The sequence below is a fragment of the Vipera berus genome, assembly GCF_964194415.1.
Source record: "Vipera berus genome assembly, chromosome: 4".
Lineage (NCBI taxonomy): Eukaryota > Metazoa > Chordata > Lepidosauria > Squamata > Viperidae > Vipera > Vipera berus.
Genome location: NC_138206.1, coordinates 33,356,462 through 33,500,640, shown reverse-complemented (window position 1 = coordinate 33,500,640; position 144,179 = coordinate 33,356,462). Strand labels below are relative to the sequence as shown.

The 144,179-nt window shown below is 36.7% G+C and overlaps 6 protein-coding genes across 17 annotated transcripts; 3 read left to right on the top strand and 3 right to left on the bottom strand.

Annotated features, from left to right (window-relative positions):
- Positions 1-1,365: 1,365 nt before the first annotated feature.
- PCNP (PEST proteolytic signal containing nuclear protein) lies at positions 1,366-13,669 on the bottom strand (the record flags this gene model as incomplete). Of its 4 annotated transcripts, XM_081327102.1 has the most annotated exons (6): positions 1,366-5,195; positions 5,541-5,596; positions 6,318-6,392; positions 8,866-9,034; positions 12,106-12,217; positions 13,589-13,660. In XM_081327102.1, the coding sequence occupies 6 exons, from the start codon at positions 13,641-13,643 to the stop codon at positions 5,069-5,071; spliced, it is 594 nt and encodes a 197-aa protein (XP_081183228.1). In that variant the 3' UTR covers positions 1,366-5,068. The 4 variants fall into 4 exon arrangements, with proteins under 4 accessions (XP_081183228.1, XP_081183230.1, XP_081183229.1 ...); XM_081327104.1 differs by lacking the exon at positions 12,106-12,217 and having other exon boundaries at positions 8,866-9,086; positions 13,589-13,669; XM_081327103.1 differs by lacking the exon at positions 12,106-12,217 and having other exon boundaries at positions 8,866-9,104; positions 13,589-13,643.
- Positions 13,670-16,723: 3,054 nt separating this feature from the next.
- On the bottom strand, positions 16,724-23,835 carry TRMT10C (tRNA methyltransferase 10C, mitochondrial RNase P subunit). Of its 4 annotated transcripts, XM_081328061.1 has the most exons (3): positions 23,674-23,835; positions 22,215-22,277; positions 16,724-18,479 (listed from the first exon to the last, which is right to left on the bottom strand). In XM_081328061.1, exon 3 carries the CDS (start codon positions 18,433-18,435, stop codon positions 17,185-17,187), a length of 1,251 nt encoding a protein of 416 aa, XP_081184187.1. In that variant the 5' UTR covers positions 18,436-18,479; positions 22,215-22,277; positions 23,674-23,835; the 3' UTR covers positions 16,724-17,184. The 4 variants fall into 4 exon arrangements, with proteins under 4 accessions (XP_081184187.1, XP_081184190.1, XP_081184188.1 ...); XM_081328064.1 differs by lacking the exon at positions 22,215-22,277 and having other exon boundaries at positions 23,674-23,708; XM_081328062.1 differs by lacking the exon at positions 23,674-23,835 and having other exon boundaries at positions 22,215-22,362.
- Positions 23,836-23,933: 98 nt separating this feature from the next.
- Positions 23,934-27,171, top strand: TXNL4B (thioredoxin like 4B). Its single transcript, XM_081326904.1, has 3 exons — positions 23,934-24,082; positions 25,109-25,260; positions 26,266-27,171. Exons 1-3 carry the CDS (start codon positions 23,951-23,953, stop codon positions 26,429-26,431), a joined length of 450 nt encoding a protein of 149 aa, XP_081183030.1. The 5' UTR covers positions 23,934-23,950; the 3' UTR covers positions 26,432-27,171.
- A 2,462-nt stretch (positions 27,172-29,633) lies between these two features.
- Positions 29,634-41,511, bottom strand: LOC308667912 (putative protein ARB2BP). 3 transcript variants are annotated; one of them, XM_081327510.1, is made up of 4 exons: positions 41,345-41,511; positions 37,209-37,269; positions 31,929-32,182; positions 29,634-31,558 (listed from the first exon to the last, which is right to left on the bottom strand). In XM_081327510.1, the coding sequence occupies exons 1-4, from the start codon at positions 41,362-41,364 to the stop codon at positions 30,766-30,768; spliced, it is 1,128 nt and encodes a 375-aa protein (XP_081183636.1). In that variant the 5' UTR covers positions 41,365-41,511; the 3' UTR covers positions 29,634-30,765. The 3 variants fall into 3 exon arrangements, with proteins under 3 accessions (XP_081183636.1, XP_081183635.1, XP_081183634.1); XM_081327509.1 differs by having other exon boundaries at positions 29,636-31,558; positions 31,929-32,041; positions 41,345-41,500; XM_081327508.1 differs by having other exon boundaries at positions 29,636-31,558; positions 37,209-37,373; positions 41,345-41,495.
- Positions 41,512-41,516: 5 nt separating this feature from the next.
- SENP7 (SUMO specific peptidase 7) lies at positions 41,517-83,573 on the top strand. Of its 4 annotated transcripts, none has more exons than XM_081327498.1 (24): positions 41,517-41,639; positions 46,887-46,933; positions 48,144-48,251; positions 50,305-50,384; positions 54,145-54,342; positions 55,483-55,680; positions 60,188-60,291; positions 61,433-61,599; positions 62,185-62,500; positions 62,799-62,965; positions 63,381-63,518; positions 65,909-65,942; positions 66,539-66,718; positions 67,487-67,740; positions 68,236-68,369; positions 69,617-69,733; positions 70,136-70,255; positions 71,888-71,980; positions 72,361-72,578; positions 73,588-73,637; positions 75,585-75,625; positions 76,070-76,138; positions 81,511-81,661; positions 82,344-83,573. In XM_081327498.1, exons 2-24 carry the CDS (start codon positions 46,895-46,897, stop codon positions 82,479-82,481), a joined length of 3,114 nt encoding a protein of 1,037 aa, XP_081183624.1. In that variant the 5' UTR covers positions 41,517-41,639; positions 46,887-46,894; the 3' UTR covers positions 82,482-83,573. The 4 variants fall into 4 exon arrangements, with proteins under 4 accessions (XP_081183624.1, XP_081183626.1, XP_081183627.1 ...); XM_081327499.1 differs by lacking the exon at positions 41,517-41,639 and adding an exon at positions 41,859-42,076; XM_081327500.1 differs by lacking the exon at positions 55,483-55,680.
- Positions 83,574-84,753: 1,180 nt separating this feature from the next.
- Positions 84,754-128,205, top strand: IMPG2 (interphotoreceptor matrix proteoglycan 2; the record flags this gene model as incomplete). Its single annotated transcript, XM_081327732.1, has 18 exons — positions 84,754-84,850; positions 88,104-88,343; positions 93,023-93,189; positions 98,936-98,967; positions 101,552-101,601; positions 101,952-102,034; positions 103,525-103,686; positions 106,355-106,413; positions 108,958-109,199; positions 110,931-110,986; positions 112,339-112,627; positions 113,730-114,697; positions 117,501-117,720; positions 118,665-118,875; positions 119,709-119,897; positions 120,635-120,833; positions 121,097-121,185; positions 127,057-128,205. The coding sequence occupies 17 exons, from the start codon at positions 84,754-84,756 to the stop codon at positions 121,178-121,180; spliced, it is 3,348 nt and encodes a 1,115-aa protein (XP_081183858.1). The 3' UTR covers positions 121,181-121,185; positions 127,057-128,205.
- Between the last annotated feature and the right edge of the window lie 15,974 nt (positions 128,206-144,179).

Below are 144,179 nucleotides of genomic sequence, written 5' to 3'. Positions count from 1 at the left end.
CTGAAGAAGCTTCTTGGATGAGAAGCAAAAAATCTTCAAGGAAAAACAGTCCAGCTGCCTTTTGAAAAAAGCACCTTTGGGCCAAGCTAGGCAACATCGTTAGTGCTAATCTCCTTTATCGGAATCTTGCCTTATTTGCTTTGTGAAAATTCTTTTGTTTTGTTCTGTACTGAGGTTTGTTACCAGAGAAATATGCTTAGACAGTCTGTATGATATGAAAAAGAAGCCACTTTATTTTTAGAATATTGTGGAAAAGATCAAGTGATTGAGGTTTACAAAAATCAGTTTTCAGTTGAAATTAACATAAATGGCAATAGAAGCCTTGAACAAAGGAGCCTACGTCAGAATTACTTTATTCCCAACTCACTATGTATGGTGAAGCAGGTGTAAGACTTTATACTTATCAACATGGGTTATAGTATTATGCTGAACTACACTGGATTAGATATGTGGAATTTGTAAAAAAATCTTAACCTTTTATTTATACAAGAAATGTATTGCAGGGAAACCAACTCCAACAATTGAGGAATCTGCAATTTAAATATTTGTACTGATGCTATAATAAAGTTACTACACGTGTCAAGACTCCATTTCAGTAAAAAAGGCAGGATTATGTTCTCTTTGTTGGTTATGAAAGTCGTGATAATGGCATTGCCAGTTCTAAGATTCAATACTACTGAAGATTTATTTTTTTTATTTATTTATTTTTATTACATTTATATCCCACCCTTCTCCGAAGACTCAGGGCGGCTTTACAAACTTAGCAGTATGGAAAGTTACAATAAATTTGTGCATAAATATTGGGTGTACTTGGTCTTGATAGTGTGATTTCTAAGGTCAGTTGGTGGCAGCCCTCAGTACTGAGGGAATCCTTCAAGGCAATACTTTTGGTTCAGATTTGAGTGAATCTAACAAACTCTGTTATTGACCATGCCATGTTAAACAGCAGTGGAAACCAGTAAAAAGGCTAGGTGATTGATGATTAATGATTACGATTAAATATCAAAATGTGAAATCCTCAGTTTTAGGCTAACAGCACATAGTAGTGTCATCATAACTGTTGTCCTTCTGGTTTGACGTGTTAGAAAATACTCTTTTGAAATATAAGCCCTAACATTTTACTATAATGACCTCTACATATTGAATAACTGAAAGCTGATTGATAAAGGTTCACAGGAGACCATTCTCTATAAACCCGTAAAATAGGTTAGGTTGGATTTTTCTGCAAAGAAACTGAAAGACAAGCAAATGGATATATTTCTGGGCTCTTTGAATGTAACTCTATAAATCTAGAGGTATTTTTTTGAGAATGAAGTGAGCTTGAAATGAAGAGATTTATAATTAAATATAAGTACAAGATCCAAATGGAGCTACAGTTTTATTAGTGAGGACAAAAGGGAAAATGTTTTTCTACATAATAGTAATAGTACAAAGGAATCTTAAAAGCTCAGCGCTCTAGCTTTCTTAATTATCAGTGATTAGCTGCAAAGGAGAAATGCTAAAGCTTTACTCCCATTAGGAAGTCTGTGGCATAAGGTTTGCAGATGAGCATTTTTGGTACCAAAGGAGGGAAACCAGTAGCCTAATCTAAAGCCGCACAATATCCGTAACAGTCAAATGACTCCTGATATGGTTATCAGTACTGAACTCTCTCTAAATTTAGCCCCAAATTCAATCAGCATATCCTGAAAAACATGAACCCCATATGACAATATTTCCACGGGAACAAAGATCTAATGGGAACTAAAACCACGTCCTAGTCCAGGGATGTCAAACTCAATTTCATTGAGGCCACATCAGCATTGTGGTTGCCCTCGGGGGGCCGGGTGGGTATGGCCAGGGTGGCCGTGGCCTACTGGGTGGGCGCAGCTGGAGTGCATATGGCCTACTGGGTGGGCATGGCCAGCTCTACATCATTGGCATCAAGGGTGCCTATGGGGGCCTGGTCAGGAGTGGGACCGATCTGGGGGTCTCTGGCAGAAGAAGGGTCTCTGGGCCAGGGCCAAGGCAGCGGGGACCATTCCCTCACTGTTTCCAGTATGGCTTCGGGGGCCACATAAAACCACTTCGCAGGCCGAATCCGGCCCCCGGGCCTTGTGTTTGACATGTCTGTCCTAGTCTCTCAATTACATTTTAAATAGTAATACTGACTGGGCACGTCCAGAAATACAAGAAAACGTTGTTGACCCAGAAAAATCCATTTAAATGTATATTCATTCATTGTTCCATTTACCAACAACACACAATGGGGGATGTCTCATTCAATTATTTATCAGTCATGTTATTATTCCTCCCAGTTTTCATAAAGGAAACTTTATTCTGTTTCCACTGGAACAAAAATAAAATGAAAAGGTCATGCTACTGTGATCAGGCTCTGTATTACTACAGAAAAGAAGGACCCAGAAAGACCCTATTTTGAGATGCCTCTCTAGAATTATCTTGATTGTGAAAAGCATCGGTTAACCTTCCAGTCAAACCTTCATATGACCAAAATAAAATGTGGTAGGTTGCTTAACTACAAATTTACAAGTAGAAATGGAGTACAGGTAGTCCTCAACCTTTGACCACAATTGAGTCCAAAATTTATGTTGCTAAGAGAAACATTTAAGAGAGTTTTGCCCCATTTTATGACCTTTTTTTACTATAATTAAGTGAACCGTTGCAGTTTTTAATTTAGTAACATGGTTGTCAGAAGTGTATCTGGTTTCCCCATTGACTTTGCTTGTCAGAAAGTTGCAAAGGGGCATCACATGACCTTGGGACACAGCAACGGTCCTAAATATGAACCGGTTGCCAAGTGTTTGAATTCTGATCATGTGACTACAGGGATGCTGCACTGTTGTGTGAAAAAGGGTCCTAAGTCCCTTTATTCAGCACTGTTCTAACTTCAAATGGTCACGTAATGAGCTGCTGTAAGTTGAGGACTATCTGTATAAGAATGCTGTCAGACCTACTTCCCCTTAGGGTTAATTGGATGTCTAAGCTGATCTGTTTTTCTGTTTGTCTAACATTCTAAAGTTTACGTTAAATCTTCCATAAATCAATAAATGTAAGGCCTTGGGGGTGAGGGATGAGAGCTCAATGTTAGCAGGAATGTGGGCTCGGCAAGTGACTCAGGAGGGAACCTTCCTGGTTTCTTGGGCTGTAAATGGGATGGGGGGGGGCAGAGAAACATACTTTCAAACTTGAAAGATTCTGTTTATGTACAGTAAAGCAGAATTAGCTCATCTGGTCTGCCCCACAAGGCTGTCATAAGTATACCTATTCAATCAGTTCCATCCTCTTGCCTGGTATTATCTTTAAATAAGTTAGAAAATAGGTGAGTGGAGAGAATGTCTACCCAGTTTATGACCCATCTGGTTAACAATATTGGTAATTAGCTACTTTAAAAAATAAAAGAGGGATAAGAGAAATGCAGCAAAATTGAAGATCACAATCCAGGAAAGTCTTTCCTAATCCAAGAATATGGAAAAGACCTCTTTTAGAAAGAAACTTCCTTTATTAATAGTTCTTTCTGTCATTTTGAAAGCTGCATCCATTATATTTTGCCATTACTGGTGGCTTTCCAGAACAATGCTTGTAATTTTCTGTGTCTATTTAACAGCTACATCTTTGCATTCAGCTGATGATATTTTAGAAGGATGTTTTTAATTTCCTAAGACTAAACAAAGATACAAACAAACAGGAAGTTGGAAATATCCAAGCATAAGTAGGGAATTTTCCCAGGCCATGGTTTTAATGAAACAGTGACCCTGTTGAAGCTTTATACTGAGCGAAGACCTCCAATCCAACTGGAGCTTCTGGCTCCAGATGATAACCTACATATATATTCTGCAAAGGGACATAGCAGGCGAGCTTTGGACGCTATGCCAAGCAGGTCAAGTATTGCTAAGCAAATCTTGAAAGCTACGCCAATCAGAAATATGTTCTCTTTTTTTATTTAAGAAATTATAAAGTTCTAAGAAAAATGAAGAGGAAAGGATATTTCCCTGAAGAAATGAAGTCTGAACAAAAGCTAAAAATGGGGGTGGGGTGGGGTTGCATCTGCTTAAATATGAATGCAAAATAAACCCCCAAAACAAACAACAACAAAAAAACAAACCATGATTCCTTGTCATCAGAGTAAGGATGAGTTCACTTTTGGTACCAAAGTTCTAGCACAATATACCATCAAAATATGGAAGTAAATTGCAATTTTCTGCATGTTAGTAAGCAATTGCTAATTTAAATATGTGTAATTCCTATTCCTACAGGAAATTATAAAAAAAGACCCTGGCATTTAAAACATGTTAAAGCATAATCTCCTTCTGAAAATTCCTTTTACTTTCGATAGCCTATTAATGAATCTACCTCAAACTGACATACATTGACAAGCACTGGTCAAGGCTCAAGAATTGAAATGTCAAAAAATACTGATTTACCTTTGTTATAAATGATTGTTATACTTTCCTAATATGTATATACATGCAAGACCCATTTCTTAAGAGGGAAACAGGCTACAGAGGGATTATACAATGTTCGAGAACAGGATTGTACTACTAAGTCTACCACAGTCAAAAATCTTAGATTGAAATGTAGTAAAATTATTTTGCAATAGTTTATTTTACAGAATTATGTGGATTAAAACAGTCTAGCAAGACTTGATGTACTGAACCTCTATAAAAGTAGCCCAAAGGAATAAACAACAAAAACTTATCACAGAACAGGAACTAGATTTTTGAATACAGCAGCATTTAACTTAAAACTGATTAAAGACAGAGTGACTTTTCTATCTTCATATAAGAATAATTGTAAAAAGAAAATTCCTTTAAAAATGTACCACTTCCAATGCCTTTATTTTCCATAACGTTGTGAAATTAATGCATGAAGCTACAAAATTAGCAATTGCTTTGAAATTTGTATACAAAACATAAGTTACCTCTACTTTTAAACTCATTTTTTTTGTTGCTGTACCACTACAAACTTTTAAAAGTGGTACCCAAAATAGCTGTATACCATTCTAAAAAAGGGCACTATTCCTTTAATATTGTACTCTCCCATTTCCCAACACCCAGATCAAAACAGACAACTAGTCATCCTGTTCACGAACATTTCCAAGGTGAGATTTCATATTACGTTCCCATAATTTCTGGTTGTCAGAAAACCCGTGCTTTCCTTTGTTGAAAGAATTTGGTCCTGCTGAAGTTGGAGTATCCCTGTAAATGAACAAAAGCAATTGGTTTACCTTTACTAATTCAGTACTCTAGTTCAAAATATTTAAAGAGACTACTATTAGAAAGTGAGAACACCATATCTATATGCAGTTGGCAGCAGTATGTTTATAATCCTGAAATCCAAAAATATTATATTTGGACACACTTTCTTATGGCAGAAGGTAAACACAAAAATATTTTCAACTGCTGTATAAATTCCAAATGACTTATTTGGAAATAATTCTAGAACTACTATTTAAGGTTTAGTTTCAACACATAGCCAATTTACTAATATAATGAATATTGTTCTACCATTTTCCTACAATATTACTATGAGAGATATGTTACCTTCCAATGTTCTTCATACGCATTTTAGCTTCTGGAGGCATCTCTTCAGGTTCACTCTAAGTAAAAAGTCAACATGAACACAATTATTTTATGTTATAGATGAGTTTATCTATGTGGACATATTTGTTACTTTATGCTGATCTTGAACATCAGCCCTGAGCACACAAATCAATCATATATTTTGTTATATTCAAACTTAATAATTTATTATTAATAATCTCATCCAACCTAAAGTTTATTGTTAAAAATCTTGTATTAATACTAGAAAGACACAATACAGCTCTTGTAGTTAAGGCAGTGTACTGCCCCTAGCCTACATAATCATTAACATTTAGAGCTATCTGGAAATTTAAATTGAAAGGTAAAAATATACTTTGCACTGCTAAGGCTACAGTACTTATCTAAAAGTCTTTAAACCAAACATATTTTCCTCAGGTTTGGAAACTGTGTGATTGCCGATAAAGGCACAGCCTTTTTGTTTATTTACTATATTCTTACAATTAAATTTGTACATGGCTCAACTACCAACTACTCTGACCAGTTCCCATTTTTTTAAAAAAAAACCCTCAGAAAAATATAATAGTAAAAACAAGGAACATAAGATGGCAAAACACGGGCAAGAATAAGAAGCAGTCCCACACTACCAAGGAGGGCTCTTCAATTACCCTCACCAAAGGCTAGGTCTTCAAGGTCTCTAGAACAGCCAGCAGGGTGAGTATTTAACAAGCTATAGATCTGTACTACATTCAAATTCGTGCACTTTTCTCAGTTACTTACATCTTCATCTTCATTGAATACTGCTGCTACAGAGAGTGTTTTTGGAGCTAAAGTTGGAGCAGGTTCTTTAGGTTTCTGAAAGAGCAGAGAGAGAATTTTATAGGTAGAAGAAATCAATACAACAGCAATTAGTAATTAAAAGCATGCTATAAACCTTAAGTAAACTACTTTACTAAACACAGACTGACATTTTACTAGAACGCTACCTTTTCCTAATCCTACATTACATGGGAAATTGTTTCCAAAACAAGACAGCTGAATTTATATACAACTAAAACTCTCATTCCTGTAACTTTTAACAGGGCGAAAGAATGCATCATAGGGCAACAATGTTTGAACCAAGATTTACCTCAAATGGATTCTTACAAAATGTGTCCAACATCCAGGACCCACGACTCTCACAGAATTGAAATTTGGCAAATCTTATGAAACATTTTATGATATAAATATTATTTATTTATTTATTTAATTAGTTTTCTATACCACCCTATTCCCGAAGGACTCAGGGCGGTTTACAGGGCAATATTTAAAAGACAATATAAAATTAAGATAAAAATAGAATTAAAAATAATTAAATTAATTAATAGTCCAATAAAACAATGTTAAAAACTTAAAACTAAAAACCCCCTCAGTCCAGGCCAGATAGATCGAAAAGCCAGGTTTTCAGGTCCCAGCGAAATGAGCGCAGGTCGGGGGCAGTCCGGAGTTCCACAGGTAAATCATTCTAAAGGGCAGGCGCGCCTCTGGGGATCACCCGGCGGCATTCCCTGACGGGCGGCACCCTAAGAAGGCCCTCCCTATGGGACCGTACAAGATGATGGGAAGTTGATGCTGGCAGCAGGTGCTCCCTAAGATAATCCGGGCCCATGCCATTATAAAACAGTTTTGTAACATAATGGAAAATGTCAAAACATTTCCTGTGCTGATGTTTGAATGTGCTATATAGTTTAACTTGGGCTATTTTCAAGACAGATACATGTCTAAATGTATCCCAACTTTTCTAGTTGGGAGTACATAAGTTCTGTCATTGTTGAAGGGACTGAGGAATCTGGTAATGAAATATCTCTATAAGGATGATTCAATGGACCACGGTTTATCTCTGCTGCACTAAATTCAACTACTAGAAGAAAATAAATAAGAACAAATAAAGTCTATATGCTTTATGAAACAAATATATTTTTAATTATTTTTCCTGTATTATTTGCTGCACCATCAAGATCTATCTCCAACTGTATATCACCAGAATGTGGCTATTGGGGAGAGCTTGACTATGAAATCTTTACTATAAAATGCTCTGCTGAGACAGATTCCCCCTCTGCTTATTTTACTGTTAATTTGGTGTTCTGGCCAAGTAAATTTTGCAATTTCCACTTTTCCAAATTTTTTTATAGAGTTTAAATGGTGTCAAACTTCTGTAAATATCTTTACTGGCAATGTATGTATGCAAATGTTTACTTATGTATTTATTATACTTCTCATCCACACAGTAACTCAAATTATTTTTTGCAAGCCTTCATAGAAAAGGTGTCTACTACTAAAGTGAAAAGTATTTCTACAAGGTTTTTGTAATAATAAAAACAATAGTAATGATAATAGGTCAGCCTCTTAAGACTCATATGCTTTTTTTTTACTTCCAGTCAGCACCGACTTCTGGAGAATGCCTAGACAACCCATGTAGCTTTCTTGGCAATGTTTTTTGCTGCTGCCTTCTTCTTAGAGCTATAAGAGTATGACTGGCCCAATGTCATCTAGCTGACTTCATGCCTAAGACAGGACTAGAACTCATGGCCTCCTGATTTCTACCCTGGTGCCTTAACCAATACACCAAATGCTGGCTCTCTCAGCTACTAATTATATTCTTATAAATGAATTCCTATATCTTTAATCAAGGCTGAAGTATTAAAAATTAGCAATTTCTATTTATTTTTGTCAGTATATAACAGGGGTGTCAAACTCAATTTCATTGAGGGCCGCATCAGCATTGTGGTTGCCCTCGGGGGGGCCAGGTGCATATGGCCAGGGTGGGCACGGCCTACTGGGTGGGCGCGGCTGGAGTGCATATGGCCTACTGGGTGGGCATGGCCAGCTCTACATCATTGGCATCAAGGGTGCCTATGGGGGCCTGGGCAGGAGTGGGACAGATCTGGGGGTCTCTGGCAGAAGGAGGGTCTCTGGGCCAGGGCCAAGGCAGTGGGGGCCGTTCCCTCACTGTTTCCAGGATGGCTTCAGGGGCCGCACAAAACCACTTCATGGGCCGCATCCGGCCCCCGGGCCTTGTGTTTGACATGTCTGGTATATAACATTACTAAGTTATGTACTCAGTACCATACTACAGGAAACACTAGAATAAAAATTATTAATGTCTTCATTCAAATTCCATGTCCCTTGACATAATTGTTCATAAAACATGACAATAAAAACCATTTATAATACACATGGCTCAATCAAGATGAAATCAATATTTTAGGACTATTATTGTCAAATTAATATTTATCCATTCAAATAAATACTAAATATTGCAAATTCAAAACATTTTCTAACAACTTACAGTTGCTCCAAGTTTGATGGATATTGCAGATGGTTTCTTTGAAAGCTGTGAGCCAATGGCAAACCCAATCTTGGACATTTTGGCAGGAGCAGGCTTTGTTGAGAAGTCTTCAACATCTTCATCAGCTGCACGTTTCTCCAAACTACGACTTGAGCTTTCCCCTCCATTACTGGAAGAAACAGTCTTAGTTTTCACAGGTTTTTCTGCCTCTTCTTCAGGTCCTGGTGAAGTCGAAACAACTTACCAAGATGAGCTATTTTTACTGAGTGGACTGATGGGAGCAGCAACCTCATAAAGCACTGTTATTCAGAGGCGACTTTTGCACTTACAGTGTCAGCACCTCCACAACTGTTTATACAGAGCACACTGTAAGGACATAGACATATAGTGAAGGGAGCTCCTATCACTTGGCTAATGCAGAATAAAAATATATATGTAAATATATTTTAAAAATCATGCATCTGCATGACATCCCTATGAAAACTGTAAGAGTCATTTCAAGTCAAGACAGAATAAATCCACGGAAGTAACTGCAATATATAACTTTGAAAATATCAATTTATGCTGTCTTGAATTATAGACATTACAGAAATATAAAAAGATCATAAAACTAAAAATTCTAACATTTAAACCACAAATATTTATGCTACAATATAATTCTTAAAACTAGAAATTGTCGCAACGCTTGTGGTTGGCTTATTGCAGCAAAAAACAAACTTTGCCATTGGCTAGGTGAGATTTAGCAATGTGAGATTTTATTTAGCTAGTTTTTAAACATTGCAGTTGTTGCTGACTGGAGTTTAGATGATTCCCCAAAAACTAAGCAAAGCTGGACTGGTTACTATTGGCATGGAAGGGCACCAGGAAATTCCAGAATTATGGACTACGCCTGTGAAGCTGAAATAACATACTGAAGTAAAGCAATAACCAATCATGTTGACACTGGTGGCAAAAAAATCCAATATGAATGTAACTGTAAAGGCATGATGAATTAAGTCCAACATGACACTACATTTCCTTTTTATCAACCAAGAATTTGCCCAAGATATGCATGCACTCCAAACAAACTAATCACTTTGGTCAACTGCATAACTGCTGCTGGTAAGTTTTGATATTTTTTTCTGTTTACATTCCTTGAAATATCCAGTGCATTCAGAAAGTGTTCAGACCCCCTTCACTTTTGTCAATTTTGTTGTGCTGCAGCCTGATTCTACAGTTGTTGAAATTCATTTTATTCCTCATTAATCTACACTCAGTATCCCATAATGACAATGTGAAAACAGGATTTTACAAATGTCTGTAAATTTATTAAAAAGAAAAAACTGAAATATCACAATGGCATTAAGAATTCAGACCCTTCACTCAATACTTTGTTAAAGCACCTTTGGCAGCAATTACAGCTTCAAGTCTTTTTGGGTATGATGCAACAAGCTTTGCACACCTGGATTGGGAGATTTTCTGCCATTCTTCCTTACAAATCCTCTCAAGTTCAGTCAGGTTGGATGGCGACCACTGGTGGACAGCCATTTCCACGTCCCTCCAGAAATGTTCAATAGGTTCAAGTCAGGGTTCTAGCTGGCCAACTCAAGGACATTCACAGAGTTGTCCCTAAGCCACTTCTGTGTTGTCATGGCTATGTGCTTAGTAACATTGTCAGGTTGGAAAGTGAACCTTTGGCCTAGTCTGAGGTCCTAACAGCTGTGGAACAGACTTTCACTGAGGATATCTCTCTTCTTTGCTCCATTCAGCTTTCCTTTAACTCTGACCAGCCTCCCAATCCCTGCTGCTGAAACCCCCCCACAGCTTCACTATTGGGATGGTATTGGGCAGGTGATGAGCGGTGCCTGGTTTCCTCTAGACATAATTTTTAGAATTGAGGCCAAACAGTTCAATCCTGGTTTCATTAGACCAGAGAATTTTGTTCCTCAGTCTGAAAGTCCATCAGGTCCTTTTTTGTAAACTACAAGCTTTCATGTGTTTTGCACTGAGGTTTCTGCTTAGTTACTCGGCCATAAAGCCCAGATCGGTGAAGGGCTACAGTGATGATTGTCCTTCTGGAACTCTGTCCCATCTCCACACAGGATCTCTGCAGTTCAGTCAGAGTAACTATTGGGTTCTTGGGTCACCTCTCTTACTAAGGCCCTTCTCCCCAGATTGCTGAGTTTGACCGGGCGACCAGCTCTTGGGAAGAGTCCTGGTGGTGCCAAACTTCTTCCATTTGAGAATTATGGAGGCCACTGTGCTTTTAGTAAACTTCAGTGTAGAAATTTTATTGTAGCTTTCCCAGATCTGTGCTTTGCAACAATCCTGTCTCTGAGCTGTGTGGGCTGTTCCTGTAACCTCATGGCTTTTGCTCTGCTACAGTATGTATTGTCAGCTGTGAGGCACATAGAGGTATGTGCCTTTCCAAATCATGTCCAATAAATTTATCACAGGTTGACTCCAGTCAAGATGTAGCCCTATGTCAGCATTTTTTTCTTTTTATTAAATTTACAGACATTTCTAAAATTCTGTTTTCACTTTGTCATTATGGGGTACTGAGATTAGATTAATGAGAAAAAAACGAATTTCAACAACCATAGAATCAGGCTGCAGCATAACAAAATTGACAAAAATAAAGTCAAGTCTGAATGCTTTATGAATGCACTGTAACTAATTTGTTGCCCTTAGGGATTTGGCTTCAGTTGAAACTTCTAGGATATTCTATGCCCATATGACCAAAGTACAACAATACTGCTGTTTTATAGGCTCACTTCAGTACTGTTTATCCTTTATTCATTTGAGTCTGTGAACACCTCTCTGTTCTCTTAGAAGTACTAATTTGGAATGATGCCTGCTATCAGTTCATTATGCTATGCATTGCTAGTTAATTCAAACAGCATTTATATTTATGCAAGATCCTGCAAATTGTCACAAATTCTTAGGAGTACTAAGTCTAAGACTGCTGGGGTCCAATTCCAGTTAACCATTTTTGCTGAATATGTAGTGTCATAAATAGGTCAAGATTAAGTAGTCTCTGATGCAAAGCTACAAACTGAATGAAGTTATGATCTGAAAATATACCTTCTTCTGAATTCTATTAGGAATAGATTTTAATCTATCTTATGATCCTCTCCTTCACAGAAATCTTATCCTTCATTTATCATATAAATATGAGGATCACAGATCTGCAGAGGATAGGAAGAGCAGCATTAATCTGATAGGCTTCTGGAATTAAAATAACTGATTCTCCTTTATTACCTGACCTGGGGTAACCTCTGTTCTCCATTGGCTGGTTTAGGATTGTCTATAACTGTGCTTTGCAGACTATCACTTTTGAAGGGCCATGTAGACTGCCTGGGAATGCCATCTTCTGTGTAAGTAGAGAAGACATAATGAGGATCTGTACCTTGTCAAATCCTAGGACCTAAACTGAAGGATACTGGGTTTTGCAGTATATAGTGGAATGGGGGTGAGTGAGTATTGGTAGAGGAATAATCTTCCTCTACCAATACTTGCCCCCATTCCACTACAGTATGTACTGAAAAACCCAGTATCCTTCAATTTTCCCAGCATCATTTTGTCAACAGTGTAGAGGGAGATCCAACTAGTAATCACTGTTTTAAATTGGACAGGTTGCATGTTGCTATGCTGCTTTTCCCACCTCCAAGACTAGTCCACCTTCTGTTTTTTCGCTGGAAAACGTAGATTATCTTTTCAGTTCCATAATTCGGATATTTCCAGGTTGATGCAAAAGTCTGCAACAATGCTACTTAAACATTTGAGGAGTTGACTTTGAGCCTTACTAATTTGTTATAGAAGCTTGCTCTAGAAACCAGACTAGTTGCACTTATTGTTATTAGCATGGATCTAATTCATCTCTGCATCTCTTAGTGCTAACTACAGAAATACAGGATTGAGATAGATCAGAGAAAATGAAACATTGTTAACACTACATAATCGTATGTTCCAGTATATTCTTTCTTTAGCATGTTATTAATATGCAGATAACTATTAGTTCCATAAGACCAGGAAATATATGTATCTTTGCAGACCTGGCAGAGTTTTATGGGTGTTGTAGTTCGGCATATCTAGAGTCACTAAATTCAAGAAGGTTGTTCCTGAAGGAAATAAATCATTATGCATCATGCATCAGATTTATATATGGTCTAGTTAGTATTTATGTATGCTACTAATGCCCAGATAAGCATCCATGGAATTCCTGTGGGGCTATTTTACGGAACTTTGATCTCATAAATAACTATAAAAGAATGCTTATCACATTCTAGAGCGAATAACTTGCATTCTTAAGTTACTGAAAAGAGCAATATCCACGCCAAGCTTCATCTGCAACTCTCTTGCATGAGAGTGACGGCCAGATATTCTTCCAATCGCGCAATACATGCAAGGAGCTCCTAGTCTACAAAGGTGCAAGCTGGCCTGTCGACAGGGATCTGGGCGAACCTCCAGAACACTGCTCTGACATGGACTAGATCATCGCAAACTGCCTGCAGATCAGATCGCGAGTTTCTTCGTGAAAAGGTCTGAGCTCAATTAAAGCCGATTGAACAGGCATTACGAGAGCCAGTCTTCGCACGGACTCTCGAGAAAGGAAAAAAAAAACATGTCCCTACACAATTATCCCTCGACCCCCCCAGCCCTAAGAGAATTTTAATGTTTTAAATTAAAACCTTGGATGAAAAAAATAATAATTGCGGAAGAGGAATATGAGCGCAATGGTTACCTCCGTCAAGCCGCGGTCGTTTCAGCTTCACATCGCCTCCTTTCTCGTCCGCCATTTTTTCTCCAACTCCTCCCTTCCTGCCCCACCGCTACTGCGCTGTGAGCATGCGCAGTAAATTAGTCCTCCCACGATCCATCCGGGAAAGTCAAGAGGAGGCCAGAGGAGCTTCTTTTCCTAAGCGCTTTCTCCGCTTCTGCTAGTTTTCCTTAGGAAACCCGTAGTTTTCAGTTGTAAACGCGGCCGTTAAACAGCTGCGGCAAACATTTGATTTGCTCGACGGTCCTTTGGACACGACATCGCTATATAGTTTCTATCGCAAGCACATACAGACAAACCGGTTAGGTTCAAGAAATGTATTACCGGTATTTGTAATTATCGTGGAAAAACGTCTGTTTTGTAATACAAGAAGTTACCGGAAAGGAAGTGTAGTACTTACAAAGCTGACGTTGCTGATCAGGCTATTTGAATCTCTCTCTCTCTCTGGATTTGTAGCACAAAGTCAGTAGCTAAAACTACTTTACTTCAGCAAACATTAATATCTGGTCAAAGTAGACGGGAACTGGCACTCCTGTTGATTCATAGAAAGCTATACTGTGTTTCCCCCAAAATAAGACCCAGTCTTATATATATATTTGCCTTAAAAAGAGGCACTAGGTCTTATTTTCCCAGGGATATTTTACCTTAGGATTGCTGCAGCCAGGCCACCCATGCCCTGACATCTGTTGTGCCACTGCTTGACTTCTTCAGCAGCCACTTGTCGCCTCTTGTGGCCGGACTCCACGTGGTGCATTGCACTGGTGCCGCTGGTCACGGCAGGACACCACATGGTGCTTCATGCCAGTGCTGCTGGACTTGGCAGGATGCTGCGTGGCGCTTCGGGCTGTTGCCGCTGCTCATGGCAGGACTCTGCATGGCACTTTGGGCTGTTGTCACCGATTGCAAGGTGATGCATGGCACTTCGGGCCATTTGCCGGAGGCCGCATGGTGCTTCAGGCCGTTGCCACCACTCATGGCAGGACACTGCACAGCACTTCAGGCCATTGCCGCTGATCGCAGCAAGGCACTGCACAGCACTTTAGGCTTTCTGCAAGAAGCCACATGATGCTTCAGTGGCAATGGCCTGAAGCACCGTGTGGCATCCTGCTGTAACCGGCAACGGCCTGAAGCACCACGCAGCATCCTGCCACAACCAGCAGCACCGGCCCAAAGCACGACTGGCAGCACTGGCCTGAAGCACCATGTGGCGTCACCAGGAGCGGCAACGGTGTGATGAGCCACACAGCAGAAGTGTTGGGGCATAGGAGGCATGCTTGCAGCAGTTCTACCGGAAAGTGGGTGTGGAGTAGCTCCATCACCCTACCCCTGCCTTAGCTTGATTTTTAGGCATGTGCCTCACCACAAAACTAGGGCTTATTTTCAGGGCAGGGCTTATATTAGGCCTCCCCCCCCCCAAAAAAAAAATCAAGCTAGGACTTATTTTCAGGGTAGGTCTTCCTTTCGGGGAGTCATGGTATGATCCTGTCTGACCAAACTTTAGTTTGACTCGAGCACCGTATACATAGTCAACTTACAACAAAAAGAAGTGACTTATGACCATTTTTCACACTTATGACTATTACGGCATGTCTGTGGTTATGTGATCAAAATTCAGACCCTTGGCAACTGACTCATATTTATGACAGTTGCAGTGTCCTAGGGTCATGTGATCACCTTTTGCAACTTTCTGACAAGCAAAGTCAATTGGGAAACCAGATTCACTTAACCATGTTAACTTAACAACTGTAGTGATTCATTTATAAACTGTGGCAAGAGATGTAAAAATAAGCAAAACTCACTAAACAAATATCTTATTTAACAACAAATATTTGGCTCAGTTGTGGTTGTAATTTGAGGGCTATCGTTATAGATTTTTGTTTCATTTTGAGTGTTTTGGTATTTTCATAAATACATTTTTTTAAAGACAAGGACTTGCACGAAAAATTCTTTTGTGCACGAAACAAATGTATTTTGACTCAAAAGTTCAACTGAACCATTCTGAACAGTGACAGTTCAGCCAGATGGACTATTTTGTTTGCTGGTCTTAGCAGAGACAAACTCAGAGGTTTCACATGGGATAATGGGGCAAAGCTGGTGGGACTATTTTCCCCACTCCATTTTCCCTGCATGATTTATGAATCATCCACCATTTGATTTTCCTAGTTCTGTATAAAAATGTAAAATAGCACTGTTAGAAAATAGGCACAACACAATTATCATTAAGTAAACCAGTCACATAGACACAAAGAACAAATAGGTAATAAATAGGAAAAATCAGTGTGTACAACTTGCATTTCTAACTTTTTAGGATTCCTGTATTCCATGTAACGTGAACAATTTAACCAAACAATACACATCATGAATTTGCTTGTATAATGCATGAATACAAGTTAATTACCATGTTTATGGCACTGACATCTGCTCCTAGAAACAGCCATTAAGAAGCTAAAACATATTTTCACTTGTCAATGTATTTTCACTGGATAAAAGGAATTGATTTTCCATCGGCACCTTTCTCCCAATAAGCACTGCCACAACCCATAAAACATGGCACATTCTACCAGCCTTTTACTTTCTTCTGATGTTCTTAACACCTTCCTTTTCCTTAGCTGCAATGGGGCCTTGTGGTGACCTGTAAATATGAACATATGTTGGATCGAATATAGCTCATAACAAACTGGTGATTTTGTGGTCCATTCATAGAATGTTTTGCACTTCTCCCTTTTGCACGGTTCCTTTTTATTTCTGGTAACTACAGAAACATCAAAAGAACCTTAACTTTTGGAGATGGAATCCTGGGATGGAATAATCACAATGTTGCTATATTTTAAGCATTGTTAATATTTTTGCACCTTATGTTTGATGTGTTTAAAACTGTGACAAATCACCATTTCCTTTTAGATCATTTGATCAAAAGACAAGGTGTATACAATTATAAAATAATTAGATCAAAAACATTTAAAACATGTTTTAGTAAGTAGCCCTTTATATTTAACAAGTCTAACTTTTTAAATAATGCCTTAACAATTGAGACAGATACAACTGAATATTATACAACTTTCCCCCTCTAAAATAAAAAGATCATACACACAATTCACTTCTTTTAATAGTTACTTTCCTCACATAGCATTAATTCCTGAATAAAATCAGAACATTTACAGTAATTTGAGCTCCTTGTTGTTCATCAAAATTCACAATACTGTAACCACATATTCCCCTGTATCAAAATTGGGAAACTACATTTACATAACTTTGTTGTATGAGGCAATGCAATGGGAAGCAGAGAAAAAGCATATATTACATTGGGATTAGTGACAAACCTGAAACATTAACAATTACTGTTGTTGTCTTTAACCTGTTTTTTCAGCCCCATTGTGTATTACAGAGGTTTTTTCAGCAGTCAAAAGTGATAATTCCTATATATTTACAGAGTCCTCCTGTGGTAAAACTACATGTTTTATCATTATTGGGTTCTTTAGTCTATAGAAGTTGAAAGCTTTCTGAGGATGAATGTTATTTTACATGAAATGTATACCAATCATAAGTGGGTGATTTACACACTACTCTTCCCACAATCCATTCCACAAACGTTTCTTGGAGAGCTCCTCTACCAATAGCTTTTTTTTAAAGTTTTGCTCATAGATTTTTCTATTCTTTTGTCTATGAATATAGTTTTGCAAAGATGGATCTAAAAAACCTTCGTGTTTTCTTTTTGGAACAAACTCTAGAGCTTCCTTCCAATTTCCAGTATTTTTCAGAGTTAGTAAGATCATCATCATTTGATCCAGAGTAAGAACTTTGGCTCCAGTTTTCCAATGAAAGTATCTTTCTAGAGGAAGTTGTGCTGTTGCCAATTTCAAGCGCTTTGCACGAGCAAGAGAGACTCCCTTCTGTATTGACTTATCAACTAGGGATCCAATTATATAGATTTTATTATGGTCAAATGTTTCCATTACATTGGGAGAATCAGCAGTTAAGTAGACAATCTGATCTCTTGGAAATATTTCAGCATAAGACTTTTCCGTCACTGTCACAAATATATTGTCCCATGCATCTCCGTAACGCTTGAGGAATTCTTTGTGGTATGGACCATCTTCTTTAAAATTACAGTAATATAAATGAAATGGTTCTACAGATTTACGATTGGCTCCTTCACATTCCATCATCTGTTTCACTGTATTCTGCATCTCTCTCTCTGACATATCATTGTAATCCATGTCAAATACCAGAGGCTGGCCAAAACTCATAGCCTGAGCTGCTTTCCAATTGTACAAAACATCCATTGAGGAATCCCAAATGGCACGTAACAATCTACTTTTTGGTATTAGCTCTTCATTTTCCATTGTTTTTCTAAGTTCCTCCCTTTCTTCCTGTTGTTTTTTCTTTTTTACTTTATCGGCATTCTTTCTCATTTCTTTTGAAGCCAAAAAGGCCAAATACCTATTTCTTGAAGTAACAGAGGGATATTCAATCAACTTCTTTAACTGTTCTTCAGTAATATTTTCTGGAGCAGCTTTACCTAAACGCCTACACATGTCAATATATTCCTTAATAGCTGCTATATTAGGTTCTTCCTCAGGCGATGCTTTTTCAAATGCTTCTTTTTCCAAGCCAGAAAGCACAACCAATTTCCATTCATCTAGATTTATGTTCTCATCAGCACTTTTTGAAATATTTTTGTTTAAATAAATCATCCTCAATGTTCCACAAGTACTGATTTTACTGGGCATTGTTAAAAATAACTCATATTTTGTCATTTTCGGTGCAATCAATTTGAAGGCTGATCTTCTAATCAAATTCAATAAATGCATGTTGAAAAAGATCAGAATTGAGAGTTATGATGTCCAATAGATACCTATAATTACACATATACAGAAAAGAGAAGATATTTTAGAAAAAGAGAAGATATTTTAGAAAAACAAACCTGAATTTGTTCTTCATCGTAATTATTATAAACATCAGTAATACAAACTGATTTTATTTACTGCATTTTTATTCTACCCATTTCTTATGATTCTGAATAGATTGCAAAATAATGCAATGACACATAAGGGCTGAAAATAAAAGTATTAAAATCAGAGAGATATTAAATTGAAAAAAGTAACCTTTTTATGATTTCAATCATATTTTTGGAGAAGCTCAGATTCCTGCTGAGCAAGTCAGTGATGCAAAGTAGACAGAACTGTCAAGCCTACTTTTTAAAAAGTACATATATGTATATTGTTGTTGTTGTTAGTTGCGAAGTCGTGTCCGACCCATCGCGACCCTATGGACAATGTTCCTCCAGGCTTTATATGTATATTAGGAGTACTTTAAAGCTCATGGCACAGTTTTTACGTAATATATATTATATATGTATGTATGTATGCATATATATTAAGAGTATTTTAATGCTCAGGGCAGTTTTTCCATTTCTCCTCTCGGAATGACAAAAAAAAAGCTACCAATGTGCTTGATTCAGAAACTGCTCTAGGAAATGTAGCCAAGGGATTCATGAGTCACGGAATAGTAGAATTCCTGGTTATCTATCCATTTAAAGAAAAAGACAGACATGAACAATACAAAAGAGAATAAGAAATAGTAGAGCAATTTTAAAAGCAGAGTTAAAGTAGAAAATGGAAAAAAATAAAATCCCACAATTGATTTAATGTATATGATGCAGTGAGGGTAATAAAAACTACAAGGGTAAGGAGATATTCTGAAAGTGAGACATATTTTTAACTCTGTCAAAAAGTTTATTGGAATATGGATATGAATGTGAAAGACAAAGGAAGAAATGAAAGAAAGTTAGATTGAAAGTGGAAAGTAAAAGAGAATGACTATTTTATAAGGTAGGACTACTTCATGGAAAACTAAAAGATTGATCTCACAACAAATAAAAAGAGCATGTAAGGAAAATTATATGGAAGCTGCTAGAAACACAAAAGAACTATGTTAAAGAGTAACAAGCTTATGAAGTTACATTAAAAAGTAGTATTAAAAAGATTCTTAGTGGAATGGTGAAAGTAAAAGAAGCTGTCAATAAAACATATATAAGAATGATTGCTGCAAAACTATGAAAACAGTGATTTTGATGTGAATAAAATCTTAAGATGTATATGGAGTTTGCTTATGGAGTGGCTGCATGAGTTGTTTAATTTGTAGATGAAGATTACATATGAAAATTGGCAGGGTACTGTACTATTATTGTAGTAGTGGAAAGTAGCAAAAGCATATACGAAACCTTGGAGGGAAAATTAATTTATTAAGTGTGCCAGGGAATATGTATGATGGATTTCTGTTTGAAAAATTATGTGGGATGACAGTAAGAAAAATTTCGTAAGTACAGTCTAGCCTTATTTATTTATTCATCAAATTTGTATAGCTCTTAACTCAAAAAACAACCTATGGCTTTTTAGCCATAGGATATATAGATTTGATTTTTGCCTTCAGCATGTCATTGAGAAATCTATAAATGTGAGAAATATAATTTTAATGTATAATAGTCAATTTTGAGACAGCATACAACAAAATGAATAGGCTTGAAATAAGAAATGATTTGTGTAAATCATTGCTCAATGTGGTAATGTATGAAAACATAAAAGCATGTGATGCTTCCACACTTACAAGAAAGTAAGATAAAGACATGATGTATTTCTAATTACCTTCTTTGTTGCTATATAAGGAATACTTCTGATAACGTTAAAATTGTATTGTTTGAATGTATATTTTAAATGTGTTTACTGAAAATCTGAATTATTTGTCACAGGTTTAAGATGTGCAAAGGACAGTACAAAGCAAGAGATAGGATGTAATTTGTTGCAAGAAATGAATATTGAAATAAACTATGTACAGTGAGGGGAAAATTTATTTGATCCCCTGCTGATTTTGTACGTTTACCCACTGACAAAATGATCAGTCTATAATTTTAATGAAAGGTTTATTTTAACAGTGAGAGACAGAATAACAAAAAAATCCAGAAAAATGCATTTCAAAAAAGTTATAAATTCATTTGCATTTTAATGTGAAGTAAGTATTTGATCCCCTATCAATCAGCAAGATTTCTGGCTCTTAGGTGTCTTTTATACAGGTAACAAGATGAGATTAGGAGCATTCCATTTAAGAGTGCTCCTAATCTCATCTTGTTACCTGTATAAAAGACACCTGTCCACAGAAGCAATCAATCAGATTCCAAACTCTCCATCATGGCTAAGACCAAAGAGCTGTCCAAGGATGTCAGAGACAAGATTGGGCTGGAATGGGCTACACGATTATCGCCAAGCAGCTTGGTGGAGAAGGTGACAACAGTTGGTGCAATTATTCACAAATGGAAGAAACACAAAATAACTGTCAATCTCTCTCGGTCTGGGGCTCCATGCAAGATCTTACCTCGTGGAGTTTCAATGATCATGAGAACGGTGAGGAATCAGCCCAGAACTACATGGGAGGATCTTGTCAATGATCTCAAGGCACTTGGGACCATAGTCACACACAAAAAACAAACAAACAAACAAACCAATTGGTAACACACCACACCGTGAAGGACTGAAATCCTGCACTGCCAGCAAGGTCCCCCTGCTCAAGAAACCACATGTACAGGCCCGTCTGAAGTTTACCAATGAACATCTGAATGATTCAGAGGAGAACTGGATGAAAGTGTTGTGGTCAGATGAGACCAAATCGAGCTCTTTGATATCAACTCAACTTGCCGTATTTGGAGGAGGAGGAATGCTGCCTGTGACTCCAAGAACACCATCCCCACCATCAAACATGGATTTTGAAACATGCTTTGAGGGTTTTTCTGCTAAGGTGACAGGACAACTTCACTGCAACAAAGGGATGATGGATGGGGCCATGTACCACCAAATCCTGGGTGAGAATCTCCTTCCCTCAGCTAGGGCATTGAAAATGGGTCATGAATGGGTATTCCAGTATGGCAATGACCCAAAACATAGAGCCCAGGCAACAAAGAAGTGGCTCAAGAAGAAGCACATTAAGGTCTTGGAGTGGCCTAGCCAGTCTCCAGACCTTAATCCCATAGAAAATTGTGGAAGGAACTGATCGTTCGAGATGCCAAATATCAGCTTCAAAACCTTAATGACTTGAAGAGGATCTGCAAAGAGGAATGGAATAAAATCCCTCCTGAAATGTGTGCAAACCTGGTGGCCAACTACAAAAAACATCTGACCTCTGATTGCCAACAAGGGTTTTGCCACCAAATACTCTTGTCATGTTTTGCGAAGGGGTCAAATACTTATTTCACTCATTAAAATGCAAATCAATTTATAATTTTTTTGAAATGCATTTTTCTGGATATTTTTGTTGTTATTCTGTCTCTCACTGTTAAAATAAACCTATCGTTAAAATTATAGGCTGATAATTTTTTTTCAGTAGGCAAATGTACAAATTCAGCAGGAGATTCAATACTTTTTTCCCTACTGGAAATATATGCTTCAGGCAACTTTGCTGTATGGCAGTAGGAGATGGGAATGTCAGGAGAAATAAAAAGTAATGAAAAAGTAAAGTGAATGAAAAACAAGTGAAAGTATTTGTATACTGTAAAACACAGAGATACAGATATGGTAAAATGTATTTTATAAAATTTTATTACCTTTTATTTTTTAAATATTTCGTCACTTGATATATTTGTATATAGTAACACACCTCTGAAGTTCTAGAGAAGAAAAACAGCTTTTAGAAACTTAAAACTATGCTTGATTTCAGTTAAAGCAGTAACATCCCATTCAGACTGACAGCTTCTAGGCATTTATTATGTTAAAGGCAGAGATTTATAATTGGGTATCATCAGCATAAGGATATCTCATCCTATGGCAATAGATGAGCCGTAGGAGTCAATAGTGGAATCTCTTCCCCAATCACCCACTGGAATTAACCCTGAAGAAAGGAGCCAAATCAGAACATCTTGCAGCCTTCCTCCAATTCCCTGAATCAATCCTGGATACCATCATCAATGGTATCAAGAGAAGTCAAGCAGAGCAAGGATGGATACACAATTGTCATCTCACCCTTGTCAGAGATCATTCAAAAAGGCAAGAATGTTGTTTCTGTCTGAAATCCTGATGAAAAAGTGGGCATTTTGTATTTTTTCCTTTTCTGCAGTTTTTATTTTCTTTTTTTTTTAGTTTGTATTCTTTTTAATTGTAATGTTTAATAAAATTATTATTAAAAAAGGTCACATACAGAAAAAAGGCTTATGCCAGAAAAATTCCCTTCCCAAAACATGGAAGCTAATGACACCATTGACAAAACATAATGAAAAACAGATAATGAGCGTCTTACTTTTCTCCTTATTATAAAGCATGCCCATTCAAAGAGATTTAATATTTTTTTTAGCCATGTGTGCAAAAATCTGATTTTAATATTAGAATTGCAATATATACACATGTGAAACCCACACATTACTGAGAAGTGGCCATTTCCCAGCAGGTCTATTAGAGTAAACCACATTATTTTCAGTGAGATACAGGCCACTTGTTAAAGACTCATCTGATCTGAACACAATTATTGGTGACTACACCGGCACATAGTTCTCTTGGCAATAATATCTGTTTGCTACCTCCTTCTATGTTTTCACTATTTTCTTAGTCTAACCTACAACGCAGATATTTCAGATGGTTTCTAGTCTAAATACTAAAGCTTTACTGCTATGGTTTTCCGAGATCAGATAAGGCTGACTAATTATTGTTTAAGAAGAAATCACACTGAATTCAGTGCAATTTCCTTCTGATAGACAAATCCAAGTTTTATTGCAACTACGCCTAATTAGTGTCAGAAATAATATAATGAATTTCTTCATTCATTCTTCTTTTTCTATTTCACTGACGGACAAACGCGGCAACATTAAAACAGCCATCACCTCCTTCCTATATTTAAAAAGAGTACTATCTACTGAATAATTTCGAGAGGAGGAGCAGCAATATTAATTTTTTCAAAACTAAATCTATTATAGTTAATAGATTCACCACTTTCTTAGGTGGTGAAATGGACTGAATTCATTAGGTTTCATGTTTTAATGAACAATCTTGCTTTTTAATACCTCGCATACTTACCAACGCGCACATCTAAGCATGCCTGCCCGCTCCGGAATGGGTCCGTCCCCTAAACATATCCCATCTGAAACCCTAGAACTTAGACTCTTACAGATGGTTCCGTCAGCGAAAACAAGTTCTGTAGCAGTAGTTGCCATTGATTGGAGAAGGTCCTTGTCATTCACTGGGCGCCGTTGACAGTTTCCTTCCCTCCCCCCCCACCCCCGCAAAAACAAGTTTACGCGCGTGCGTGTTTGCTATCGCGAGATACTGCTCACCTCCTGTCTCGTCAGCCGGCATGAGTTTCTTGCTGCCTCAGTTAAACAGCAAAAAGGAGGTGGATGAGGTGATTAAGACCGTGGCGGAGAAAGTCCTGGTTCTTCGCTTTGGTAGAGATGAAGATCATGTCTGTCTGCAATTGGATAACATTGTAAGCCGGCATTTGCTTTGTATTTAGTTGCCTTTCCCAAATCTAAATGGCGTACATCACAAAACGTCTGCTGATCCTAAAATAAAGGGAGAACATTTGTAGGTCAGGGTTGAAACGAGGGGTCTTTGGTGCTCTCTGAGCTTGGCTGTTTTCTTGCCGATTTTTTCATTACCTAAACGAGACTAGATTAGCACTGATGATGTTACCTAGTTTGGGTAATGAAACGTCTGCAAGAAAACAAGCAAGCTCAGAGAGCACCAAGTACCCAGATCTAAAATATTTCCTTTTGGTGCCAAAGGAAGTCAGATAGATTTCCTGAGCTGGCATATTCCATAGTGAACAAAACTGTCATTATATTTTTATCAGACACACATCTGATGTTAATAGAATCTGCAGCAAAGCCTCTCTTAATTTAAATGGAAACTAGTCAAGGAGAGAAGCAACCTAGAACTAAGGAGAAACTTCCTGACAGTTAGAACAATTAACCAGTGGAACAACCTGCCTCCAGAGGTGGTGAATGCTCCAACACGAGGTTTTTAAGAAGAGACTGGACAGCCATTTGCCTGAAATGGTATAAGGTTTCCTGCCTGAGCAGGGGGTTGGACTAGATGACTTCCAAGGTCCCTTCCAACTTTATTATTATTATTATTATTATTATTATTATTATTATTATTATTATTATTATTATTATTATTATTGTTATTATTGTTATTATTGTTATTATTGTTATTATTGTTGTTGTTGTTGTTGTTGTTGTTGTTATTATTATTATTATTATTATTATTATTATTATTAAATGGAGGGATTGTTTAGTAGTTTTGTTATCCTTGCTATCCAAGCTACAATTATTGCTAGTGTATTTTGAAAAGTACATGTAATTATAATCCAGCTTTTATGTCTTTTCAGTCACAAAGGATCTCAGTACATTGAGGTTTAAATTATTCTGTTTTTGATTGCTATTACTATTAAAAGCTTTGATTCTTTTCTTCATTCATCCAGTATATCACATCTTTGATTTCTTGACAGCTTGCAAAAACAGCTCATGATTTGAGTAAAATGGCTGCAATTTATTTAGTGAATGTAAGCAAGGTTCCAGTGTACACCCAGTATTTTGATATTAGTTATATTCCATCAACTGTCTTCTTTTTCAATGGGCAACACATAAAAGTGGATTATGGGTAAGTTGATTTGCATGTAGCCAAAGTGTGATCATGTTTGTTGATATTAATTTTATTACTCTCTGATTTCGTATGTTTATTATGCAGAGCCATTAGTTATTTTGGCTTGAATTACTCTGATTTAATTAGGTCACAGAATATGCCAAGACAAAATCAAACAAGAATGCAGGAAGCCAGGAAGTATTTTCTGTCACACTTTTTGCCTATTAATTTGGATAAGGTAGGATTTGTATGCAGGATATGTAAGCAGTGATTGAATGTCAGAGAAATAGGTTGGCATGACTTATATCACAAGGCTTATGGGGATGGGAAGTTGGTGAAATAGCTAAATGAAGTTGCTAAATATTTAATATTTTTGCCCTGTGTCATATAGTGATTGTGACAGCTTCTGTTTAGTTAGAAATATACAGTTCAATCAGAGGAGTCTAAACTTCTGCATGCAGTTGTATTCAGCAAACCATGGCATGAGGCAGTGCATTGATTCAACCACTGACAGATTGTTTATTATGATAAATGGTATCAATTCACAAAAGTGTTAAGAAATTAATGTTGAAGACTTTATGGATCATAGATTCCCAAGTTGGATTTCTGAAAATGAAGTCCTATTACAAATGATAAAACATATTACCAGGCATATTGAATCTGTATGTAAATATTTCTATCATAAAACATGGTTGCAGTTAATTTTATATTGTGAAGCACATCTTGTAAATCAGCTTTCTATCAGAAATAGGTAATGCTCTGTCATTGATTGCTAGCCATAATGTCTAAATAGAAACTCCTGGTCATATGTCCTGGATAAGTTTCATTACCCATTTAAGAAGATTCTTGAGAAATACACGAGACTGGATGAACTTTTAATTTGATCTTTCAAGGTTATATAAAATACTAACAAATATATTTTGTAAAAGTGGGGGGCTTGGTAGATTTAGATTTTGAACTACTTGTATTTTTGAATTTCAACTATAACATTTAAAATTGGCTTCATATTTTTTTCCTAAATAGATCTCCAGATCATACCAAATTTGTGGGAAGTTTCAAAACAAAACAAGACTTCATAGATTTGATTGAAGTGATCTATCGTGGAGCGATGCGTGGAAAACTTATTGTACGAAGTCCAATTGATCCAAAGAATATTCCGAAGTATGAACTTCTCTACAAAGACATTTAAATGCCCTTTCTGGAAATAAATGAAAGTTGTAATGGGCACATCCTACGACTGATTATGCCATGGCTTATTTGAACACATGTCCCAACTAAGCCAGCAAAAAGAAGTAATCTTATCATGATCATATTGGTCAATATCAAAACAGACAGATTTTCTGTCATTATTTTCCTTAAAGTTATGTATGTCATCAAGTTGCTAAATTGCTATTGTTATTAGCTTATAGCCTACATTTTTCTCTTAAATTTTTAAATAAAGGAACCTGATCTAAAGCAAACAAATGCCTTGGACTGTAAACAAAAATAGAAACTTTTTCACACAATAGACAAAACCAAATAAATCATGTAATAGCCTAACATTAAATAAGTTACAATTAAATCACAATTTAGCATATGTGAACCCAGCCATAGAAATCACTCGTTTGTTTAATGTCTGTTTCCATGGTTTCAAACAGACTGATTATAGGATGGTTGAGGGAGGAATAGCAGAATTGTTCTGTAAAGTAGGAGCAATTATTCTAGTTGTGGGGAATAGAACTGCTGGCAAATAGAGAACAATTCTAACTGGATAATTTAATCTTTCTTCTCTGAAGGTGCAGTCATTTTAGAGCAAAAATAGTATTATATATGATTTGATTATTGTGGATAAAATTGAAACCTGGCTATGAGAAATGGTAAACTCTGTCTTCTGTTTCTATTGTGAAGTGGGTTCCGGAATGTTAGGAGAGCAGATTATAGCTATGGTTCCTAAAAATAGATAGGTAATTTTTACCAGGATGCCTGGAGAGAACAGATTTTTATCCTTTCCTTTTCTTCAGAACTCTAGGATAAGGTGAGAATTTTATGTGTATAGTCCTTTCAGTAATAGATTTCATAAAATAGTATGACTGATTATGGAGTTGCTGGTTTATCTATTTGTGCAAATCTATTTTAAAACATCAGTAAGAAAAAAATGCATAGATTTCTATACAGAGACATACATACATCATACATACATACATACATCATACATACATACATACATACATACATACATACATACATATATATATATATATATATATATATATATATATATATATATATATATATATATACACATACACATGCCTATAGCTCTAGAATCAATCGCCCAAAGTTGCCTGAAAAGCCATGTTCTTACTAGCCTCTGAGGTTGCCAGAAGGAGGGACATATTCAGCTCAGGGGACAAGCTATTCCATAAGACGAGAATACCTGATATTAGGCCACCCTTCTGCCACAATGACTGATAGGTCAGGATCCTTTGTAGACACTGGTCATCTAGATGAGACAGTATATTTGGGAAAGCCAAGTCTCTTAAATATTCAGTCCATATAGGGCAGACATGTCAAACACAAGGCCCGGGGGCCAGATCCGGCCCGCGAAGTGGTTTCATGTGGCCCGCAAAGCCATCCTGGAAACTGAGGGAATGGCCCCCACTGCCTTGGCCTTGGCCCAGAGACCCTCAGATCTGCCCCACTCCTGCCCAGGCCCCCATAGGCACCCTTGATGCCAACGATGTAGAGCTGGCCACGCCCACTCAGTAGGCCACGCCCACCCGGCCTCTTGAGGGCAACCGCAATGCTGATGCAGCCCTCAATGAAATTGAGTTTGACACCCCTGATATAGGGCTTTAAAGCTGGTGACCAGCTCACTTGGAAATGGACTCCAACCAGTTCAACTCTGCAGTATCAAGACTGACCATTAAGCATATCGGTTTATTTATTTACTTGTGTCCTGCCTTGGCTGCAAACATGTCTAACACACCCTCCTATTTTCCCTACAGCAACCTTGTGAAGCGAGTAGGACTGTGAGAGAGTGACTGACCCAAAGTCAGCCAACTGCCTTTTATGGCTAAGGTGGGACTTGAACTCTGGCCTGCTTTCTATCCAGGTGCCTTAACCACTAGAGTAGGAGTGTCAAACTGCCGGCCCATGGGCCAGATGCCTCATCTAGAAGCCGCGCCCACCCCATTGCCGGCGATGGCAAAACTGTCCCGATAGTTGCGTGACATCACGTGACATTGTGAGTTTGACATGTCTGCACTAGACCAAACTGGATTGCTGCAATTTGGACCACCTGAAACTTGGGGAGTGTTCAAGGACAGCCATGTTAATCTAATCAGAAGGCAAAGGTGTATGTGATTGTCCTCAGAGTATTATATTCTAAATAAGGTTGCAAAATCAATCCAATCAGAGCTGAAGAAGCTTCTTGGAAGAGATGTGAAACGACTTCAAAGAAAAACAAGAAAGTCCAGTTGCCTCTTGCACCTTTGAGTTGCAACTGGTTTATCAGACAAAGGCCCTCCTGACCCTGCTGTGTGTGGGAGCTGATTGTTCAGAAAGACTCTAGGTTTCAAATTTGCATTATGGGCAGCATAGCCAGTAAAGAACCAAAGATGATACAATCCTGGAATCAGAAAACTTATGATTTAACAACCATTCTGTAATAATAGAGTGAAGTTTGAGTGTGTTTTTCCTTGACAGCCTTCAGGCACCAACATGGGAAATTTACAGTTATCTCCCAATGGGTGTGTGGCGAAGCTGTATAACTGGATATCATCATATTGGTGAAACTATCCTGAACCAAGAGGTTATCTTTCCAAGATTTCACATAGATGCAAATCTTGGTGGCAAATCCCAGAATACATTTCTGATGCTCCTTGATGCGTTCCAGGAATTCATAGCTGCCAAAACCAATATAACACTATCCTATTCATTCTAGTGCTGAGTCACATTGCTGTTTTCATGCTGGATCTGGTCTTTTGCTCAAAGCACAAGAGTGATGGTCATTAGAGTTTTACCATTTTACCGTTGCTTATGAAGGTGATTATGTCAATTGCCCTTGGAATAGGGAACTCTTCAGAGTGAGAGACAGGATCACTCCTAAATAGCCTCTCTAGTTCTCTTCAAAATTAGCTTATAGTATACAAACAAGTAAATAACTAGAACACAGAAGAGGACTCATCATAAATTACTAAGGCATAGCAAACTGGTACTATGCTATATATGTACAACAAATATGCAATTTTATTCTGGGCATAAGGCACAACCTGCTTCTATCCAGCAAAATTTTCCTAGGTAGTTAAAGCTGTTTCAAATTTGCTGTGAGAAGCTATGACTTACTTTGTTATTTTTAATGGATTTTTGCAGAAAGCCTTTGCAGCTGAGAAAATTTAAATTTCAGTATTTTTGCAGAGTCAATTACAGTAATGTGTTGTCCAGTAATTTATAAGATTAATATTGGATAAATTTTTGATTTTGGAGGATATGGGCAAGCTGCTTGGAATGGTACAATTCACTGCCTATTTGGATTCTTGCCCAATGTGGCTGAATTCACTGTGGCCTAGCTAATACTTCATGGAGAAAGGATAGAATGCTTTGTTTAGACATTAATAAATCTACCATATATCTCTTAAATTGTAGGTTAGTCTCCTGTATTTGGGAAAAGCTATACAGAGGTTGTGGCTAACCAGCTTCAAGAAAGATTATCTAGACATATTTTGAACTAATTTGAAGACAGCCCTAGTTTAATAGATGATTTATCAATCCTTTCTGTAAGACTATCAGACTTGTTAGTTCTAAAGTTTGGTGCTAGGCATTACAGATGGGTTGATGATGCCCAAATCTTTTTCTCTATTTCAGTCACAAGAAGGGGCAATATTTTAAAAATGTATGTCCACAGGGACTGGATGCAGGATAATAAAATGAAATTCAAATCAGACAAAGTGGAAATCTTTATTTTGAAGGATCATGCTCTAAAGCAGTCTTAATATTAACAGTAGATAAGATCAATCTAATTTGATGTGACACTATCAGATAAATACAATTTTAAACAGTAATTTTTGTGAAATGGAGAACATTTCTCTGCTGATTTGAATATACTGATTTGAATATACCCTGAGGTTTAGAACATTCAAAATTATGCTAATCTGAAATACAGGTAATTGACTAATATTTCAAACAAGATTTTAAACTTATTTCTGATATATGTTTATCTTATTTACATTTTCATTGTTTTACTGATGGCTCAGATTAAAGGAGTTTTTTAAAAGCTTTGACAAAGAATTTATTTGTAAGACATTGAAAGAAAAAACTGTCACTAAATTACAAATTTGTACAAAGTACCCTTTCAAAACTAAAATAAAGCCTAACCAACGTATTTTAAATTGCACCTTACATAACATAATGCATAACAGCTTCAGCCAAAAGGGAAGAAAAGAAATCATCTATTACATAAAATAATTTACCTTAAGAGTGTGCCTAGGCATTTGCATCAAATACATTTTTCTTCTGACAGAAGAAACTAGGAAAAACATATTCTTAATTCTTTTTCATGGCATTTTTGCTCCTTGTTGCAATAGGTGATCGACTGAAATTGTCTTTAGTAGTAGCTTTCAGTGCATTCTTTAGATACTTGAAGATGGACTGCAGACTAGAGGATGGAGCCATACTGTACTTTTCAGATCCGGTGGAGACTATTGGACAATCCATTTTCACAAGGTAGCCTACTGACGTATCTATAGGCTTACTATTTGATACCCACTCTTGACAGTGCTTCCATATCCATGTTTGTACCTCGAAATTGCCTTGTGTCTGATGTTCCATGTGATGCTTAGAGTCAATAAGTGCAACAGCATACACTTTGTTCATCACTTCCAAAGTTCTTTGCATGAGTAAGTTGATAAAAATCAATCCCCCATAGCCATGGGCAATGAAGGCTACATTTCTAGATGCAGTCTTTGAAATGAAGTGATCCCAAACATACGTCGTATGTTCTTCGGGGTTACTGATGTTTCTCTTTGGGACTGCCCATGATAAATTTAAAGGACAAATAGCATCATTCTCCAAAAGACTTAAACATTCTGGTTCTATTTTCAGATCTACAAAATTGTCATTAGGATTTAAAACAATCACTCCCCAAGAGTACTGTAGAGCCATTGTAATGAAAGGTATCTGAGATCCATGTTGAAGGCCTTCATGTATTATTGTCCTCTGTGCCCAGTGGCCTGCACGAAATGTCCCCTGATCTTGAAGAAGGACAACTAAAGAACTATTTTTCAATGCATTCTCACTCATGAAAAAAAACCTACAAATTTTACTGTCTGCTACATATAAGGTAAAGGTAAAGGTTCCTCCGCACATGCGTGCTAGTCGTTTCCGACTCTAGGGGCCGGTGCTCATCTCCGTTTCAAAGCCGAAGAGCCAGCGCTTGTCCGAGGACGTCTCCGTGGTCATGTGGCCGGCATGACTAGACGCCAAAGGCGCACGGAACGCTGTTACCTTCCCACTGGAGCGGTCCCTATTTTTCTACTTGCATTTTTTACGTGCTTTCGAACTGCTAGGTTGGCAGAAGCTGGGACGAGTAACAGGCGCTCACTCTGTTACGCGGCACTCGGGATTCGACCCGCCAAACTGCCGACCTTCTGATCGACAAGCTCAGTGTCCTAACCCACTGAGCCACCGCGTCCCTTTCTGCTACATATGTTGGGATGTAAATCTTCTGCAGACTGCAAGCTTTTTCAAGGAGCTCATAAACATACTGAGTTATTAACTGTCCAAGAATTTGGTAGCGTTTGTGATTATCTTTATATGAATTCTGATAATTAAAAACAAAAGGTTCATTAGTATCTACATGCTTAAGCTCACCATTTTTGTTAAAGTCATATTTAAGTTTTTCTGGGCACTCTGAATTATTTATTATTTTCCTGAAGGTCATATCTTCAATCATTTGTAGCCACTATAAAGAAATTGTATTAAAACATATTTCACTTCTTAAAAGTTTTCAAGTTTCTCTTAACAATTTTATAAAAAAACATGTACCTTTATTAAAAATGTAGAGATGGTATACACAGTATTGCTTTTCATATATTGTCATAAAACAGTAAAAATTGTATTTGAACTACAAGCTCTAGGAATATGATTTTGAAACATGTGAAAAGTGATACTTCAATCATATTGACCCAAGGGGAGGAGTTAAACAAGCAATTATTTCTCATCTACTAAAATCAGCATGACTCAAAATTACATATACCACCTTTGGCTAGAACATGTCCTTTATTTTTGCCCTACTTCAAGAAACTCAAAGCAGAACTATTTTCAGTTGGCTAGATCTAAATGCATTAGGTTTCAGATGTAACATCAGATATTATTAGTGCTATCACATTGAAGATGATACCTTTCTGGGTAATGAAATGCCTGCAGGCAAATAATCAAGCTCAGAAAGTATAATAAAATAACCTCTTACACTAAATTAAAACAAAAACATCATATAAACAATAAAAAACCACTAAAATTATATAACAAAATAACCACTTATTTTAAGTTTAAATATAAACCTTAAAAATATACAATATAGAATATCTCATGCTAATAGAAACAACCAATATTTCTATAGTCATAACAAATCTAATCATAAAATCCTAAAACTGTAACATTTTTATCTTTCTTAAGTTATTGCTTTTGATATTAATTCAGTATTTATTAACTCTTTGGACAAACTATAATAGCATCACTTGCATATGATAGGCTGTAACAATTATCACACTATGCCCAAACACATTAAACTATATTATCAATTAAATGTATGTTAATATAGATGGGAGATTTATTTATTTATTTATTGATGGGATTTATATCCCGCCCTATCTCCTGAAGGACTCAGGGCGGCTCACAATAAAACATATAATAAGTGCATAAATCAAGATAAATGAAATTGAGAACATCAGTGCAATAAAAAATTAGAGAATTTAAAAATGAATTAAAAATACTAAATATAAATTAATTAAGATGCCTGTCAGTCTAGGTCAGCTTGGTGGAACAGGTGTGTTTTGAGGCCGCGGCGAAAGGATTGGAGGTTTTGGGCTATCCGAAGCTCAGGGGGGAGCTGATTCCATAGGGTTGGTGCTCCCACAGAGAAGGCCCTCCCCCTGGGGGTCGCCAGCCGACATTGCCTAGCTGACGGTACCCTGAGGAGGCCTTCTCTGTGTGAGCGTACTGGACGATGGGAATTTGTTCCCGGCAGCAGATGGTCCTGCAAGTATCCCGGACCTAAGCCATGTAGGGCTTTAAAGGTAAGTACCAGCACCTTAAATCTCACCCGGAGGGCAACTGGTAGCCAATGCAGCTCCCGCAGGAGGGGTGTAATATGGGAGTATCGGGAAGCTCCCATCACAACCCGCGCAGCTGCACTCTGCACCAGCTGAAGCCTCCGGGTGGTCTTTAAGGGCAGCCCCATGTAGAGAGCATTACAGTAATCAATACGGGAGGTAACGAGTGCGTGGGTGACTGTACGTAGGGCATCTCGGTCCAAAAAGGGGCGTAATTGGTATATAAGACGAATCTGGGCAAATGCCCCCCTAGCCACGGTTCCAATGTGATCTTCAAAACTGAGTCGTGAATCTAGGAGGACGCCCAGATTGCGTGCTTTATCAATGGGAGGTAACATCTCTCCTCCTATAGTCAGAGATGGAACCTCTTGGACTAAACGAGATGACGGTATGTACAGCCACTCAGTCTTGGCCGGGTTGAGTCGAAGCCTGTTTTCTCCCATCCAAATCTGTACCGCTTCCAGACAACGGGACATCACATCGAGGGCATCACTGGGTTGGTTCGGGGTGGAGATGAATAGCTGGGTATCATCAGCATATTGATGATATTTCACCCCGAAGCTACGGATGATCTCTCCCAGCGGCTTCATATAGATGTTGAACAGGAGGGGCGAGAGCACCGAACCCTGAGGCACTCCACAATTAAGAGGCCTAGGGCTTGACCTCTGCCCTCCTGCCAACACCGTCTGCGAACGGTCCGAGAGGTAGGAGGAGAACCAACGCAGAACGGTGCCTCCCACTCCCAGCCCCTCAAGACGACGCAGTAAGATACCATGGTCGATGGTATCAAAAGCCGCTGATAGATCTAATAGGACCAGGACAGAAGAATAACCTCTATCTCGGGCCCGCCAGAGATCATTCACCAGCGCGACCAATGCCGTCTCCGTGCTGTGCCCCGGTCTGAAACCCGATTGGTACGGATCTAGATATTCAGCTTCCTCCAGGTTCAAAGGGAGCTGTCGTGCCACCACGCTCTCAACGACCTTCGCAAGGAAGCGAAGGTTGGAGACAGGACGGAAGTTGTTTAAAACAGCTGGGTCCAGTGCCGGTTTCTTGAGGAGGGGCCTTACCACCGCCTCTTTCAAGGCAGCAGGGAAGTACCCTTCACTCAGTGAGGCATTGATAACTGCTAGGAGCCAGCCTCGTGTAACCTCCCGAGAAGCATAGACTAGCCAGGAGGGACACGGGTCCAACAAACATGTGGCGGCACTTAGTTTCCCCATGATCTTGTCCACTTCATCCGGAGTCACAGGATCGAACTCTTCCCAAATGTACTTGGCCAACTTCATCGTTTTCCTCTCGTTAGATACTGCCCAGTCAGAGTCCAGACCAGCCCGAATCTGAGCAATTTTGTCCACCAGATATTTACTAAATTCCTCAGCCCGTCCATGTAGGGGGTCCTCTCCCGTCTCTTGACTTAAAAGGGAGCGGACCACTCTAAATAGGGCGGCCGGGCGATTATCTGCGGACGCAATGAGGGTGGTGAAGTAGGCGTGCTTTGCCACCCTCATTGCCACAAGATAGGATCTAGAAAAGGATCTTAACTGTGTTCGGTCAGGCTCGGACCGACTGGCTCTCCAAATGCTCTCTAGGCCCCTTCTCTGGCGCTTCATCTCCCGCAGGTCCTTGGAGAACCAAGGAGCGAGTCGGGACTTGCGCCGGGTCAGAGGCCGCAAAGGGACAACGCGGTCGAGCGCCTCCGAAGCAGCCTGTTGCCAGGCATTAACTAAGGACTCGACCGGGTTGTGGGAGAGGGAGGTGGGAATCGGTCCAAGCGCCATCTGGAATTTATCTGGGTCCATCAGGCGCCTGGGGCGGAACCACCTGGTCGGTTCCGCTTCCTGACATCGGGGGGTGACGTGACGGAGGCCCAACCGCAGGAGGTAGTGGTCTGTCCATGAAAGGGGTTGTGATGTTGGAGTAACCCCACCCATCCCATTTAGCCACTGCCCAGAGACAAAAATTAGATCCGGCATGTTTCCTCCCTCGTGAGTTGGGTCCTGAGTAATTTGAGTAAGGTCCATGGCCGTCATGGAGGCCATGAACTCTCGGGCCACTTCTGATGCACTGCCCAGGGAAGGTAGATTAAAATCTCCCAGTACCATAAGCTTTGGAAATTCGACCGCCAATCCTGAGATGGCGTCAGGTAGCTTGGGTAGAACCGTTGCTGTGCAGCTTGGAGAGAGGTATACCAGAAGTAGGCCCAACTGACCACCAGGACCCCACCTTAAGAGGAGGGATTCACATCCGTCTATCTGAGGGGCAGTGGCCTCCCGCGGATGGAGGGTCTCTCTGATAACGATCGCCACGCCACCTCCCCTACCCTGAGCTCGAGGTTGATGTAGCACACGGAAACCTGGGGGGGATAAATCAGTCAGAGGGACCCCTCCCTCTGGGCCCAGCCAGGTTTCCGTGATGCATGCCAGGTCTGCGCCTTCCTCCTCGATCAAGTCATGGATGAGGGGAGCTTTATTCACAACAGACCTGGCATTAAAATAGATCAGCCTGAGCTCAGGAGTCAGACCTCCCTCTTCCCCAGGGCAGCAAGCGGGAGCCAGAGGGTCAGAGCGCGCCACAGCAAGAAGATAGCGTGGGCGTGATCTCAGAATACGATATGACCCTCTGCTCCTCCATCTGCTGCCATTCCCAATTACTGTGGGGATCGGTATCCCTGTCCCATCCCCCTGGTTTACAAGACTCTCCATGACCCTCATATTGCCGCGACCATTGGCCAACTTAGGCTGAGACAGGTCCGGTGGGATCTTCCCCTCGATTTGCTGGGCCTGACCCTCCCCCCTCCCTAACCCTTCAAAAAATTTTAAAAGAAAACCCAAGAGCCTCTTCTTGGCGCCATGCCACCTCTCGGGGTCCCAGGACCCGTCATTAAGGAAACGGCGGCGTAGGTCTGATGGCCATCTCTGAGAGAGTGGGGAAGCTCTCAGGGCAAGTAGCTCACTTCTGGTGTAAGCCATCAGAGGTGGAAATAGGAGTAAAGGACGAGCTGGTAGGGATAACTGCATATCAAGACCACAGAGCTGAAGTAGTGGCTCCTGAGAACATGGTCACCCTCTCACAGTGATCAGGATCTCAGGGGGTCACCATCCAGCTCCGGGTAGGTCGCAGGAGGAGAGAGAGTCCGGTGAATGCTAGCATAGATATTTTTCAGGAATATAATTTGTCATATTATTAATTTTTATTGGCCCTCTCACATGCTCTCTACTCATCATTTTATTAAATATTTCACTAGAGCAGGGCTAGGCAACCTTGGCTATATTATGACTCGTGGACTTCATCTCCCAGAATTCCTGAGCCAACCATGCTGAGGAGAAAGGGAGAGGTTTCCATGCTGAGCCATGCTGGCTCAGGAATTGTGGGAGTTGAAGTCCACGAGTCATAAAAGAGCCAAGGTTGCCTACCCCTGCATTAGAGTTTGCTTAACTACATGCAAAAGTGACTCAGGAAACATAGACCATATATGCCAAACTAGAATGTAAAAAGATACATTGTACCAGCTAGCAATATTCTTCAGAGTATCTAAATAGCTGTTATTATTTAAGCTTAGAAAATATGTTGTAGAAAATACATAATATAGTCTAGTTACTATTGTGTTCTAAAACAATTTGCATAAACTTGAATTTATGTGCAAACCATACTCACACTCATCTTGCTTGAATAATGCCAAAGACTTCTGTATACTTCTATTATTTCAGGAATCTCTCTAAAAAGACCCAACCAGAAGGATGAGTTGTAAGAATTCTGTTGTTTTCCAATACTGCTTAGACTGTAGTGACAGAGGCTATTACAGTTTTTTCACTGGTGTTCCTTTTTAAAATCAAAGCATATTTTTAAAGATCTGTATAACAGGTTTACACTTGAAAATAGTGTTATACTGAAGTAGGCTTGAAATTATTGTATTAAGACAATTATTTTTATCTGCCTCATGTTTAAAATATAGTAATCATGATATCGTTTTTTAAACCACTCCTTAACTGAACTATTGCATTTGTCAGCTTTGTTGAAGTATAAAAATGTACTTTAATAATCCATAAAAATGTAAACTCTTGCCTACATTTATCTAATATTTTTAATGTACTTTATGTAGACCATTTCAAGGGTACTTCTGAATTAAGGGCTATAAATCTGTATGTACCTAAAATGTGTATCTAAACACATTTATCTGGAAAAGGTATGGATATTATTTCAAGAATGCATGTGCACAATTTAGACTGATTTATAGTTGCTAAGAAAATTATACCTTCCAGGGCAGTGAACAGAGGCAATGGGGGGAAAAAATCTAGAGCCAGCCATAAGAGACTGCACAACTAGCTGAAAAGTGCAACCAAATCACTTCAATGATAATCATTAATTATTAAATCTGGAAAAATAACTTAAAATTGGGATTAAAACAGTTTGAGGAAAGTTGAGTGCTTTCATGGGTTATTTTATTTTATAATTGCTTTGGCTCACAAGGGAAGAATACAAACCCAAAAATGTCATCTTCCATTTACAAGTTTTCTATTTCTGATTTATATCTTATAATTTTTCCTTTCCCCTAAACATCTGTTAGCAATGATAGATTAGCTAAACAATAGTTTTCCCAGTAGTGTTTTACAGTGACACCTAACTGTTGTTACGGAAAAATAATGCCTATCTTCATTACAACTGCCTCAATACAGCAAGAACTGAATAAAGCTCTAGTGAGACTAAAGCCCATTTATCAGTAATATCAAAGCTTATTCATCTAGCATCAGAATTAGAGATTTCAACTAAGAGCAGCAGATGTTCTGGATTCATTTCTGGTAAAAGCTAGATGGTTATTTTTTATGGAAGTGCTGTATTGATTACCTTGATTTGCATTTTTACCAACTCATATTTACAAGAACAATCTATAAGACAGTGGTTGCTTTTTCTGAAGAAAATCAACATAGATAAAGCACAATTTCTTATGGTTAGGTAACTGGAATACTGGGTTGAAGGTAATAATATTCTCAAAAGAGAGCAATAGCTAATTCTTAGACTCAACTATTTTGAAAGCTTAATTCAATCTTTTGGACCATGATTCTATACACATAAATAAATACAGTCATGGCCGAAATTGTTGGCACCCCAGAAATTTTTCCAGAAAATCAAATATTTCTCACAGAAAAGTATTGCAGGAACACATGTTTTGCTATACACAGGTTTATTCCCTTTGTGTGTATTGGAACACAACAAAAAGGGAGGAAAAAAAGCAAATTGGACATAATGTCAAACAAAACTCCAAAAATGGGCTGGACAAAATTATTGGCACCTTTTCAAAATTGTGGATAAACAAGATTGTTTCAAGCATGTGATGCTCCTTTAAACTCACCTGGGGCAAGTAACAGGTGTGGGCAATATAAAAATCACACCTGAAAGCAGATAAAAAGGAGAGAAGTTCACTTAGTCTTTGCATTGTGTGTCTATGTGTGCCACACTAAGCATGGACAACAGAAAGAGGAGAAGAGAACTGTCTGAGGACTTGAGAACCAAAATTGTGGACAAATATCAACAATCTCAAGGTTACAAGTCCATCTCCAGAGATCTAGATTTGCCTTTGTCCACAGTGTGCAACATTATCAAGAAGTTTGCAACCCATGGCACTGTAGCTAATCTCCCTGGTCGTGGACGGAAGAGAAAAATTGATGAAAGGTTGCAACGCAGGATAGTCCGGATGGTGGATAAGCAGCCCCAAACAAGTTCCAAAGGAATGCAAGCTGTCCTACAGGCTCAGGGAGCATCAGTGTCAGCGCGAACTATCCGTCGACATTTAAATGAAATGAAACGCTATGGCAGGAGACCCAGGAGGACCCCACTGCTGACACAGAGACATAAAAAAGCAAGATTACAGTTTGCCAAAATGTACTTGAGTAAGCCAAAATCCTTCTGGGAAAATGTCTTGTGGACAGATGAGACCAAGATAGAGCTTTTTGGTAAAGCACATCATTCTACTGTTGACCGAAAATGAAATGAGGCCTACAAAGAAAAGAACACAGTATCTACAGTGAAATATGGTGGAGGTTCAATGATGTTTTGGGGTTGTTTTGCTGCCTCTGGCACTGGGTGCCTTGAATGTGTGCAAGGCATCATGAAATCTGAGGATTACCAGAGGATTTTGGGTCGCACTGTATAGCCCAGTGTCAGAAAGCTGGGTTTGCATCCGAGATCTTGGGTCTTCCAGCAGGACAATGACCCCAAACATACATCAAAAAGCACCCAGAAATGGATGGCAAGAAAGCGCTAGACAGTTCTGAAGTGGCTAGCAATGAGTCCAGATCTGAATCCCATTGAACACCTGTGGAGAGATCTTACAATTGCTGTTGGGAAAAGGCGCCCTTCCAATAAGAGAGACCTGGAGCAGTTTGCAAAGGAAGAGTGGTCCAAAATTCCGGGTGAGAGGTGTAAGAAGCTTATTGATGGTTATAGGAAGCGACTGATTTCAGTTATTTTTCCAAAGGGTGTGCAACCAAATATTAAGTTAAGGGTGCCAATAATTTTGTCCAGCCCATTTTTGGAGTTTTGTTTGACATTATGTCCAATTTGCTTTTTTTCCTCCCTTTTTTTGTTGTGTTCCAATACACACAAAGTGAATAAACCTGTGTATAGCAAAACATGTGTTCCTGCAATACTTTTCTGTGAGAAATACTTGATTTTCTGGAAAAATTTCTGGGGTGCCAACAATTTCTGCTAAGCTTGTAAGCCGCCCTGAGTCTTCGGAGAAGGGCGGGATATAAATGGAATTAAAATAAAAAAATAAATAAAAAAAATTTCGGCCATGACTGTAAATCTATATTGATTAGCCCTTGGGCCATATCAAAGTGCAAAGTTCCAGCAACAAATTGTTACTCAAATTTGATAAAAGCAATTTAAAATGGAATTTGATAAAATACAATTTTAAATGGAATTAGAATAAAATACAATTTAAAATGAAATGGGAATAAAATACAATCTAAAATGAAATTGTAATAGTGTACAATAATTTAAGATATAGATAAAATATGATAAAATGGAGTCGCCCTTGCAATCTACCCCAATCAGTCCCACATATGCAGATCTCAGCCAAACCATTTTGTTTAAGTACTGTGCTGCGTTAAATGTTATTTTCAAGTTCTGGCCAGACATAAGGTAAGTTGTTTTGATATGGGGATCCGAATGGGTCATTCATTTGGTATATAGACCAAGATACCTGTCTCTCACCCTCTTATACAGGCTACAGTCAAATAGGATGTGAGCCAGGTCTTCTACCTCTGCTGCTCCGCAAATGCAGACGCTCATTTGTAGGGTATAGCATGAAATCTTCCATATCTGACCATTGTGTCAAGCTGTTCGAATCTTGCTCATGTAAATATCTCCCTAATTTGTTTTGGCAGTTGTGACTTCAAATAACTGTCTACTTGAAAAGTACGTTTGTATTTACTCAGCCATTTCAAGTTACGACTCTATACACAACTGTCTCTGTAAAGTCTAGTGCACTAAATATAATTTACTCTTAAAATTGACAAGACTTTCCCGACCCATTTACAGAACACCTCTACTCCAAAGGCAGGTCATGCAAAGTCGCTTGGTTTTTAGACTGATATTGCCGATGAGTTTATTTTCCACTTCACAGCTCCATGTAGGTTTTTAAGTTATTTCCCCTCCCCCCCCCCAACTTTCTCTTTCACGGATGAACTCCATCTTTCCATTCTCCTTAATTGGAAATAGTTTTAAAATAAGCCAGGACTGAGTTCCGACTTTGGCGAATTGCAAAGTGACGTTTCTTCGAGAGGACTTACACAACGTCCTTGGGTGGCATGGAACGAGCGCGTATCCGAAGCGCTCTGAAACGCAAAACATCTCTGCAAGCAACAATGCCGGCAGATGCGCCAGGACCCAAAACTTGGACGAGCCGCGGCTGGCTTTCAATCCCCTCGCTACGGGTTTTCACACCATCATTGCTCCGAAAGGGCGGCGCCTCTACCGGAAGTGGGCGCGAAATGCTACGCGAGGCAGCGCAACAATCTGCCGGCGGCGATCCGAATCAACAAAGGCGAGGGTAGTTGGAGGGGTAGTGTGGCTTCATCGGATGAGGTGAGAGGAAAAAGGAACATCGACAGGCTGGTCGATCGTAATTAGAGCTGTTTCACGGTTTGTCTTCCCTGGAACAAGAATGGAGGGCCTTCCTTCGGGAGGAGCAGTAGATTCTGCGGGGAAGCCTTGGAGGAAGCTCTGCGGAGGGTTTTAAAACATTTGGCAGGGCAGTATGGTACGCCCCTTAAATGGCGAAGTGGGCAGGCTAATAGTGTCTTTTGCTGGATAGATGATGGTAACAACAGTGAGGTTACTGTCGTGTTTTTATGAACATTAATCCCGTTCTGTTCCTTCCGGATCGGATTTTTGTGCATTTTCTATAGTCAGAGGACTACAAGTGCACGGTTTTATTACATTATAAGTATATGCTGCTGCCGTTAGTCTCGTACTGTTCGTTTCCTTAGGTGATTCGGTTTTTGTTTAATAAGGGACTTCATGTAAGTTGTCTGCAGTGAAAGCAGAACCTTTTAATATATTTATTATATCAACGGTTGGCGTGAGTTAGACGTGTTTTTGATGCGTGGATATTATTCCCCCATCTAGCACTATATAAAAGGGTAGAGAAAAATATTGACGTTAAGACAGAAGGGCCATGAAATGCAGGGACTACATTGTTTGGTGGTGCTGTACAAGTTGTACTATGTTAACTAGCAATTGCATATATTTTTACTGCTTGTTGTACGTATATTGCAAATGATCCTTTGTTCAGTGTTCCTTTAGCAATACTTAAGGATTGTAATTATCTTTCACCAATATTAATCTTGTGTGTCACTTGCTTTTTTCCCCAAACTATTTGTCAGTATGAGGGATATTAACCTTTTTCCTCTTTGATTATGCATGGACTTTCAATGCTACTCTGTAGAATATTTTTCCATGTGATGCTTCAGTGTTATTGGGTTATACAGGTAGTCCTCAACTTACAGCAGTTCATTTACTGAAATGAAAAAAGTGACTTTTGACTATTTTTCACAATTATGATCATTGCAGAATCCTCATGGTCATGTGATCAAAATTCAGATGCTTAGCAACTGATTCATATTTATGACAGTTACAGTATCCTGAATCATGCCATCACCTTTTGTGACATTCTGACAAGCAAAGTCAATGGGTAAATCAGATTCAATTAACAACCATGTTACTAACCTAACAACTGTGGTGATCCACTTATCAACTGGCAAGCAAGGTAGTAAAATGGGACAAAACTCACTTAACAAATGTCTCACTTAGCAACATAAATTTTGGGTTCAATGGAGGTTGTAAGTTGAAGACTACCTGTATTGCAAAAATTCTGCCAAACTACAAGTAGTAATCTTTTTATTACAGTATGTCATAAGAAAAGGTTTATTATGCAATCTCATATATGTAAATGAATGCTCGCCATTCATTCTGTTGACAATTAGGGAAGGATATAAGCCTGTCTGCCTGAATGAATGGCTGTCATCAGTTCATTTTGGGACCATACGTTTAATAAATATATTTAGGAAGACTTTCTCAGGCTTATGGCTTCTGATGTGCTACACTTAATCTGTCATTATTTACACTGTTTAAGCAACTGTTTTGCTCCAGTTATTCATCAGTTATAAAATATGATCTTAAGAATTAAACCATGTGACAGGAGTGGTATACCTGATAATATGTATTTTATCTTCCTACAAGAAGACTATAATTGCATCTTACTTTAACCTGTTTTTCAACTGCTAGCCTGAAACACCAGGTTTGCACACTATACTGTGTTTGATTAGGCTTAGCATAACACACAGACAGTGAATAAAGCAGTAATTCAGGCTGAGTCCTTTCTTAATTCAATTTAAAATTATGATTTGTAGAAGTTTATTTACTGTCATCGTGGTTCTGTTATGCAAACCAATAGAAAAAAGGGAAACCAACTTTCTTTTACACACACAAACACCCTGAGTTATATAAGGAATAAAATAAAGACACTGAGTGAGTAGTTGAAATGTTCAACCCTTTCCCCATCCCATGCAAGATAGCGCTCTAAACATTTTTAAATAAATCATTAATTTAAAAAATATTAAAAGAAAAATTAGTGTGGCATCTATAGGTAGTGAGGCTTGACTTAACATCTAGATACCATAGAATCATTTGGACAATAAAAGTACTTAGTTCTCCCTTGCTCTTTTTGTTGTACAGAGCTTAATTTATTATTCATTTTAATTGATCATAATTTGTTTATTAAATCAAATCTTCAAACAAATTACATGCATGTATAAGTTAAAGGTAAAAGGAGATCTTAATTACTCTTTTTTTCAAATTGGATTCCATTTCAGCTTTTGATCTGTCACATGTTCAAATATAGCATATTAATTAAATCTGCTAAGCTTAAGGCATGAATTGAATGGCTTCCTTCCCTCTAGAAAATGTTTTTGCAGTGAAAAGAGATGTATGAAGAAGATGTCTTCTCTTTATTTGCCTTTCTGACTTTGGGAACAGTTACTAGAGTTTATTTGTTTAAATTGTTACTAGTTCTGCTGATCAAAAAACTGCAATGATTTATCTGTACTTAGAGACAGCTACAATTTTATTTGCCTTTTGTTTAAGCAGAAAAAAGGTACCTATGAAATAATAACAATGCTGGATATTGGGTTAAAACAGAGTATCATTATACATCAATAGAACATAGAATCAGAGTCTAATGCTCTGCTCATGGCAAGAGCCTCATACTATCCCTGTCAAATGATTGTCCAGTCTATTTTTGAAAACCTCCATTAATGGAGCACCCACAACACTAGGAGGCAAGATATTCCACTGATTAATTATTCTTGCTCTCAGAAAATTTCTCCTTACTTCTAGGTTGGATCTTTCTTTAATAAGCTTCCACCCATTACTTCTTGTCCTGCCCTCTGATGCTATGGAGAGTAAGTCAATCGTCTTTTCTCTGTGACAGGCCCTCAAGTACTGGAAGACAGATATCCTGTTCTCCTAATCTTTCTGTCCTGTCCCAGTTCACACAAGTAGCACTTGAGAAGGATTTTTTTTGTTTATTTCACAACTAACTATGGTAAAGCATTCCCCCAAACCCCAACTCAATTTCCCACTGTTTGTAGCAACCTCAATGACTAGACATCTTCCAACAAGGGCAACATGAGTTCACCAATGGAGTCTGACTAATGGAGGCAACAATGAGGTGACTGGCTGGACACAAAGTAACGTGGCTCAAGCGTGAAGCAAAGGAAGGCAAATTGACAGCAAGCAAACCAAAAGGGATGACAACGGTTTGGCTTCAGTGATTCTAAAGGACAATGAAGCGAAGTGCAGGTCTCCCCAAGAAAGTCCTTGTTCAAACACAGGTCCCAGATACCAGGTCAAGGCAATGAAGTCTTCCTCAAACTAAATGCATGAACCGTGGTTCAGGAACAAAGCACTGAGATGAAGCAAAAGAGCAAGCTAAGAAGCTGAAGACGTCACACTGAAAAACAAATGATTGTCTCTGAAAACCACTTAACTCCCTCTTCCTGCTTAAATCAACCCAACTGGTGCTTCTCATTAGGAGGGGTAAGGCTGCTTCCTCATGAATAGCCTTGCTGAGCTCTGCTGTGCCTCTCAGTGTTCAACTCCTCTCATCCATGGATTGGGCAGGGGTGGCAACTGTTTCTCATCAGAGTTGACCCATTGCTGTTTTGCCTCATCGGCTGGTCTTCTCAGAGATCACTTTTCCAAGCTGACTGGTGGCAGTCATGTATCTCCATCTCCTGCTTGCATGGGTGTCTGCTTGTCCAGTCACCCCACTTCCCAATGTTCCCAAGAATGCCTCTCTTTCAACGACTGAGCTCCAAAACCACCTGATGCCCCATATCACCCCTTTCTGATGATCCCTGACCTTGCTCATTCTCCTCATCGGAATCGTTATCTGACAGAACCATCACACTTTCTCTTTGATAGGCTAGACATTCCTAGCCTCCAGACCCTTTATCATCTTTGTTGCTGTTCTCTGCAAACTTTCCAGGATCTTGACATCTTTTTTGTATAGTAATCAGAACTACATATAGTATTCTAAGTGTGGCATCACTAGTGTGGTATAAAGCCATACTGTCACTTCTCATGATCTTGATACTACCGACAAATCCTACCTACTATTAATTAATGTTCAATTTATATGTGATTAAAAACTGTAAAGCAGTGCATGTCACTTCTTGGCATAAAAAGTCATGGTCATTGAGTAATACCAGCATCACTCATTTGGTTGTCTTTCTGAAAATCCATTTGGATGACCATACTTGTAGAATTTGTAAATCATTTTGTTTTAGTTTCAAACTTTAAACATTTATAAAACAAACATTTATAAAACAAATTTTATCAGCAGCAAATTTGAAATCACAAGTTTAAAAACTTTAAAGAGCAGGTAAAATGCATGATTTACAAAGATTAAGTCTGAACCAGTAAAATAGAAGAAATAAGATTTATTAAAAATATCTATGGCAAGATTAGAGCCAGTATGGTGTGATGAATAAGATATCAGGCTAGAAACCAGGAGAACCTTAGTTCTAGTCTCCTCTGGGCATGGAGCCAGCTGCGTGAGTTTGAGCCAGTCACTTTCTTTCAGACATAGGAAGAGGCAATGGCAAACTTATGTCTGGAAAACCTTGCCAATAAAACTGCAGGGGCTTATCCAGACAGTTTGGAAGAATCAGACACAATTGAATGGAAGAAAAAAAAATAGCAAGGATAAGAGTTAATGTTAAAATGTACATAATATGACACCTAGAAGAATAAAAATGTGTTTGCTTGTCATGGCATCAGAAATATCATGCATAATTCACATTTGCCTTACAAGGGACAATGTTGCAGATTTAGATGGTTGGTATTATGGCAAGTGTGGATCTGAACTGAATCTAGAAACACAATGAGAATCATTGAAGAAATTTGTTTATCAGCACAACTTTAAGTATCTCAACATTATATTTTTTAACTTTTGTATGGTATGATTTTAATTGCCCTGTAAACCGCCCTGAGTCCTACGGGAATAGGGCGGTATATAAGTTAAATAAAATAAATAAATAAATATCTTGACAAGCTTATGATCTGCAGTTACCATGGAGCTATAAACTGTTTTAGAAAAAAAGTAATCATTAGAGTAGGTTACTTATTCACAAGAGATATACATCTTTTAACATATGGGAAATAGATCATGTCTCCTAGCATTACTGTGTGAATCTTAATTAGCTCTTTTTGGAAATGCTAATTATGACATGATACATTAAGGTGTTGTTTTCTGTCTGTCTTATGCAGCTGCAACTATGGAAGGATCTGGAAAATCATCTTCATACCCACAAAATGTAAGTTTTCATTGAGTTTGGCAATTTGGTACATCGCTTAGGATGGAAAATAAATGCATATAAAATAAATAACAATCAGTGAATTATTTAGTGCATTATAATGCAAGGAAAATCATAATGTCACTGTTCAAGGCAAATTAAAATTCTATAAAGGTAAAGGTAAAGGTTCCCCCGCACATTCGTGCTAGTCGTTTCCGACTCTAGGGGCTGGTGCTCATCTCCGTTTCAAAGCCGAAGAGCCAGCGCTTGTCCGAGGACGTCTCCGTGGTCATGTGGCCGGCATGACTAGACGCCAAAGGCGCACGGAACGCTGTTACCTTCCCACCGTAGTGGTCCCTATTTTTCTACTTGCATTTTTACGTGCTTTCGAACTGCTAGGTTGGCAGAAGCTGGGACGAGTAACAGGCGCTCACTCTGTTACGCGGCACTCGGGATTCGACCCGCCAAACTGCCAACCTTCCGATCGACAAGCTCAGCGTCCTAACCCACTGAGCCACCGCGTCCCTATAAAATTCTATATATAATGAATAATCTGAAATGTGTACTGACTTTGTAAAAGATATATTTATATATAATGCTTTGCAGCAAGTTTGTCCTTTAATCTTTTTTCTTCTTGTGCTGTTGTCCCAAAGGTGCTTTTTCAAGAGCAACTGGACTTTCTTGTTTTTCTTTGAAGATGTTTTGCTTCTCATCCAAGAAGTTTCTTCAGCTCTGACTGAATGTTGGGGAATAAAAGGATTTATATTCCTTGCAGACAGCTGGTCATTTGCATTCTTTTAGCGAGTCATTGAGGCCACTTGGAGGTTTATCTGTGTCCTCAAGGTATCCTGAGTAGCGCAAATGGGTGTGGAGCCTTCTTGGAACTGCTGAAAGGACTGTATTGTGGAACAGGCTCCACACCCATTTGCACTATTAGATGACCCTGAGGACACAGACAACCTCCAAGTGGCCTCAACGAGTCTAAAAAATGCAAATGACTAGCTGTCTGCAAGGAATATAAATCCCTCCATTCCCCACCATTCAGTCAGAGCTGAAGAAGATTCTTGGATGAGAAGCAAAATGTGTTCAAGGAAAAACAAGAAAGTACAGTTACCTCTTGAAAAAGCACCTTTGGGATAATCATGACCTGGGTGACTGAGAATCTCCATAGACATTCTTACGCTGTTAAATATTTTTTTGTTTATCTGCAACTATGCATTTTTTTTATCAGTATCGAATACCAAAGAAAAGATCAAACACACAGCCAGACGATGACCATATTCAATCTCCATTGTCAAGATTTGAATTAATTCACCAATGGCAACATTCATTTCAAGGGGTAAATAATAGCCTTTTTCTTTTCCAATATTTTGGAGAATTTAAGAACTACTCTTGGATAAGTCTATTAGCCATGCTTTTAAAATTAGATATTTGATAATCACTTAAAAAGTGTAATTGTATAAGTGCAATATTTGATATTCAAGAACAAACCAGTTATTCAAGAGAATATCTTGAGGTGCTTATTTCCAGATAAACCTGGAACTTAAATTCATGATTCTAGAACTGATCTTAACTTCATAGTTTTAGAACAGCACACCTAAGTAAATGCCCTTCAATTCTTATAATTGCCATAATAGCCTGTGTGAAAATTCATAGGAAACAGGTTGGTCAATCCTTCGGCTTTTATTCTTTAGGAATGTAATAGAACAAATTCTGTCTTGTGTCTCTGCTATTAAACATCTACATGAGCTGGTTGAGTTGGTCTGGCATTTTCAGCTGTGCCTGATCAGTGTAGAGGTGGTCCTTGGTTAAGAACTACTCATTCAAAGACTAATTTGTGACAGGGCTGAATGAGTTGTACTTATACCAGTCCTTGAAGTTCCAGGCGTCGCAGTGCCTTCATGGTCACATGATCCCAATCCACACTTTCAACAATGGACCTTGGATTTTCCACCATTCCAATGTCTCATGGTCACATGTTGCAATTTGTGACCTTCTCTGCCAGCTTCTTATGAGCAGAGTCAAAGGGGAAGCTGGCAAGAAACTGGAAGGCATGGTTATGTGAGGTGCTTACTTAATGGACCACCTGGTCCCATAACTGGAAACTCAGAATTGCTGTTGCTAAGCAGTGTGGTAGTATGAGTGATGTCACATTTTATAACTGCATCACTTAGTGATGTAAATTCCAGTTCCAACTACTGTCATTATGCAAGGACTGCCTGTACTTATTAAGCTCACTATCTGTCCATTCAACTGATACCAAGAAAGTTAAGAAAATCGTGAATCCCAGTGCAGGCAAAACAGAAGTCCTATTCCATTGAACGGTGTACCATTCCTGGAAAGATTAAATAAAATGCTAGCCTTTCCTCTCCTCTTAACTGATATAGGGTACAACCTATCGGTGAAATGCACTAAATATCTGACTACATCAATGCTTCTCCATGCCCCCCTGCTCACCAACCTACTTCGATCATGCCTGTATGCATTTCACTTCTGTTGTGTATAGCTTTTCATTAGGTCTGAACATCACCTCATTATATTAAGATGGATTTGGAGGAAATTCTGCTGAGAGTGACAGATGCATCTGTTTTGGTTTTGCTTGACTGTGATACCTTAAACACTCTGATAGAAGAGGAATGGCTATACTTAATCTGAATTTGACAACTTTGTCTATCTCCACTAATAGTCCCTGAGAATTAGCAATTTGCCAGTTTTATTTTTGATAATTAGATGTCTTTAATTGTAAGCAAGATTCTGTCAGCTTAAATGGAGGTTAAGTAGATTCACTTAGAGCAAGTTTTGAATTATTGGAGGAATTTTTGATTAAAACTGAATAAGGGCATATTGTTATGCAAAAAAAAAAGCTCCCGCTGAACTTGTTTGCTTGTTGATTGATATTTACTTTGCATTTCAATGTGATTCTACTAATTCAAACTTCCTGATTTGATGTGGGAATGAAAATATCCAATTCAGCTCTCCAGATGTTATAGTCAGTCAATCAATCCAATCAATCAATCATTATAGACTGGAAGGGACTTTGGAGGTCTTCTAGTCCAACCCCCAGCTCAAGCAGGAGACCCTGTACCATTTCAAACAAGTGACTGTCCAGTCTCTTCTTAAAAACTTCCAGTGATGAAGCACACACAACCTCTGACAGCAAGCTGTTCCACTGGTTAATTGTCCTCGCTGTTAGGAAGTTTCTCTTCCATACCTTGATTAGTTCCATCCATTGGAAACTAATCTATTAGAAATTGTAGTTCTACAATCAAAATCTTATTCAACAGTGTGTTTATTAGACAAAAAATTTTGTATATCAATTTATGTTATATGTTTGGTGATTTTTCAAAATGTATCTTGTGCTCAGTTTTCCTTAAATATTTTAAATATTTCAGTGGGCAACAGGATCAAAGAATAAAAGGATTCAGTCAAACTGGAAGAGGAAAAACATTGGTGATGAAGGATCAGTATTGGGGTGAGCTGATGATTTTTCATAAATCCATGCCATAATCTATTACTGTATATTCTCGTGGATAAGACCATCTTCAGATAATCTGATCCTCAAATTTTTAATGAAAATACTATGAAAAATGTGCTACCTCTGATAAGCCAAGCCAGACCTTGAAATTTTCAAGTGTTTTAATTTTCACAGTTAGCTTATCCATGAGTCAGTTTAGTCTATGAGATGAGCCAGCTACCTTTTGGATGAGTTTATTCACAAGTACGTAGAGATACTTTAAAAAAGTATTACCATATATACTTGCGCATAAGCCGATTTGAAGATAAGTCACAATCAGTTTTGGGGGTGTATTTTAAAACCTAAGATTCTCAGGATGTACATTACTTGCAGTGGATAAGACTTGTGAAGTATTGATGCCTTGTTTGTAATGTAATAGATCTATTATAAAAAGTATTTGTCACTGACAAAAATGGGCTTGACAGATCTCTGTTTTCTTTCACATTAAAAAAAAGAAAAGAAAAGCAGGGTAAACAGTGCCTGAGGTGATGTATGCACCTTCTGAAAAAATAATTTTCCGCAGAGCAGATTAATATTGAAATATACTACTGTAAAACTATAGTTTTATTGGATTAAAATATGTATCAGATTGCGACTTAAATCAGTTGTTTACATGTCTATTTAGACAACTGTTCTATTTGTTTACTCACTTTCTACCAAATTTGTATTACCATGAAGACTAACCTTGTGGTGAGCTAGGTGGCAAACCAATTTCATAAATAAATAAAGCATTTTGCTTTTATCTCTACTAAAGTGAGGTACACAAATACCAAAACAAATACTGAAATCAGGAATAAACAAAACAGTATATTAAAAGTAAAATCATATGTGTTTAGTACTTGGCAGTTTGGAGATGGATATCCATTTTACAACATTTTCAGACAGCCTGTACTAACTTTAAGAAATTTCCTTATGGTTATAGATTATGACCCCATGTCAATGCTTTCTGAAACTTTTGAAGCAGCTCCAAAACTTTTTAACTTGCTTTGTCCTTTTAGCAAGTAGTGGTTCCTTATTTCTGATCTAATATCTAAAAGAGTAAGTGAACTACGCCCTTTGTAAACAATACATTATTTCTGAACATTGGCTTCTTTGAAATGGAGTTCAATTCCCAGAACTCCCAAAATGCTGGCTGGGGAATTCTGGGAGTTAAAATCCACATATTTTAAAGTTGACAGAGTTGCAAAATACGGCTTTAAACTGGAAGTATCCAGCTGTGAATGAGAGAAAGTGAGAGGGAAAGAGAGATGCACCACAAAGGAGGGAAGGAATCTTTTTTCCTTCTTTCATCCTTGAAAAAAGTGAGCAATTTATTCTTGCGAGGATTACTAATACCATGTACTACAAAAATAACAATAAAAAATTAAAACCATAGTAGGATTAACATATATTTGAAAGTCCTAAGAGAATAAAAAATATTTTGCTGGTACTAAATAATATTAAAAGACATGCCAGGTACACATCATTGGGGAGAGAATTCCAACATTGGGGCACTATGATTGAAAAAGCCCACTCTTAGGTAGTCTCAATAAGAGGGAACATGTGGAGCAGATCCTTGAAAGGTTATGTACAGTGTGAGTCACAACATGAGAAAAAGCATTTTTTTCATATATGGTGGTTCCAAGCCATGAAGAGTTTTATAGGTTAAAACCAGCACTTTGAACTGGGACCAAATGTGGTTTGGAGCCAGTGAAGATCATAACAAACTGATAGGTGTTCTTATCACCCAGTTTCAGGCAATACTCTTGATACAGCATTTTGCAATAATCTAAAAGAAGTTATAGGGCATGGACTACTATAACTAGGGTACAGAATTCACTTTTGTATTTGAAGACAAGAATGGTTTCAGAATCAGTCCTGACTTGTGAAACTGATCCTTGAGAGGAGGAGTAGAAGTTCCATCCAGAACACTCACCTGGACAAATAAATGAACCATTAGCAGCATCTCTGCCTCAGCTAATGTCAACTTTGATTTGTTAAACATCATCCAGTCCATTATCATGAACAGGGAGTTCATCAATTCTACTGTTTCATCTGAATCTCGTGAAAATGAAATGTCCAGTTAGCATACCAGTAGACTTTGTTCTAAATCTCCAATTTATCTCAATCAGCAACTTTTCAGTTGCAGGTATTATCTTCTGTCACATTTCAGTTAACTTTTAGAGGAACCTGGGAACTGCATTCTAGGCTTTGAGGGACATATGTGGCCATGTGATTCAAGTTATCCACCCTTTCATTAGACTACTGTTTAGCTTTGCACAATGATATTTTTATTTTATACTTTCAGTTATTGTTGAAAATAATAAGGCTAGTATTAACATTTCATTCTTGGTTGAATTATGTCTCTGCTGACAGAAAATATTATATAGCTGGTTTTAATGGAATTACACAAAGCAAACAAAAGAGGTAACTTGCAATGTGCAGGAGCGTATATGAAAATACTTTTTCAAATTCTTAAAGCAGAAACTTTTTGCAAGGTGCACAAAACTGCTTTGGGAGCTACACCCATCTATATCCATAGCTGAGAACATTCAATGCTACTTTCAGAATTTTTGTAGAGCCCTAATAGTAATCAAGGCCCTTGGGAATCTGCTTTCTTCATTTTTTCCCCACGATGCAGTTCTTCAATTCTGGAAAAATGGACTTCACAGAGAGTGACAAACTAGAAAATACTTGGGACTAGCAGCTCTTTACTGTTAATAATATAAATAATTGTATGCCCTAGTACAGTGTCAATACTTTGAAAAAACCTGTAATGGACAAAGCGTCTTTCTAAATGATTAATGTTGATGAATCTTTTTCCAGGATTGCATGTCCATTTCAAAAAAGTACTCTTAAGAGTGCTGTGCTTTTTATGCCCAGCTGCTTTGCTTTGCTTTTGCCCAAATGTGTAGAATATATAAAGAAAAATTTGATTTTATCACATGTAATCTAAGGGTTCTCCATTTGCTGATTTGTTTTTGGTGGAAGCATATCCTATAACTAAAATCTCTAGGACTTGTTAATATGCTATGATCACTATGAGCATAGATTTGTCTGGTTATAGACTTAGGTTTCATTTATGTGTAAAATTCATAATTTCTAGAGTTTGAAATTTATCTCTGGATTACAGTTATAAGTTGCTGAATGTATGCCAGTTCAGTATTACTAAACAGTCTTAATTCACCAACTGAATTTTTGAATTTAATTGAAAAAAAAACCAAGAGAGAAGACTAAGCTAATGTCAAAACTGCCAAGAAGATACATCTGTAATTAAGTGGAAATTCTGATTCAGATTTTGGATAGTTCCTTCTCTTTCCAGTTTTAGGTATTGAATTTTCATTGTTATTCTGTGTCCATTTCTGTACTGACAACTTGTAAAGTTAGATCATGGATATTCCTACAGTAATTTCAGAATCTTTCAAACAAGACATTCAATTCTGCCATTTAGGCACAATGACAACGACCTGCATACTATTACAAAATATGTTTCTAATGCAAACTTTGATAAAGATTTCAGTCATTACTGATCCGAAGACAAAGAAGACTACAGTGGCCAAGCAAATGTACAGCAAATAAAGCTGTGTCAGAGAGGAAAATGTAGAAACAATTTCCCTCTGTAGAGTAGAATAAATAACCTTAGCTGAAATCATTTGGATTATGACAGGACACTTGGTTGAATTTATGTATCCTAATTAGACTTCCTTATTTGCTATCATTATTATTATATGTATGGCAGGCAACCCAAAGTTATCTTGACGAATGTCCTGAAGACGGAATTAGGAAGAAAATATATAAAGACGCAGTTTGTAACTGATGCTAATTTATCTCATGCTATCAAGTTGCAGTCAAATCAACAAACCTCATCATCTGTTGACACTCTAGAGATATGGCACATATTAAATCCTCTTCACCAATCCCTTTTTTTATCAGAAAGGTATGTCTTATTAAGTCTGTCTTAGACATAACACAACATGTTATTAAAATAATTGTATACAATTGTGCTTCATGAATAATCAATCCATAGTACATTTTTGTTCACTTTTAATATCTTCACTAAAGCTTCCTGAGGCATCCATGTAATTTCCATTTAGAATTGTTTCATCTGATAGGAAATTTGTAAAGATACATCTCTTTGACAGTTCATGTCTGGGAAGAATTAATTTAAGTTTAACATCTGGAAGAAAATTCAGTTTCTTTTCCCTCTCGCCCCCAAGCTGTTTTTCTTTTAACCTTTTCCTTGAGTGTTCATTAAACTAGTTCTTCAATTCTATTTCCAAAGAAGACATTAAGAATAGCAGCATGCTTCTTCCTTTGTAGATCCCTTGATGTTGCATAGAACTTTAGCATCCCAGCAGAAGATTCCTTTTTTAAAACATTGAAAATGCAGAATGTCTGCAAATGCCTTTTTGGGGATCATCAGATGTCTTAGTGCTCATTGGCATTGTGCAGCAGATCCCTTTAATATGCCAAACCTTTCCTTCCATTTTCTTCCCATGGTAATTTCACCATAATATATGATTCCAAACTAAACAGTCAAATTGAAAATATATTCTTGTTTAGGAATAGTTTCTATAGATAATCCTACATACAGAGTTCAGAAAGAAATAAGTGTGTGTGTGTGTGTGTGTGTGTGTATTGCTGCAAATATTTCTTGTAACCCAAAACACCAGTCAATAGCTTACTAAACTGATGGAAATGTAATTAGGATTTTTAATTGACTTTTTTACATCCATTTGATTGTTTGATTGTGATGAATATTTTTCTCTGTTCAAAATGGATTTTCTCATTTTATTTACTGCATTGTAATGCATAATGATTTTTCTTTTATGACATTAATACCAGTGTCAACAGCTAAAGTACCAAAGTCAATGAAACCATCAGTAGCATTTTTAACTGATCATATCTGAATGTTTCTTTTGGAATACTTCACTCACTTTCTGTTATCTCTTTCCATTCATTTTTGAACATTTTGGGGGGAGCTATGATGAATGAAAATTTGAGATTATTTAGACAGTTATACTATAATAATTCATCATTTTGATGCATTGAAAATTATTAATTATTATATGTATAGCAGGCAACCTAAAGTTATCTTGACGAATATTCTGACGACAAAAACAGGAAGAAATTACATGCAAAAGCAGCTTTTAACTGATGATAAATTATCTGATGCTAACAAGCTGCAATCAGATGAGCAAACCTCCTTATCTATTTCCAGCCTAAAATCATGTCAGACAATAAGTTCTCAGCAGAGCTGTATTTTATCTAAAAGGTATGTCATTCAAAACAATGTTTCAATGATTGTGTTCCTCTTTATCACTAAAAATAGAGTTTCAAACTAATGCATATGGGAATATATATTTGAAGTTGCAGTAAAACAATAAAACACAAATTATCCCAAAGTGAATTCAGTTGGAACAAGTTCATGCATGCTTTAGTTATTAATTTATATAAGTAGAAAGTTTATTTTGGTTATATTGCATCCTTTCTTCATAAGTGCTTATGAAGACCATCTATATGCTCATTGAACTCTTTTTTTCAGTTTTTTGGTTTGATTTTAAGGCATTCACTGGAGCATTTGCTCTATGGATGACATAATCATTGGAAAAGATTAAAATGTATATAGAGTGAAAGTTCCATTACAATATATTCTACTGGGAGGACTTCCATTGTTGACAAACATAATTTTCTTAATAGATGCATGTTTAACATTGAAATACAGTGGAAATCTTCATACTTCATTCAAAAAATTAAGGCCTGAATTCAAAAGATAACAAGTAGCTTATCTTAATATATTCAAACCATAGAATTTGAATTTTCATTTTTTTCTGTATAATTGTCATTTTTTCTGTCTTTTTCTGTCTTTGTCTTCTAAGAAGAGATATTGTATTATTTATCTTATACAAGATATATTTTATTGAGGGTTGTAAATACTGATGGATTGCAATTGTTGAGGTGTTTTCAAAATAGTTTTAAACTATTATCTATATAATTATACTTATTCTAGGATTTCAGTTAAATGGAATTATTTTTAATTGTACCACTATCTTAAAAATGTCTTATTTTTCTTGAGATTAGGATTTTTTTTATTTTGAATGTAAACAAGCATATTCAATTTCAACCAGTTTTCATACTTCAATGTCTCATGTAGGTCTGACAATTTATTTAATAAAACAACAATATCAAATTAGTTAAGAGTCAATTTTAATAAGTTTATTTAAGGCTATTCCTTTCTCTAATGTTATTTTGTTTCTACAGAATTATTGTAATAACTTTTATCTTTATTCACTCGTTATAAGAAAGTTCTTCTGAGTTATGTTACTCACTTCCTTAAAAGTACTATGATTTAGATTTAGATTTTATTAGATTTATATACCGCCCTTTCCCGAAGGACTCAGGGCAGTTTACAGGGCATTTTAAAATCATATCAATATAAAATACAAAGTTAAAAGAGAATTAAAAGATTAAATTATCCCTGAAAATAAAACCCCAGTTAAAATTCTCAGCCTGGGTCAGAGAGCTCAAAGAGCCAAGTCTTCAGGTCCCGGCGGAATGAGCGTAGGTCAGGGGCAGTCCTGAGCTCCACGGGCAGCTGGTTCCAGATGGTAGGCGCACCCACAGAAAAGTCCCTCTCCCTGGGTGTTATCCGCCGGCAATCTTTTACCGGCGGCACCCTGAGAAGACCCTCCCTCTGCGAGCGCACTGGACGAAGGGAATTTGATGCTGGCAGCAGGTGTTCCCTCAAATATCCCGGACCCAAGCCATTTAGGGCTTTATAGGTCATCACCAGCACTTTGAATCTCACCCGGAGGGCAACCGGAAGCCAATGCAGCTCACGGAGTAGAGGTGTTACATGGGAGTATCGGGAAACCCCCATCACAACTCGCGCGGCCGCATTCTGCACCAGTTGTAGTCTCCGAATGGTTCTCAAGGGCAGCCCCATGTAGAGAGCATTGCAATAGTCTAAACGGGAGGTCACGAGCGCATGAGTGACTGTGCGTAGGGCATCTCGGTCCAGGTAGGGTTGTAACTGGCAGACCAGGCGAACCTGGGCAAAAGCTCCCCTGGTCACGGTTCGTATATGATCTTCAAAATTGAGCCGTGAGTCCAGGAGGACACCTAAGTTGCGAGCCTTATCAAGGGGGGTAACACCTCACCCCCCATCATTAAAGATGGAATAGTTTGGTTAGCCCGAGATGCCGGTACGCAAAGCCACTCAGTCTTGGCAGGATTGAGACGAAGCCTGTTTCTCCCCATCAAGACCTGGACCGCCTCCAGGCAACGGGACATCACGGCGAGGGATGCAAATAAAAAGGAAATTATTTATAAAAATGTAATGTTATTGCATTTTATTATTTAATTAGTTTGTAGGCCTAGCTTAGGGACGCGGTGGCTTAGTGGGTTAGGACGCTGAGCTTGTCGATCAGAAGGTCGGCAGTTTGGCGGGTCGAATCCCGAGTGCTGCGTAACAGAGTGAGCGCCTGTTACTTGTCCCAGCTTCTGCCAACCTAGCAGTTCGAAAGCACGTAAAAATGCAAGTAGAAAAATAGGGACCACTCCGGTGGGAAGGTAACAGTGTTCCGTGTGCCTTTGGCGTCTAGTCATGCCAGCCACATGACCACGGAGACGTCCTCGGACAAGCGCTGGCTCTTCGGCTTTGAAACGGAGATGAGCACCGGCCCCTAGAGTTGGAAACGACTATCACGAATGTGTGGGGGAACCTTTACCTTTACCTTTAGGCCTAGCTTTGTGTTGCATAGAATAAGCAATATGTTCCAGCATACCCAAGCAATTACATTTTTATAGCTTAAAACTTCTGAATATTTTACAAAAGTAATCCCATATAAAGTAGCTTACAGTAGTAGCATGACATGGAAATAAATAAAGCTGCAATATGATATGTTTTGTTTTGGAGCTTTTTCCATTTAGAGATGATGATGATGATGATAGGTTTTCTTCAGGTTGTTAGTCCCAGGAAATGGACCAGTATTCCAAGTTTCAGTAGTAACATAAAATAAATTGTTCCTCAACAAATTCATTTTTTCACTTCTAGTTTTCTGAATGAAGGGTTTGGTGGCATCAACATCATCATAATCACCATTCTCATTATTGTTGAGCTGAGTTGAGCTGAGGCTGAGCGGCCTTCAATCCTATGAACTATTTGTAGTCTTGAACAACTGAGATACTGGTTTACCATTTCAGTGAGAGTTTGATTTGTGGATTTTTATATCAGTAGTGAGACAAAGAAAGCTTGTATGTTTTTAAATCAGATTTTTGATTGATAGAATCAAGTTAGATAATCTTGTAATTATAAGAGTCTATAATCCTATGGGTTTGGGACAATTTAGAAATGGAAATTCAACTTTGGATTCTGTTCATAAATCTCTACCAGGCTCCAAGCTTTTTCATTTGAACACAGAAAACCTTTATCTCAGAAAATCCCTTAAAGTGGGCATGACAGGATGATTTACTGAATCCTGCATTTCCTGCTACTCTGGCAAGCCTACAAACATGCTATCCCCACTACCTATCATTTAGCCAGCACTGATATTGATCTAAAGTTTATTTCCAAATACTGTGAGCATTAGGGAAGATTTTTTAAAAACAATAGGCCATAAAAGATAAACACAGTATTCAGTGCTCTGATCATCTAAAGCCAATAGAGCTATAAGGTTTACCAAAGAGGGTTGTTTCTCTGTATATTGAATTATTATTCTACTAAAACCACATGGAATTAGCATAGCACACAAGCCAACTAAAGCCCTTCAAAACATCCTAAGCAAACCAAAAGATCCAGCAACCCCAGAAGAAAAAAACAGGAGTCATCTATTCTACAACATACAATATAAGAACTGAACAACCACTATGTAGGACAAACAGGCAGAAGACTGGCAGAACACATCCATGAACACCAACTGGCAGTCAAAAGGCATAATCAACATTCTTTAATTTCACAACATATAGACAGATTTAACCATAGTTTCAATTGGGAAAATGTGACAATCTTAGATCTGGCCAAATCCAAAAATGCCAGGGAATTTCTAGAAACCTGGCACTCTGACAAATCAGCCATCAATAGACACATAGACATTAACAACATATATAGACTATGCAAAAGAGACAAATCAACAGCCCCAAAGGGGAAAAGACTCTAGCACCTCTCTACCAGTAGTCAGCACTCAGATCAGCATAGATGAACTACAAGGTCAACTTCAGACCAACAGTCAAGTAAGCAATACCCCAATCAAGAAACTGCCAAAGAGCCATTAGTAAACAGCCAAATCAAAGAATTACTAAAACCATCCCCACCCACCCAGACAGGCAAGACACCAGAATATAAACTGACAGCAAGCAGCACTCCATACTAGCACTGATGATGTTACCTAGTTAGGGTAATGAAACGTTTGCAAGAAAACAAGCTCAGAGAGCACCAAGAACCCCTTATTTCAACTAAGAACTACAAATATTCTTCATTGAATTATTATTATTGGCAGTTTTATTGAGATCCGTTTTGAGGAATATATATGGCAATCTAGCTCAGAAGTGAGCAGGATTAAGTATTTGAATAAGTTGTTGTTGTTGTTGTTGTTTGTTTGGTCTGTAGACAAGATTAGAAAGTAAAAGTCATCCCAAAGAAAGCAATGGCAATCTAAATATTGTTGCAAATAAAATCTGACTATCAGTAGGGATTGAGCCAAATTCAGGAGTTGATCTACACTTTGGGGGGTGTTGTTTACTTGATTTTTGTTTTGTTAATTAATAATTCTGTTTCTTCCCAGATATGAAAGTTATTCAAAAAGATCACATGAAAAGAAGCAATCTAAAGATACAGAACTTAGTAGTGCTTTGCAGACTTTAAGAAAATGTGATGTATTGCTAGAAGGTTTGTGAATAATATATGTTTAACCCCTTGTAATATTTAGATAAAACATAAAGTTGGCCAGGATAGAGTTATCTCTGATCTAAAGTCAGCACAATCATTGTGTTTTTGTATTATTGAAGTATGTTTTATACATATTGTTTTATCATAAAGTAGAAATCAATGTTAGTTTCATTGATAATTTCATCCACAAAGTCATTCTGTTCATTTACATGGCATATCACATCTTACAGATATGTGCACAACTTGCATTATAGTTGTATATGAAAGTTTTTGAAGCAATTATTTGAAAATCATGCTGCACCAAATGCTATAGAATCGGTAGACTCACAAGATCATGTGACATGTCGCGACATATCACAATTTTTTCCCCATTGCTGGCAATGGGGTGGGCGCAGGTTTGGCATGACACAACTGGCCCGTGAGCCGGCTGTTTGACACCCCTGCTATAGAACGTAATACTCACAAAGATCATAATGTCAGACATCAAGACTTCTTTCATTTTAATATAGTTTAGAATGAAACAGAATTGATATTTTCTTCATTTTCTAATAATTGAAGAAATGATAATTAAATAGTAATTAAAAATACATCAAATAAGCAGATAAAACACACACACACTGAGTATAGGACAGGCTTGAAATTATTAGTATGTAGAGGCATCCTATAGCTTCAGTACGTTATTGATAAATATTTTGCAACCTTCTTAGAGGTATCTAAAAATTGGTCACAAAGAAGAATATTTGAAGTGTGTTGTATTTGGAATGAAATTTTTTACTGTTGTAGCGACTGTGCATCTAGAACTATCAAAACTAGCTGTTTCAGTTTGTTTAGTAAGATTTTTAAATGTTATCTTTCATATATTCTTCCAACCATTAGTGTAGAGATTGGCAAACTAGATATTTTAGACTTCATATACCATCAGCCTAGCAGTTGAGGATTGTAGTTTTGCCAAAACATCCAGTGGTTTCCTTCTATTGCCACATAAGCTTTCGGTTTCTCTTTGCATGTACATGAGTAGCATGTACAAAGTGGAGGAATAGAATAGAGTGGTTGTTTTCTGGAATTAAATGGGCTTGAATGGAAGTATGAATAAAAATGTATTTCCATTTGTCTCTTCAATATTTCATTATTTTAAATAAAGACTGCAGCATCAATAAAGGTGGACACAAGGCAGAGAAAAAGCAAGAGGACTTCAAAAATCTTTCTCCTTCTTTGAGGAAGTCAAGCTGCCAGAATAATGAAAGCAGAAAAAGAAGAAGTGTTTTACGTATCCACTGGAATGAAGCTTCTCCCAAAAAATCATTACTGGTAAGTATATATATACATACATATACATGGCATCCAAACATGCCGTGCCGACGCTTTGTTCTCATTATTACAGACTTTTTAGAATAAACAATGCTGAAGGTTCTTTGAAATGTTTCATTAGTCGGAACCATGACATATATATTTGTACCTGTACATGAATTCATAAAAAGAGGGATGGAAAGGTTTTTCAAGATCTGCATCATCTTGGTGGAAATTCTCATGGTTCATAATGGATATGAAGAGAATGAAAGATTTGAGGCCAGTAAAACTGGGTCTGGGGCAGGGCATACATTTATATTTATAAACTCATGTTGCCAATTCTTTATGAGTCTTTATAAGTCTTTGTACCTTCTGGTAGTATATCATTCTTAACTGTTCATCTGTGGAAGGAGATGACACAGGCTGCTAAGTTAATCATCTGATTTTGACAATACTCATATGATTCAGAGTAGCAAGCACTTTTTGTTAAGTATGAGAGAGAACATAACAGCAATCTACAGACGCTCCAAAAGCAAAGGCATTTGGAGTCAGGATGAAATGCTTTCTAAGGCTTGAAAGAACGTTCATTTCTTAATATTGTTACAGAAAGAACACAAGACAGAATCAGTTCAATCACCTGGTGACCAAGATTCAAGTGAGAACCACCAGAATCTTATGCACAATCTACAGGAAGAAAATATTCATCAGCCTTTGGAATCAGATTTTAATGAAACATTAAATACCACTGATCTAGGCATTACTGGATGCTGTCCAAGTAAAAATAATTCAAACGATGAGGATAAATCAATTTTGTCTGTACTCAGCTCTTCTGTGAAGGAAGAAGTGAATACAACTTCCCCGCTGAAAAATCTATTGAATAAATCTGAAATGAATAAGGGGGCTGCTGAGTCATCAGAGCCAAGTAAGTGTTTATAACTTTTTAAAAATTGGGTAAGGTAGACACAAATGAGTTTACACAAATAAGCTATACTAATTTCATCAGCAGGGTCCCCAACCCCCGGTCCATGGACTGGCAATAGGCAGGCAAGCAAAGCCCCATCCACGGGATGCAGGCAGCATATGTAACCATGCCCCCTCCAATCCATGGAAAAGCCTCTCTCCATGGAACTGGTCCCTTGTGCCCAAAAGGTTGGGGGCTGCTGATTTATAGGAACATTCAGGCTTTACATCATATTTATTTTGCTTTTATTTTATTTTAGTTGTCCTTTCTAGTGATGAAGAGGATCTTTCTGAGCTACAGGATCCTGAGACATATTTCCAGACTGAGAAAGGCCATGAAATGGAGAATAATGATAAAGAACAGAAAAATGTTCTACATTTATCAGAAGATCCGTCACAGTCTGAGACTAAAAGCAAAACAAAACAAGTAATAAATGTTTGCTCTATTAATTATATGTTAGAATTCACACCTTTGCACTATGCAGAAGTAATAACCTTACATATTTATTCTCTCATCAATCATGTAGATATCAAAGAAGCCTATTAATTGTAATCACATTTACACTGTCTGCTTTTAATATGTATGGATTTGAGAGAGAGAGAGAGACTCAGAAAGGTACTAAATGCTTAGTGATTATATAACTGGCTTCTTCATGTGATTCTTGTATGTGAGGTATTCAGTACATGAGTAAAATACATTATCTTTTGCTTCTCTTTATGGTTGCTAATAAAAATTCTGAAATCATAATAGGAATTTAGAATTTGGAGAAGCTATTTTAAAATAGCTAGCTGAATGGTTTGTTAGACTGGTCAATTAATTTGTGCATATTTTTTTTTCATAGGTATCAGCTGATCCACTTGTTCTTCATTCCTCTGCAGATCACAGCATCATCAATGAACACGGGCCCCTTGCCTTAGATATAAAGTTTGAAAGGCTATATTTTGGAAAATATAAAGGAGCAGCAGCAGGATGTGCTAGAGTAAGTTTATGTTACTAATTGAAGCCAGGCATCTTCCTTTGCAGAAATCTGCTTTAAAAATTGAATAAAATGCGGCTGCCATGAGGCTGCAGAACAAGCGGGGCGGAGGTAAGGAACCAGTATACCGGTTTCTTACCGCTGCCCGGTTTGTTCCACAGCCTCATGGCAGCGGCATTGGGCAGCAGGCGGCAAATGGCCGGTTTCAGCATGATGCAGCTGTTTGCCATTTTCCGTATTGTGCCCAATACTGCAGCAATGCAGCTCGGCGGAAAGCGGCTGTGAAACAAGTGGGTCAGGTTTTTCCCTGTGCTGCTGCTGCCTTTCCCCCCCACCCGCCGCGCGGATCACACTGCTGCCGTTGCCGTTCCCCCACTGTTCCCCACCATGCAGGTCTCGCTGTCTCCGCCGTTCCTACCCGCCACATGGATCGCGCTACTGCCGCCCCCCCACCCGCCACGCAGATCACGCTGCCTTTTCCAAGCTCTGGAGCTTGCATCCACAGCGCCCTCCCCCCCACAGCCGATCCAGGTGGCAGAGGCCTTTTCCAAGCCTCCGGAGATCAGATTGGGCTGCTGAGGTGCCGCAAAATCGCCCTGCAGCCATGGATGCGAGCTCCGGAGGCCTGGAAAATGCTTCTGCCGCCCAGATCTAGGAGCCTGATTGGATTGGCCGATCCAATCGGCCTTGTGTGTGTGTGTGTGTGTGTGAAATCGCTATGGAGCCCTAGATCTGGGCGGCAGAAGCATTTTCCAGGCCTCTGGCCACGGGGCAATTTTGCGGTATGCTAGCGGCCCGATCCGGGCTTCCGAGGCCTGGAAAATGCTTCTGCCGCCCAGAGGGGCCGTGTGGGGGGGTGCAAAATCACTCTGCAGTTGTAGATGCAAGCTCCGGAGGTTTGGAAAATGCTTCTGCCACCCAGATCTAGGGAGGCAGAGTGATTTTGCGCCTCCCCCCCATGGCTGATCTGGGCGGCAAAAGCATTTTCCAAGCCTCTGGAGCTCGGATCGGGCCACTGAGGTGCCGCAAAATTGCCCTGTGACCATGGACGCGAGCTCCGGAGTCCTGAAAAAGGCCTCTGATGCCTGGATTGGCCATGTGGGGTGCGCGAAATTGCTCTGCAGACCTAGATCCAGGTGGCAGGTGGGGCCTTTTCCAAGTGGCCGCAGCAGCACAATCCATGTGGTGGGTGGGTGGGAGCGGCAACGGCAGGGTGATCCGCGTAGCCAGTGGGGGATTTCGCACCCCCCCACAGCCGATCCGGGCAGCGGAGGCCTTTTCCAGGTCTCCAGAGCCTGGATCAGACCACTGAGGTGCCACAAAAATTGTTCTGGAGGCTTACCTGGACTCGTGCTGGCAGCTGCCTTCACCATCCAGCCTGGATCCATCCAACTCTTGCAGCTGCTCCCTCTTAGTGCGGAGAGAAAGAGAGTGAGAGTGCCAGCACACATGGAGAGGCAGAGGGGAGCAGCCTGGCCCGGCCTCGCTTCGGGGCAATGGCATACATGCCCACAGGGACAGCTCTGTATGCCACCTGTGGCACGCGTGCCATAGGTTCGCCATCACGGTTATATGCATTTGTTATACAGCTGAATATTCAAGGAATTGTTAAAATAAAAGAAATAACTTGGAAGAATTGGTGAACATAAAATAATGTTATCAATTGTTAGTTTGGTACTGGATTTCCTTCAGAAATCCCATCCTCCTAATGTATTCTTTGATTAACTGAGAATAGATACGCACTTTCAAACAAAAAAAAAAATCCATCTTTCTTCTTGTTCTAGAAAGCTAGAAAAGGTGGAAAATAAACTTTAGATATAGTCTTCAAAGAAGTAATAACATTTTAAAAAGTAATATGTGAATAATTTGAAAACTGCTACTATTTAAAAACTTGATATTATATTCTATTAAAACTTTCTATTATATATAATATTACTATCAGTTTGAATAAATGTTTCAATTTGTTCCTCATTATAGCTGTTACAATCAAGTGTAATTCAACAATTTTCACCAGATTTTCCTAAATCCTCCATTTAGTTCCTACTAGTATGCTCTTTTTATTTGAATGTCTCTTTGGAACTTTATGAAAGGAAAATCGGCTTTTTACTTGAAAGTAATTTTATTAAATTTTATAGTTGAGGGGAAGCCTTACGACTGACATGAATTTAAACAAAAAATACAAGTTGTCATAAATTGCTTAGGTGTATTTTAGGATTTTAAAATTTTAAAACTGCCACAGGACATTCTGGAAACACATTAGATAGTTAAAATATTGTTTGAAATATTGTGATCTATTGTTTGAAATATTGTGATCAAATTCTAATCAAAGACTATATTTCTAATTTCTTCTACTAAGAAAGTTTAATTTTCTATTTCTGCTTTTTTATTTGAAGTTTACCATCAGTTACTTTACAATCCCATTTGAAGGTAAGATTCTATATTGCTTTCTTGTATTTCCTAAGCAAGTGATTGACTAAGCCTTACAAGAACCTTACTCAAATTTGATTTCATAACTTAATTAGTACAAAATTAATTTCTTTCTTTTGGTATTATTACTTTCCTATACAATAAAAAGAGCTATTTGATCAGTTCTAAAAATGTAATATATATATATATATACCTTTTCACTGAAATCATGGTTCTAATCACTATTATCAGAATAGTTCTAAATATTATAGCACTAAAGTAATGAATAACCTGGCATTTCTAAAAACCTTCTGACTTCTGTTGACCAAATAAGAAGCAGAAGAATTATTATTTTGCCAGTAGTGTTTTCATTTTAAAACAGTTATAAACTTGATTGTCAAAAAAGTGAGCTAAGCATAAATAATGAGCATAAATAGATCTTTCAGAGACCCAAAAGCCCTATGTATCTTGTCAAATCTAAAGCCTGCCTCTGTCCCTTTTTAGAGAACATTGTTTTGAGACTGCTGTTGGCAGAAAGATTACCACTGCATATTTTTCCATAGGTCCAGAGCAGATCTGCTATCTCATTGATATGCATTAAATTATTTTCCCTACAGTCGCAGTGAACAAGAAAATTGTACTCTCAATAGATTCCATGCACTTAAAAAGATTTGGACTGTGGACAAATAAAGATTCATCAGATTTTGGGAATAGTGCTATCATTTTCCTTTGGCTGTCATTAGATTATATGGAACAAGTTGAAAATCAACTAGGAAGAATTATATTAAATAAGCAAGGTATGTGTAGATACGGGTTGCAATAAAAATGTGATTAATAAAATAAATATAGGTTGGAAATTTTAAGGAGTGCAGTTGTTTGAGAGTGTGGGTGTGATTAGCCAGGCTCATTGTCAGGTTTTGATTTTTATTTATTATTTCTTTTATAATTATTGCATTGCCTTTTCTGTTCTGATTGCCCAGAATCACTTTGAAGTTGGGCAGTGTCTAATTGAATGCATTAAATTTAATTAATTAAAATAGTTCCATTCCTGATTCTTCTGGATACTATTCTGTCATGAGAGCCACTTCTGATCAATCCTGAATACCGCTGATTAACATTTAACATACATTTGTAGTCTTGAATTTTTGGCTTTCATGTAGCTCTGGAAGATGTAAATATTTTAACTTCATGGTATGTAAAACTTGTAAACCAGAAATTCAAGAAAATATAGGGAAGTTATAAAACAAATGTAACCTGTGTTGTCATTTATCTTAACTAAATTCAGACATAATCATTGAATCCACCTTGTGGGTTTCTGGGAAGCAAAAATGTGGCTGCAAATACTCTTTCCTGCCCTCAACTAGTAGTTCTTATTTATTCAGCTTTTTAAAATGATTTTTTTCACCAACTGGTGCTGTTGTGATTTTCATATTTTTGATTTACTATTTCAGTACATTTTTAACATTGCAATCTAAATTGTTAATTCAGTTTTTTAAAGTTAGAATTAGTTGGTGATGGTGCTAATTTTGTGGTCCTAATAGGCTTTCTTTCATTATTTCTTACAGTTAAAGGAAGCAAATTTATTTTTATTCAGTTATCTCAGATGCTCACAGAAAAGGAGCAGGTAATGCTGAACAGGATAATTGCAGAAATAAGCACAAAGATTCATTCTGCAGATCTTACCGACTTTTTACCTTGGCAGCAAGCCATTGAAGAAATCTCATGTGAAGAAAATTCTTTCATGCATTATTGCTATGAAACATTTCAGAAGTACTTAGAAAGGAACAGAACTTCAGTTTCAGCACAGCAATCCCTTGAGGTAAATATATTGTTCTGTAACAAATAATTTGTAGAATTTGAATTTTTCTGTAAATTTTAAAGCAAAACAATTATATTTTTCCCTGAAGCTCATAAATTTAGGGGTACCTAAACTAATGTAGAACATTATAGCATTTTGTTATTGCTACAATACTTTCATAATTTTGCTACAGTATTTATATAATTCCAACATGGAATCATAGCTGCAGAATAAAAATATCTTTTCTTGTTAGAACTTATTTTAAGTTATTTCCTACTACTTGAAATATTTAAATTGAGACATCCCTGATGGGAGGAAAATCTATCACAAAAAGTTTAAATGGTCTATTCTATCAGGATCTAAGTCCAGATGATAGGTTTGGTGAGGAATATGAAATGGCTTTTAATTCTGAAAGCAATACTATGTGCTATTTTTTTGCAGCCAATTTAAATGTTTGGGTACTGCCGTCCCATCGTACACTTAATCTGCTCTAATATAGAACTTTCTTTTTGCCAGGAATGCAAATCAGATCTCATCAAGCCCAATTATACCTTGCTGCAGAAACAACATAGTGGGCAACACTCCTTTTGTATTTGTTCTGGGAAAGGAAATGGATGGAAGGAGTTGCAGGAGACTGGACCTATGAAGAAGTATGTATGACAGTTTTATGTAATAGTGAAACATCCAACTAATGACACAGGCCTCTATTTATTAACAACTTTACTTTTTGTGTACTAGATTGATAATTGAATATAACATAACATGTAAAAATAAAATTATAGTTTAAAATGTGTAATTTCATTCTTGGGTGTCTACCTTTCAAACCCGTAAAGCTTTCTTGTTCAAAAAAGTCACAGCAGAAATAAATTTTGCTCCGTTGATCTTAGTAGGTATTTGTTTCCCTATAGGAACGTACTACATTCATGTGGCACTTATGTTCTGGCTACCATCCTTCACAATTGCATCATTTTGCTTCTGTTGTTTAACGTTTTATTCTCAATAATATTCCAGCCAAATGGAGGCTTATATCCCAAGAATAAAAAATGAAGTTATTCTTGCAAAATCAGGATTTATCAGTTCTCCATCCACTGCAGCCCTTTCCCTGAAATTGCTTCTCAGGATCAAATGATCTTCCAGAATAGTGCAATATGGCATTGGGATAAGCCATTAGCAACAATTTGAGATATTCTTTACTTAGCTTGTATCATTTACTGCCTCTCCTTCCTCAAAGTGGAAGTGCCTCATCAGGCAATTCAGTATCAGATAAGCTTTCTACAACCTGAGGAAGGGATGTGAGCAGTTCTTATATGAATAAAAGCCATCCATTCTGCTTCCCAGATCTTAGGCATTACAGTATTTTCTAATTCATTGAGCTTTAAATTATCTTCTGAAAAGTTTTCCTCAATCAGGGGAAGGAGAACAGCTGAGTTCAGTTCTACTAACATAGGCCGTCCAGATGTACATGCAATGTATTTTATAGGCAATAACTTTGTTATCTAGATGTCTTATTAGACAGCAGAACTGGGCCAGGATTATAAATTTAGAGACAATCTTAAATAATTGTCTGTATATCTTAATGTAGTTATACACCTTTCTGAAATATGATATCACATTTAATGGAAAAATCTTAACACCAGCTGGAAATAAAATGTTTAATATCTTTTTAAAGTTTTCACTGTGTTTCCTATTATTCAGTAATTACATATATGTTGTATACTTTCAAATCAAAGCTAAGATTTTATTTTTTTAAAAAAAATCCCTAAGATTCCACTGATAGAATAAAATTTGGATTTTATGTTTATAAAAATAAACTACAAGAAATAAAAAAATAAATTATTTAGTCCAAACATTGGTAGTAACTTCACCATAATTATTTCATTTTGTTTTTGTTTCTCAGCTTGATTGTTTATCCTCCTTCACCTGCAAAAGGAGGACTTGGTGTCACAAAAGAGGATTTGGAGTGTTTAGAATATGGAGAATTCCTTAATGATGTGATCATTGATTTTTATCTTAAGTAAGTAAAATTGATGATAAGTTCCTTTGCAGTTGACAGAGTTATTGCTTGATAGGAGACAATTCGGAATGCTGAAAGAAGTTTCTCCTTCCTCTAAATCAACCTGTAAGTGATTTTTCTGTATTTGTACTGGTTAAATATCAGCTTGTTGGAAATTTAATTATTTAAGTTCACTCCTAATTATTTTAGAATGTCAAAAACACAACTTCCAAATATTTAGTGTAAAAGAAATCAATTGTATAAATAGCCAGTCACTTTAATGCCTTTGACATTTTCTCCAGGCAAACTGAAGAACAAAAATAACAAGCATTACACTTTGCTAAAATGCATATAAATGAGTAACAAAAAAACCATTTTCACATAAGAAATAGAACAGCATTTTTTCTTTGATCCATTTGGTAGATATCTGCAATTAGAAAAAGCTCCCAAGGAACTTGCAGATCGGTCACACATATTTAGCAGTTTCTTCTACAAGTGCTTGACCAGGACAGAGAAGAACTCGGAAGAAAACCCAAAACTGTCGTAAGCTGATTTTAAATAAGTAACATTTTTATTTCTTAAAACAAAGGAAATAGAACTATTTCAAAGAATTATTCCTGATCTAATGCTATGGATTTTGATAAAAAATTGTAAAGGAAAATGTGGCACTTTTCCCTAATAAGGTTTAGTTCAGGGCTTTTCAACCTTTTCACCCATTGTACCACTTATGGATATGGCAACATCCGAGTACCACCAGTCGCCTAGCAAGGTGTCAAAAACCTGATGACCAAAAAAAAGGAAAAAAGTGATGAAGTACAGGTAGTCCTCGACTTACAACAGTTTGCTTAGTGACTATTCAAAGTTACAATGGCCCTGAAAAAAGTGCTCCCCAAGCCACAGCCGAGCAAGACACCTGCCTGCCTGCCTGGCGGCATTCTTTCTGTCCAAGGTTTTCATTGTTGTGAGCATTTCTGTTGAGTATTGGCAGTGGGGGTGGGGTGGGGGGTGCTTGGTTTTTATTCCCCCACATCTACTGGGTGGTTGCAGCAGGTTTTGGTCATTTCACATGAACCTGGGACAGTGTGACTGTCATAAATATGAATCAGTTGCCAAGCATCTGAATGTAAATCATAAGGCCCTGGAGATGCTGCAACATTCCAGCTGATTGGCACTTCTTCTGGGCTCAGCAGAAGTGCCAGGATCAGCACCGAGTTCCAGCTGGAGCCTGGCACTGATCTTGGCGCTTCCACTGAGCCCTGACAGCCCCAAAGAAGCAGCCATCTCTCGCTCAGGCTTGTGTGGTGCTGCCTTTTCCCTCCCCCGCTACTTTTCTAGGATGGTAGCGTACCACCTGTCAGGTGCCAATATACCACAGTTGGTACCCGTATCACTGGTTGAAAAGCCCTGGTTTAGTTGATTTACCAGTGCATCTTTTTTAGAGTTAGGCCTGAACAGCTACAGCTAATCTCTTGCATTCTAAATATGATCAACAGAATTGTAAGGAACTGTAATCTGGGAAGCTATATTAGTATCACAAGATTGTAATAATTTTGGGGTGAGTGCATTTTAATAAAAATATTGTAAAAATATATATGTAAACAAAATCTACAATATTTCTCCTAAAAAACTTAAGTTAATTGATTTTTCTTGTTGATGATGCTCTTTCTGCCATGATACCTTTACATTTTAGAATAATAATAGTAGTAACTATTGTTATTTATAATTCCAGTAATTCTCAGATAACATGCACAGTCAATGATAAGGGCAAACATAATCAAAACATCTGGAAGACATCAGTGCAGAAGAGAAAACCTTTTTATAAATGGCCAAGTACTCATTTGAATTACCAAGGTCTCTCTGTGAAAGTTATGAGGACTCTACTTTTAGCAACTTAGGTCTCAGTTTCTTACATGCATAGCACAGAATGGAGAAATGGTATAGTTCCATTGGTTACTCTTGTCAGTTCAGACTCCTTCCATAAGAAGGAGATAGGAGCATGAATAATTGTAGTGCTTGTAGTAATTGTAGTCTTGGCCAGCTGATTCACAAAAAGTGAATTTGCCTATTGTCAGATAAGGACTAATATAAAGTAATTTATATGTTTTTTCCCAGATAGGAAAATTAATATTTATTGTTATTCTGAGAAACATTAATTATTATTTTATATTCACACAGAATAGCACAAAGAAGACACCGAAGAGTAAAAAGATGGACTCGATACATAAACATTTTTAATAAAGATTATATTTTTGTACCTGTAAATGAAGAGTAAGTTTGCTATATACTTTGGAACACAAGGAATGTTTTCTGCTATAATATCCACATCTGTGTCAGTTTATATTCAGTGTGACTGCTTTGGTATATGTAGAGTTTAGATGTTCTTGAAAATGGCATGAAGTCATCTTTAATGAATGCAAGAAATAAAATTAGAAATTTATATGAATCTTATAGTCATAACTTACAATTTGGATGCTATCTAAAGAAAAGAAGATCAATAGAGAAAATGGCATAGTAATTGTTTTATACCAAATAAATACCTTGCCTTAGTGGAAATAAGAATAAAAGAGAAAGGCATTCATAGTCCAAATTTTTTTGTTCATTCCTCTTAGGGAAGCCGATATGATTTTCCTCTTCCTTTTCTTGTCCAGGTCTCATTGGTATATTGCAGTAATTTGCTTCCCTTGGTTAGAAAAAGTTACATATAAGGATTGTGAAAGTCAACATTTGCCACAATCTGATTTCCAACAATTTCCACATCAGTCAGAAAGTGACAGTGGAACTATTAGAAAAGAAAGTGTTTTGGTTCTTAATGATATCTGGTATCATACTGAAGAACAAGATATAAAGAGCAACTTACATCATGAAGGTAATGATTTAAGAATATGTACTGGATTTTTTTTTTAAAAAAGACCTATATGTAAAGCACTTGGAGATCAATGAATGAATATTGTTCTTTCATATTTTTCTGGTGTGCTTTTCCCTCTGCAGCCTGCTTAACTGGCTATAAGTTTTAGTGCATGTTTGCTGTCTCATTAAGATAATCCAAGCATCTTATTAAGGATGATCTAGTGGCAAGCAAAAATTTCATACCTCCTGTTGGTTTTTTAAACCATGAGTTACACAAAAATTACCTCGTCATTTTGTTTTACATTTCATGCTGATAGTCTAGCTCCATACTCATGCACGGTTGACCCATGCATACAAGCCGAAGTTGTCCCAGTATTAGTCAGTGTCTCAACATACATAAGCTGCTTCCTAAACTACAAATCACAAATCCACGCTTTGCCTTTTCAGTTGAGACATTTTCATGGAGCAGATAACATTTCAGGTAAATCTATTTTGAAAGTCCTGGATTATCCTATTTCAAAAATTAATGGTGATTTCCAGGATTTCATGGGTTATATATCCCTACCTCATGGGTGCCAGTGGACCCCCATAGCCAATAATTCTGTCCTATCTGTAGGGGCATCCAGAGTAAATACAGGCAAACTTTTGGGTAACCCTGGACCTTATGTCACATTTTTATATAATTTATTTCCAATTTTCTGTTGGTGGAAAAGAAGAAAAATTAGAAGGTAATGCCACCCTGGGATCTTGGGTTGCCATCATTGAACTATTAATATGATACTGTAACTTTACGCTCAGCCAGCCTATACCCTTATAAATGTGCCTGTCTCAGTCTCTAATTGAAGTGCTATTCATTATGACAAATGCTGAAAGCGTGTGTGTGTGTGTGTGTGTATGTGTAGTTGAACCATATTGAAAAGACAGACTATAGATAAAATTAAAAAAATGTATAAATATACATTTTCAATACAAAGCCATCTTCCATCCTCAATATTATTTTTCTTTAAACCTATTTTGTTTTATCTTAGATATTCAACCAGGCACCATAGCTTCAGAATTTAGTTCCAAAGTTTCAAAAGTAAGTATTTTGATTGCATTATAAGGTTTTGCAATTGGAAGGTTGTTTCTATATGTGCATGCTTCTTCTCCTTGGAATTAGTAATGAAACCAGGAAATAGTTTTCATTCTGTGCATGAGAAACTGATTTAGAAGATGCCAAGATATTAACTAATTTCAAAATGTTAATATCCTAACTTGTCCCAAAACAGTTACTCATAGTGTTTTATAGAGATGAAAAAAAATGTTTACTGTCGAGCCACCTTATCAGGGTGATGGGTGGCATGCAAATTTAATAAATAAATAATAAAATCTACTGTTCGAAGTTGTGACAATACTAAACAAGTGGTATTTACAATTGATCTGCGAAAGTTCCATCCATCACAACACCCTTGTGTTCACATGATTGCAATTTGGGCACTTGGAAACTGACTTGCAATTAATGATGGTGGCAGCATCCCATGATCACATGATCACCATTTGCAATATTCCCTGCCAACTTCCCTTAAGCAAAATTAATGGGAAAGCCAGCGGGGAAGGTCACAAGTCAGTATGGTAAGTCCCTTTGACTTTCTTGTGCTTCTGCCCCACCACATCATCCACCACACAGCATTCTTGGTTTGTACTGCACAGTGCCATCTACCTTCTTTTCCTGTGCTTGCACCATGCCATTTACTCCATCCCCTTCCTATGCTCACATCACATTGCACCATTGATACTTTGATCTTCTTGTGCTCATGGCCTGCACCAGGCTTCCCAAATTCTCCCAGAATTTCTCTTGTGCCTTCACAATCTTTACCTGGGATTCCCACTGCTTTCCACTTAACAACCCATTTGTCTTGGTGTTATGATGGCAACTGGGACTGCTGGAGTTCTTGTCATTAAGCAATGAGGTCACATACATTGATCTTTACAACCGCGTCCCTTAGTGGCAGCAATTCTGGTCCAAATTGTCTTCATAATCCAAGGTCTACCTGTATTCCATCAAAAAGGGAGAGAGTATGTTCCACAGAAGGTCTTTCTATATATTTGACCTTAATCAATCTTACTCCTGTCAAACTGTGATTATGAACTAATGAAAAAATGTGATATGTTTGAATACATATGAAAGATTCTGCAAAATACACATAGGAATTATGATAAATACAATTTCATACAATAACACATAATACATTCTGCAAAGCCAGTTTGGTGTAGTGTTTAAAGCATCAGGCTAAAAATAAATTGACCACAAGTTACAGTCCCACCTTAGGCACAAAGCCCGCAGGGCAGCTTTAGGCCAATCATTTTGTCTTAGTCCTAGGAAGCAGTCAACGACAAACCATTTCTGAAAAACCTTGCCAAGGGACTTTTCTAGGGAGCCTCAAGTATCAGACACAATTAAAGGGAAGAAAGAAAATGATACATTCTAGTCTTTTCATAATAGTTTTGTAACATAACTAAAAATTTGTTTTTGACTTGGAGTGTAACAACTTTTTTTTTTTAAAAAAAGTTACATTAAAGCAGAAAGGAATTTCTTGCTATTAAAACAGTATATCACAGAGTCATAAAAAGTTGCATATTTGCCAATCCTGGGTGAGTAATAAGAAGTTGAATATATTGGTAGAATAATTTTGAATTGAATGACAAAATCTACAACAAATATGCATCATCCAAGATTGGTGGCAGTCTTGCTTGCCATGATATGAGAATCCTGTTATGTTGAATAAAAGGTTACACATCCTGAGGCAGGAGCTACTTTCTTGTTAGCCAAGGTTTATAAATAAGTTATAAAATGAAAATCTTAGAATATCAATTATGTATCATTAACTGACTTTTAAATTTAGACTTAAGAATTTGGCCAAGTTGCTGTACTGTTCCAAATTAATGACCAAAATTAGTTGTATAAATTCAGGTTTATTTAACTGTTTATAAGATGGTTTGTCTTTTCTGGTTTGCTTTTAATGGTAATACTGTGAATGTCTTTCAGAAATTCTCAGACACTTTAAAAATCAAGAAAATTTGTAAAAGGTAGGCAAGTGCATTTGTTTATTTTCATTCTTTAAATATATATGTATATACACATATACCCACATGAACATACATACATACATATACACATACATTCTGCACGTTTGCAAGTCAGTGAATATACCTAATACTGCTGTCTTCTCCTGTTTTTCTCACACTAATAATCTTGTAAGGTGAGTCGGACTGAGAGAGATTGTTGGCCCACAGTCACCCGGCCGGCATTCATGCCTTAGGAAGGACTAGAATTCAGTTTCCTAGTTAAGTTATTATCCTGGTAGTTTAACTACTACTAGAATAAACCATACTTTTATGTATAATTTAGCTATTATCCTGTCTCCACAGTCATAAGTTAAATACAAAGTTATTTCATTGAATTTTACTCTGAAATACTCAAAATCAAGACAGATGCTCCGTGTAATGGAACCTTTTTTTTTCTTTATTCAGGCCATGTATCCTTATCTTAGATTCTCTGAAGGCAAGTTCAGTAAAAAATACTGTTCAGGTCCTGAGACAGTAAGTATCACTGCATTTCGATTCTGTTTTTACATTTCATAATATATGAATCAGAAGATACATATATCAGACTTAAATATCAGAATTCTTTGGTTTCTATACAGTTTAAAATTTCAATAAATTTATTTGAGTTAGGTTATCAATGCCACTGCCAGATTTCCCTCACATCCTATGTATTTATTTTGCTAAATCTGTTGTTAGCTGCGAAGTCGTGTCCGACCCATCGCGACCCTCCAGGCCTTCCTGTCCTCTACCATCTTCTGGAGTCCATTTAAGCTCACGCCTACTGCTTCAGTGACTCCATCCAGCCACCTCATTCTCTGTCGTCCCCTTCTTCTATTGCCCTCGATCTTTCCCAGCATTAGGCTCTTCTCCAGTGAGTCTTTCCTTCTCATTAAGTGGCCAAAATATTTGAGTTTTAGCTTCAGGATCTGGCCTTCTAAAGAGCAGTCAGCATTGATCTCCTCTAGGACTGACCGGTTTGATCGCCTTGCAGTCCAAGGGACTCGCAGGAGTCTTCTCCAGCACCATAGTTCAAAGGCCTCAATTCTTTGGCGCTCAGCCTTTTTTATGGTCCAACTTTCACTGCCATACATTGCAACTGGGAAGACCATAGCCTTGACTATACGCACTTTTGTTGACAGGGTGATGTCTCTGCTTTTTTTTTTTTTATTAAAAAGTTTTAACATACAATTTTTCCCTTAAAAAATCCCCCCTCCCCCACCCTTCTCCCTCCCCCCCTTCCTCTCCCCCCTCCCCCCCTCCCCCCCCGACTTCCCAGAGCTAAATACAAGGTATATATATATAAAAAAAAACAATCGTAAACAACCATATACTAACAACCATAAACTCTAAAATCTATCACTCTCTAGCTTATATAGGATAAAACATACCTTAATAATATTAAATATATATATAAAAAAACTAATATAGAAAAAAAAACAAAGAAAGAAGACTTATTCACATATAAAACTTCTTAACTCTATACTTATTCTGAATAAACTCAAGCCATTTTCTTCCTTCCATAATATAGCGTTCCTGCAAGTAATCTTTCAAATAGGCCGAAATCCTCGCCATTTCAACCAGGTCGGAAACCTTTAAAGTCCACTCTTCTATGGTCGGCAGTTCCTCTTTCCAGTATTAACCTATCAAAAGTCTTGCTGCCGTAATTAAATTCAACATCAACTTAGTATATTCCATCAGACTTTTATCCAAAAAGCCTTAACCTTTTTACAAGTCCATCATATATGAAAATATGAAAATATATTACGTCTTCATCAGCGCACCTCCAACATTTAGGCTAATAATTCAGATACATGCTTAACTTTTTAAAATCTAAATACCATCTGTAAAACATTTTGTAAAAATTCTCTCTTAGATTTCAAACTTGTATAAAATTTACATTCCTCACCCAAATCTTTTCCCACCTCCCACTACTTGGCTGTAAGTACGTTGTGAAAGTTCCATAGACTTCTGCTGATCTTGTTCTTTTATCTTTTTTGATCGTTTTAAAGCAGCACGCGTCACCCTCTGTTCTCTGGGATCATCCAAAAGTGTTATAACTTGATCTCCTCCAGCACCATTCTCCTCTATCTGTCCATCTTCAGCCTCTTGATGTTCTCCTTCTCCAGATCTCTTTGCAGCTTCCAGAAGTGTTAATGGGGTTGCTTTTAAAAGATTATTATAAAAATCACATGCTTGCATCACAGTAACCAGACGGTACCTTTTACCTTCATGCATCACCGTCAACCCATCTGGGATCTCCCATCTGAACCTTATATCTCGTTGCTTAAGCTCTTGCACAAGAAATGTAAAATCCTTCCTTCTCCTTAAAATCTTTGGAGGAATTTCTTTTAAAACCAGAACTTCTTGACCAGCAATCACAACTTTAGTATTATAGGCAGCTCGTATAACTTCATCTCTAATTTCCCTTTTTGCAAAATAAACCACCACATCTCTAGGCAACTTTCTCTGTCTAGCAATCCATGAGTTCACACGAAACACTTTATCCATGCCTCCTTTTATTTCAGATGCTGGCTGATTCAATACCACTTCGAGGGCCTCAGAAACCAGCTGCTTTAGATCTTCCTTAATATTCTCCTTTAAACCTCTGATTCTAATGGCAAACTGCATCTGGAAATATTGAGCAAGACTCAATTCTCTATCCATTTTGCCTCTTAAATCTTCATTCTCCAATACTTTTGCTTCTAATATGGCATTCTTTTGAGTCAAATCTTCCACTTTTTCATCCAAATCTTCCACACATTCAGCCACTTTATACACAGAAGACAAAATGTCTACCTTCATCACCCTGAGCTTCTGTTCCATCCTCTCCTCCATTCTCTCCTCCAACTTCTTCAATTTCTCCTCCATCTGTGCAAATTTATCACCCATTGATTCCAAAATTGATTCCAAAATTACCTGGGTATGTTTTTCAAGAGCATCTTGTAAGTCCTTCAATGTCAATACATCAGGAGGATGCAATGCCTGCAATGATGATTGTTGCACCGGAGAAGTTCCAGCACTCCGAAGAGTTTTAGGGGGAGGTTTAGCCGCCATCTTTAACTTTCAATTGTGACGCACTTTCACTTAAAGTTTAAAAAGTCCATCAAGCTCGAGAGTAGAATAAAATAATCCTCTTCACCTTTTCCTCTTGTACCGCTCTGCCTGCTCTTTTTATTCCATAGTCCTTCCTTCAGGCAGGGGTGGTCGCAGACGCCTGGCTCTGCTCCATGAAGTCAGGAGCAGAGGCGCTGGCCAGCTGGGAGCGACCCAGGCTACAGGGGAGTTCGATCCTTCGGCCGCCCAAGCTGCAAGCTCAGGCGGCCCCGGAGAACTCGACCCCTACCTGGGGCCTCACCCCCTCCTCTTCTCCCGAGGAGGGGGCTTCAAATTCGCCCGAACAGCTGATCGGCGCTGTTTCAGGCGAAAATCACTCAGCTGAGCCGCGGGCAGCCACCGGAAGTCACCATGTCTCTGCTTTTTAGTGTGCTGTCTAGATTTGCCATGGCTTTCTTCCTGAGGAGCAAGCGTCTTTTAATTTCTTGACTACAGTCCCCATCTGCAGTGATCTTGGAGCCCAGGAAAATAAAATCTGTCACTACCTCCATTTCTTCCCCATCTATTTGCCAGGAATTGAGAGGGCCAGATGCCATGATCTTGGTTTTCTTAATGTTAAGTTTCAACCCAAGTTTTGCACTCTCCTTCTTCACCTGCAACAAGAGGCTCTTTAGTTCTTCTTCACTTTCTGCCATTAGAGTGGTATCATCTGCATATCTTAGGTTGTTGATATTTCTTCCAGCAATCTTAATTCCAACTTTTGATTCATCTAGCCCTGCCTTTCTCATGATGTGCTTTGCATATAAGTTAAATAGGCAGGGTGACAGTATACAGCCATGCCGGACTCCTTTCCCAATTTTGAACCAATCAGTAGTTCCGTGTCCAGTTCTCACTGTGGCTTCTTGGCCCACATATAGGTTTCTCAAGAGACAAATACACCCATCACTTTAAGAACTTTCCACAGTTTGTTATGATCCACACAATCAAAGGCTTTAGCATAGTCAATGAAGCAGAAGTAGATGTTTTTCTGGAACTCCCTAGCTTTCTCCATCATTCAGCATATGTTGGCAATTTGATCTCTAGTTCCTCTGCCTCTTCGAAATCCTGCCTGTACTTCTGGTAGTTTTCGATCCACATACTGCTGAAGTCTAGCTTGTAGGATTTTAAGCATAACTTTACTAGCATGAGAAATGAGTGCAATGGTGAGATAGTTTGAACATTCTTTGGCACTGCCTTTCTTTGGAATTGGAATGTAAACTGATCTTTTCCAATCTTGTGGCCACTGTTGAGTTTTCCAAATTGCTGCCCATTCCAAGGAAAAAGGGGGCGACCGCAGCGGTGGGGAGGGAAGGAGGGGGGGGAGGCAGGCATCGCACCAATCAGACCCCCCCCACTCCCGCAGGTGGCTTTAATGCAGATCGTCTCGGAAGTCCCTGGATTTTAATCACTGGCTCTGTGCTCTGCCAAGCAAGGAAGCAAGAGAAAGGCAAGCTCTGTAGAGATCTGCGTAGGCGGATGAATTATCTGAGGAATGCTTGCAGGGATTGCTCACGTGAGCTTCTTTCATGAAGGATTTCCCTGGCTCCACATGCTGACAGGATAGCCGATGGGCTTTCTGCTGCACTGAAGGGGAAATTCCATTTTGTCTTGAAAAAAAAAACACAACCTTCCTGGCCGTGCAAGCGGAGCCCTGCCACCCGTTTCCCCCCCTTGAGCCTGCAGCGCCTCCCCGCCTCCCCAATTGCTTTCGAAAGAGGCAAGAGGCGTTTTGGACAAAGGTATTGTTGGGAGTTTTTGCAGCAGGAGAATAAAAGGCTGGACAGACCCGGACTGTCTGTCGCCCCCTCCCCTTTTGTGTGTGTGTGTGTCTGCCCCTGGCATTTCTAGTCCCTTTTTGTGAAGCCCACTCCTCTTCCTTCCGTGCTTTATTTTTTTTTAAAAAAAATAACAGCAACAACCATAATACAATAGGATCCTTTTTCTCTAACCCTAACCCTAAATACTTTAGTATACCGGTACTATTTGGTTCAGAATATTTTTCTTGTTTTCCTGCTTTAAAAACTGGGTGCGTCCTATGGTCAGGTGCGTCTTATGGTCCGAAAAATACGGTAGTTGTATCCACACATATATGAATGCATATCTAACATGCTATTCATTTTTGAGGTATGTAAAGCATAGAATCTAAGAAGTTCAAGACATGAGACAATTTTTTAAACAAAAAATATATGTACATTTATCTAGAGCAGTAAATTAGAATAGTACATCTATGCACTCTATAGAATTTCCCAGGGTATATTTGTAAACTGGAAGTAGTAAGGGTTTAAGTCTGCCAAGATTCTTTTGCTACGTGTAAGCAAATAAAGAACTGAACTGCGTTTGAATTGTTCCACATCATTCTTGGACTTAGCTTGACAAAGATAAAAAATTGGGATTCAGCTGAACCCCAGTTACTTCTCATCTTGCTAGAAATATACTTTATCTTTTTCATACACACCAGTTTTCTCTGTCAGAGGCCTTACTGTATACATCTATGCTGTACACAAATCAATTCAAAAGTAGCTGAAATATTTGAGGGGAGAAGTGTAGAAAACTTTCTCTTCACATAATACTATACCAAGTGTACAATAGTCACTTTAATAGTGATTATTAGTTTTCATATATCCACAGAGAGTGGATATGAATTCAAACCATGTAAATCAATGGTAGGTTATTGAGACTTAAATAAACAGCAATTAATTTTTCAAGTTATCGCTTTGGAAAGCAGGTAACATAGTTTGAACTCATCTTAATATACTTCTCTTTTTCAATTTCAGATATCTAGAAGCAGAATGGGAAGCTAAACGCAAAACGTGTCGTGAGTTCAGCAAATCAACAATGGTAGATTTTTGTCCAAGAGTCCCCAAACAAAATAATAACAGTGATTGTGGAATATACTTATTGCAGTATGTGGAAACTTTTTTTCAGGTACAACAAAATTTTAATGCACTTTGTATTTGCCCCTTTGTTTTTTCTGGATAAACCCTGAGATTGTTTCCAGTGCCCTGACTGATGACTAGAAATATTCTACATCAGCCTTCCTCAGTCACGCCCCCATCCGTTTGTGTGGATTTCAGTTCCTAGAACTCCCAATAACAACTAGACTGGGTGGGAAATTTGGGGAAATGATTCCCACACATATTGAGAATGCCCAAGTTGGGGTAGTAAATGCTCTGGGGTTTATCAATATTGATACAACATATTATATGATCCTCTGATCTTCCAATGCTGATCCAGTATTTATTTATTTAGCTAGCTTTAGTTAGTTAGTTAGTTCATTAGTTAGTTATTTCAGTGCCTTTCGACTCCTGCAATTTTCTTGGTACGTTTTCAGATGTGGTTTGTCATTATTTCCTTCCTAGAGTTGAGGGGAAATGACTGCCCCACAGTTACCAGCTGGCTTTGTGCCTGTTTCCTGATTTCTAGCCTGAATATAATACATATTTATTAAACTTGTGCTTATGTTTTTTGGATCCAACTCATTGATAGGATGTTATGTGAATTATATATTTATTTTATTAACACTAGTACAAAGAATATTTCTAGCAAGATAAACAATATTTTTTTTAAAAAAATACTTACATAGAATCTTTTTTCTTTAAATTACCAGAATCCTATTGTTAACTTTGAGCTTCCGGTACACTTGGAGCAATGGTTCCCACCTCACCTAGTGAGAAGAAAGCGAGAACAGATTAGAGACTTGATCTTGCAACTACACTTTCAACAGCAGAGTGGCAGCAAAAGCTAGCAGATTTTTCTTCTGGGTCTTAAAAATGAAAAGCATAGATCCAGAAGTATGAGAAATCTAATCTACACTGTTTGTTCTTTTACTTTTGTAAAGAGATGCATTTCTGTATTTATTTTAAGGGTTACATTTGAACTGTATTTACAGAAAATGAAAGCTTATAACTTATCATTATGTAATTTAAAGTAAATGTTATTACATTGCCTAATTTTGTTTTAATGGGAAAAATAGAAACAAAATTACAAACAGCAAAGATGGAAGAGTACTTTAATTGTAAGAAATGTAAATAATTTTATTTCAAAAGATAGAAAGTCTTTATTTTAAAAGTTATATTTAATATTTTTGAAAATAGCACTTAAATACGTAAATAGGACAGTGAAAATATATATATAGCTGCTTTTGAATATAATAGATATGTTATTGATCCATTGGATTTTGGCTATATTTTGGGTTTTCTAATTCATATGAACAATTACTTTCTACATTGTATTTTTAAAATGCCGGAACACAATGTAAAAGCATGCTTCAAAGTTATTATAAAATAGAAGTGTCATTTGTTTTCCATGTTAACTTGGTTGCATAGCCCAGATTCAAAACCTGATCTGTTTCTGTTGCTCAGAAATTGTATATGAATACTATGTATTTGATAAGACACTTAACACAAGTTTTCACTGTACTGGGTATAGCTGGAGCTTACATCTGGCAAGGTATCACCCTGGTGGGAATTTTATTAATGTTTCAATTATTTATTTTTCGGTTGGAGTCAGTAGAAATGTGTTTAATAGGCAGTTTCACTGAAATCCTATACTAACAGTTAGGAGGAAGCCCCATTAAATTCTACCACCAAGTAAACTACAGGTATAGTTTTAAAAGTGACATAAGACAAACTTTTCTTAGTAAAAAGAGATACTGTATTGTTTTGAAAATACATATTGAAAAATTGAATATCTGTGATTCCCTCAAGTATTTACATTTGAGACTGAAGCTGTTAATAGAAGATTTTTTACTGGACTAAAGAACCCTAAAGAATAAGGGAGCTGTTAAATGTTAAAGAAGGAATTTTACTATTGAATAAATTATTATTTTATTACAGTTTTTGATGAGTTCTTTTTCTTTAATAAAAGTCTCACGATTACTCTGTTGAAATAAGTTTTGGCTTAACGATTGTTTGCAACAGATCAGTGCCGTTTCTTTGGCAGATGCTAGAATCCTTGTAATCAATTATTTTAAATAGTCAATTCAAATGATTTTTTTCTTAAATGAAATAAATACTGCACAGAGAAGAAACAAATGCTATTTATTTGGCTAGTTGTAGCTTATATATTTTAATTGCATATTTTTTGTGTTTGTAATCTTATCAACATATATATAATGTTTACCAGGATATATACTTTCCTTTTGCATATGAGTTATCTCTGTGTAGGAAAAATGATACAGTCACGTGACAAAGAAAGTACACTCTCTTTGAGCAGTATTCCCCAATCTTTCCCTAATGTTTTAAGGCAATACAGTGCTTCATTAAAGAAAATTATTATTATTATTATTTTGCTTTACAAAGTAAAGCTTGCCACCTCCACGGTGTAAAACACACTGAGATAAATCTAATTCATCTCATCAAAGACAAGTAGACCTAAATCAATCAATTGCTTTTTTAAAGTAATTTTGAATTATGTTTTTTTAAGTCATAGATTGTTTGCACAATGCACAAATGACATAGATGGAGAGCTCACAGCCTTTTTATTCCATCCAATTTCTTTGTGTGTCAACCAGGAGAGGAAAAAAAACCTCTTTCACTTGTGGTGGGGGTTGCATTGTGCCCATGATAATTAAACTACTTCAACACACATTTTCATGTTAATGGATCTAGGCAGAAGTATATATAATTGACTGTAGAACCTGATTTTGCCATCTCTTCACTTTTTATGGGACTGAATCAGGGCGAAGGGGAGCAACTAGGCCATTTCAAAGATTTATATAGTTCTGTTATCTACACTCACTGGCAGTAGCTGTCCAAATAGTCTTGAACATCTTGATTTAATTGTGTTTGGCATTTTTTGTATTCCTCAAACATTCCAGCTTTCTAAAGGTTGTAAGCTGATGATTAGCTTACACAAACTGTGGTTTAAGCTGCTTTGTGGTCAGTACTCTCAAATTCTGTGCACAAAACAGCCTGCTCTTTGTTAGTCTGATATCCAATGGTTTTCAGTACACGGCAGTAATAAACTCCACTTTCATGGCTCATTGTGGAAGGAAAGAGTGCCTTGATAGAAGAAAAATGCCTTCAAGCCCTTTCTGTCCCCACCATATTTGTATGACTCCATCTGTTTATACTGATGGAGATATGCAGGTAAAAGTAGGAATTTACAATATTGGTATGTACGGTGTGTCTGTGTGTGTACATATGTATATGTATATAGGTAGCTGTAGAAAGATAGGTAGATAGGTATGGATATGGATATGTCCATATGTGTATGTGTTTGTGTAGGTATGAAAGTTGTGGGAGTGGTGCCTACAATTTGAAAATGCGGAAGGACATATTTCTCATGAAAAAGCTTTTTCCTCTGAGCTGAATAGCTCCAGCCAGAAGGATCAGAGCAGATATATATACAGTATCAAGAAGATCTGGAAGAGACCTAAGTGTGTTCTGATGGAAAAGATCTGAGGAATACTTTGAAGAAGTTTATCAATGGACTTGTCTTGGAAGGCCAGAAATAATTTAGTAGGTAAAACCTAGAAAGAGGTCCTGGAGCTGTAAGTGGAGCAGTGTTTGAGGCCACCAAAAAAGCCATATAGAAGACCATGCAAGAAGCTTGCCTACCAAAAGCCCCTGTTGGTGAGGTCTACCAGAGAGATTGAGACAGCTTCTTGTAGATGATGGTATAATGGTCAGCCCTTGGTGATGCCTTGTCAGACGATGTAATGTGTCCCAGAATAAAGTTATACAGTAGTAGATATTTAGATCTATTTAGCCTTTAACGACTACTTGTCCAGTACCGTTGGGCCATGTTGATTGATTGATTTGATTGTATACCAGCCCATCTCACATTCATGACTTTGGGCAGCTCACCTAATTAAAAGAACCACACTAAATAAATAAATAAGTAGAACTCCATTAAAACCAGATTAAAACATAATAAGCAGGAAAATGCAAGTCACATGTTATGTATCATTTATGATACTTTATTCCAGTTATGCAAAACACATCTTTGGGTAAGTAAAGAGTAAAGCTTTGGAACCAACTGTATGTACTATATGAACACTTCCATGTATTTTTCTTTGCAAGAATACAGAAGGGATTGGCGTCTTTCGGGAAATTTTTTCAGTTCCCAGTTCTAGTCAGAAATCCTAGGATTACCTTATTGACTCATATCCAGATATTAACTAGGTCTGAAAATTTAGCTTTTTGGGATCAAGGTCAATGTGAACTGGTCTTTCAGGTATGTCAATTTTAAAATTATTATTTTCATGTATATGTCATTGTGTATATATAAAAGCCCATAGTTTTTTGTTCATTTCCTTTGTAAAGGGGCTAGCAATAGCATTATAAAAACTAAAATTATAAATAACTACATTATTCAACAACATTCTTCTTGGTCTATTTCCTAAATATTTCCCTGGAGAATCATAGTGATAAATTAAATCATGCATATGTTGTTACCATCCAGAGTTACAGCAAAATCACCCAAGGATGAAAATCTCTTAGATATGTCTACAACTTATGTTTAAGTTATTGCTTAGATACTACTTTTCCCCCAAGAAGTTGATTAAAATTGTATTTTGTTAAGTGTGAATGGTACTGTACTTGTATGGAATGCCAGTTAAGGGCATGATAAGCTCCAGTAAAGCTGGCTCAGCTGACCAGCTTAATATTTTTTTTAAAAAAAAACCTGTCTGCACTGTAATGACTAATATCAAGAAGCTTCTCCATTAGCACCTCTGTAACTCCCAAAATGAAAAATGAAATAATTTATTTTAGAGAAAATAATCTTAGATATTTTGTTGGGCTTTTGTTAAAGGAACTATAGTAATTTCTTTTTTTTTAATGATCAGAAGGAATAATATACGACACCAGTGCTTTTCCTGGAAGACAGACTTATTGGATGCTTAATACGTTCAGGATTGCTGGTCCAGTGGAAAAGGGATTTGATTATTTCCCTTTTCACTTTAAATATAAAATAGAATAAAAGATAAATATGTGTGACTTTCCTTGGAAAATATATTTAGGAATATGCATATTTGTTTTGGCTAAAAGGGATTTTCCAACATTTGCAGGTAAGAAAATATACCTAATAATTTGTGTCTCTGTGTAGTGCTTTAATATTCATTTATAAGCCATTTTACTAGTTAAACAGTTATTTCATCCTTTGTAGTTAATGAAAATTCATTTAATTAGAATGAGAGGGAATAGCTTATATGGTGCTAGAATAAGTCTTTCTGTACTGGAATCCAATGATTATCTGCAATTCTTAAAACTGACAGGAAAAATTAATTGTAGGCTATAATGTCCCTATCCTTAACATAAGAATAAGCATTACCTAAGGCTTGCTTTTATTGAAATATGTATATCATAAGAATAAATACTAAGCATATGTCTGTTTTATATTTACAGAGTAGACTCAGTAGTAGCTTTTCTCAGAAAATAACTACTCTCTTAATATTATTCATATTTGTCCTCAAGCCAGGGGCAAGAATAAAATGTTGTAACTCTTCTTGTAATGTATATATATATATATATATATATATATATATATATATATATATATATATATATATATATATATATATGAAAGTTTTATGCTGTTTGTCCAAGTTAGGTTGTTACAAATAGAAAATGTTTAAGAAATGAGTAACAGCAAGCCCTCTGATCTGGTAGGAAAATTCTGTAAGATATATGCAGAACACATATGAGATACTCTATATATTCTCTGTATATGATAAAGGATTATACGGACTATATAGAAATCAGTCTCATCACCTAGGCAGAAATATGTTTTAACAAGAATGTAGGAGTTTCTTGAGATCTATGGAAACAGAAATGCTAGCTCTTCTTGTTCTTCAATTGTAAAACAAGTTTATTTTTCTTATTTTGTGGCACAAATCTATATAATAAACATTTTTTTCCTTACCAATCCCATGATGATGTTTTTAATAACAAAAGGTTTATATTTAAGAGTTATTATTTGCAATACTATAACAACAAAGAATGTATAATTATCTAGTGGAAAAGGTATTATAATTATTATGATACACTCTTTTTTGTTAGAGTCATATCTTGCCTTTTTGTTCAAGAACTGAAGGCAGTGTACATAGGACTTCCTTTCCTTATTTTTCTTTATATCAACAACGGTATGAGTTGGGTTGGACTGAAAGAGAATGACTGGCCCAAAGTCACCTAGTGGCCTTTGGTGACTAATGGTGGACTAGGATATTGATCTCCTTAGCCTCAGTGCAACATTTTAACTCCTACACTGCTTAGTTATCATCCATATTACCAGATGTGTATAAGAACACTAGACTGGAAACATCTGAAAGATTATATTTCTTAATGAAACTTATAAGATAGTGTAGTATTATTGCATATCTGTACCTCCTTAAAAATATTTCTTTGTGATGTTCTCTATTTAGAGGAACTAGTACCTAAGGATATTTCTTTGGATCTTTCACCTGATACCTGGCAAATAAATATAAATCATCCTCCATTTCTGGATTCTAAGCCTTTTCTTGACTTCAAGGAATCACGGAAGTTCAGCAGGCATTTATTTCGAACGAAGAGGTCCATTTTCTTTCCTACTGGAATTAAAGTATGCCCAGAAGAGTCTATAGAACAGGCTACTGCCAATCATCTTAAATATTTCAAACGTAGAGGTAAGTGAGCAGTCCAAGGCAACTGCTGTTTCTTGATATTTATGTGAATGTTAGAAACCCTCAGAAAAGCAACTCCGTTGGGCTGATGTTGGGTCTATTGCCATTTTTTTAATTTGCCTTGTCTTCCTGTTACTCATCAGGAAGTTGCACCAATGAAGGATATAGGCTGAGCAAAGATAACTGCAACCAAATTAACAATTACAGCAAATAATAGGACAATCAAGGAAAGCTGTCTATTTGGATTTTTGCTTTGTTTCACTTGTTTGTTACCTTAAATCATGAATTTCCTGCAATAGCTCAAGACAATATGCATAATACTCCTACAGCCTGGTCTGATATGCTAACTAAATTATAGCAATTAGCTTAAAGCTTCAAAGCTGCATGGATTCCAGAACCTAGATTTTCCCATCTTAATGCAGTATTTTAATTATTATGCTACTTTTCCACTATACTGTATATTAGCAAAGTAAATTCTCCTCTCACTATATTAGCACTAGTATTTAAGTTATTCCTGTTACCTCAAGGGATAGCCACTAACATATGGGAGATTGAAGAAGGCAATGTAAATTTTGTTTGGAAAAGTTATGTTGCCTCTCAGTGCAGGCAGGCTTAAAAAATTATGTGATATATGAAAAAATATGACAGCTCAGTCAGTGTAGGGGTTTGGAGGAAACTTATATACACACGTATCATTTACTTGACTAGGTGGATATTACAAATGAGAATAACATAAAGGTAAAGGTAAAGGTTCCCCTGCACATGCGTGCTAGTTGTTTCCAACTCTAGGGGCCGGTGCTCACCTCGTTTCAAAGCCGAAGAGCCAGCACTTGTCCAAGGAAGTCTCCGTGGTCATGTGGCCAGCATGACTAGACACCAAAGGTGCACAGAACACTGTTACCTTCCCACCGTAGTGGTCCCTATTTTTCTACTTGCATTTTTACGTGCTTTCGAACTGCTAGGTTGGCAGACGAGTAACAGGCACTCACTCTGTTACGCGGTACTCGGGATTCGACCCGCCAAACTGCCAACCTTCTGATTGACAAACTCAGCGTCCTAACCCACTGAGCCATCGCGTCCCTCTAACATAAAGCTTGTAGTGCTTAAATTCAATTCCACAAAGACAGAAATTTTCCAGAGATCATGAGTTTATGCATTGCCAAGCAGGATCAGAAAAAGGCATGCTTGCCATAAGAAGATGTAGAGAGATAGCTTCAAAGCATCTTCTTTGGAATCAGATCTGAGGCATTACATTTTCCTATAGTGAACAGTGTAGTATCTCTAGACTTCTAAGTATAATCTTTTAAATTGTGATCCTGAGATAAAGGAGAAAGTGCTTCATTCCTTCTCTTCCATTTATGTCTATTGCCATTATACATTTTGCCTCTATAATTTATATAATTTGACCATAGTTTCCATGTCTCAACATCCAAACAGATTGGTTAGATTCCTAAGAACCTGTACAGCCCTTTTTCACTAAATGTTCTTAATTCTACATAGAGTTCACTGCTTCTCTCTAAGTTTCTTCACAACTATAATCAATTAATTGTACCTGCTATCTTTAGTGCTATCTTTAAGAATGGCAAGCTTAAATAAAAGGGATTTGTGGGGGCTATATTTAAGACATTTAAATGCTGTCTTAAAATAAATTAGAAACCAGAACATGGTCCATTCCTGCAAAGGATTGAAGTGGTAGATGTAGTGCTGTAGATATTGGTTGAAGTTAGGTAATATTTTAACATCACATCTGATGTTAAAGAGCTTACACAAATTAACAGCACAGAAAACTAAACAAATATCTCCTGCATCCTGCCAATCTACCATTTACCAATAAAATATCTTGCCATTAAATGTCCTTCTCTGTCTTCAGTTTATGTTTCATCTCTTCTGTTTCATTTGAGTAACCTGCCATTTCTGCAACATACATTCTCACATGCTCATGTCTCCTTCCTTCCTTCCTTCCTTCCTTCCTTCCTTCCTTCCTTCCTTCCTTCCTTCCTTCCTTCCTTCCTTCCTTCCTTCTTCTTTCTTTCTTTCTTTCTTTCTTTCTTTCTTTCTTTCTTTCTTTCTTTCTTTCTTTCTTTCTTTCTTTCTTTCTTTCTTTCTTTCTTTCTTTCTTTCTTTCTTTGTCATCTCTTCATTTCTTTCTTCAACTCCAAACAGCAGTTTACTATATAATTAAATCTATTCAAATATTTCATTTTTCTACGGTCCCTATTTGTTATTTATTTGATGTGATCTGCATTTAGCCCAGATGGCCAAAGAAGCTGTGAACTGACATGACATTTTTCTTTCTCTCCTCCTAGGCTACCTACCAACAAGAGAATGAATTGATATCTAGAATAAGATTGACTTATACTGATTAAAAGTGCTCCTTAATAATAATACTGCTAGTGGTGTAAAATTTTAGGAGAAAGAGGCTTCTTTGAGGCTTTAACTCATTAACAGTGACAAACTGTTGGACACTTGGGAGTTAATTTTTAAATGTTTAGTTTGCCTGAGCCAAGATACTATACATGGTTCAATGTTTTAGAAACACAAATGGGATTATAATTGGATTAAACTGAAGAACTGCTCATTTACATAAATGACCGAGCAAGCTCTCCAACCCCCAAGTAACTAAGCAGGACTAGTCAGGCACTGATCCCCAGCAAATCCCTTTCTGGAGAATGACAAGTAATAGACTAAAGCATCTTACCATGTGTAATGATGAAAAGGCATTTAATAGCAATGTTACTGGCACTTCCTGAAAAGACTAAAGCTTTTTGTGAGGAAGACCTGTTGTGAGGAAGAACTGTTCTCACACTGAATCCTCCTAAGACACAAATAAATTTTAATTTTCTTGTTGTAGGCCCCCTAGAGTATCCCCCATAGCAAGAAAGGCGGCACATAAATTTAACAAACAAACAAATAATGATAGAGGCTACCCTTACAGGACTGAAATCATACTAAATGTTATTGTCAAGTGTCAGTGATACAAGCCAATAACTCAGCCCTTGCCAATTTGATCATCTAAGCTTTTAAAAAGTAGGAACAGTGTAAATTGTGAAATGTAAATCTGGAAGATAATAGGTTGCAGAAGGCTGTAATGGATAAGCCCTTTATATAACATTGTGAGTTTCTCAGTTTTTATTTTTAGATTATTTATGTTTGTAATTATTCATTGACTTTTTATTCTTTCTTAGGAATCATCTATATGAGATGGGTGGTCATTTGAAACAAACAAACAAAAAATAAACAACCCAATTACCCAATATTCTGGAGAATTACACAAGAAGTTTCAAGTATTAGCATTTGAAAAATTCATGGTGATTGATTGTTTAGGAATTCTGATTACTAGTATAGACCAGATTTATCTTACTATTCATTCTGTTCAGATACAGTACATTTGTACATGAGCTCAAACAATTTTTTACAGAAAAAAACTGCCTACTTGATGTAGGCTGAAATATAATTTTCCATATTTTAAACTTATTTAATACATTTGTTTTAAAGCTATTCTATCATTTGGAAAGAGGGAGGAAAAGTGGTGTATGTAATTATACAAAAAATGAGGTTTTTCTAAGTGGAATGTTTAAAAGGTCTATACCACAAAGCCTTAGATGATTTCTTGAAATTTATTTCAGACAAAATATAACAAAAACAATAGACAATGAACCATGTTCTACAGCTGATTGAAGATTGAAGAAAATAATGTTCTAACCAGGTCTTTTATCTCTGCATTCAATTTTAGTTGAAGAAAACTTCTCTTGGCATCACTTCTGTGTGATTTATCTGAACAAGATCGTTGTCTACATGCACTAATGTTGAAATTTTGTTTTCTTCATCTTAACTTTAAACCTCTTTCTCTCAGGAAATTATGAAACTCATTTTTCATTTTTGCTGAAGTTGGTTCAGAATTGTATGACATTCTGGCAGTGTAATTCTACCTTGTAATACATCCACGAAGACACTAATAGAACAGTTAACTATAAATATATACACTCAATAAATCTAGTGCAATTTAAGCCACATTTATATTAAGAATAAATTGAAATAATTGAAAATAATTATCAATTTTTTATTTCCCATTTCTCTTTTCTTACTATTCTTTTAGCCTTTTCTTTAGAAAATTGTATCTACTTTCAACATTCTTCTGTCATTGTTTAACTTTTAATCTTGATAGCTTTTCATATAATATTAACATACCAATTTGTCTCTGCACTTCTTCTGATGTACACTCTCAGAAACTCTATAGTCACAAAGAGCTGTGCTTTTTTTTCATTCTTAAGTAAAGCAACTCTGTTCACTTCCGTGCGATACCATCCAGATTTTTGCAGACCAGATAGTCCTCTACCATATGAACAGTAACAGCTATTTCACGGTCTCTAGTGGATGTCTAGAAATTTTCTGCATTCTAACATTCAGTTGAATATAGTATCTCTTTTTAAATTCTAATCCATCAGGATTGTGCTTGTGCAGTAGCAACAACAGTATCTAGCAGCGTGTTTGTGCATCTCTCTCTCTCTCTCTCTCTCTCTCTCTCTCTCTCTCTCTCTCTCTCTCTCTCTCTCTCTCTCTCTCTCTCTCTCTCTCTCTCTCTCTCTCTCTCTCTCACCTAATTATACAACAAGATATTTGTTACATAATAGTGATATTGGTACTTTTACAGTAACAGATTTTTCTTTCTTTTTTTTTTTAAGTCTGCCAAGAAGCTATTTGGGAAGCCTTCAAAATTTTCTTGGACAGACTCCCAGGACAAGAAGAATACCAAAAGTGGCTAAATGAATGTGAGGCAGGAACTATGAATATATTTGAAATGGGCACCAATTTTAGTCAATCTGAAGAGTATCAAAGCCTCATAGCAAAGGTAAGAGATATGGAGTTTAAGACAATATCAGTTGGACATAGTTTCAGTTATAGTGAAGATAAGATGCTATATGATGGAAAAAGGATGTGCATTTTTTCTACTTGCATTTTTACGTACTTTCAAACTGCTAGGTTGGCAGAAGCTGGGACAAGTAACAGGCGCTCACTCTGTTAAAAGTATAGTACTTGCTTAATAACTTTGCTGTTGATAGAACAAGGCAAACTTTTGGGGCAGTTTATGGCAAATCAGATTTATAAGTGGATCTGATTGATTGACTATGTATGTACCTTTAGGTCAGCATCTATTCTTAGCAATCAAACAGATTTTTCTTCATAATGATCTGTCCTTATCCAGGTCCTTTGAGTCTTCCAATATTTCATCTCTTGCCATTGTAACTGAGCCTATACACTTCACTACTGATCATCCAGACATTTGAATATTTTTAAATGGCTACAGTACCAAGTGCTTGTCTGCAGTGTATTTCTTGGCTGCTTATTCCTTTACAATTGATGATTGAGGCTAAAGGGCAGAAACTATCTAACACTTCAATTTTTTTTTTCATTTTAAGGCTGGTTATTGTTTCGGCTGTCATTATTTTTGTCTTTGTACTTAGGGGGGCCTTCGCCCAGGTTCGCCTGGTGCGCCAGTTGCGGCCCTATCTAGACCGGGATGACTTATGTACGGTCACTCATGCGCTCATGACCTCTCATCTAGACTACTGCAACGCTCTCTACATGGGGCTGCCCTTGAGGACCACTCGGAGGCTCCAACTGGTACAGAATGCAGCCGCGAGAGTTGTGTTGGGAGTCTCCCAATACTCCCATGTTACACCTCTGCTCCGTGAGCTGCATTGGTTGCCAGTTGTCTTCCGGGTGAGATTCAAGGTACTGGTAATGGTGTTTAAGGCCCTACATGGCATGGGTCCGGAATACCTTAGGGAACACCTGCTGCCGGCATCAACTTCCCTCCGCCCTGTCCGTTCCCACAGAGTGGGCCTCCTCAGGGTGCCACCGATCAGTGAATGTCGATTGGTGGCCCCCAGGGGGAGGTCCTTCTCTGTGGGCACCCCGGAGCTATGGAATCGGTTACCGGTTGAGCTCCGGATGGTGCCTGACCTTCGCTCCTTCCGTCGCGATCTAAAGACATTCTTATTTGAACAAGCCGGCCTGGCCTGATGGGGGATGGGTGGGGTCTTTTACTATTATTTTAATATTTGTATTTACTGTTTTTAGTTGGGCATATATTTAATCCTTTTTAACTTTTGTATTTCTGTATTTTTTATGCTTGCCCTGTTCACCGCCCTGAGTCCTTCGGGAGAAGGGCAGTATATAAATAAAATTATTATTATTATTATTATTATTATTAATCTTAGTCCCTTTTTTTCACCATGCTCCTAGATTTTTATTACTGGCGCATGCAGACTCTTTGCATTTTTGCTATCAGAAAAATGTCATCAAGATAGGGCAGGTTACTGAAGTTTCTTCCTTCAGTTGAAAAGAAAACATGCTCATCTTTTTCCAATCCAGATTTCCATGGTACAAATATATTCAACATATAGACTGAATAAATAAATCCTTGTCTCATTCCTTTGCTACCTGCAGAATGTTTGTTTGTCATGCTCTGTCCATAATGTGGCTTCTTGACCTGTTCATCAGTTTTGCATAAAACGAAACACAACTTATCTGCCATACCATTTATATAGAAATTGAATCAAAGAGGTGCTAATATTCAGATTTGTTTTATACCCTTAGCAATTGAATATCAAGCCAGCTAGAATTAGTCTTGATTTAGCTGAATGTTCAGAAGGAGTAAATAAATGAAATTAGCTTGGTATCATCTAATGTTAAGTAGCTTTTTAAGTACTGTACTTTTCAATAATAAATCTGCTATGATGTTGTGATATATTTGAATTAATCAATGGGCAATTGGAGCTAAATGAATTATATGGATTGCTGATTCTAGCCTTTGAATTGAGTGTTGCATTTTAATGTTATTTTCTGCATTTTCCAAAAGTAATTCCATGTTGTGATATTGTCATTTCCTTTAATTTCTTTTTTTGTTCATAAAAATGTTAGAGTCATTTTTTCTGAGGATCCTTTGTGGTAAGGAAGTATACAAAAGCTGGAACTCAACAAATATTTATCTTATTATAACTGTGTGATATCAAATGAAATCCACTACATTAGTAAAGTGATATTAAATATACGCTTATCTAAACTTTTCCCCCAAAAGTTGTACAAACCTAAAAGCCTAATTAAGAAGTTAGTTATTTTAATCAGCTTCATAAAACTATAGAAATATTTATGATAACCATCTGTAAAGGCTGCAGTGATAGCTACAAGTAAAATAGTGGGGGGTTTTTTAAATGAAAAGTTTGGAGAAATGTTATGTCTTTGCTAAGGCACATATAATGATTTATAATGTATGCTTCTAGTAGCATTTGACTTTTAAAAAATAAAGAGTCTTTAATAAAGGCTTCTAAATGAGTTTTGGGGTTATATGTTTCGATTTCTGGGAATGGAGTTAAGAGATGATCTGACATGGGGAGCAAATACCAAAGTTGTGATGAAGAGAGCACAGCAGAGGTTATACTTCTTGAGAATTCTCAGGAAGCATAATCTCTCAAAGGACCTGTTGTTGGCATTCTACCACTGTACCATAGAGAGCGTGTTAACCTATGGTCTGTGTGTGTGGTTTGGGAGTTGTACAGTCAGGGAAAAAACAATGCTGTCCAGGGTCGTAAAGACTGCGGAGAGAATAATTGGGTGTATTCTTCCTACTTTAGATCAAATCTATGCCTCCAGGTGTTATAAGAAAGCTGTGGAGATTGTGCAGGATTGCACGCACCCCGGAAATGATCTCTTTCAGCTTCTGCCTTCTAGAAGGAGGTATAGGGTCATAAAGACCAGGACCAGCCGCTTGAGAAATAGTTTTTATCGAAAAGCGGTTTTGGCTTTGAATGCAGCAAAATGCAGTTTCTGAGAGAACTTCTGTATTTAGTTTTTAGAGTGTTAGAGTGTTTTTAGGGGTTAAATGTGTATATGTGGGGTGGGTGGTATGTTGATATGTATTTTGTTGTTTTTGTTGGGTTTTGTAGGGTTGATGTGGATTTTTCAATTTCATTGTTCTGTATGGGACAATGACAATAAAGATTATCGTATCATATTGTATCGTATTGTATTGTATATTTTAATGAAAGAAAAAAATAAACTATTTAAATAGTGTCATTTTAAGTTTTTGTTCAGAAGCATATGGGAGCAATTTAATCAACACATACCTATTTAATGAAGCCAACTATTCTAGTTTTTTTTAAAAAAAAGTTAAAAGAAACAAAAACGTATGGCATACTACAAATGTTATAAATTGCAATCCATTTCTGCAATCTCAATTTGTTCAGGTGGAATGGTTCCAACATATCAGAACCATAACAGGCTGTTGAAAGTAATGTTATACTTTTCTGCCATGATAGACTAAATTTGCATTTAGTCTTACACTCCTACTATGTAGCAGTAAAATTGCCAAGACCAGAATAGAGTATCAATATTTCTTTGAGTTGTTTTGTGGTCTCTGTAAAAATCATCTGCTCAAATACTAAAACCAGACACCAGGAGTGAGTGCCTAATCCCACAGTATCCAAGGTGACAGCATACTTATGTTTACCATCTAGCCCAAACACTTCCAGTAAGCGTTATTTTAAACCTGCTGGTTTTCAGCAGACCAGCTGCCTAAGTGATTTAGAGTCAGATACATGTCCTGGGCTAATAGAATCCCCCCTCCCACCCCCACTATTTCCAAGTTTACACCTTGTAATCCAATATTTTTCAACCTTGGCAAATTTAACTTCAACATGGCTGTTTGGGTAATTAAATCCACACCTCTTAAAATTGTCAAGAAACACTGTTATAGAGTAATCCAACGAAGTGCAGGTCATAGTGGAGATAAATTATTGGCTGCTGCAAAACTAGTGGATATTTCATATTTGGTGAATATGAATTCAGTAGTTAGTTTACAAAATGATAAAACATCCACCTAAGCTATCATATGAACAAATAATTGCTGAATATTCAGGAAAACTTTGAAGTTTATACATTTTACTTAATTGTTTATTTAAAATGTGCAATAAATAGGCAACCGTATTTCTGATAATGACTATTCCCACTGCAATTTTTGTGATGTTTGTATATTATTCCTTAAATGTGCATTTACATCCCATTGTTTGAATCTTCCTATAATATAAGGATTTCCATACCTGGAAGAGAGATTTGTAAGCCTTTTAGAATCACAGTGTAAGTTGGGCAGCCATATACATTTTCTAAATAAATAAATATGCTGGTCAGGGACTAATATTTTTGCAGATTTCTGTGTATGTCTTTTTCCCCATACAGATCCTTTCTAACTGTTTTTTCATTAATGCAATAATTTAGAAGCTATTACTCATTTGCTATGTAAGATGCCTGTTAGGAGCCACCTGAATTGCAATATTTGAAAATTTAAACTGTTATTTCTCTCTTGAAAATATTTTAATTCCCCCATTAATTTTCAATTATTGGGTATAAATTCTGCTCCTACCAGTAAAAAAATAAAAATAAAAATGGCACTCTTCCACAAATGTGTATATTGGTAGTCTTGCACTCTTATCATTGACACATTTTATTTCTCTCAATGAATTTCTTTCTTTAGATAAGGAATCCATTCATAAATCTGCCTGCTAAATAATAACATTATAAATAATCTTTAAAATATCCTAAACAACGCATCCTACTATATCTAACTAGTGCTAAGTCTAGCATCCTATTTTCCCAACAACATAAATGACATGCATGTGAATGTTGCTTTATGATTTCTTATTGGCAATGCTTATGCTTAATATCTTCAATAGTCTGATTGTTCTATTTTGAATGCTTGGGACACATAATAAAAGCAAACAGAAATAACTCTTAATCTTATCCAAGAATACTAAATATGTGAAATTTCTGTCCCTTCTCTAATTTGCCTTAGAAATCATAATACCTATTTAGAGTATCCAGTGCCTACTTTTCAACAACTGAATCAAGAAAGTTAGCTTGCCTAATCATTGTCTGCCTTAACACTAATAACATATATCAATTTTCCTTTAATTAAATGTACAAATTAATCTGAATCGGCACACTGTATAATTCGCATATATTCGTTTTATATTCCAGTTTAGCCAAGCAACTAAGGCAATTATCAACATAGGAAAAATATAAAATGAAAGCAATTCACCTTCAAATAAACACATTATATTATATGTGCCCTCCATAAATAGAAAATAAACATATCTCTGAAACCTTTCACTGTTTTAAACAAATATTAATTGTTGGGAATGAAATTCAAGTTTTATTCCTGGTGACTGGACATCTGTGAATGAGGTGGCATGACAACACAAATCAAGATGTTGCCATGATAGTGCAATTGAAGCCCCACCCATTTTTATGTGTTAAATGTGGACCTTTCATCTGAAGTCTTACATAACCCTATTCCCCAATAATGTGGCTATTAAATTTAAGCGTCTATTGAATTAATGCATTTATTTCAGTAAACATATATGTCTTCAGCCTAGTGGGGGCTTTCTTTTGAATGTTTTTATGAATAAATAAGAATGAATGGGTTTGGCTATTTGGAATGCTTGGGACACATAATAAAAGCACATATATAAAACATAAAACATAACATAAATTTACAAAATGCAGTTCCACATTTAAAATATGGTTTTCTATTTTTCTAGAAATTGTCCTATACTAAAGAAGCAATGGACGGGTGAGTATCTATATTGCTCTATATTTTATAGTTCAGGTAGTCCTTGAATTACAATTACAGTTGGGAACCACAATTTCCATTGCTAAGCAAAGCAGTTGTTAAATCAGTTGTAAAAGATTTTATGACCTTTTTGCTGTGTTATTGTGTAAGTGAATTATTGAAATTGTTAAATGAACCATGTGGTCACTAAGCAAATCCAATTTCCTCCCTTGATTTTGCTTTCAGTTTTACTCCTGCATTTATGATTTTAAAACCAATTTGCAATTTTTTGGCATCATTTTACTATTCTGGAATGTTTCAGGTCTTGATCATAAAAATTGGAGCTAATTGTGGCCTGCCTGATAAATACAAGATCATTTCAAAGATTTGTTGAAAATGATCACTGTACATATGCCACAAACAATTTCAGGTAATTTCAGAAGGGGTCTTTATAATATAAAGTTTTTTGAAGCATAAAATATATATCCCCAAATGCTGAAACTGAATACTACCTTCCCAGAGAAATAGAAGAATGTCAGGGGTTCTTTATAAGTTGAGACATACTGAGAAACAGTCAAATGGAATAGTACTTAGGGAGCTCAGAATTTACTTATATATCAAAATACTGTAGTACTTTCTATTAAACAGGAAAAGTTTTGTTTTCAAAGAGCAGTTATAAAATTTAAACACTAAAAGAAAAAAAATAACTGTAATGCCACTTGTTCCCATTTCTACATCCTTTTTTCTCTTTTAGAAAAATGGGATAGCAGCTTATTTACACTGAAACAAAATTGTTTCATGCTACTGACATACATACAGTGAAAAATGAAGATACAGTATATGCAGCTATTATGTTAAGTATGCTTTTAAGCACACAGGCTAAAACATGTCTTCATAAGGACTTTGTAAAGAAGAATGCTGTAGCACCTACACATAATAAGAGCTATTGGCATTATGTATTAATGCCAACCTAACCACTGTAATTCCTAAAGCCTAGAACTGCATCTTAGAATGTCATGTAGAATTATATTTGTTTCAGAGAAAATTCCTTTAATAATATAGGATCTTTTCAGTTCATTTCACATTCATATTAAAATCTGACTTTGTTTTTCTTGAACAAAATGAACTGGATAGTAATTAGGGAAATTACTAAAATGAAACCCAGTATGCAAACGAAATGTAAAATGGCAGGTTTTCTGTATAGGTTCTATTTCCTCCAGTGATTTGCGTTCTTTCCTCTGCAGTCAAAGAATATATTCCAAACCCAGGCTTACAGTATGTTACATCTACTACTTGTCACACTTGATCTTTCAATTATGACGAATGTTAGAGCTTTATTTTATTTCACTTGATTTGCTTAGATTTAAATCTTGAGTGAATTAATTAATCTTAGTCTCCTGAAACTTTTTTCTCCATTGAAATCATTGGTTTTCGCAGATGTAACTGCACATCATATCCACCATTCCGCAGAGAGTTTTTTGTTGTGTTTTTGTTAAATTGTAGATGAATGGTTCAGATCAAAGGTCAAATAAATTGAAACAAACAGATATTTCTACTTAATGTATTTATGCATGGATATTTTCAGGAATATTCAAGTCTCTATGCTTTGACTTGGGTTTCATAAAAATATCAATTCTGTAGAGGTTAAAGGTTTCTCAATCTCAAAGGTGCTTTTTCAAAAGCAACTGGACGGTTTTTCCTTGAGGAGGAAGAAGAAGAGAAGAAGGAGAAACAGTCCAGTTGCCTTTGAAAAACCACCTTTGAGACAACTATGACCTGAGAATCACCATAAACAAAGATTTTTCAGGTTTATAATTGTAATGTGTCTTAACTCTAAAGGGAAAAATGGATGCAGTTAAATAGTTCAGTTTGTATTCTGAGGTGCCATCACTGATTTTAGAATAATCATCTATTTATAAATAGATAACATTTAGTTACCTAATTTCTGAAAGATTTCTTCTGAGAATTTTGACATTAAATACAACAAAATGCCAAATAATGGCTTTGGTTTTTGCTTTAAGTTTTAAGTGATGCTCAGATGTTTTGGGATTGCACCCAAGGCTCCTATAATTATTAATACTATTTTTCTTTTCTTTTCTTTTTTTGCCACTGATATTCTATTTCTGTTTGCACATCTTTGTATTTTATTATTTTCAGTCCTTTCTTTTCTATTTTGTTATTATTTTTATTATTGGAAAATGATATACATTTTAAACTAGGTACAAATCACCATAGAAATGTTATATTAAGGAATTGGGATGAATATGTTTTTAAAACACCATATATATAAACTTACAATAAAGAAAAAGCACGACATATCCAGATTTGAGACAGAAAATATAAAAATTTGCTTTTGATTGTAATGAAAATATAATTGATAATTTTCTGGATTTATCACAGTAAAAACTGTGACACACACAAGCACACATACACTCATGATTTGTTGTAAAAGCATTCTACAAATAACATTAGATTATTTATCTACTTACCTCTCTTTTCTGAAAGATCCATGGGAATAAGGACTGTTATTTTTTAAAGAAAATATTTAATCTATTTCCTTCTCACTCACACATACATACTTCTTTTTGTTTTTCTTATTTTTCAGTTTTAGGATGTCAACTCCTTCTCCAGTTGGGGATACTACCACTTTGAGAGGTCTGTTCTGCTTAATTTGTCCATTGCCTGATTTGTGAATTAGTGAAAAGGATGGAGCAATATGATTAAGGTCTTGCATGGGACCAAAATACTTGGAATTGGGGTCCCTAGCTATAAAAAGGAATATTTTCTGTGCAGAGAAATGCTGCACCTGTGATGGGCCAAGTCAATATTTGTTTTGCTCCAATAACTTAGATTCCAATTTTCAATGGGTCAGTGTTAAATGTGACTAAAACTTTAATCAGACTTATTTTGTTTTGACTTGATCTTAATCTTTTCATGCTTGGATTGTTCTTTATTTAACAAAATAGTCAACTTAAAAATAAGGTGACATCTATTATTTTCTGTAGATATAGTTGCCAATATTCCTCCTCCTGATGTGGTCTCAACTGATGGTCATTTGGAGAGAACTGAAAAATCAGAAGATCATGAAGTAAGCTTAAGTGCTTTATAAGATTGCTTTAATTTTTACAGATGTTGCCTGATAGGTATTGGAGCAGTAATAACTTCATCGAAGTTAAAAAAAAAATCCTTCATTATTTTTTACTTCAAAGGCTAACCAAGATTAGAACAATATTGAAAATCTCTGCTTGGTAGTTCAACATTTTTTAAAATTCAGAATTCATCAAATTTTGTTTAAAATGAATTTATTTTATTTTTGCTGCATTTAATAGTAAGCTGGAAAATTATCAAAAGGAATTGAAAATCCAACTTTATATACAATGGTATAGAATAAGCCCATTAATGAAAACAAAACATGGTTCTCTTCTCTGATCACTATCTACTTCCATGATTTCAGCTATGTCCATAACCAGCTGTTTCCCTTCTCCCTGTTTTGTGTCTTGGGTGAAGTTTCATCTCTCTGAGACATCCCTTCCTCTATAGAAGTCACCAACTGATTTTCTTCTCCCTCTCCTATTGTGAACCTATATGCTCACACAACTTTGCAGTTTACCTTTATCCCCAGCCAGTTCCTTCTACAACAGTTTCCTCTACTCTAGGTAGTTCTCAACTTATGACCACAATTTGGACTGGAATTTCCATAGATAAAAAATGCGATTATTTTTTTAAAAAAAATATCATTTTATTGCATCACTTAGTGACAGCAATCTCAGCAGTCTTGGTTGCTGTTGTTAAACATGCAATATTGGCCATTAAGCGAGTACCCACCCCAATCCAAGCCATATTGGGCTTGGTTCCTCCCAGCCCCAAGTCTGAGTAAGGTAAGGGACTGCCTCCAATTCCCACCCACCTACCTTTCTCCCCCCAATCCCTGCTTTTTGGCCACCTTTCATTCTGCCTTGTAGGGTGGCAAGCAACTCCAGAAATGTGCAGCTCTGCTTGTTACATTATAGGAAGCTGCACCTTGCATCCCAAGTCCTCTGCACTCTCCTGCTGCAGCTGACTTTCCTGATCTTCTTGCTCCCACTACTGCAGGGGCAAGCTCAGGCTGGCCTTCAAAGCAAAAAAAAAAAAAAAAAAAGAGAGAGAGAGAGAGAGAGAGAGAGAGAGAGGAAAAAATAGTCTCAGAGCTGATGTGTACTAAAAAGCCTCTTTGCACCTCCCTCCCTCCCTCCCTCCCTCCCTCCCTCCCTCCCTCCTTCCTTCCTTCCTTCCTTCCCTCCCTCTTTCTTTCTTTCTTTCTTTCTTTCTTTCTTTCTTTCTTTCTTTCTTTCTTTCTTTCTTTCTTTCTTTCTTTCTTTCTTTCTTTCTTCAGTGTGAAGCCTAGAACCAGTCTTACCTAGGATCATGGTACAAACAGTTCCAAGTTTTTTTCTTTTATTTCCAGCAAAAAGCCCAGCCCCTATCTGACTCAGGAACATGGTGCAAAGGGGCTCTGGGTATAGAAATGTAGTTTGGGGAGGATGTTTATGACTAGAATTCATTAAATCAAATTGTTCTTTTGCTTGTGTGCTTTGCCAGGTCAGTAATGAGATAACAAGAGATTATACAAAACTAATGAAGCCTGCTCATGACCAGTTGGTTGTGTTCAGTATTCTTCTTCCTGAAGAGAAATACGTCAATGAGCTAAGCGACCTTTCCACTGAAGAATATCAACAACTCTCTCAACAATTTATTTCTGAAGTAATTATACTACCTATACATTTTTGCCATACACTTTAAGAGTTGCTTTTGAGGGTTGGAGATCAGGAAAGATGAACATTAGGAAAGAAGCCAGGATGCTTAATGTTAATAAACATTTATTATAATGGTTCCTATACTTACAGTGTCAGAGATTCATCCTCCTCAGAAAACAACAATTAGTTTGGATTGTGGTGAGGTAGGCAATCCTTAAGGTAAAGGTAAAGGTTCCCCCGCACATGCGTGCTAGTCGTTTCCGACTCTAGGGGCCGGTGCTCATCTCCGTTTCAAAGCCGAAGAGCCAGCGCTTGTCCGAGGACGTCTCCGTGGTCATGTGGCCAGCATGACTAGACACCAAAGGCGCACGGAACGCTGTTACCTTCCCACCGTAATGGTCCCTATTTTTCTACTTGCATTTTTACATGCTTTCGAACTGCTAGGTTGGCAGAAGCTGGGACGAGTAACAGGCGCTCACTCTGTTACGCGGCACTCGGGATTCGACCCGCCAAACTGCCGACCTTCTGATCGACAAGCTCAGCGTCCTAACCCACTGAGCCACCGCGTCCCTTAGACATGACTTAAAAAGAGTTGCATTTGGTGGGCATGTTTTATAGCCTTTCAACCTCTCTCTTCCACTTACCCTCAGAATTGCTTAGTTTTAGGCAATAGCAAGAAAAGGTTGCATATTAGTAAGGATTAAGGTATTGGGCCTTGCTAAGACAAACATTGAAAATCATTATCTAATTGGGATTAGAGCAAGACATTTGTTATCTCATAATATGCAAGAGTAAATAGAGATTGCCTAAGCAATCTCTTTTCCGGGTCTTAATCAAAAATGGTAACTCAGTTGAAGTTAGTTAATTGTTGAATAGTGAGAATGGCAGCCCAACATATTTAAGAATATTAGTCAATTAGCGCTCATTGTTGTTGCACAAGCTTCATAATATCTGCTAAAAGTGCTCTGTGAAAGATGCCTTGGAAATGAAAGGATTCCTGTTTTATTCTTATCCAGAATAAGCATGCTAAATGCCAACAGAGAAATGCAGGATAACCAGTCAGATTTATCATATTTTGGTGCTTAAGAAAGTAAAAAGAGAAACATTAACTGTTTGTTTTATCCAGCTTTTCCAGCTTTCCTAAACCAGACTTGTATTAATAATGGTCACACATGCTTAGTTATTTGAGAAGACAGATTTTTCCCCCCCTAGCTCTATGTGTTATTCTTGCTGTAACTATAAACAGTCCTTGACTCCTCATATTTTCTGGCCTTGGTCATAATGCTGCAACTATTTATATTATAATCTGCTAAAAGGAAAGGCACTGGTTTTAGTTCTTGCTTTTCCTCTTTAGAAAAATTGGTATAAACAGATTTTTACACCAGGCTTGAATCTGAATGTCAGATATACTTTTTAATCTGGATTGATTTATATATGCCATTGTTCAGCTTAATAGAACATGGGTTGAGTGATCTATGAAATAATGGTTACAATATTTTTACAAGCTCATGAATATACATATTTAGTATTCTGACAGCATTTCATATGGAGAAGAATATCTATAGTGTAGTCATAGAAAATCACTGTAACTGTTATAGGGGTCGATTAAGCTTGACAGCATCATTTTTCTAGCTGTGCAGCCAAGTAGCCATGCCATAATATAAATGCTTATTCAGATATGCAACTTGGCTACAGTTTTCCTCCTTCATCTTTTGCCATGGTCTCACAGTGTTTAGATAATCTTTCTCTACTGCAGAATGTTTTGATTATGGCTAGAATATATGTACATCAGAGATTTTTTATTGGGAAAGAAGGAATTTGAGATAGTCGAATTGTTTTTCTATCTACAAAGCATTCTTGATGTGGCATGTGGATTACATAATTCCTTCATTTTTATTTATTTAACTATAATGAGTGCTGGATTCAGAGTAAGAATAACCACATTGTAGTTAAACAAGTGATTTAGACAAGAAGGAAATATTGCTTTTCAGCTTAAAAAATATAAATTTTAAATGAAACATACAAGAAATTAATGAAAGTTGGAGAATTTTAATAAATGAAAAAGATTGGATTTGTCACCTTTGGAAGGAAAAAAAAGAAATATATATTTACTGAGGAATATTTAGTAAGTAGAAATGCCCAGCCTCCAAATCAATGTTCTGATAGAACTTCTCAAAAATTTGCAAATAGTGTACACATGGGGGACAAGTTCTGTGACTTTATAATTATGTTACCAAGACCATTTCAAAATAATTGATTATATTTCTATGTTGCTTCTCATTGCTAAGAATCCAAAATTGTCCACATTATTTTTGTTATCCAGTTCTTCCTCCATACATCTTACTTTAGTTTCTTGGTATGTTGACAGCTTCGAGATTTGGATTTTCTACTGCTAAAATTAATGTTCTACTAATTATGTCAGACCAGTGCTTATGGTGTTTTCATAATCACACTTCATGCTACATTTGCATGTTGAGTGGATAAATTCCATTCCCTCAGGAGTTTGATCGAAGAAAAAAAAATGGCAAAGCAATTCCTAGATGGAATACAACTGGAAACTGCACAACAATTGAGTAAACTGAATTATTACATACGTACACACACAGAGAGAGAATTAGACAGTGAGTTCTGAAAATAAAAGGGCTTGAGGATTTGTATCTCTATCTTTCATGTAGATTCAGAATGCATATGAAGGTCTGCCTGGATACAAAAACATCCAAGTAACTGAATTCAGGTATGAAATTTTATAAGCAATGAAAATTAAGCATATTGCTAACAATGTCCTTGCTGAATCAAAACTTCCTTCTCCTATCTTCTCTCTTTTTGTTGGAAAAACATACTGAGAACATTACAGTTAATGAATACAATAGGCAATAATTTTTACAATCAAATATTTTAACAAAAGCTCTAAGTAATCGTCACTGGTTGCAATATAAAAGCCTTATGTGCATGGGATAGTTGTGGCTTGCTTAATCCAGAGGAAGGTTGAAACCATATCTGTAGATTCTTGTGCATAAGCATTCCTAAGAGCAGGAATATAATCTGGGCCAGGATTAATCAAGCAAGGTTATAATTTGAAAAGAAAGAAGACTTATTTATGAAAATACAGAATATGCAAAACTAGAACCTAGCTGGCTACATTATATTAGGAATAGGTCAGAGAACAAGAGTTTGTTGCAAGACCCTGAGACTAGAAGCCTCCTAGATAAAGACCAGGCAGAATGAAAGCTAGGAGGAGACCCTAAATCTCTATCTACATTTACTACTCCTTGTAGAAATGGAACTGGTTTTGATAAAAGGAAAGCTCAAGTCCAACAGATTTATTTTTATAGGGATTGTGAAACTTGCTGAAAGGATGAAAATGTCTATATTTCGTCCCTAGAATAGTTAGTGTCAATACTGCTAACATCTAATGTTATTGCTTGATGAGATGATGAAGTAGCTGTTTCATATGTTAAACTTGTGTATTGCTTTAAGACTAGTGTATTGTTTTAGTTTAAGGTTAGGAGGGGGAATGAGTAGGAATGCACTTTCAAGGCTATTTCTCTCACTAAGAAGATAAAGATTTGACGGGTCTTCTAATGGAAGGGAAACTGATTCTTTAAATTAATTGGAGAATATGATTAATGACAAAATTAGAAAGGTGGAGAATTGTGTTTTAATATATTGTGCAAGGGGCGGAGATTTCAGATTCCAGCTTCTTTCGAGCAAGCATTTGCCGGTGTATTAGGCTAATAAAGGACTTTTAAGGTAAACAATGCCTCAGAGTCACTTGAAAAGCCCATACATCGGAAACTTGACAGTTAGATTATAACAAGCATGGATGAATAACTTACTAGTGGCCAGAGTTGGAAGCCACAGTGAGCAAGATCAAAGCAGTAGAAAAACAAGCAATTTATACTTTCCTAAGTTGCAAAGAAGTTTAGATCTGATTTAGTTTTGAAGAGCCAGCATAGATCCCTCTCTTCTAGAAGCCAGATCAACCTTGAAATGAGCCAACTTCATGGGAACAGCCAAGTCAGAGCTGATATGGGAACACAACAACAGCACACACACACACACACACACACACACACACACACACACACACACACACACACAAACACACACAAAACAACTAAGGGAGTCCTAAACTCAAATCTTTCAAAGCTTATCATAGAGGAAGGAAAGCATGATTGAGCCTTATTCATTAAAATTTTTAAAAAGTTCACTGAATAAAATAGTACTTACATTTTTTTCAAACCTTCACCAAACATGAAATCAGAATCATTATTAAAATGGGTATGCAATAGGCTTCATTCCAACCATTTTGAATTTAAAACACTCTGATTTTTGAGTTTGAATGAGTTTCAAATTCAAAGCTGCTGTTTTTTTGTCTGAAATGAGCTGTTCCAATCTTTACTTCCAAAATGATTGAGACAGTCAATATTGAATATAAAGCATCATTTCCAATTAAAAAGAACTGCTTTAAATTTAGACTAATAATTATAAGCAATATACACACCATTAATTAAATCTCCGTTTCTCTTTTCTTGCTTTATGGGAAGATTTGATTTATAAATTTTATTTGGGGAGCAATATTTCTAATTTATAACAGATATTCTCTATCTTACCTTAACATTTAGGTCAACTCAGGATAACAGGTAAAGAAAATTTCTAAATACTATTTTCATAATGATAGTTACTTGTTTTCTTTTAATCAGATATGGTCCATTTCTAGGAAAATTTCCTATATCTAGAAGCAACTTGAATCAGCAAAAAGTTGTTTCAAATTTTAGCATTCTATAATAAATTCAATGTTTTGGTAGATGTTGTAAGATAGATAGAATTCAGCTAATCAACCAAGGATTTGTAAATAGTTCTTTAAAATATGTTTCTAATACTTGTTGGAAAATTAACAAAAATCCTGGCACTAGAAGGGTTTATATTACTAAATATATTGAAATAACCCATTAATAATTATTGATATCAATTGGACTTTCTTCTGAATCTAATTACAATTTAGAAATGGTTATTTTCAGAGAAATTACAGTTAATATAAAACTAATCTGTGCATGTGTGAATCTTGGTTAAAAAACTTTATATCGAGCAATATAATTGCTGTAACTGCTATCCCAGTACAATAAGAATAGTATCTAAATTGAAACTTAAATTACAAAAATGTAGTCATTATCAGAAAGGATGCAAATAAATATATTACATGACTTGTAAACAAAACATAAGCTGTAACTGCTAATACAGGGTTTAAATGACATCTTTCTAATTCTCCCTTTAACAGGGTAGAAGTCCTGTATGCTGTGGTTTTTGACAGGGAAGATATGAGCAATATTATCTGGGATTGGATTAACCTTCAGCCAAACAAAGTGGAACAGAACTCCTTTTCAGAAATTGAAAACAACTCCACAGTTATTTATACAGATAGTGACTTCAGACATTATATTGCTGAGATCCTCTATAAGAACATTCTATTTGAAAATACTTCATTGTCCTTGGATCCTGGTTCTCTTCAGCTTATTAATGGTATATAAATATTGTTTCAGTTCACTCAAATGATTTCACTCTTAAAATAGGCAAAAAAATTAAGAATTTAATAGATTACAGTATTAAAAAACCTCATTTCTCTTTCTAAAAGTATATTTTATTTTAATGGATGGCTATCTGGTTCTTGCCGTTGCTTCTGTGTTATAGGGTTCATAGATTTAGGTAAAACCCAACAGTGATGTTTGAACCTCCACTGTAAGACTATAAAAGAAGAAAGATTTAAAGGAGTTAATTTAGGATTTATAACTTTAAAAAATCCTGGGTTGCACTATTTTGCCTTTTAGGTATGCAACATTAAGCAAAAAACAGAAAAGGAGAAAAAGAGTAAACAAAATATAAAAAACATGAGACAAAAAGAAAGGGAAACATAGTTAAAACAACTTCATATCAACACTATATCTTTACTTGCAACTACCATTTTCATATGTTACTTGCCTGGTGTTCTTAAAATTTCTCTTTATTTTGATGATCTTATCAACCCCTACTTTCTTAGTATTTCTCCTGCTTTCATTTGTTTATCAAAAAGTGCCTGACTATTCAACCCATTACAGCACAAGCAACACAAGGTATGAAAAGAATCGCTATACATCAATAATATCTCAGACACAACTCACAGACTATTATTTTATTTATTTGTATCCCACCTTTATTATTTTTACAAATAACTCAAGTGGCAAATACATCTACCACACCTTCCTTCTCCTATTTTCCCCACAACAACAACTCTGTGAGGTGGTTTGGGCTAAGAGAGGATAAGAAAAGTAGACAAAGCATTGTTTGTATCTAGTGCTTTGTTTGGTCTAGTAATTAAGACATCAGACTAGAAATTGGAGAGTCTTATTGTTGGGCAGTCAGACTGGCCCAAAGCCACCCAGCTGGATTTCCTGGTTAAGACAGGATTTGAACTCATTGTAATGTATTGGCCTTTTGTATATGTTGTGTTTGCTCTTGTTGCACTGCTAGCCGGCCCAGACTGGTTGTCTCCATCTGGCTAAGTAGGTCTTTGGGCGGGAAACCTATGCTTCAAACCTATTGGTCGCCGTCTATCGGCCAACCGTATAAATAGCTACGCAGTAGTTCCCTTGTTGCTTCAGTTATGTTTGACCTTCAATAAAGCCTGTTGCTGTTTTGAGCCTTCCATCTTGCTCAATGTCTGCAAAGAACTGGCTACACAACACTCATGGTCTCCTGCTTTCTAATCTGGTGCCTTAACCAGTAAACCAACTTTGAAAACATCATAAAAAGATCCATACAAACAATGTTGTATCTACTTTTATTATTCTTTTTATATTGATTGTTAGACTTATTCTTTCTGTTCCAGCTTATTCTGCCAGCATTTGTTACCTCTTTGAGTTTGAGTTCTTTATGTGTGTGCTTAAGAAATGCTGTATAAGTATAATTCTTATATTCTATAGGCGCTAAGAGGAACATGTGAAATTCTAGAGAACATGCACAAAAAAAGAAAAATTGTGTGTTCAATTTTTAGTGGCTCTATTTACTCTGATCATAGATATAATATACCTAATACACTCTTTGTGTTCTTTGAAGCACTGAATTACCATATGCATATCTGTTCTAGATCCAACTCTATAAATTCTTACTGGCAGTGTTAAATTGCATATGCTCCCTTAATGAGTATTAGAAAATAGGATCACAAACAATTTAAAAATCAACATATTTCATAACTGCTTTTTAATATTTTCTTCTTAGTAAAGGAAGTGGTGACTGAAATCCCATCATGGATTACTGCTAAACCCATTGATGATGTAAGTTGATTTTCCTGTATTGCCATCTTGTTCCAGCACAATGTTTCGCAATTGGATACTCAATAGACTATTGGATTACAACTCACATAAATTACAAATTTCATATCTTAAGAGTCTGTAAAAAAATAGTTCTAGAAGTTCTTGGTATTATGAACATTTACCCAATATAAGATAAAAGTCAACAATATCCCAAAGATTCTTGTGCTCTTTTAATCTTCAGGTTTAATTATTTATGGTAGATTTTAGGTTCAATTCTTTTTCTTTATTTGACGCAAATTCAGTATAAAGATTACGGAATTTGCTGTTTTACTGGCAAAAGATTTTGTAAAACATTTTATTTTTTCAGAACAGTCTTTAATGTGTGTGTGTGTGTGTGTGTGTGTGTGTGTGTGTGTAAAAGAATCTAAAATATGCCCAAATGTTATATTTTTGTAATGATTTGAAAATGTTTGAATAATATCAGTATGTCTCTGCATGAACTGTAATTCTTGACAGTTGTAGGCAAACGGTCCAAATATTTCTATTGAAAATAATTGTCCTCAGTCTTTGTCAGTATGGTATTTTGAAATATAATTGTGCACATTTTCTCTAGGTTCTCCTACATTATATTACTTATTTCTTGCATTTTGAATAAAAAATAGTTATTATTGATGGGATAATCACTCAACATGTGAGAAGGATTTAAATTAACAAAAGAGCAGGTCTTTTGTCTGCTTTATGGGAATTGGAATCTAGTAATATCTTAACACAATTATGCATAAAGAAGCCTTTTAGTCCAGATTAGTCTCTCTTAACATTGCATTTAAGTACAAAAATATCCTCTGAGAGGGTTTAGGGGTGTTTTGTTTCTTTCTTTTCCTTTTTAATTTGATGCATTCAACTTGTAGTTTCTCATGAAAGTAATACAAGATGCAGGAAGGTGTTAAAAACTAAGCTGAAAATAGTGTAGCAAAGTAGAAAAGCTAACCTCTCAGATGCCTTCCTAGATGACACAAAGATAAAGTAAGGGATAGAAAAGCACATCCCTACTTGCAAAATTATGTTACTATTTGCTCTTACAATAAAAGAAGTCCTGATTTACATGGCACTGGTTTCTTAGTCTGGTCTGCCTTGTAAGACTGCCATTTTAGTATGATACTACTTTTGTCATTTGCCCCCACCACCACTTTCCCTGCAGATGGCTCTGATGACATATTTAACCAGTCACAACCTATGATATATTTAGAGTTCTCATTTGCTCATAGATTTGTTGTAAGTTGTACAACTAATGTGATGTGGGAGTGAACAATAAGGTAATTTGAGGCATTATTATTATCATCACTGTTTATAACCATTATGGGTCTATATTTTAGGATCATGCCATAGTATCTGAGTGGCCTGCAGCTGATAAGTCAACTGCAAGCAACAACTTGCCATTTGACTTGCCAGGACCAGATTTAATCTTTGATACTGACAATAATGAGTGGATAAAACCAGATGGAGTGGATAAAACCAATTCAAAAACTGATATCACCATTTCCCCAGAAGATTTGCTTTTTATGGATGAAAAGCAAAAAATACATCCTGGAACACCATTGTTCTTTGGAACTGATTCTCATATAGACTTGGAAAGTCATTCTAATTTGTCTTTATTAGACATTGGTAAGTTAATTTGACTTGTTTGTATAAATTATAAGACTTAGGATAGTATATTTTTTCAGACATGTTTATGGACAGAGTATTTTTGCCAGAATTTTTGATTGGCTACTTCAAAATTGGTCCTCAAGAATGAATTGAAATTACAACTTTTCACAATCAGACAGACATAGTCAGATGTTGTTACTATGATGGAAAATATTTTAATTGCATTGACAGAGGAGTCACATTTATAACTGCAGTCCTGTGCAGAAATATTTTATATTTCATATTTTTAACTGACCATCTGTCTCAAAGATATAATATAATATATCTTCTTAATAATTGCATAAATCCCTTTGCTTTAATCTTGATTTCTCAGAATATAATAGAAACTCTGATGTTAGGAAATCCACCACTAAATCCTGACATTTATTTATTTAGATGTATAAAGCTATTCAGAATAACAACCTTCCACAGTCATTCATGATCTAAATTTCTACAAATAGATTAGTGTAATGTACTCCATTGGACTGTCTTGGGGAAAGGGGAATCCCTAGTGAAGCATGTGAATGTAATTGGTGCAAATTGCATTTGTTAGGATTTGTAAGACATTATAGTGATTTTGATTTATTTGCATAGATTACTAATTGTTTCTAGCTAAATTACCTTGGTCAACAGACTTGCCATTCCTTTGACATATAAATTTTGTTTTTGCTTTTTTATTGTTACAATTTCAATTGCTTTTTTAATGTCTCCCACTCTATATTAAGTCAATGTCTTGTTACTGATTGCTGCTTTTAGAATTAATTGAGATACTGTATATGTATATTTTATAATCAAAATTAAATTAGAAGCATTTTTAAATGAAAGGGATATATGCTTTAAAACTCCCTGTATAGTTTTATTCCATTTACTTTGATTTGGTATTAATACAACTATCCTAAAGGTTTTGAATAAAGACAAGAATTATATATTTTTCTGTCATTGATACAAGAGTGAGTATGACCTAAAGAAACTTCAGTATTTGCTGAGCAACAATTAATATCTTTGGATCTCTTAAGAAGCAAAATCCAGTAAGGTGCATTCACAAAATGCATTCTTAACTATGCACTGATTTTTTTTCTAGGACTTGAAAAAGAGAAAGAGTTGGAAGGTTTGCTTGTGCCTTCAACTGTTCTCTCTCCTATTGTGCCAAAAGAAATTCTACCTACAAGTGATTCTGCAATTCCTCTCAGTCTTACATCACCATCAGCTTCTGTTTTAGCAATAGAGCCTAGCACTCAGAAAGAATTACCTACAAGTGTTATAAAAGAAGAAACTCAGCAATCTCCTATAAATAAAGACAACGATGCTATTGATTATTATGGTTCTGGTTCAGGACAACAGCCACAAGCCAACATAGACACTTGGTTGAAAACTGAAGGATCTGGTATGCATGAATATAATGTAACATATTTTACACCAGTTTCTCCAAAGGATGATACAATTCAGGATATACTAGATGCAACCATTTCCCAATCATCTCTTGACACAGAAATCACTTCAGATGAAAGAGTTGTGACAACTACTGAAATGTACAGCATAATAACATCAGAGCATTCCACTGAGGAGGATGAAATCATTTCTGAAGCAACAGAAATCTATGACCTAGTTTTAACAGAAGAGTCATCAAAAACTCAATCACATACAGCCATTATAATAAAAGGATCAGAAAAGCCAGAAATAATTTTATCAGCATATTCTACTGCAGACAGCCCAGTGGTCCAGTTGCCTGAACTTGAAAAAGACCTGGTCACAAAAGAACTGGAAATTACAGGGCAAACCTATGAAGTCACAACTTATTATTCCCATGAAATGAACCAGGAAGGAGGAATTATGACTGACAGTCATGTAGAACTACCAACCCATGCCCATTCTACTGAAATGGTTGAAATATCTGGGATTAGTCCTGAAAATCTCAACAATGTAACAATCCCTGCACGTGCTTTAGTTGTATTCTTTAGCCTTAGAGTTACTAACATGATTTTTTCAGAAGATTTGTTTAACAAAAATTCCCCTGAATATAAAGCCCTGGAGCAAAGATTTCTAGAACTGGTAAGAAAAAAATATTATTATTGCCAGTAGCTATTGTTTTAGCATGTGTGACCACTGGAGGGGCATACTTGATCCTGTTTTTGTTGGACAGTTCATAAGACAGTAACATTTAACTTAATAATATGCAATGGCTAATTTGCACTTTAACTTGTTCACAGACACAGACAATTCACAGACTAAGAATTATAAAGTAAAAAATACAAACAATCAAATTTACTTTTTTCATATCCAACGTAATATTGCTTGTTTATAGATACTCAATGAATTAACATTAACTGAAATTGTTACAGACATATTCTTATTTTAATTGTTGAATTGGGTTAACTCAAGCTTTGAAATGTGCTTTATTGTTTACTATCAACATACACTGCCCATTATGTCCATTGCATAGTAACAATGAGTAAAAAGGGTTAATAGGTAAAGGGAAATTTTATTCGGCAAAAATTGTTTTATCTCTCTATAAAAGCAGATACTAGGGTTGGGATGGTTATGGTATTTATAAACATCCATAGCATAGCACATCTATTTCTTATTGGTTTAATGTATATTTTTGCCTTATATGGTTTAACTTTACTTTTTTGCCCATGCAAAAGAATTTAACTGTTCTAAAAATTATGATATTTTGTTCCCTTTGAGGTCCCTTAAACTGCTGAATTGGTCACTTCCCTATCCTACAATGTCCTGATCTGTCTTATTTAGACATAATGGAAAAGTACTTTTTATTTGTCACTACATCTGCCACTAGTAAAAAATAATTAATACACACAACTATAAAGTTAAATAGCTTTTTCCACCTGTGGCACATTTATTGATGCTATTATTTTAAAGGGATATTTAACCAGGAATATACAGTCAGGTCCAGAAATATTGGGACATCGACACAATTCTAACATCTTTGGCTCTATACACCACCACAATGGATTTGGAATGAAACAAACACAATGTGCTTTAACTGCAGACTGTCAGCTTTAATTTGAGGGTATTTACATCCAACTCAGGTGAACGGTGTAGGAATTACAACAGTTGGCATATGTGCCTCCCACTTGGTAAGGGGCCAATAGTAATGGGACAGAATAATAATCATAAATCAAACTTTCCCTTTTTAATACTTGGTTGCAAATCCATTGCAGACAATCACAGCCTGAAGTCTGGAACGCATAGACATCACCAGACGCTGGGTTTCATCCCTCTGCCAGGCCTCTACTGCAACTATCTTCAGTTCCTGCTTGTTCTTGGGGCATTTTCCCTTCAGTTTTGTCTTCAGCAAGTGAAATGCATGCTCAATGGGATTCAGGTCAGGTGATTGACTTGGCCATTGCATAACATTCCACTTCTGTCCCTTCATAAACTCTTTGGTTGCTTTTGCAGTATGCTTTGGGTCATTGTCCATCTGCACTGTGAAGCGCCGTCCAATGCGTTCTGCAGCATTTGGCTGAATGTGAGCAGATCATATTGCCCAAAACACGTCAGACTTCATCCTGCTGCTTTTGTCAGCAGTCACATCATCAATAAATACAAGAGAACCAGTTCCATTGGCAGCCATACATACCCACGCCATGACACTACCACCACCATGCTTCACTGATGAGGTGGTATGCTTAGGATCATGAGCAGTTCCTTTCCTTCTCCATACTCTTCTCTTCCCATCACTCTGGTACAAGTTGATCTTGGTCTCATCTGTCCATAGGATGTTGTTCCAGAACTGTGAAGGCTTTTTAAGATGTCGTTTGGCAAACTCTAATCTGGCCTTCCTGTTTTTGAGGCTCACCAATGGTTTACATCTTGTGGTGAACCCTCTGTATTCACTCTGGTGAAGTCTTCTCTTGATTGTTGACATTGACACACATACACCTACCTCCTGGAGAGTGTTCTTGATCTGGCCAACTATTGTGAAGGGTGTTTTCTTCACCAGGGAAAGAATTCTTCGGTCATCCACCACAGTTGTTTTCCATGGTCTCCCGGGTGTTTTGGTGTTGCTGAGCTCACTGGTGCGTTCCTTCTTTTTGAGAATGTTCCAAACAGTTGTTTTGGCCACGCCTAATGTTCTTGCTATCTCTCTGATGGGTTTGTTTTGTTTCTTCAGCCTAATGATGGCTTGCTTCACTGATAGTGACTGCTCTTTGGATCTCATCTTGAGAGTTGACGGCAACAGATTCCAAATGCAAATAGCACACTTGAAGTGAACTCTGGGCCTTTTATCTGCACATTGTAATTGGGGTAATGACGGAATATCACACACCTGGCCATGGAACAGCTGAGAAGCCAATTGTCCCATTACTATTGGTCCCTTACCAAGTGGGAGGCACAGATGCAAACTGTTGTAATTCCTACACCGTTCACCCGAGTTGGATGTAAATACCCTCAAATTAAAGCTGACAGTCTGCAGTTAAAGCACATTGTGTTTGTTTCATTCCAAATCCATTGTGGTGGTGTATAGAGCCAAGGATGTTAGAATTGTGTTGATGTCCCAATATTTCTGGACCTGACTGTACATCATCACATACAGGTCATGGATCAATCCTCACACTGTATTAAGCCAATGTTTGCTGATTTGTTGAGCAACCCATTTGCTGAGCAGCCTGTTTCACACGTCATACTAAATCATAACATAATTTATAATATACAATCAATATAAGCTAAGCTCATGGATCATATTAAGACAGACCCAATGAACCCCTTTATAGTTTAGGGCAATGGGATAATGCAGAATGAATGGGTAGATATATGCATTATATTTATATGTCATTTATATTTGTAGATATATTTCATTATATTTCATTTATATATTTTTCCTGCATTATAGCTGGTTCCTTATTTGCAATCAAACCTTACTGGCTTCCAGAATCTGGAAATTCTGAACTTCAGGAATGGTAGTATTGTGGTTAACAGCCGAATGAAATTTGCACGGCCTGTGCCTCGCAATGTCACTAATTCTGTGTACATGATTCTGGAAGATTTTTGCAACACGGCCTATCAAACTATGAATCTGGCTATTGATAAGTACTCACTTGATGTTGAATCAGGTATTAAAAGAATTTTTGCTTGTTCCATTAGCTTATTTTCACTGAGGCAGAATATTTTTACCAAACACACTTTAGGACTGCAAGAACAATACAACAGATTCAGATAACTGAATGCTATCAAAATCCTTTCCATCTCACTCCATTGTATCCAATTATAGCAATAGCAATAGCACTTAAACTTATATACCGCTTCACAGTGCTTTACAGCCCTCTCTAAGCGGTTTACAGAGTCAGCATATTGGTCCCAACAATCTGCGTCCTCATTTTACCAACCTTGGAAGGTTGGAAGGCTGAGTCAACCTTGAGCCGGTACTGCACTCAAACCATTGCATCCCCACAGCTCTTATCATTTCGTATCAATTTTTTTGGACCTCAGACTTCTCATGACACAAAGTAAGATCAGCACTATATATAACTGCTGTTGTGCAAATTTTATACTGTTCCATTTAGCAAGAATCAATAATGGCTTGATATATAGAACGAGTGTACTGTAGCAATGAAGCTTTGATTATTGGGTGCTACACCAAAGCGCAGGAGAGTCTACTTCTATATACTTGGTGCATGGGACCTACAATGACAAAAGAGGCCTGGTTTGTAGACCTCTTGGGTGTATCTGATGAGCCTCTTAGGAGAATGCTGGCTAACTTACATACTTGCCTCACCCACACTTTGTTCTCATGTTCCCAACGAGTTTTTAATGTGTCAGTTCCCTTGAGCTAATAACTATATTTTAAAGATTGATTTTTAGTTTTAAAATTATAATTTAATTTTTAATCTCATTTTCACTTTGGATAAAGTTATTTGTCCCAAAATAAAATAGAGGAATATAAATATATGAATGAAATATTTATCTTTATATTAAAAAGTTCTACTCCTATAGGGAAAGTTGTATACTCTTCTGCTATTCCCAATGCATTCATTTCTCCCCAAACCACCATTTTCAGGAGTCCAGGCTGACCCTTGCAAGTTCCAGGCATGCAATGAGTTTTCAGAGTGTTTGGTAAACCAGTGGAGTGGAGAAGCTGAGTGTGTTTGTTATCCTGGTTATCTAAGTATTGATGGATTGCCATGTAATAGCATTTGTCTTCTGCAACGTCATTTTTGTCAAAATGATGGCAAATGTGACATAATCCCAGGCCAAGGGGCAATATGTAGGTAAGTGTATAGTTGTTCAACTGGTTTTCAAATGAATTAGATCACAACTATTATATTTTTTAATTTTACTGATTTTTATTTCACATTTATTATTTTTATAAATAACTGAAGGTGGCAAGCAAACCTAATATTCTTTCCTTCTCCCATTTTCACTATAATAACCCTTTGGTGGGGTTTGAGTGGAGAGAGAATGACTGAACCAAAGTGACCCAGCCAGCTTTCACACCTAAAGTAGGACTAGAACTCACAGTTTCCTGGTTTCTAGTCTGGTGCCTCAACTACTAGTCTCAATAATTTAGTTAGGTAAAGGTAAAGGTAAAGGTTCCCCCGCACATGCGTGCTAGTCGTTTCCGATTCTAGGGGCCGGTGCTCATCTCCGTTTCAAAACCGAAGAGCCAGCGCTTGTCCGAGGACGTCTCCGTGGTCATGTGGCTGGCATGACTAGACGCCAAAGGCGCATGGAACGCTGTTACCTTCCCACCGCAGTGGTCCCTATTTTTCTACTTGCATTTTTATGTGCTTTCGAACTGCTAGGTTGGCAGAAGCTGGGACGAGTAACAGGCGCTCACTCTGCTACGCGGCACTCGGGATTCGACCCGCCAAACTGCCGACCTTCTGATCGACAAGCTCAGCGTCCTAACCCACTGAGCCACCGCGTCCCTATAAATTTAGTTATGATTGTATAATTATGTAACATATGAGCAATTGTTCTCTTGTTATCTTGCATTAGCTAAGAATAGCATTTGATATTCTGTCATTTCTGGTGACAGTAGAATAACTAACTCATCACTGTTTTTCTTTTTCGCTGTCCTGTTGGCATGAACAAATGCTAGATGCCGTGTAGGTGAAAATTGGTGGTATAGAGGAGAGCGCTGTGAAGAGTATGTCTCAGAGCCACTTGTTGTGGGAATTGCAATAGCGTCAGTAGCTGTCTTTCTTCTCATAGCCTGTACTGTAACTTTCTTCCTGGCCAGAACCCTTCGAGAACAGAACACTAAAAGTGAAATTGAGGACTCCTTTGTGTAAGTATCAGTTGGAGGTTATTTTATGTTATTCACTCACTAGTGCTGAAGAGAGGACAGGCGAACACACAGTACACAGAGCATAAATGTTGCATAAATTTCTGAACCAGTGCCTTTTAAAAATTGGATCTTACTGTTCCTCTAGACAAAATTATATATTAATAAAAGCCTAAAGATAAGTTAGTTTATAAATAGTGGATTCATAAATGAAGGAGAAAAACTACGTCTTACTGTTGGGCAGCTTTATGGAATTACTACTGGAAAAGCTGAAAGTCTTGAATACTAGAGACAGTGTTTTATTCTTTCTGCTTTGTTATGGAGTTCCAGTTTGTAGAACCTTCTCCAGCACAGATATTGATTATTTATTGCTCAGAATGATAGATAGATCAGGTGATGTTTAAAAACTGTGCACTGAACCCTGTCCCTCACCCTCCAGTCTTTCAGTGTGGATGGGACAAGTTTATAGAGATGGCAATCAAATGAATTCAGTTACAGCTTTCCATGGGAATTTATTTATGGGATGGAAAATAGAATGTAGCTCATCCAAATTCAGATGTACTTTGTTTTCAGATTTTCCAGTCAACATATGGGAATTGGGGTGAAGGACAGCAGCATGCATTTCTGTTCTCCTCACTCATTTTTTCTGACTACCTAAGAATAGCTATTGTCAACTCAGTTTGGGGAAATATTATACAAAGAGTGTTGTTTGACATTTGTTCAGTTTGTTTTCTTTATAGGCAAGGAGACAGTCTTTCATCCATTGAATATGCAGTCAAATACAACCCAATGTATGAAAGTGATACCACTGGATATAGCCACTATTATCGGAGATGTCCACAGCTAACTTCATATAGTTCCACAAGCAATGAGACTTCCACTGAATATAGCAGTGAAGAGATCAAACATATTTATGATAACAGAGAATTAAGTAAGGAGGTATGTAACTACTTATCAACTTATATTTGTTTCATTTTTCACTTTGTGCATCCCAAGGATTTAATAATCCTAACTGAATACACATTTTCAGGTCAAAATGTGGGATTCAAATTTGATGAAACAATTTTAAAAGGATAACATATAGCATTTTCTATTTTGTTATTTTATACTGAAATAGGTACAAAACACTCTTAGTGTGAACTATAGTGCTGTATTTAGTATTATTGTATAGTTGCTATGATTTTCCCCCCCTATTTTTACAGGAGATTCAGGAAAGAATAAGGATTATAGAACTTTATGCCAAGGATCAACAGTTTGCAGACTTTGTAAAACGACATCAAATGTGACTTAGGTATTTTTTCCCCATAATTTTATTTATTTGAACCTGTTTATTATGCAGCATGATTGACTCAGAAGAAAGCATATAAGAATATAATTTTATTTCTTTCCATAGTGAAATGAGTACTATTTTACTTGAAGTTTTTTGGCTACTTTATTAACAGCTAAAACATCATATTATATTGTACATACTCTGTATTGGTCTACTGCATGTACTGATGTTGAATTTCACTGTGGCCTTTTGATGGTTTAAATTTATATTATGCTTCTGGGTTTTGTTTCATTTAGTTGATCAGGGGACTACAGGCTAAAACATATAAAGAACGGTTGCTGCAATTGGGTATGTCCAATTTAATGAAAAGAAGGACTAGGGGTGACATGATAGCAGTGTTTCAAAATCTCAGGGGCTGCCACAAAGAAGAGGGAGTCAAGCTATTCTCCAAAGCACCTGAAGGCAGGACAAGAAGTAACGGATGGAAACTAATCAAGGAGAGAAGCAACCTATAACTAACAAGAAATTTCCTGACAAAACAATTAACCAGTGGAACAACTTGCTTCCAGAAGTTGTGAATATTCCAATACTGGAAGTTTTTAAGAAGAGACTGGACAGCCATTTGTCTATTCTATTCTATTCTATTCTATTCTATTCTATTCTATTCTATTCTATTCTATTCTATTCTATTCTATTCTATTCTATTCTATTCTATTCTATTCTATTCTATTCTATTCTATTCTAGTTTCTGTGCTACCTAAAGAACTAAATTGTCCAAAGCATTTAGGAAAGGGCTGAAAAATAGAAAGTTATATAAATTGAAAATAACAATTTAATAAAGACAAACTATCATTTTTAAATAAAGGAAAGCCAAGTGTCTTGCATCTAAATATGATGCAGCCGCTTCTTCTTTAGTCCAGGGCTACATTATGATTCTAGAGCTGCTTCAGCTCTACAGTGCTTTGATTATAGAGTTCAGTGCTTTATTGCTCTTGAATTCTAATTGTTAAAAGTAAAAAGAAATATTTAGTACTTAATGTGTGATCATATCACCTGCATTTAATTATTTTCATTCAATTGTTATTCAGTTTTGCTTAAATTAAATTAAATCCCATACACTTTAGAACAGGGGTGTTCAACTGCCGGCCTGTGGACCAGACACGTCATCTGGAAGCCACGCCCACCCCATTGCCGGCAATGGCAAAACTCTCCCGATATGTGACGTTGCGAGTTTGACATGTCTGTTTTAGAATGCGTTACATTTTTAGAATGCAACCCAGTGCTGGGATTCAGCCAGTTCGCACCAGTTTAGCAGAATCGGTAGCTAATTTTTTGTTGCCCAGGCTCAGAATGGAAGTGGCATCCACATAGAGGACTGGTTGTTCACATATTTGAATCCCACCAATGATGCAACCTAGCGCATTCTATTAAAAGCTGGTAGAAGGCATGGCATGAAAATGGTTGTTGATATCTCTGTTATAATATCATAATCATAAGGCCATGGCATAATGAGATGCTACATTTCTACAGGTTCAGGTATTCGTGAGAAAAAACAGGAGGTTGGGATTTATAGATATCCATTTCTTCTCTAGAGCAGTAGTTCTACCAGAAGGTGACGATCAAGGACATTATACAAACAATATCCAGAGAAGTCAAATCACTTGAATTTCTGAAAGAATTCAAATGTATATAGATGATACAGGGACACCTAAGTCTATTATATTAGGAATTATGAATTATAACTGGACTTTTAGCACCAAGAGAAAAAAGCAAAAGCAATCAGGGAAAGAAAAGGAGGCCAAAAGAACAGACCTTGTATGTTGGTTTGACAAAAAAAAGCTGCTAGCAGGAAGATTTTAAATCTCGAGTTGTGTTGTTTGTATTTGTTTGATCAAATATATTCCAGCAGCTACCAATATTTTAAATTTAAAAAGTAACATTTTTTGAGAAATGAGTAGCCCAGGGCTTTCCCATCACTAAACAACATCTTACCCTGGTTCAGGTGGATTATTTGGACCCCTTTTATTTATTTATTTTTATTTTTTATTTTATTAAATTTATATACCGCCCTATTCCCGTAGGACTCAGGGCGGTTTACAGGGAAAATTAAAAGCGTAACATACAAAAATTAAAATCAATTAAAACAATTAATTCAAGTCCCCGAAATTTAAAACTAAAACCCAATTAAAAATTAAAACCCCCTCAGTCTGGGCCAGACAGCTCGAAGAGCCAATTTTTCAGGTCCCGGCGAAATGAACGAAGGTCGGGGGCAGTCCTAAGTTCCATGGAAAGTTGGTTCCATAGGGCTGGTGCGCCCACAGAGAACGCTCTTCCCCTGGGAATAACCCGCCGGCATTCCTTAACCAGTAGTACCCTGAGAAGGCCCTCCCTGTGGGAGTGCACAGGACGATGGGAAGTTGATGCCGGCAGCAGGTGTTCCCTTAGATAATCTGGACCCAAGCCATTTAGGGCTTTATAGGTCATTACCAGCACCTTGAATCTCACCCGGAGGGCAACCGGAAGCTAATGCAGCTTGCGGAGAAGAGGTGTTACACGGGAGTATCGGGAAACTCCCATCACAACTCGCGCGGCTGCATTCTGCACCAGTTGAAGCATCCAAGTGGTCCTCAAAGGCAGCCCCATGTAGAGAGTGTTGCAGTAGTCTAGCCGGGAGGTCACGAGTGCATGGGTGACTGTGCGTAGGGCATCTCGGTCCAGATAGGGCCGCAGCTGGCGCACCAGGCAAAGCTGGGCAAAAGACCCCCGGTCATGGCTCCTATATGATTTTCAAAGCTGAGCCGTGAATCCAAGAGGACGCCCAAGGTGCGAGCCCTATTGATGGGGGGGTAACACCTCACCCCCCATCATTAATGATGGAACAGCCTGGCTAACCCGAGATGCCGGTATGCACAGCCACTCAGTCTTGGCAGGATTGAGACGAAGCCTGTTTCTCCCCATCCAAACCCGGACGCCTCCAGGCAACAGGACATCATGTCGAGTGCATCACTGGGTTGGTTCGGGGTGGAAAGAAAAAGTTGGGTATCATCAGCGTAAAACCACAAATGAGCTCGCCCATTTTAGTCAGGATTTGGTCTTGATTGCATTTTAGATGATTTCTGGAGGTATGGGGCGGTGGTTGTCCATCCATCCTAGCTCTGCTTGATCTTTCTATGGCCTTTGATACCATCAATCATGATATTTTTCTGAATAGGCTCTGGGAATTGGGGTAGGTGGCACTGTATTGTGCTGGTTCTCTTCCTTTCTCTGGGGTCAATACTAATCAGTGGTGATGGTGATTCTGCCTTTGATCCCTACTCTATGGGATGCTGAGGGTATGGTTTTCTCTCTTTAATACATGAGGCTTTTGGGTGAGCTCATCCATCACTATAGGGTGAGGCATCATTGGTGTTACCCAATTTATATATATATGTCCCTGGTAAATTAAGTGATGCCATTGATGTTTTATCCTGATGCCTCAGTGTGGTGGGGATCTGGATGGAGAACAGTAGGCTTCAGCTGAATCCTGGCAGGATTGAATGGCTTTGGGGTTTTGTTTCTGCTAATTTTGGGACTTCGCCATCTTTGAATCTGGATGTGCATCTTAGGGGTCCTTCTAGGCTCATGAATCCTGATCAGAGAGTAGGTGACCATCATGACTAGAGGATCTTTGCACAGGCTTGTGTTATGCACCAGTTGTGCCCATTCCTGAATTAGGAGGCTCTGCTCATGATCATTCAATTCATGGACTACTGTAATGTCCTCTAGATGGAGCTGTCCTTGAAGAATATTGCAAAGCTTCAGATGATACAGGATGTGATAGTACAGGCAGTTATGTGTGGAATGGGACAACTTGCCACATTCAATTCACTGCGGCCAACTTGCCATGGCCAACTCACCATGAGACAACTCGCTGTGGGACAATTTAACAATTCTATTTAATTATTTAAAAAAATTTAAAAAATATTTTAATTTTTGCCATTCACATTTCATTCTGTCCCTCCTTTTGCATCCTTTCTTCAATGATTCTATTCCATTACTTCTTTGATATTAGTGTAACACTTGTCCTGCAGTGAGTTGTCCTGTGTAAAATTGGCTGTGGTGAGTTGTCTTGCAGCAAGTTGAACACAACAAGTTGGCTGCAGTGAGTTGGCCATGGTAAGATGGCCATGGCAAGTTGGCCATAGCGAGTTGATCTTGGCCATGGCAAAATATCATAGATGAAACAGCACACATTACACCTCTGTTTTACATGTTGCAGTGATTGCCGGTTTGCTTCTTGGTCCAGCTTAAGGTGCTGTTTTTAACCTTTAAAGCCCTTTATGGCATGAGGCTGGATTATTTGAGGAACTACTTTTTTGTGATTACATCTGCTTATTCCATCATGGTTGGTGGAAAAAGTATGTTGTGCATCCCTCCCTGGAAACTTTGCTGATTCAAAACACCAAACCAAGGTAGGTATATTCCAAAAGGTGAACCTTCCTCAGGACTCTCCAGATCACATGCACACCAGGTCAGCACTCATGATTGTAAGATAATGGTCAGATTTACTGCATACCAACTTTGTATTCAAAAGCAGCAGCCAGAGTCCAGGGCCACCAAGGAACAATTAAATTGGTCCCAAGGGTAAATACTGAGGGGAAGATGTTGGAATTTCTTTCCAAGAATATTCCTGGCATCCTTGAGTACAGGCCATCCACAGTTTCCTATCATATCCATTCCTGCCTGTCAGTGTACCAATAATGCTTTCAGTCTTCATATATCTCCCACAATGTGATCATCTCCTGGGTTCTCTCTGTCCCAGGCCAACCCATCCTTATCTCCTATCCCATTTACCTATATAAGCAGCCAACTCAAAATAAATCATATAATAACTATCCAGCTTTCACCACCACTCCGGTCTTCGAGGCTAAATAGAATAAGATATTAAACAAGCAATTAAGACTGTTCAGTTTGCTTATTTATAACTAGTAGTTTCCCCCTTAAAATACAAACTTGAAAACTATCAGAAATAAATCTTATGAATTACTCCTCTATCCAGATAATGAATAAATAACTTTCAGTCAATAATCAAAACATGACATCTAATATTGTGAGCACTGGAACTTAATACTTGATCATTCCAGTGGTTGTTTCAAGTGCCAATAGCCAGCTATTTGGTATCTTTGATAGAAATTCATTTAAACATAATTCAGATTAATTTAATATATTGGTCTAGAACTAGTCTACAACTTTTGGCTATTTTTTGATTCATTCAGAATTAGTTCTCATGTTAAATATAAATTCAGTTAAAATATCTCCTATTAAATATGATGAATATTAAAATGCAATATCCTTTAAAAATAAGGCCATGTGAATTGCCCTTTCAAGATGGAGTTATCAAGTCATTAATGAAAACCTTTATGATGGCTATTGATTCATCCAGTAAGTCAAATTGAAATGAAATGGAAGCTGCATTTATATAAGTGTATAGTTCATCGTGATATGTTTGGTATTTTAAATATTCATTATGGAAAATATTTTCAGCTGTATTTACAAGAATTTCTTGGAATAAGAGTTAAGACATTAATGTTCCATAACCAAGCAAAGAATATTTTTTTTCTTTTACCAAATTTCAGTACAATGAGTCACAACATTCATTTATCTTGATACTCTATCCCAGAATGTGGTTTTATGCCAAAACTATATAACACTGAAATAATTTCCAGAAAAATATCCCTGTTATACTCTTCTGGAAATTATTTCAATGTTGTATAGTTTGGCATAAAACCACACTCTGAGATAGAGTTTCAAGATAAATGAAGCCTGTTGTGAATCATTGTACTGAAATATGGTAACAAAAGAAAATATCCTTTGGTTGGTTATGGAACATGAACATGATTTTTTTTTCCATAGAAAAACAACCGAAACATTACAGCATTTAAAAGGCAAGCAACATAGGAATCAATTGCTAAACACAATGTCAAAGTGGTGATGACACGTCTGTTGTAATCCAGCTCTACACTTTTCTACTTCTATTGTGACTTTATTGACATTATAGACAAATGTGGGAGTTTATATTCATTACTTGACAGTTTATGATGTTGTCACATTTTCAATATAATTGTTTATTTCTTTTCGGTGTACTTTTGTAGTTATTCCAAGTTACATTTTCTTTTGTATTCCCTTCAATTTTTATTTATGTTTAGTCTAGTCCAATGCCAATACCATTGTGTTTTTGAATTTTAAATTATCTATGTTTTAGTTAACTATGCAAAATGTATGATTTTTTATATGATTTTTAAATCTGAGTGAAATTAGCTTTGTGTTCTCATTTTAACAATACTACTTCTTGCCAGTTCATGATGCCTTCTCATTCTCAGTATTTTGTTCAGTTTCTTGTTTGTGAGACTTGGAACTGAGATTCTCATTCCCTATTATTATTTTTTATTTTTTCACTTTTTGCATTTTTAAATTTAGGCTTAATTTGAGGGGTTGTATTATTTTTTCTTTTAGTGCAAGAATCATGCAGCACTTACTCTGTCATCATGAGTTTGTATGCAACATAGAATTTCACTTTGATAGACATTACCTATTTGTTTAGCATTCATTTAATGCTGTCCTGTGTAGCTACCCTTAACTGATTTATATTATTTCCTTTATAAGCCAGATACCCATTCCCATGTTTCTCTCTATATTAACTTTGTACACAATTCTCACTGGTTTAAATTATTTAATTTGTATTGTACCTGTGTTCATCCCTATAATCCTATATGTTTAATGTAGTGTAAGTATGCTTTTTATATATATATTTCTGTCTCCTGACAAAGATACACTATATCCTTCAATATATATTTGGATTCAGTTTTAATAAAGTCTCCTTTATATCAAATTTCTTCCTTTTCCTTTTTTTGATCATGATATACAAGTGTTGCCAAGGATTTAAACAATTAATGCTTTATTTTTTTCAGGAAATTGCTTTAAAAACTGGATCCAATAAAATGTTCATAGGAGATAAATCTAAACACTGTTGCTACAGGGACAACACAGATGTGGTTGTAAAGTTTCTTTTAGTGTTTTCATGTTTTAGTTTGGTGTTTTGGTTTATGGATCTTAATGATTACTGGATTGATTCATTGTCCTTAATTCTTCTTGAATGAAGAAATTAGAAATGGCTATTATTATTTGATATTACTATCCCAAATTTGCAGTCCCATAGTTCATAGTGCTTATGCTGGAACTATGTTCTACAAGTTCAGTGTCACTTCATTTTGCATTCATATGAATATACTGTAAATAAAGAATGTTTACCACTTTCCTGCCTACCACTAGATAGTGTTATTATTAGTTTCCAAGCTATCCATAGAAATAGAATAGAACTAAATATCTGAGAAGTTATTTTTTTCTGTCACTTGTGCGTTCACTAGTTTTCTACTTGTGCAATAGAAAAAATAGCTTTAGATAGAAACAAAGTATTCTACACTTTTAAAATTTTCTTTTAAAAAAGTAAATGACAACTATTGTCAGAATTTTTCATTAAATAAGGGATATAGTTTTTATCAAAATACTTTTTTCTTGTTCTTTTTATAACAAGTTTTTATATGCCATAATTAGATTCAAATATTCCATTTATTTGATCCAGCAGATTGGTATTATCCAAGTTCAAATTATCTGAGATTACTATTGTGATTCTTTCCTTTCCTTGCCCCCAAATTTGTACATTTCTAGCCATAGAGATCACTTGGACCTCCAATAAAAGTGATAACTCTAGGACCATCCCACTCACAATATATCTGATTTTTATTTTTTCTTGATATAAGCGCATTCCATTTAAAATGAGTATACTCCCCAATATCTGAATCAGGGAATTATTACTCACAACATTTCCATCCTGTCAGGATTAAATCACAGTTAATTGGTCTTTATCCATTCCATCACTGCATTTAGATACTGATGTTAGAGACATACATATTTTTAAATTAAGAAATTATGGAAAAGTACAGCTAAGCATGATCTACATATTGATGGCATCCTGTTTCAAAATTCCTAATGCCCATCTTTAGCAAATTCATATCAATGTTAAATAATATCAAGGATAGAAATTGCTTTGTAGCACTTCATTGCCAGAGGTACAGTCACCCAAATGTAAATAGGAATAGAATTACTGTAACATGGTGTTTCCAACTGAAAGAGTACTGAAAGATAAAGCAAGCTTAACAAAATCACCTTCTCTTTGTGTCTTTACTGTGCAAGGCCATTCAGCAGCGTGATCATGTTGATTCTGTCCCAGAAACAGGCCTGACCCAAACTAAAAGCGTTGAAATAATTGCTATCTTTTAAGAACTGCAAATGCACCACTCATATTACTCATAATATGCCAAGCATATTATCCCCAAAGGGATATTTGTGACTGGGTAATAGTTGGCAAAATCCTCAGAGGAATTATTTCAGGAATCAGTAAGCCATTGTCTTTTTTAAGACAGGCAGCCCAATCCCATTACACAGATGGATTCATCACTTCCCAAATCCACCCAGTTAATCCCCCAGGATTAAATCAAGTGTGCCAAGATGGACAAAAATCAAGAAAACATGTCAATCAGATAAGTGCAAGAGTACATATCATTAGTTCTCATAACCTGAAAGTGATCTCATATTAGATGATGTGCCAGTTGTCTCAATGAATAATAAATCTACAGCCTTGCAACAGCACAAACATTCATTTTTATCATCAAAGGTCATTGCTAATCTGTCATACCAGATTTTGAACACTCTGACATTGTTTTTTGTGGAACAGATGATTTTAAGACCTTCATGTCTCCAAAGAACTCTGCTGAATGATTACTTGAGGATCCAATGGAAGCAACAAGGTACTGTATGTTTGCAGTGTTCATTGCTACACACTAGCATGATTATAAGCACTGAGTCGTATTTATATAGCCCCTTGGCTGGTGTTACACCATTTATACTAAGCAAAACACAAAATCTAAATAAGAATTTTGGCAATCTTAACTATAAATACAAACTCAATGATTAAAAAACTGCATGATTTTTGTCATGTGATTTTTGATAATATCAGAATATTATCTTAGTCTTTCAAGCTATGGACAGTGAAGCCAATCCTATCATTGAGGTAAAACAATAAAACATCAGTTTTGACAGTGACCACTATAAACTATTGTACAATAGATTTTGATTTGTTAAATAACAGACATTATTTACTAATGTTAACTCACACTGATTTCGGTTCTCAGGCATGACAAATATGCAGTTTGTATTCTATGAAACATATTATTTCATTGAATTTGGTTCTCTCTGACTGACAAGTTATTTCATCCTCTTTCAATATATATTTTTAAAATTGAGGTTGACTGAGGTTTAATCTGGGGGCGGGGCGGGCTGAGAATTAGGTTACCTCTTTCTTAAAAATACCAAACCATACCATCTGTAAAAACTTAGTATATTTACAATAAAAATGCATCACTCTAGTCTATCTGAACAGAAATATAGGATATAATTGAATAAACAATATTAGTGAATAGAAATAAAATATAAAGCAATAAGAATGATAAAAACAGGATAAGAAAACAAGATAAAATCACCAGGAAAAAGTAATGCAACATATTAATCTGAAGTATAATGAGCAGACATGTAGAAAAGATCAAAACTTGTTACTTCTGACAGTGAATTTCTAGAGGCCATTCAACTGTCAGCAAATACACACACACACAATATGTGTGTAAGTGTTGAACTCCCCCCCACCCCCATCAGCCTATCTCCTCCATCCTCTCTGTACTTTTGGCTGCCTTGCACAATGGCACTCTTTGGCATTGGCAGCAGCAGCAGCAGCAGCAGCACTGGGTCTAAAGTAGATGCTCAGGGTGGGTGGGTGGGGGGAAAAGCATTGGTTGAGTGAGACTGCTGAAGGCCCTGAGCCTCTACCGTAGCCTCAGGATCACTTCCAAGGACTGTGCAGGATGGCCAAAAGAGCAGAGATTGGTGGTAGTGGTGGTGGGAATAGGCAAGTGGGGTGGTGGTGTTGAACTGCCTCTGCATAGTAAGTATGGGAGGATTGTCAAAGATGTGACAGCAGTGTTTCTCCAACAGCCACCAGGGACTGGGTGTAAGTACCATTTGTTCAGCCAGCACCCAACTCAGCAGACAAATCACCTTAGATGTCATACATTTTTAGTAATTTTGATTATCGCTGCAAGCTTCTTAATCTAAAAGATCCCAATTTAGTCCAGAAATTACAGTACATAGAGTAAAGTAATAATATTTCTCAAAATACCAAATCTTCATTTTGCTCAGATGGTTTTAAATTGAGTGGCTTATTGTGGTATGGAATAGTAGACTTCATTAAGTACTTGTAAAAGTATTTGCTGCTCATCTTCTGACCCAGTCATTTCACATCAACCATATGTTATTAAGAGTGGTTTCAAACCAAGTGTCCTGAACAATTAGGTCATCCGTGATCTTTGGCTTAAACAGGTTAAGCTCTTATTAAGTGACTGCTAAAACAGCTAGCATAACAGAATGAAGATCAAGGGACAGGGATTCTTGCTTCCTTTTCAATTTAAAAGAAATAAAGATGATACTGAAGAATTATCAAGTTGCCATGAAAATTGTGGAATAAACCAAACATATATTTCTTCCTTAGGATTTCTATGTCTCTTCTCCAAGTCTTCTATATCTGGGGAAAAAATATGTTATAAGGTTTCTAAAGTCAGATGAAATTCTTTATCCTCTTTGATGACCAACATCAGGTTAAAAATAGGCTGCTTCGACAGTATGTCAGCAGCTACCTCACTAATCCAGTCTGATTCTGTTGGCATTTGTCAGAAATAGATTTGAATATTAATCATATGGTGACACTCAGCCATGATCAATAACATCATTAAACAGCAGCCACAAAAGCCATTACACGAATTCCAAGTCAGGATTTCATATTTAATCTTTAATATTATTTGAGCAGTTTAATCTTTAAGGATATAAAGACAAGCAAAGGTGGGGAAAGGAGAAGAAAAATCCATTTTTATATCAGGACAGAAATTTTCTGAGTTACAACCTTGTGACTGGTAATGCGAAAAAATTGCATGCCGTACTCACGATAATTTAATAAGATTTGTAATTTTGGTTCTGATAAACTTGGGTTTGAAAGTTCTTTTTTTATAAAATGTAATGGTCTCTAGGTGGCAGAAGAGGCTCACAATATGCCTACTTAAACTCCATTCCTTCAGTAAGATTGTGTGAAAATCAACAGGTGATTCAGACAAATTAGAATGAATTAACTCTAATCTCAGTCTTCTCCCACAAGGCCATTTATATTCAGCCTCAGAGAAAACAAGCAGCCTGTTTGAAGTTATGTGATAAGCACACCCTAGTGTTTACCAGCAAGTCTCGAAATTATGAATGTTGTAGCACCACGGCAGTTCACTCTTATGAATGACTGCAGAGGCTCTGCAACTTTCACCCTATTTCCCCCACCCCCACTCCCCACAACTGGTTCTCCCTCCCATCTTGCCACACCAGACTCACTTACCTTGCAAAGATCTGTCTCCTCTCTGCCACGGTTTCTTTGCCTTTGAGGGAGAGGAGAGTCGATGGAAGCTCCTGGGTGCCATAATATCATGAGAGTTCAGGCACCCATCCTCTTTTACAGAGAATGGGTACCTGAACTCTTGTGAGATCACAGGCCCTAGAAACTTTCATTCTCAGCATGAAAAGTATTTGTGGTACCTGTCTCCTGGTTCTTTCCCCCCCCCCAACTCCTTTCTGCCCCCACCGGAACACTTTTTGCCCAGATGGAGACCTGATGGAGACTGGAAGCCTCATCTGTGTGCAAATGTGGCACTTGGAAATGGAGCAAATCCATTTCCATCCATTTCCATTCTCCATCAGGTCTCCATCTGGGTGAAAAGTTTTCTGGTGGTGGTGGAAATGAGTTGGGGGGGGAAGGAGGAGCAGGAGATAGGCATTGCAAACACTTTTCATGCCCAGGAGCTTCCATCAACTTTCCCTCAAAGGCAAAGAAGCAGTGGCACAGAGGAGACAGATCTTTGCAAGGCAATGAGTCTAGCGTGGCAGGAAGGGAGGGGGAAGCATGAGGTATCATAGTGGGCCGGGAAGACCTTGGGGAACTGTTCCATCACTAGGCCCCCCATGGCCTTTCCCACCCTGAGATACCTCTTATGCACTTAGCGAACTGCGCATTCAATTAGCGAATGTGTGGGCGAAAGCAAGGAGTGATCTCATTCAAGGTATGAGATTGACTCCTACTATTTCTCAAGTTACAAATGGAATGGGTAGGACTACCTGCATTTGGATCATATAATAGTGCTTATGCTCAGGTCGAAAGATGAGTAGTTTTTATGTAGAACTGCTAACATTAATTTCTATGGATGAGTTACATGCCAAAATATTGAAAGAATTTGTGGCTGATGTTTCAGGGCTGTCAACAACTGATGCTATAGAATGGCTAATTAAAAAAAAACTTAAAAATTCTTTAAGAATGAATGAGGATAAGCACATATGGGCCCCGTTTTTTAAAAAATGATCCAGAAGTGCAAATAAACCAATCAGACAGACATTGATATGCCACAATATTTAGTGGTCAATGAGCATGTAGAGCAGAGATGGACTACCTGTGGTGCAAAGCCTCCTATGGCTCTAAGTCATTTTTTTGGACATTCTTTGATCAAAGATCCAAAATCATCATTTGAGTTTCCTATGATTTATAAACCCTAAAATAATCCTGAAATAGCTTTTACAAATATGAAAAACAAATGTCTTTGTATATGCATGACATAAACATACCTTTATGTTATTGTTTCTCAGTCTTTGCAAATGATAACTATGAACCCACACCACCAAATATTATCCATTCTTTACTTTAACAATGTTATAATTGTTAGGAGCTACCATGAATTTATAAGAATATATTTATAAATATAAATGATTACTGATAGCTTCCCAAAAGAAAAGATAGATTTCTGTGAGTTTTTATAGCCTTACTTGGACTTAGTACTAAAAGCAAACATGAGTAGATCCTTTTTTTTTAGCATCACATCACCTTTTTTATGAAAGCAGATAAGATATGTAAATTGAACAAGCATTTTTCTCTTTCATAGTAATTCAGTCTGCCTTTTTTCTTTGACCTCTAAAGAGCTCTTCCAGTTGCTGTCAACAAATTTCTTGTCATGAACCTTTTTATCAAATGCATATTCCATCTGTCTGTCTGTCTGTCTGTCTGTCTGTCTATCTCCTATCATCTATCTGTCATCTGTCTATCTATGTTATATATTGCACCAGAATATAAACAATAATCATTTCATGGATTTGGAATGGAAAGTTCTTGTGTTGTCAAACCTTTTAAATAATTTCTTTTTATTGTTGTGCAGTAAGTAACATGTGTACATAATTGCAAAGGGGATCTAAGGACATATTACACTTTGTCTTAACTTGTGCTAAATAAGAATTCAGTTTTTCTTTTTTATATAATCATACCATTATTGTAATGTTAACTTAAATCATCTCAAACTCAGAAACAAAGAGGGGATGTTCTAGATTCCCTACTGTTATGCAATTTTTCTTCTCTGTTTCCATGCACTTAAGGTTAGTAAATGATTTTTAAAAAACCTCATAGTCAAGTTTATTTTGATCATATCAAGTTCTTTAGCTGTTCTCATAGAATTGGGCAATGATTTTTATAATTTGATGCTATAATAAGCTTTTTCAAATTTTTATTGTAAACTGTCACTTAGGTGAGATGGAGGTATAGAAATGTGATGAATGAACAAAGAAATTTATAAAAAGGAATATAAATTTTATAGATATAAACTATATTTAGGAGTATATACATTACAGTATTTAGACCCATGCTCTTTTAGAAATATCTATTTATTAAATTTATTTGTTGCTTATCTTACTGTGGGGCTATTTCAGGTGGCTTACAACAGTAAAAACTAAAAATAAATAAAAGAGTTTAAACAGAATATAAATAAAATAGAACAATAAAGTAAACAATAACACCCCCCTCAGCAAAAAGACAACAATATGATAACCAAGAAGATGGATGAGTGGAGAAGAGAAAACAAAGTGTGTGTGGGGGGGGGGGCTTGAAGTCTGCCATCAATCCAGCAGCAACCACCAGTGTGGAACTCCACCATTTGGTCCCCAGGTCAATTGGCAGAGCCAGGTTTTTAGGATAGGAGAGTGGGGGCAGACCTTACCCTTGAAAGTAGCTTATTCCAAAGGGCAGATGCTCCAGCAGAGAAGACTCTTCTCCTGGATACCGATAACTGGAGTTCTTTGACTGATGGGATTCATAGTGGGACTTCTCTGCCACCATGAGTAGGACAGTCTTGTAATAGTGCAGGGGTTTCCAACCGGGGGTACTCGCACCCCCTGGAGTTGTGAGACAATATTCCAGGCGGTGTGAAAACTTGGGTTTTCAAAATTATAGTATATATGCATAATTTGGTACCATTATTTTGAACTTTTGTAAGGGGTGCGAGAATATATCAGAAGCGTTCTAGGGGTGCTGGGTATAGAAAAGGTTGGAGCCGCTGTACTAGTGGGACAAGGTGGTTGGTCAGGTAGCCCAGAACTATGCTTTTAAGGGCTTTAAATGTCATAACCAACACCTTGAACTGCTCTCAGAAGCAGACTGGTAACCAATGAAGTTTGCTGAGCAGAGGTGTAATATGGGCCATCCTAGGGGCATCAAAGACTGGTATTGCTGCCAAGCTTTGCACCAGCTGAAGGTTCCAAATGGATTTCGAGAGTAGCCCCATGCAGAGTGCATTGCAATAATCGAGACAAGAGATGGCCAGGGTTGAGAATGTGAGGGGAAAAAATCTTATGGAAGATAATGTAAGATAACCATTGACCAGTAGCTAAAGATAATGAGAAAATACCTGGAAAAAAGCAGAGGAAAGAGGAAAATGTAGATGGAGTATGTTAACTAGTGATGATATAATCACTAGTACATATTTTAATGACCAGAAAAAAAGGAAAAAAACACCAATGGGAGCGTTTTTTAAAGGCACATATATGAGGATGTTGTAAATTAAGTTTTCCTACCTGAAACTCTATATTTTAGTCTACAGAGGCCAGCAAAAGTACAGCAAAAGAATACAAACTGAAATATAATTTCCTGCAGGCTATAATGTAGAAATATTTTCCTGAGTCCTGTGATACAATGATTAGAATGCAGTATTGCAAGCTAACTCTGCCAACAGCCAGGATTTTGATCCTGACAGGTTCAAGGTTGAATCAGCCTTCCATCTTTGTGAGGTCAGTAAAATGAAGATCCAGATTGTTGGGGAAAATATGTTGATATTGTAAACTGCCAGAAAGTGTTAAAAAGCACTATGGGGTGGTATACTAAGTACTAAATGCTAAGTGCTATTTTTATGAAAAGTGGCAAACATATCCAACCCACCTCCTTCCTTCTATTTTCCCCACAATAACAACCCTGTGAGGTGAGTTGGGCTGAGAGTGGCCCAAAGTCACCCAGCTGGCTTTCATGGCTAAGGCAGGACTTGAATTCCCAGTATTTTGCTTTCTAATCTGATGCCTTAACCACTAGGCAAAACTGGCTCTGCAGATGAAATAATGTTTTTATTAAGTAAATTTTTAACAGGTTAAAACAATACAACTTTTAGAGAAGAAATAAGGAGAAAAAAGAAAAATACTGAATAGATATAAAATAAAAAGTGAGAAAAAAGAAAAGAAAAATAATAAATAAGCAGCTTTTGATCTTATTAACAATAGCATTTATATTCTACCCTCTCTAAAATAGCACATCATATTTTCTGTCTTTCCATAGTCTATCATTCATCAAACTCATAAATCACAAATTAACTTTTTTCTTCAGCAAAAATCTATAAGGCATTTCCAGTCACTAATAAATGAATGTCTTGTATTTTCTATTATCAGACAAATCAGTTTTGCCATCTTCTTCACCGACCATTTCCCCATTGTGGAGAAACTTGTGTTAGTTGTGGGAACTACTGTCTTGTACAATATAAATTAAATTCTAATTTGTGAAGAACTGCTTATGTCATTTTGTCTAGAAATGCGTATAACATACAGCATTTCATTATTGCATAGATGTATGCCATTGTGAGCTTGTCTAAACACCCAGATACACAGAAAGAAAAGGTAAGGTAAGATTTTTTTTAAAATAGAAATAAACGGCAGGAAGCCATGTCTGCCTATCTATGTCATTCTCCTTCACATCCTTAGTACAGTACATTAAAGAGCAGTATCAACCATCAGCTGATGCTTCTTTCCAAAAGATCATCCAAAGTTTAGAACTTTGTCATGTGCTAATGGATTTAGCACATTTGTCTTTTCAGTTATAGTCCAGTTATTCTGATTATGGTATGAGAAGTGCACAAGGGAAAACATCTGCCCATGTGGCTGTTCCAGTGAGAAATTAGTCCAATATTAAGATGCATAGAAATAAAAATTTCATAAAAGCTCTTAACATTATTTTTATGATGAAGCAATATTACTGTAATTATTTTTTTACTTAGAAAAGTTGACCAAATATAAAGAAGAGATGGGGTCTCCTTTCAAGGAAGTCTTCAGGCATAAACATTTGGCAGACATACTTTAACCTGGATTTGTCCATTGGATATACCACATTTGATGCTTTGAATGGAACAGAACATAATAGAATTTTATGTCAATGATTCAATCAAAAACTCATTGTTCTGTTGCAGGTAACTGTTGGTTCCAGGTAAGCTATTACAGTATATGCAATTCTCATCCTTTATTTCAATAATGAGCATACTGATATATTCTTCATTTCTTATTCCTAATAGGAAATAAATTTGGATTAAAAATAGTCTGCCTGAGTTCATGCTACTATAATTAGCAAGGGGAAGGAGATAACTCTATAAAGAAAAACAATTGAATGTGTCATAATTGGAATTCAGGTGTTGAATCTCTCCTATTCATCTTACTCAATATTGTATTACCATCATCAGGAATAATGTGTAAGAATGTTTTTCATCACCTTTTATCAGGGATAACCAACATAAAGCTCAGAATTTCATGCAGCCATAAAAGAGTTGCCCTGAATCAAAAGCTGTTGCTAAATAGAAATTTTTAATGTGACAAGTTATACATGGGAAAATTATATAACATACACATGCACGCATGCACACAGAGAAAGAGAGAGACGGAGGGAGGGAGGGAGGGAGGGAGGGAGAGAGAGAGAGAGAGAGAGAGAGGGAGAGAGAGAGAGAGAGAGAGAGATAGAGAGAGAGAGGGAGGGAGACCCCTGTATTCTAAAGTTCAACAACCTTCTTGTTGCTAAGGCTGCAATTTTTAAAATAGATTTATTTTAGAAGAATTCCAGGGAATTATTAATAAATAATTCAATGCTCACAAAATTCAAAGTTTGCCCCCTTGCTTTGGCTTTTTTATGGGTATAAGTAATATTTTTGAGAATGTGTTAAAGGTCCCAGCTGTGTAATCAAACCCAAATGGTTTGGAACACCCTTTTCTTTATGATTAAATGTGTGAGTTTGGATCAACATTGAATAAGCGATAATTGCTACTGCTTGGAGAAGCAAATGAATGTGACAGCATCCTTTTGTTAACATCTTTTAGCATAAATATTATTTCAACTTCAGTCTTCCATTAGACCATGTAATACTATAGATGATTTGGGATTTGGAAGAACAAAGCCAGTTTTTTTTAAAACCAGGAACTGAAATATTAGCTGTGAAGCTTGACTGGACAGGTGTTGTTGTAAATTGAATTATTTCTACTGTACGTAATGGATACCAACCATATCCCAGAAATGAAATATAAAATATTACAATTATCACACTATATTCAACAGCGTTTAGAAAAGAGAGTTGTCTGGAAAAAAGTCCCAACAGCCAGAAGCACAGCTTGGAATATGCACAGTGTGTTCTGATAACAAAGCAAGTGACATAAATTAATATAGTAGTCACTTGTGAAAATCTTTCCATAATGTTAACAAAATGGAAACTAAAAGTAAACACTGTTGTACAGTGATTATAGTGTGGTAAATATTTAAATCTACATCATATTTAATATTTAAATGAATAAAACTATATGAATCTACCAGTGAGGAAAAATGATAAAATAATAGATCAAGTAATTAATTCTTGATTCTGGCACTTTAAAAGTTACTTTTAAGTCATACATATGGAACTACAAAATTTCAACATTTAACATCCACAGTTAAAAAAATCAGTTGCTACTTTGTATGAAAAGGCAATCTTTGGAAAAGCTAATCCTTAGGTCAACAGCTAACTTGAATATGTACTTGTTTTTCCCCAAACTAGAGTGAAACTAAATTTACAGTGCTATTGTAATACTAACTGAATTGTTGTTGTTCAGAAAAGTCTTGGACTGGTTTTGCAATAAGGTTTTAAGAAGACGACAGTGGATTATTTCAACATTTATTTATCAGATTTATATACCCACATAGTTCTGAATTGTATATGCATGTACGAGTATTCAAAATGTTTGGATGTACGTACATGTATTTGTTGTTTTACATGTCCACAAACATGATAAAATATACCTTTATACATTCCAAATAATTTTCTGGTGGCAGACTTATTTTTTCTTTTCTTGTTCTTCTGTCTCCTATTTCATATTTTAGCAGAAACTTGCTGATCATTAGCACAAAATTATATTTGAAATTCAATCAAATTTTGTTCAAAACCATAAATTTTTTTGTCCATTTTAAGCCTATCTAGTAATTGTACATAAGAAAACAATTTACAAGAATATCCTTACATTATCAAATGTCCTCTGGATTTCACTTTACAATACCCTTGAGAAAATTCAAATACATCGTAGTAGGTTAACCATCATTTCTCATCTATAAAATGCTTCTTGTGCTGAAAGACGTAAAGCAAAACCTGAGTTTATATTTATTCTATAGTCTAAGAATATCCCGTCTAACATAATAGTTTTTAAAGTCTACAATCATCTTAATTTTATCATATCATACATATCCATGCCACTCAAATATCAAATCATGACTTTCTAAATCCAAGAACTTTCTATTTCTTAGCAACACCCACTCTTTCATCCAAACTAAAGAGCAAGCAGCAAATCTTCAGCCATTTCCAAAACAATTTTTTATTGTTACATACATTTTTTTAAAATTCCATTTATATCCCGCCCTTCTCCGAAGACTCAGGGCGGCTTACAAGCTTAGCAGTAGCCTTCATTCTATGTATATGCCTGCTTATTAGGGCTTTCACACACCCCCAAGCGGCATTATTACAAAGTCAGCTTAATTGCCCCCAACAATCTGGGTCCTCATTTTACCTACCTCGGAAGGATGGAAGGCTGAGTCAAACTTGAGCCTGGTGGGATGCGAACCTGCACTAATTGCAGGCAGCTGTTATCCTTGCTTTAATCCATTGAATTTTTTGCTCTGCCTTTGACTATATTGTTTCCCACACACAGACCTATTTCACCCTGAATATGCAATATATACAAGTTTTTCTCATTCTCATTTTTATTTATTTTGTTACAGGCATTTTTCTCCTTTAGATCTTTCACTTTGTCATTCCATTAAGTGTACGTTTACATATTTCCCATTAGTGTAACTTCATGTACTTCTTTGGCAATTAATAATGTAATTACTTTTACACACAGTTTCCATATGCTCTTTCTTAAGTCTACTTTCCATTTATTGTCTTGGGAGTTTAAATCGTCTTTAATGCTTTTGAAGTGTAGGATTCATGCTTTCCCTTCCTGGAAACACTCTAATTTTATTTTTGTTTCTTTTCCATCTTTCCTTTTTGTTCCCCATGTTTATTTTTGTCATGATCTACTTCTGACACTGTCAAGATCCTGTTTACCATATTCAGAAACTCTTTCATCTTAAACAATCAAATCAGCTGTGGTTTTAGATTATATTTGCCATAAGAATAGACATACGTGAACTACGTATTTGATGTAGGTTTTTTTTTATTAAGCTGTCACTTACTAGTCTCCATTTTCATTCATTCTGGAATCTCTCCATTGCCCAATTAGTTTTCCTACATTCTTTTATCCCTTTTTCACCCCCTCTTTTTTCTCATTTTTACTATTCGTGATACATATGATTGCAACTATCAGCATGCCCTGTCTTCTTATTTTCATATGCATCCATAATATCCTACAGAATAACAGTTCATCCTTTCTTACATATATTTAATGTTTTTGTAAAAGCTACATCTTCTTTTCCACATGTATTTGCCAACTTCGTTCCACAAGCTCAAACTGCCTTCATTCACAGCTATTTCTTCATTCCTCTTTTGCTTTCAAACACAATTAATATACCCATTTTTCTTTTATTCTTAATTCAAGGTCTTCTTATATGTAATTTTTTATAGCTCACTATCATCGCTATAGATATTGATTTCTGCTGCAGTTTTAGTTTGTTGATGATTTCATATAATGCTTTTAAGTAATATAAAGAAGGCATGGACTAGTTTATCAGCATTACTTGCATCAGTGTCATGTATAATAGAAAGGCAGTACCAATCCTTTTTGTCATATTTTGTCTAATAAGACACAAGTGCAGCCAATATCTGATGTGATCATTCTCTTCTAGGGAAACTCAGAACTTTAATCTTCAAAATACCTGGATGCTATTAATTGGGATGATTGTGTAGTTTACTGACACATTCTCAAGATTGCTTCATTATGTTCTTTAGATATATGAATAGTTGTAATCTGACTTGGAAAGTTGTTGCTTTTAGCCAGAATAAAATAAAAGAACATATTAAAAATAGAACTCATTTTATATAATGTAGAAATAACACTATAAATTAAACACAGCATGTCACAATCATCTATCAGCAAAAACATTTTTAAGCATACATATGTCACATATGGATGTTCCACAAACATTAATAAAATAAAACCTCTTCTGGGAAGCATTTTAAAGGAACAAATTGTCTGTTTTGTGAACATTGTGAATCTTTCATAGTGTTATATGATATGGAAAGAAAATGCTGCAACTGTTTGCCCCTTATGTGAATCCAAACCCATTTCATTGTTATGAAGCAATTAAATTAATCAGTCATCACAAGCCCTTTCTAACAGTTGTGCATGGGGAAGGGATGTGGTTCCCAGCTATTCTACCAGGGTAATGACAAAAGATGGTTGAAATATGTTGGACATTAATGGAAGCATTACTGCTGGAAAGAATTTGGCAAGCTAGATGCTCAAGGGAAAAGCTGACTTTTATATGTTTTATGAAGCACAGAATATGACTTGTGTAGCCTAAATAGTACTCAGGTAAGTCTGAGAGTATGTACATACATATATAGTCATTATAATTTTATTGATGTTTGACAGAAATGTAGTAAGACATAAATCTTTATATTTTTTTCCTGAACCAAAATTTTTATATTCAAAACTGATGCCTGGATACAAGCTTTCTGAAACAAGGACCAGATTTTTTCTAAATCAGGGACAGCAGCACCTGGCCCTGCAGATGTGCCATACTTCAAACTGCAAGAGGTTATTCATTACTTGACAACTCGTGACCCACTTTAATATAATTTCGGAGATATTTTCTTACCTAAACAGAATCATCACTGGGTAAAAAAATCAGTGGGACTGGGAGCTGTTTCTGACTTCCTGCTGGCTTCCCCATAGAATTACCTTGTGGGAAGCTGGCAAGGAGCCACAGAAACCCTTCCTTCCTTCCTTCCTTCCTTCCTTCCTTCCTTCCTTCCTTCCTTCCTTCCTTCCTTCCTTCCTTCTCCCTCTCCCCCTTCCCTCCCTCCCTCTCTCCCCCCCAGCCCAGATCTGGTAGTCTATGGTTTTCGCTCTCATATAGCATCAGTGAGAAATTGAAGCATTTTGATTTTTGTACTTGGTTCAGTTGGGAAGATCTTTCTTTTGAGTGTATTTTTAAAAATTCACTCAAAAAATTCTAAATACAAAAATGAAAAAACAAAAAATAAAATAAAATCCAAATACACTGTAAGTATATAATCTCTTTTGGGGCTATCTATTGTATGCTCAGAAATGCAGACATCTTGCAATGAAAGAACAAGTATGTATTTTGCTAAGCTTTGTATTTTTCTTGCAGGTAAAGTACAAGGAGTAAAGGTACTATGGGAAAAATCCACATGAAACAGCTGAAACAACATAGACTGGGAAAAGGATGAAAGACAGATCTGCGCTGCTGGGTTTCCAAAAAGCCATCCAAACCCTGAATTTTTCAACTTGTCTTGGGGGTGCTGCTGCTGCTCCTTCCTATAATCTGGAATTTCATGAATACAGAGCTTTATTCATCTCTAGTACTATGTCCTGTATCGTTATTCATCCTGAATACCTAAGCCACTCAGAGCCATCATATGAAGCCTCTAAGTAAGCAAGCAAACCAAATGAAATGAAATATCTGGTCAACCTATGATATGACCTTACATAGGTCTATTGCAAAGATATGTTTTTCTAATAAAGCCTTCATGATTTGGTAACCTTCTAAAAGTAAATCATCATCATCATTGCACTTCCTGGCAAGTTATGCCATAATTATTTTACTTTCCATACCTTTTTATTTTTGTTAAAGGCAATTGCTTTAGAGATCTTACAAAGCTTTGTTGTTATTGTTGTTGTTTTGTTTTTTGCACTCATGTATAACAGGATTTTCTAACAATTACCTTCCCAATGCAGAAGAAATAAAATTCAATATAAGAATCTCTTGCTACTTTACACCAGTCCTTTAGATCAATGACAAAGATATTTGGTCTACCTGGACAGGTTATCTAGCCTACACTTCCAAGATCTATTCTCATCCTACTATTCTCAACTGTTCAAAGAGCAGCTCCCCAACTCTACCTGCTTAAAAGATTGTGCCTTGTACAGAAGAATTTCCCCTTACCAATGAATAATGTACAGTATCTTGTCAGTGGAAGATACTCAGGGAAAACATGGAAATATGCTATCCTGTGCTTTTGTCCATTGGCGAAAATGTGGAGAGACAGAAATACAGGTTTATTTTGCAGTGGTTCCAAATTAAATATCTC

Coding starts and splice junctions, on each gene's coding strand:
- LOC308667912 (XM_081327510.1), bottom strand. CDS start 41,364: ATGCCACCCAAGGACGTTGT. Junction 37,270..41,344: donor ATGCCACCCAAGGACGTTGT/GTAAGTCCTCTC, acceptor GGGTCTTTTTAG/AGAGATTCCTGAAATAATAG. Junction 32,183..37,208: donor ATTATTCAAGCAAGATGAGT/GTGAGTATGGTT, acceptor ATTTCTTTATAG/TGGCTACAAATGATTGAAGA.
- TRMT10C (XM_081328061.1), bottom strand. CDS start 18,435: ATGCATTTATTGAATTTGATTAGAAGATCAGCCTTCAAATTGATTGCA.
- SENP7 (XM_081327498.1), top strand. CDS start 46,895: ATGGAAGGATCTGGAAAATCATCTTCATACCCACAAAAT. Junction 60,292..61,432: donor ATGTGATGTATTGCTAGAAG/GTTTGTGAATAA, acceptor TTTTAAATAAAG/ACTGCAGCATCAATAAAGGT. Junction 72,579..73,587: donor GAGCAACTTACATCATGAAG/GTAATGATTTAA, acceptor GTTTTATCTTAG/ATATTCAACCAGGCACCATA.
- TXNL4B (XM_081326904.1), top strand. CDS start 23,951: ATGAGTTTCTTGCTGCCTCAGTTAAACAGCAAAAAGGAGGTGGATGAG. Junction 24,083..25,108: donor GTCTGCAATTGGATAACATT/GTAAGCCGGCAT, acceptor ATTTCTTGACAG/CTTGCAAAAACAGCTCATGA. Junction 25,261..26,265: donor CACATAAAAGTGGATTATGG/GTAAGTTGATTT, acceptor TTTCCTAAATAG/ATCTCCAGATCATACCAAAT.